The sequence below is a fragment of the Anser anser genome, assembly GCF_964211835.1.
Source record: "Anser anser genome assembly, chromosome: 3".
Taxonomy (NCBI): domain Eukaryota; kingdom Metazoa; phylum Chordata; class Aves; order Anseriformes; family Anatidae; genus Anser; species Anser anser.
The window spans coordinates 60,359,984-60,504,162 of NC_139722.1; the positions used below are offsets into that span (position 1 = coordinate 60,359,984).

At 40.7% G+C, this 144,179-nt stretch overlaps 2 protein-coding genes and 2 long non-coding RNA genes across 7 annotated transcripts; 3 read left to right on the forward strand and 1 right to left on the reverse strand.

The window, feature by feature from the left end:
* Nucleotides 1–1,042: 1,042 nt before the first annotated feature.
* Nucleotides 1,043–56,507, forward strand: ENPP1 (ectonucleotide pyrophosphatase/phosphodiesterase 1). Of its 2 annotated transcripts, XM_083830693.1 has the most exons (26): nt 1,058–1,075; nt 1,175–1,308; nt 15,705–15,777; nt 17,165–17,281; nt 19,498–19,623; nt 19,794–19,854; nt 25,060–25,157; nt 28,284–28,363; nt 29,696–29,815; nt 30,898–31,007; nt 32,216–32,281; nt 32,591–32,663; nt 34,216–34,324; nt 35,026–35,157; nt 36,667–36,698; nt 37,639–37,766; nt 38,841–38,910; nt 41,720–41,807; nt 44,852–45,027; nt 45,576–45,627; nt 48,434–48,588; nt 50,651–50,786; nt 51,783–51,863; nt 52,728–52,860; nt 53,586–53,742; nt 54,613–56,507. In XM_083830693.1, exons 1-26 carry the CDS (start codon nt 1,066–1,068, stop codon nt 54,778–54,780), a joined length of 2,685 nt encoding a protein of 894 aa, XP_083686819.1. In that variant the 5' UTR covers nt 1,058–1,065; the 3' UTR covers nt 54,781–56,507. The 2 variants fall into 2 exon arrangements, with proteins under 2 accessions (XP_083686818.1, XP_083686819.1); XM_083830692.1 differs by having other exon boundaries at nt 1,043–1,308.
* Nucleotides 3,015–12,174, forward strand: LOC310897266. The gene is made up of 2 exons (XR_014582169.1): nt 3,015–9,028; nt 10,485–12,174. It is a non-coding gene; the product is annotated as an uncharacterized lncRNA (long non-coding RNA).
* Nucleotides 56,508–71,454: 14,947 nt separating the features above from the next.
* Nucleotides 71,455–74,530, reverse strand: CCN2 (cellular communication network factor 2). The gene is made up of 5 exons (XM_083830702.1): nt 74,246–74,530; nt 73,917–74,142; nt 73,571–73,822; nt 73,126–73,337; nt 71,455–72,786 (listed from the first exon to the last, which is right to left on the reverse strand). Exons 1-5 carry the CDS (start codon nt 74,300–74,302, stop codon nt 72,490–72,492), a joined length of 1,044 nt encoding a protein of 347 aa, XP_083686828.1. The 5' UTR covers nt 74,303–74,530; the 3' UTR covers nt 71,455–72,489.
* Nucleotides 74,531–82,886: 8,356 nt separating this feature from the next.
* On the forward strand, nt 82,887–108,723 carry LOC310897264. Of its 3 annotated transcripts, XR_014582165.1 has the most exons (4): nt 82,887–90,081; nt 90,775–91,192; nt 91,456–91,619; nt 107,517–108,723. It is a non-coding gene; the product is annotated as an uncharacterized lncRNA (long non-coding RNA). The 3 variants fall into 3 exon arrangements; XR_014582166.1 differs by lacking the exon at nt 90,775–91,192 and having other exon boundaries at nt 87,303–90,081; XR_014582167.1 differs by lacking the exon at nt 90,775–91,192 and having other exon boundaries at nt 88,669–90,023.
* The last annotated feature ends 35,456 nt before the right edge of the window (nt 108,724–144,179 follow it).

Consider the following 144,179-nt stretch of genomic DNA (forward strand, 5'->3'; position numbering starts at 1 on the left):
TTCCTGAGCCTCCTCTTCTCTAGGCTGAAACATCCCAGCTCTCTCAGCCTTTCCTCATAGGAAAGGCACTCCGGTCCCTTCGTCATCTTCATTGGCCCTTTGCTGACTCTCTCCAGCATGCCCATGTCTCTCTTGCACGCAGGAGCCCAGCGCTGTGCCCACTGGTGTGTCCTCACCAGTGCTGGGTAGAGGGGAGGGCTCTCCTCCCTCCGCCTGCCGGCAATACTTTGCCCAATGCAGCCCAGGTCACCCTTGGCCTTCCTTGCAGCAAGGCCACACTGCAGGCTTATGTTCAACTTGTTGTCCACCTCGGTCCCCGGGTCCTCTTCTGCCAGGCTGCTAAGTTTTAGCGATTTCAACCATGAGCAGTCTTTGCAACTACTGAACTGAAACACTTCATCTTCACTTCAACAAGTGCAACAGGGCGCTTCTACATCTCTTGGAGAAACGAACGACGTATTCAGGGCAGCTTGCAGGTGTCTGGTCAGCTCATAGACCACATGTAACTGACAGTAACAGCTGTACCTATATACATGGAACAAACTGGCAAGTAGGGTCACTAAAAAAAGCTAACAGTGCCCGTCCCTTGTACCGAACGGTTGGTTGAATTTAGTGAGAATAGGAAGGGAGAAGCCGAACCATGGGTGAGGTTGGCGTGGCTAACTCCAAGACGTGGAAGGGTCTGTAGATGGGTACCTAGGTACGTGGATGGAGCTGCTCTGATGCTGCTGCCCCCGATCTCCCGTGGGACATCCAACCCCAGGCTGCCTCAAAACGGGCGAAGCGGGCACGGGGAGGGCGGGAGGCAGCTGCAGCCGCCTCCACGGCCAGGCAGGGCAGCCCCACGGCAACCTCCCCCTCGCCACCACCTCCCGGCGCCCTCCCGGGGCCTCTCTCCCTCCTCCACCAGCACACCGCCGCACCACACCGCCACCGCCGGGCAGCCCCGGGGCACGGCCCCGAGCCGGTGCCGCGGCGGGGGGCAGCGGGGGCTGGCGGGCGGGGCGGGGCCGGGCCGCGGCTCATAACGGCGGCGGGGCGGGCGGCGGGCAGAGCGGCGGCGGCATGCCGGGCGGCGGGGGGACGGCGGCGGCGGCGGGCTCCGGGCAGGGCAACGGGGAGACGGTGGCCATGGTGGTGGCGGCGGGCAGCGGGCGGAGGGGGGGCCCCGCAGGGCCGGGGGCGGCCGACGGCGAGCTGCGGGCCGCGGCGGTGCCCATGCTGCCCGCTATGGAGGTGGCCGAGGAGCCGGAGAAGGCAGCGGGAGGCAGGAGCAAGGACCCCAACACCTACAAAGTGCTGTCCCTGGTGAGTGGTGGCGGGAGGGCAGGGGGCCTGCGGGGCGCGGAGCGGTGGGGAAGTCTGCCTAGGGAGGCTTAAAAGCCTTGGGGAGCCGAAGGGACGGGGGAGGGAGCGGGAGCCGGCGGTGTGCTGCTCCGAGTGCTCCTGCGGCCGCTCGCAGCCCGGGTCCGGTGGACCTGCGTGCGAAGCCGCTGTTAGCAGGTAGGTCAGCTTCCAGTTTTAGCCGCGCTGCTATATTATAATTATCCTTCCTGTAGGGCTGTGGAAATAAGACTGTCCAGACTGCCTGGTGTGATCACTGCGAGGCTAAAGTCATTGTCAAGGTTAAACCGGGGCACTCGAGGAAGGAAGCTTCTCTGCAACCGCAGCAGCCTTTATTTCTTTATATATATATAACATACACCTGTAAGCAGCCCTCCTTCAGGGCGTTTACAGCATAAGGATTAAGGTGCCTTTCCAACCTTAGGGGTAGTGTTGTAAGCTGGTTACTGTGTCAAATGAACTGTAGCAACTATATACAGGTCACACTTCCTGACCTTTTAGTATTGTGGTTACTATTCCAAATGAGCTGGTCACCACACCATCGCGGCTACACTTATGTCATACTTTCTGACATAACAGGCTGTACCTTGCATTTGCAAGCTTGTCAGAACCTTATCATAAGAAAAATACCAAGTTTCACTGAAGGTCCTATCATAGTTTCCATGCGGAGGTCTTTTTGGCAACTATGCTGACGAAAAGTCTTTTTAAATGAAAGTTAAGGGCAGTAGTTTGTTTCATAACTTTGCTCTCTTCTGGGAGGGACAGGCTGTTCCAATAAATGCCATGATGATGAAAACAGCCTGTCATTTTCCAGTCCTCAAAACAGGTAGTGATAGTGAAAAATCGTATGTTATTCAAACCCAATGCAGTTGCTCTAGCCTTTTTAGACTCATACAACACAATAATTAGATACAGTCACTTCAAGACTGGACTTGAGCACAAATTTAAACTTTTGTGCATACTTAATGCACACTTCTGAGTCAAGTCCTTATTTTCCAGACCAGCTGGCAAAACATTCATCCTGTGCTGACTAAAGTTTTCAAGTGATGTATACGTCGTCTGTACAGAAGTAATTTGAAAGCTCTAAATATAAACCACCATGAACCACGTAGTATTGTTTTCAGCTCTGTTGCAGGCACTGACAAGTAAGAGTATTCAGAGAGAACTTGAAAAAACTTTCTAAGTATTGTAGGTGATATTGGCCTGAGTAAAACAAGAGTATATTTGGCTTAAACATCGTGTTAGGAAGTCAGTATGGTGGAAAACTGGAGTTCGAAATGCAGGTTCTTTCTGTTACCAGCCACTGCATTTGACAATGTATTAATAGTGTCATTCCAGTGTAGAGGTAAGAAGGGAGTTAGCTTACCTGCTTGGTGTCCTGAGTCATGCAGTGGAAAACCATAAAAGTGATGTTGTTCAAAGTAGGCATAGGTAGACTTCCTTTGCCTGCATTTACCTGAATTGCATGCACCACTGCTGCTACTGATATTTGGGTATAGATGGTTTCAGGTAAGTGTCTGGGTAATGCTTTTTTTTCTTTTTTTCTCTTGTTTTTGTTTGTTTTTATTTAAAAACAACAACAACAAATCTTTCTGGAAAGCAGAGACTTGCTCATATTCCCCTCTTCCTGTACGTGTGCCTGCCACCCACAGAGGGCGTCCCACAGCACGCCCTCTGTGTTACTGGCTTCTGCCTGTGGGGTAACCATTCCCTGCTACAGAGGATCTGCAGGGTTCCCTTGCAGAAATGGCTGTGCCACACAGAGCCAACCTGTGGGCTCTGGTTCTGGTTCCAGAAGCCTCTTGATGCTACATGGTGGTGCTCAGCTATTGTTACCAGAGCGTACGATGGTTGAGGGAGGATGTGGGTAGTTGAGGATGTGGTATAGAATCACCTCCACTTTTAGCAGTTAGTGCTGTGGCAGGTGTAATTTTAGCTCAGCTGTAGGTTTTCACACGGCGCTGGTCATTCTTCTGGCGCTGTGTGCAGAGAGGATCCCCTGGCTGGTGGGACATGCCTGCAGGATTTACTAACCCATCGTGCTTCCCTGAAGGCAACAGAGTGAAAATATCCAGCTTGAGCAGCCATGAGAGATGATGAGCCTTTTATCCAGTTCTGAAATCTCTAAGCACACCTTTGTCTTGCCCATTTTCTGAGCTCTTTCAACCCTCAAAGCCTGACATGCTGTTCATGGCCCCTCCAGGTATACCTGCTGCCTTTGTAGGACTGAGCAGCTTGCTGCCCACACGTGAGCAATGTAATTCTTCCTTAGGTTTAGTGTTTTCAATTCAAATTTGCCAGTGATTCTCAGGCATTGCATTTTGGTCTGGTTCACTCATTTCACTGAAATAATTTTTCCATTTGTTTAAAACAGCTGAAGTGTCATGGGGGGGTGGGAAATGTAACAAAATAGATGACTTTTCGTGTTGACAACCTTAGACTTTTCTTTGTCAGAGCTGGAAAACTCATTTTAATGACACTTTCATTAGAAAGTTTGTTTGGAGTTTTTTTGTTTGTTTTTTTTTACAGCTTGAGAATTCGTGTTTAGAAAAAATTATCAGAAAAATTCAGGTAAACTCTGGGCTGAGACCTTGAAAGTATGATTGTTTCTTTTAAAGATTTACTGAAGCATTTCAGGGAGCATAAAGAGTAAAATAATTTTGGAAGTCTGGGATCACTTTTTCCTTTTACTTTCTTTTCAAAAAGGTCAGCTCAGTTTTTAAAGATTAGTGTTTTAGGCATGTGCCAAACACAAAACAGAGTTCTGAAATTTTCTTCAGTTGCTTTCTGCAGTTCGCTGGGAGGGTGGATAGAGCTTGTGTAATACCCAGTGAATTTAAACAGCTTTAAGTGCCAAGTTAAGACAGCGTGACTCCCAGAAGGTATGTGCTCCCAGAAGCCACTCTGTTTTACAGCTGGGTACAGACCAATGCAGATGCCATGAGGACCAATACAGGATATGTGATTGCACACCTGTAGGCATGGTTGCTTTTTATTTTGGATAGTTAGTGAGCTCCTTATCAGCTTCAGGGTTAGGCAAAATTATTGGGTGGGATAAAACGTTGTAAACATCTGCAGATGAAAGCCCATGAGGGACACCATGCTAGAGATGGGTGGTGAGGCACTGGCACAGGTTGCCCAGAGAAGCTGTGGATGCCCCATCCCTGGAGGTGTTCAAGGCCAGGCTGGATGGGGCTTTGGGCAACCTGGTCTGGTGGGAGGTGTCCCTGCCCATGGCAGGGGGGGTTGGAACTGGGTGGTCTTTAAGGTTCTTTCCAACCCAAACCATTCTGTGATTCTATGACATCCCTGGAAGTCTCTGTGCCATTCTCAGATGGCTTTTTGTCAAGCAGTGAAAGTTAAGTGTGGTGGGCTATCTACAGACTGATAAATCAGGAGAAGTTTTTTCTTTCCCCGTACTCATCACCAGTTAGATCCCATCTGGAATACTGTGCCCAGGTTTGACCCCTCCAGTAGAGGAAAGATCAGTGAAATCGGAGTGAGTTCAGTAGAGGACCACATAGGTGGTCAGGGCTGGAGCTCTTCTCCTGTGATGAGAGGCCAAGGGAGCTAGATGGATTCAGCCTAAGGAGGAGATGTCTTGGATGGGGATTAGGTTACACCCATAACAGCAGCCATCCCACAGTTCCAGGGATGTCATCAAGAAGATGAACCTAGGCTACATGGTCATGAGACAATGGTCATAAATTGAGCAAAAGAGATTCTTACTGGGCGTAAGGGGGAACCATCCTAGTAAGGATAATTGTTTGAACAGGCTGCCCAGAGGTGCTGTGTAGGCTCTATCCTTGGAGGTTTTCAGGACTCAGCTGTGTGAAGCACTGACCCTTCAAAAGGGCATTCTGTGTGCAGACTTCCAGCTCCTGCCGTGGGTGTGGTGGCTGGATGAACTCTTCTTCTCTGCCTTCTGCAGTTGCTGCGATGGGGCCTTCGTTCCAGGGGGAGGGCTGCGCAGAAAGCTCTTCCACACCCACGGATTTTCCCTCTGTGTTTATTGTACAGGCTCAGGCATTAATGTAACTGATGAGAGGAAAGTCAGTGCCAGGAAAGTGCTTGAGCCCTAACTTTGTGATTATTGACTTAACAAACTTTAGTGCAGGTGTTTTGTGGGTTCCAGTTCTTTAGCAGTGGATCCAGCTGACTCGAGGGTACCGTACTTCGTGCCTGAGTTTAGGAGGCGCGGGTTCCACATGAAGTGTTTTCTCTAATCTTTTTTGGCACTCAGCAAACTATTGCATTTCAGCCTTTTTTGTACCGTCTTGCATTGGACTTTTCCTTACTCAAAAAGGAGAAAAAAAAGTGGCACTTACTGAAATTACTTGCTTCTGTGAGAGTGTTGGACTAGGCTCAAAATGGGCCCGAGAAACTCTCCGCAGCTTAACAGTAATATTAAAGTGATCGTTCGCTAAGCGATTATTATTATTATTTTTTTATGGTGCCAAATGTCCTTTGGTGATATAAAAAGTAAAAATGACAGTGACAGGGTGGCCACAGTATATGTAGCCTTTGAAGTGCTATTTGCTTAGAAAATATTAAGGTAGTTCTTGGCCAGTCTCCAATATGGTAATATTTAGTAGGATACTCCATTTCAGTGTTTGGAAACGGGCTCTTTTACAGTAAATGTCTTGCCTGTGTTCTGTCAGTAGAGCTACCATTAGAGCTGGAGAGTTGTATATGTTTTGAATTCTGAAGATGCAATAAAAAATGATGTTTGTCAGATGTTTTCTTATTGCATTTGCTGTGGATATTGTGTAAATGCATCTGATTACAAGTACATATTATACTTGTTAGCCATTAATATATAAACAATACATTAATTGTTGCCTGATATAATCCATTTAAACAAAATGTCAGATTTTGGCCAAACTTAAGATCATAATCTTTTTAGTGGCGTTCTGCAGTCATCTCGTTTTTCAAGGAAGGCTTTGCAAATAGTTCTCATTGTGCATGTGGAGTAGTAAACCCATAATTTCCTTACTTTTCTTCATGTGGCTACCTTTATGCTGGGTATTGAAGAGAGAAACCATCATCTCGCTCTCATCCTGTAAAAAGCTAAGAAATATTCAGCCATTCCAACTGTGAAGGCATTATTTCCAGGGTTAACTTGTATTCATGCTTAACTTGTGCTTTGCTTCACAGTGCTTGCCAGTGTATCCTATCCCAGATGACAGAAGCTGATACAAAATAAAAACACGATCCAAAGAAGCCCTTGCAGGAATTAAGGTTTAGTCTGTATTTAAACAACAAACAAAACCCTCCAAACCAAAAGTTTATATAAAAAATCTTCACCGGGGAGAACAGGGGCTGCCTGTGTAGTAATTGTACTCGGGATTCATTCGAACTTTACTGCAGGCTAGGCTGATCCTTGCAGTGTCTCAGAGTTGCTGTCTGACCTGAGAGAAGGTGACTTTGTGTCTGGCTAGGCCACAGCCAGGTGTGACTGCAGCTTTCATAGCATACTTGAGCTCATTTTGAGCTTGGCAGGTTACGCAGTGCTACCAGCATGGACAGAACAGGGTGGCGCTTAGGACAGGCCATGAGATACTCTTATGTATCTGAGCTGGAGGCTGAAAACCATCTTGCAGGCTTCAGTCGCACCTCTGAGTGCAGCATACGAGTGCTTCTGGTTTTGTTGGCTACAGCTGCAGCACGAAGCTGGGGATCGACCTAAGTACATCCAGCTGTAGGATGTGCGCGCTTCTGTCAACATCCCTGGCTGTTTGTGTGGCTGAAAACATCCACGTTGTGCCTGGGAATTTTAGTTTAGACTATCTGCTGATGGATTAGACTGTAGTGTGCTAGGATCAGCCATTTGGTCCGCTCAGACCACACAAATGAGCGACGGGGTCTGTGATTAGGGCCATGTGTGCTCAGAGGTCCTGCTTGAGCATTTCTTTAATTTTGCAGTAATCGCCTACCTGTCAGGGACCAGCCAAGCGCATGTTGTGCTGGAGGAGGAAGTAAACCTGTAGGTAGGACAACAAGGCCAACGCAGGCAGTGGCCTTGCTGGCGAGGGACATGGTGAGCAAAGCAGATTTGGAAACACAAACCATGTTTGGCCAGTAGTCTAGACTGCCAGATGAGTCTGTAGTGATGAAGCAGGTCCAAGGTCAGGGAATAAAGTCAAGTATGTGAGTTAGGGTCAGGGTCTGGATCAATAGGGTGCTTGGCCAAGATGGACAAGGCTGCAGGGTGGCCGTAACCCAGCTGAGGCAGGGGACAAAGGAAAAACTGCTTAAATGGAGCTCCCAAAAGGAGTTTGGGAGAGACCCTGCTGAGGCTTCTGCTGGCTTTTTGTCAAATAGCTGTCTTTAGGGCTGGTTGGGATTTCCCAAACAGTGCTCTCAGCTGCAGCACCAATATCAGAGAGCTGGACCCCAGCACAGGCAGCCAAACTCCTGGGAACAGGGAGAGGGCTCTTGGTCCTGGCACCACCTCCTCTCAGATGCTAGAGCAATAAGGGACCAATTAAGAGTTTAAAGTTTAACCTTCTGTAGCCGTGGCTATTAACTTGAAATCGGAACAACTGTCTGTGTTGCTGTGTTAAAGCTCTTAGATTTCAGGTGAGGTCAAAGATAGAAAGTTATGCAAGGCTTCCTTCCAGCTTCAACTCTTCAACATTTTCCCTTGGTGTTCTTTCAGTGATATCAGTAGAATTACACAATGGCTGAATTGTTCTGTTTCCACTTACCGTGGAAGGTACATTTTTATCGATTTCAGCTGAAAGGAGGAATGGAGCACATTAAAGGTTCTGAAAACGTGGAAGGCTTGCAGAGTTTCTCGCTGTGGAGCCATTATTATAGATATTAATATACCGGTAAACATCACTGTGACCATACTCAGTGGAAACTGGCTAAATACTTGTGTTAAAGAATGCTGTAACAGAATTTGTCATTGTGGTGCATCACGGTGGTGTCCCGTGATGAGTTCCCGTGAATGAAACGTTAGTGCATGCTATTTTCAGAGAAGCTATTTTATAATGATCATTATTGGAATTTTGAAAATAACACAGGAAATATATCAAAACAAAGTAAAAATATGCTTTCTGCACTGAAAAAATAAATAAATAAACTTTTGTTTCCTGCACAGATGTTGCACAGGTCAGTTACATAAGAAGTTTCCATAAGGGTTCTTATACGGTAGGAGTGGATCTTGTTGTAAATGCAGTGTGGTGGAGGGCACATTCCAACAAGTAGAGTAAGTAAGGGCTTTTGGCTATTGCTTAACTCTTCAACACGGAGTGAATAAGATAGCTAAGGAGAAAAGAGAATTAATGGGAAAAGACGTAATATTTCCAGAACTGGAAAAAACTCAGATGTACCTTTTTGCAGTTCTCCTGTGCAAAGGTTTATAGGCAAATTGATCTAAATAGATGCTTTTTAATATGCAGTAGTATTTGGGCACAAATTTGATTGAGATACACATTATTTTTGTATTATTCTTAGAATCATAAAATGTATAACTTTTGATTTTGTGTAAGCAGCTATAGCAATAATCAAAATCTGTTATCTTCCATGGTGCTCTTTCTGTTTGACAGGATACAATGGTCCAGTTCTCAAGTGCTCTTCTGGCCGAAATACAAAGTTTCCATGTTGTGAAGTAACAAACGTTTGATAGTTTGCCTTTTTTTTTTTTTTGGAAGGACTACATTCAAAGGATGCAGAGGTAAATAATGGCCTCTCTGTCAGCCTTTCACTTTGGAAAATGTCCAAAGGAGCCAGGGCTAAAGGTGTGCCTGTGACTGGGTAGCAGTGAGCTTAGTGAAGGGTCATAGTCAATCACTCTGATACCTTATTTGTCCTGTCTTCTTCCTGTACCCCTTTGTGAATCTGTAATTTTTTTCCACTCCCTATGGTTTTACAGCATCTTACAGGATTTCTTCACTTGTTCTGTAAGGTCATGTCTTCCTGTTCAGCCTAAAGTTGCTGCTATGGCAGTAGCTCCAACGTCTGCAGCAGAAAAAATGGAGGTGACTGTGGGCTTACTTGGTATGTTTGGTAGCATTATCAGTACTCAGTTGAAGCAGCACCCTCTGTACACTTTTCTTGTTACAAATCTTATGACAGTACTATATATAAAAGCAGCTTTAGATTTATTCTTGAAAATAGATTTTTCGGAAGAGGAGGAGCATGAAGATGGCTCAAGGCCCTATTTTCTTCTCCACTTTTGCTTTTATTCATAGGCCAAGTGCAGCTTGCTTGGACTATAATTTTGACGTGACACAGCGCTGACAATTTCTTCTTTTTCTATGTGACCATGTTCTCTTGTGTCACTATCCCTAAAGTAGATGGCGGTCTCTGTCTACTGTGCTAAGTAAAATAATTGTTTTTGAAAGTATTGTACTATTTTAAGTATCAAGATCACTTCTCAGTCCTGTTTATCCTTAAGTCTTTATAAAAGAAAAAAAAATCTACCTGCTGATTAAATAGCAAAGTCAGCTGCTTTCTGGTAATTTAATTTCTTTAAAGATAAGTTACATTTCCTGTTTCATTTTTTTTTTAAACTAGTGTGTGCTTGTAATTTTGTCTCCCTCTAAATTTTCACATGGCAAGTAAAATGCTTTAAAAACAAAAAAAAGGGGTAAAATGCATGTACTTTGATACGAGCTTGTGTATTAATACTTTCCCAGAGAACATACTGTACCTATACATTTGGATAAGCAACAAGAAAAATATTTTAGAACTGAGCTGAAAGCTGCTAACTGTTTTATTTTTATATTTTTCTTGTCAAAACTAGACACTTAAATAGTTTTGGAAGGTACTTAGAGAGCTGTAGTATGATAACGTTTTCTGCTGATATTTCCCCCACCAAGTCAAGTCACAGCTCTTTGGTAAGCTCCTTGAAGGCTTTTTACGATACCTTACAGTGGCGTGAGCTGCCTTTTAAAACTTTCCTGTCCGTTGAATGACCTTAGGCTGCAAAAGTATGTAATAACAGTCTGAGATCATTCCATAGAAACAGCATGGGTAGATCTTCTGCATGCCTGTTTGAGAAGAAAAATAATCTTTTTTTTTTTTTTTAAGAGTAAATCCTCTGTTTAGTTATGAGGAGGTTTTGGGTGCAAACCCTGATACCCTGATTTTTGCTTCCACTGACTTCAGGGTAATTCAGTCACTTTCAGTGTTTCAGGACAACCAGCATCTGTGAGTCTCTGCTGCTCCCACTCCCCTGTGGGCTCCAGGCATGGAATGTGGATCAACAGAAGAAAGTCTTTGGAGAACATAAAAATATTTACTAACGTGGAAAAATGGAGATGAAGGAAGGAAGAAGGATGTGTGTGATGCACTTGTTTCAGTGTTGATTACTTCATTTTGGCCACCTATTTAGCTACGTGGCTGTACTGGTGTGGATAAAATATCTGCTTCATTTCAGTTTAGTAGAAAGTCTTAAATATCCTCCTGATTGTGAATAAAGCTGAGTTGGTGAGGGCTATCCCTGTTTAAAAATAGCTTTTATAAGCATGAGCAAATGTTCTGCTGCCTCCAGCAAGTGTAGATAAGTATTTTTTTAATCTGTACAATATGTTTTCTGCACTTTTAACAATGCTCTTTATAAAGACAGAAGGTGCCTCTGTTCTTACTTGAAATTCATTATATATTACTATGTTCTTTACACTTTTGCAAATTTAAATTATTTCTCAAAGATCTTTCAGTGTTAAAGTCCAGGTCTTCAGTCATCTATTTTAGACACACAAAATGGTGAAAAAAAATAGTAAGCCCTTCACAGATCCCAGTGGTTTCGGAAAATTCCATGGGTTTTGTAATACTGGCATTACCAACCCAGTCTAGACGTGCTCACTTCATAGACAGACATGACACAACAACTGCTAGAGTCAGTCGTGGAGGTTAGAATGAAAATCCATTATTTGCACAGCTTCTTTATTAATTACATAGTGGTTAGTTAATGGATGTGTCTCCAACCTTGGAGTGACATGGAACGCCAGGGATTAAAAAAGGAAGATGGAAAGCAGCTGAGTACATGGTAGGCAAAGAGTAAGGAAGGTCAGTCAACACAGGAAGAAAGGTAATCCACAATGATTATTCCTTAAAAGAAATATCCATGTGTTCTTTGCCTTAGAAAATACAAAATAGAAGAGTGGAGGGAGTGTAGGAGTGATGGATGAGACTAGGGAAAAGTGAAGAGAAGTGGACCATAGCAGAAGAACTTTGTTCTTTTTACGAAGGACAGGTGACAGCAGCTAAGGCTGGTGAGAGGTTCCCCTGTGTATCACTAGGACCTGCTGTGCAGCTGATCAGCCTCTTTGGTATCTGTACCTGCAGCCTGCATGTGTGCTGGCTTTGTGGCCCTTCCACCAGCTCACTGATCCGCCTGGTGGAATTCCCTTTGACTTCAGTTCTACAGAGAAGAGTGTCGGAAACGATCTGCTCTCTAACCATGTTATCATATTGCCATTTGCTCAGCTCAAAATAAAAGGCTTCTGAAATGTTTTCGGGATTGCAGTCTTCCAGACACACAACCACCTATTCCCAACCACCATAATGTTTACAAGGCAAAGCTTTTATTGCGTCCTCCCACATAAAGGAAGCAGTGATGGGACAGAGATTCATCCCTAGATGACAATGTTTCTGATTCCAAAACAAACTTTCTCAGAAAATATTTTTAAAACAGGACATTTTCTTCTCTGCAGTTGTTAGTGTGTTGGTTTAGAAGCTTTTCTCAAATATTTGTATTAAAACCAAATCTGACATTTTGTCCTAACAATCTCTCAAGTTACAGAGCATAAAAAGTTCATGTGCTACTTTTGTCTGTAATGAGGTCTGGTTCTTTAATTTTATTTGCCTTCCTGTTATGTTTTGGATTCCTATGCTCTTTCTTTATTGCACGTTTTTCTTCTCAATTCTTGCTTTTTTTTTGCGGGGTGGAGGGGATGGCGGGGAATGAGGGAGAGAACAGGAGAGGTATGGTGGATGGCTGAGTCTGGTGCTTGCAGCATGATGCTCTGGGGTTCTAACAAGGTTCCTGATAGGAAACCTTAAGCAATATGTGCAGCTACTTGTCTCTATATAGCAACGATAATAAATAAATAAAATAATAATAATAAAAAAAACTTTACACAGCACATTGCAGCATCCCAAACTTGAACTAGTCATATGCAAAATAGTTCAGGTAATATTAGTAACCTGCTGCAGTGAGGTCCCGTATAGCAAAGTAAATTAGTGCACCTTTGGGCTATAGTAGTGCAATGACTCTCTGTACCTGGGCAATCTTCTTTAAGAGATGTCTTCTGTTGTCATCTACAGAGCTGATGGTCTTGGAGCGTTTTCACTGACAAGGTGTCAACTATTAGTGTAACAACTCCTGTAGGACCTTTTACTGCTGTTGGCTGGGTTTAGTTGTTCCAGCAGAACATTTTTGTCATGTGTGGGGAATATCCAGATGACTAAAATCATTTAGGTTCAAGGTAAAGCTTTAGTTCAAAGCAAGTACACAGTTTAGTGTATGAAGTTACAGTTGACTGTCCCAGAACATTGTCAAATGCTTTGGCTCTAAGCTACCATCCTTATGAAGCCTCTTTATTAAGCTCTGAAGAAAAAAGAGCTTTAGAATTCTACAGTAAAATATTTTTAAGATTAAAATTTAAAGTAGCAGGGCTAGTGTTAAGAAAGCAAAAGCCAGAATATCCAATGTAATGATTCAATACACTTTTTCAGCTCTTCTTTTATTATAGGTGGACACAGTATACCAGGTAAGGATGTGAACCATGTTTGTTTTTCTTGTTTATACAAAAAATTTGAGAACAGAACTGGTTTATAGTAGACATGCAGAGCACTGGCAATGTGCTGTGATTTATGATGCACCGTGGTTTCCAGAGTATTGCTTGCAGGAAACATGAGTTGAACTATTTCATCAAAAGCATTAGCGTTTTCAAACCCAAAAGAGATTCATATGCCACAGTAAGTGTAATCCTTTCATGCCTTTGCTAGTTGAAATTAAGCACGTTCAGGAAAGTGTAAAACTGAAAATCTGAAACAATACAAAAATAGGTCTTTGTAACACTTGGTCCCAAAATCTCAGGATTAGAGTTACGCTCAGGATAGAGTGTTTTTTGTTTAAGGCCTGTTTGTGGTTAGACATCAGAGGATATTCTACTCTTTGAGCTTGGTAGCACTGCATGTTAGGAGTAGAGAAATCAATACGTCATCAACCTGAAATAAAATATTTTCAAGATGTCTTTTTATAACCAAATGAAGGAGTTTCTACATTCTGAATAATAATATATAAATAAAAAGAACAGTAACAGGTTTCGCTCTTTACACTGATTTTTCTGGGCTTTGAAGTCTAGCATCCGATGTGCTACCTACCTCACTGTGCACATACTTATCTACGTGGTATTTCAGATGGAAGATTTCAAAGGTCCAGAACAATTTCCATGGAAGATAATACTTTTGATACTGACTTTAAAAAAATCTTCTTGTTACTGCACGTTATTTTGCTAGGGAAAAAAATGGAAGGGAAAAATAACAGTGTAAGGGGTTTTGCAGTTCTATCATTCTTGACAACTGGATTATTGGATACTTGTTACTTTTCATCAGTTGTAGTGTATCTGGCAGGTGTGTTGATAACGCGAATGTTCTTATCCTCTTATTATTTTCCTTCTGTCAATTCAAAGAGATTTGAACTGAAAAAGTAATTATTTTCTCCTCTGGACATTATATGAAATAATTTAAGAAGACAGACTTGCCTGGTGCAGAATTCTAGGAAAAAGTTTGATCAGATCCAGGCAATAATTCCTGTTTTTTTTTTTTTTTTTTTAATGCTATATTTGTAGTCTTTAGTGAATAAAACTGTGTTATGAACTGTGTATTTGTTTTAAAAAAACACCAAAGTCTTTAGTTACTCAAGTGCTCATAGTCTTAAAAGGTACATTTGAGAAACAGTTGGGTGCGTTTTAAAATGTGGTGAGTTAAAATGTGATGAGGCAGTGGGCACAAACTGGAACACAGGAGGTTCAGTCTGAGCACCAGGCAGCGCTTTTGTACCGTGTGGGTGACAGAGCACTGGCACAGGTTGCCCAGAGAGGTTATGGAGCCTCCCTCTTTGGAGATCTTCAAAAGCCACCTGGACGTGGTCCTGGTCAACAAGCTCTTTCTGGCCCTGCTTAAGCAGGGAGGCTTGGACCAGATGCCCTCCAGAGGTCCCTTCCAGCCCAACCATTGATTTTTGCGGCATCGCACTCAAAAGGCTGATTGGACGTGGCTTTTGCTGATGGAGGAGTAGAAAAAATATAAAGACTTTGTGTAGGCACGTACGTGAAGTTTATTAAAGTCTGTCTGAAAATACTGAACTGTTGTTTAAAAGTGATTTTTCTCAGAAGATCCTCTTCCTGACCAGAAAGGTGATGTACATCCTCTGCTGTCTTTACCTCACCAAATACTTCTGAATAAGAAAGTCTTGTGCATTATTTTTCTTAAGGTAGTTTGCAAAAAGTCCTGAAAGACAAAGCACTTTATTACATTTTACATTTGAACAGAATAGCAGTCTTGAGTGCATTGCTGGCTTTCCTAGATTCCCTTTAATTACTGTAGGTGTAGTGATAATATATACACTATTCCTAAAGTTTATGGACCAAAATCCAATGCTTAATGAGGTTAGAAGCAATCTTGCCCTATATTTGAGTAGGCATTAGATCTTGTGTTAAAATACTGGGCATGAACAATATGGTGCTTGTTTGATAACTTTAATATATTGAGAATCCAAAATAAGCATGGTGATAGTTTCTGGTCAGTGTAAGACACTGTGGTCGGTCTAATGTGACATCCCACAGTTGCTTACCATAGTATAGACCAACACTGAACTACATACTAGGAAGTGGGAAAAGGTTTTCCTGCCTAAGAAAATTATAGGTATCACTTAAGGGCCAAGGCTTTTGTTTGTAGTCTGTGGTCAATGGCATAACTCGCTTCACTTTCTTAGAACAGCCTGGGAGGAAGGAAGAAGTGGAAGAAATAAAGTTTTGTAGAAAATGTATATGTGTCTAAAGATATGTTTCCTTTCCCTTCACTTCCCTTCCCTTCCCTTCCCGTCCCGTCCCGTCCCTTCCCGTCCCTTCCCATCCCTTCCCGTCCCTTCCAATACTTACTTTAAGTTAAGAAATTAAATGCACAGGCCTAGTCTAGAGAACCTTCATGCATGGGTAATTGACTGCAAACAACATTACTGCTTCTGCAAGTGAAAACTGTGTGTGAGTGGTGAAATCAGCCTCCTAATCTGCATGTTTATCAATTTCAGTACAACTGTGTAGCATTATAGAGGAAATGAATGCTATCAGAACCATTCAGTGGTCACTTAAGATTGTTTTCTTTTCCTTTCTGTCCCACAGGTACTCTGTGTCTGCATGTTAACGACAATCCTAGGATGTATATTTGGCCTGAAGCCGAGCTGTTCAAAAGATGGTAATTGACATGCCTTTTACCAGTAATATTTCTAAGCAATTCCTTTTTTTTCTTCTTCTGTAAATTACTTTTAATATTATCAGAATGTCACCCTTTCTTGTTACATGAAGAGGATTGGATGCATTGGTTGAAATAGCTTCACTTAGAGTGGCATGAAAATACTGGGAAACAAACCTCAGGTGTACTCAGTACCTGTGTACTTAACTGAAAGGTAAACTGATCCTGGCAGTCAGTGACTGGTCTGGCAGCTTCCTTGTATCTCAGCTGTCACTGTGGTGATGTCACGTGGCTGACTTTTCTCAGTTCACTATTTAAAAAAAAAAAAAACAAAAAACCAACACACAACAATTTCTATTCCATGTTGTCCTGGAACATTTATTTTTTCATCTTTTCCAGTCAACTATGAAAAAAAAGTTGTTTTTTTACTGGTTAGAATTCTAGTCTGAAAATGTTCCTTGTGGAATTCGTTTGGCTGTTTTCTGTCCTGAAAAATACATGATTTTTTTTTGCGGTTGAAATTTCTTCAGGTAGAAGGTTAAGAAACATATTTTAAGAAATTAAGCTTCACTTTGGGAACAACTTTATTCATGATGCAGATCTAAAGTAATTTCAAAGTTAATCTGTTTAACACACAGTCCTGCAATAATTTTTAGTGGAAGAAGGCTATGCCTTTCTCACATTAAAACTGAACAAAAAATAAACCAGCGAGCAGTACTCTCAAGTTTGTATCTCTGCGTCTGATTTGGAACAACTCTTCCTGTGTCTCAGGGTAGTACCTCAAACATAATAAAGTGCCATGTGGAGCTGGGCTTCTCCAATTCCTTGTGCTGAAGTGGCAGTGTTTTACATGAAAACAGTAATGTCAAGAAGGCATGAGCATAGGAGAGGTGTAGGTGCAGTCTGGATTTCAATTAACGTTTAATTAGTTATAGAAAGTGGAACATTGTCAGCCTCCAAAATGGAGATCTTGGAGGCTTTTGCAAAAGCATTTCACTGTTTGGGCGCACTAACTAAAGACACGGGTCCAGATTTTCTCTGATGGAGATATTCCATATGCTGAATGACTGTACCAATATCTTCTGGTGATGCAGAAAGGCAATTTCACTCACAACTAGAATTGTAATCCTTTGTTCCACTGCCTTCTGCCACAAATGAGATGCCACATTCCTACTAAAACAGAACCTTTTGTTCAACGTGATGAAAAATACTTTCCACTCAATAAGAGAAAATAAATGTATTTAGTTGGATCAAGACTCTTGGTTGTCTTCAGCTGCTGCTATTTTTGCAGCCACCTTGTAAGTTGTGGAATGACCAGCTGTGTCACTCCATATGCTGATCATACTCCTTCCCTTTGCATATTAATTGATAACACTATCCAATATTACAGTGAAAACCTGCAAAGGCCGTTGCTTTGAAAGGTCTTTTGGAAGCTGCCGTTGTGACAGAGATTGCGTCAAGCATGGAAACTGCTGCTTAGATTACCAGGAAACGTGCATAGAACCAGGTAAGGATAGAAAAATGACGGAGGCAAACTCTCATACTGCGTGACATGGGAGGGCCTTGCACTGTGAGCTCTGCTGTGGTCAGATGGCTGTAATCCTGACTTTAAATGGGCCGCAAGGACAGGAGAGGGGAGGCTGAGCAGCACGGTGGCTGTGCTGCCGGTGGTCTCCCCCTCTTCCTGCCCGCTCTGTTGCAACTGCAGGCGGAGGTGCAGTGGTGAAAGCAGTCTTGGGGACTCCTGTGGAAACTTCAGGGCTGTGCGTAGCTGTTGTTACACACCAGCAAAGCTTGTAAAAGCCCTGTGGGGGGAGAGGCTGTGAAGGACCGTGTTGCTGCACTCCCCCTTAAAAAGTGCAGGAAGAACCGTGACTGGAGGTCTCAGCTAGCTTTTTGTTTTCTGTGCTTGGGAGTGAGAGAACAGTGACATCCATTGTATTGTCCCTTGCATCAAATACACAGCTAGCACGTTCTGGGGCAGGCTGGGAACAGGAGTGGATTCTGCGTGTTGTGTATTTCTGTCTGTCATCACCCACGTGAGAAAGGGGAAGGACAGAGCAGCTCTGTGAATGCACCCTCCCTACGCAGTACCGTGCTGCTCAAGCCCTCTGCCCAGCTTGGGCATGACACAAGGGCAGTGTGCCAGCCTCTGGGACATGGCATGACAACAAAACAGACTGCAGTGGTGGAGAACAGTTGCAAAGTAAGAAGTTGTCATGAGCTACCAGGAAGCTGGAAGGCAGATGGGCAAGGGTGTGACAAATACCGTGGAGAAATTTTATGGTGAAAGATGTAAAGTATGGGTAGTAACACTAAGGACAGAACTTGACTGTATTCTCTAATGTAGTTTTGTCTTAATGCTTGATGCATGGTGCTTTTATCAGTTAACTATTTTTCTTCTTACCCATCTTTATAAGTATTTGTAAAAATTATGAACGTAGTCTTAGAAATAAAAAAAATCAATGTTTACTTTGTAGAACCAAATGATTAAATTGAGCTCAGATGCCTTCTTCAGCTAACTATTTTTCAAAGGTCCTCAACATTGCATAAAGCTTTTTGCATATTACAATATTTACATGGGATTTACCCTCCACTTTGTTTCATTATAGCAGTTTAAAGAATTCTTCACAAACAGGAGTGTATGTCTTACTACTCACTTACTATCATGTGTTGAATGATGTTTTTTAATTCAGTAGTCTTAATGTCAGTGGAGAATGAACTTATGATTTACAAATAACACCACATAACCAGAACCATAACAGATTCTGCTCTCTCTCAAAACTGTTAAGATTACTGACATTGGTAGAGTTACTCAAGCTCGGTATTCCTGGAAGTGAGATTACGTACATATGTTTGTTAACCAGATGAAAATGCTTTTAGTTTTCTAATCGTTAGTCTTGTATGAAGATTGAATAATGATTGTCCTCTACTCAAGCTTCTGGATTTGGTTTCCACATCTCAATTAAAACCATCACTTAGGTATTCAGTTCGAAAATTCACTCAGTAAATCACTCAGGTTTATCCTCACTGACAGTGAAGGATCTGCTTGTGTTTACAACTGATAATAAAATTTGTATCTTGAAATGATAAGATGTATTGGGATATTCTGTTCAGAAAAATAAATATGATTCACTAAAAAAAAATTGCTACTGAAAACAGCAATGAAGTTGAAGTCAGCAGGTCTTTCTGTCAGTTTACACACAGTAGTCTTGTATGATAACACAGTTATATCTGTGCGTAAGAGATGCTGAAAAAAGCTGTAATGCATGATGGTGATTGGTAAAATTCATTGTGTCTTCAGTGCAAGTCAGAGTAAGTTACTGTTTTTCAGTGTGTTCCAGGTATTCCAAATTCAGAGTTAAATTGGGGGTTTTCTTGGTGCAGTTGTTGTGGAGCTTGTTTATAGTATGCCAGATTAAATCCACAAAAATTACCATATTTAAAGAGGTCTGTAAAAAGACTCTTCCTGTTGACCTTTTATATTCTGTGGTATTTATAAGCATATGCTGAGTAGTTGTCTTCAGTCGGCTGTGCACTTGAATTGTTTAGCCATGGCTGTTTCTGTCTTCCAAAGCTTGCACCATTATGCATGCATGAAATACCTCAGGACTGATTTTCTGTGAGTACGCATTTGAGACAAAGCTTACCATTCAGTTTGTTACTTCTGCACTTACACTGGTGTTAACCATTGTACTGTCCCCCTCTCTCATCTATTTGTAGCTCATATATGGACCTGTAATAAATTCAGGTGTGGAGAGAAGAGGCAACCAGAATATCATTGTTCCTGTGCAGATGATTGTGTGGAAAAAAACGATTGCTGTGTCAATTATAATGCTGTTTGTAAAGGTAAGTGCCCTCAACAAATTTCTTTAGTCTCTCTTGTGTGTACCTGTGTTTATTTGAAAGGAGCAAGGATGTGGTATAATTTTAAAAACACCTAATGAAGTGAAAAACTTGCATTGATCAACAAAGGAATTTACTGTCTTGAAAAATAAATTGCACTCATTTGTTTTAAGGAGAGGCAAGCTGGGTTGAAGAAGAGTGTGAGGACATTACTGAACCTCAGTGTCCAAAAGGGTGAGGATATTGTATATTTGCATAGCTCTGTTCTTTGCTTACGTTTCATTTTTGAGATTATTTTCCCTTGTGTGCCTTCATGGGAGCTGCTTGCCTTTCTTATCCACAGTAGGAGCGGCTGCCAGCCAGACGAGCACACCTGTTCGGCCAGTATTTGGTCGCGCGTACTAACAGATCAGATTGCTCTACCCCAGCAGCACTCACGTATTCCAGCACTTGCTTGACTTGCAAGACATGCCTGTTCCCTGCCATCTCTCACAGCTGTGTTTACAGTCGGGGGAGCTCTCCCTTGTGCCAGCCTCACTATTGTCCTACATATGCTCCAACACATGCTGTCTCAGATATTCTGGGACCCACCCAGCAATCTCAGACTCCTGACTGCTTGTCTTCATAGTCACTTCTAAAGACCTTTGCCCTTCTGTGCCTGTTCCAACACCAGAGCTGCAAAAAGTGGGCAGATCACTGTCCCAGTGTCATCGGGACTGGGACAGAATTGTTTGCAAAGTGAGCTACTTTCTTTAGAAGGTGTAAAACATTGCACATGGGATCCTTGTACTTCTGTGGGGGAGCTCCATGTCAGGCCTGCTCCTTCAAGCTGCATGTGCCCTGTCTGAGGAGTAGATCATCTAGTTTATGGCTGTAGCACTTGGACTCAAGTAGTTCCCAGCCGGAAAATCAGCCTGCACTTCATGTAATGTTATTGCTGTGGGATCTTCAAATTAACATTAAAGCTTAAGTTTACTGCATGCTGTAGTTGAATGAATCGGGCATTAATAGAAGTGACTTAACCATTCTTGACTGAAAAGTGTTCCACTGGAAAACAAGGTTTGAAAACATGCTGTGGGGTTGAGTTAAGTTACATTCTTGTCTGAAAAATGTCAAACATCCCCCCCCAAATTATTTTGATGATTTTGAAATGGAATATTTTTAGTAAAGTAAAAACACTTCATTTTTTTCTTACATCATTACTTTTTTTACTTATGCTAAGATATGTAAATCATACTATATTTATTCGAGTTACAATATTGTCAGACAAGGTGTATTTCCTTTTGGCATATTTTTATACCAAATGAGCACTTTTCATTCTGATTTGGAACAATAACAAACACTGACACTTCACAACCTGCTTCAAGACAGACATTGGAGCTTCTTTCTAGCATTGAGCCCACGTCCCTGAGAAACTTCCACATAGGAGGTTTGTAGCCAGCCAGTTCTTAAACCTTTTATTATTAATTCCTCTTCTGAGGAATTAATTCAGGGCTGTGTGCTAGGAACTGACTAGGATGCTGTTTTCCTGAATGCATGATTAGGGAGTGATACCCCAAAGAGCAGATAAACAAGAGTGTTGTCCAGAACCACTGTCAATAGTATAAATGTCAAATGGCAACTCCTGCTAGTTAACTTGGTTGTATTTTTTTTTTTTGTTCCTGTTCAGTGCATGAAAGGAATGCATAGTTACTTGACTAAAATTGTTTTAATCCTGGCAAAACCATAAATGTTGCAATAAAACCCAGCCCAGGAAAGGGTGATGTGTGGTCAAAGTTGAATTGAGTGGTGTTTACTGAAGGCTCATCTCAGACTGTTAGCACACAGACTTCTCCCAAAACTGACAAGTCTGTAAACAATTCACTTCTTCCTGTGGCGGAGTAGGTAGGAGTGCAGGTGACTTTAGCTCAGTGCTCATTTTGAGGCCTCAGGATATTGATTCTGATTCTGTGCATATTAATACAACGTGTTGTTAAAATTTTAGTTGGGACTGCTTATATGCGACAGAGGATACAAAAACTGCAGTGTTCGATGATGTACTTAATCTGAGAAATCCCACTGATTTCAGTAAGACGGCTCAAATGCTTAAAACGAAGTACACATTAAATCTTTCCAATACTGGATTCTATGTTATGTAATAGGATTATAAGGGGCTATAAGATTTCAAGAGTCATCTAGTCCTTCCCATTGTCTCAGGAGTGAAATACTACTTTGAGATTTCAAACCTTCTTAAGCACTTTATCCTACTGCTTAACTAGATGGTTTTCCTGGTGTTTAGTATCTTTTGCTGTAATTTAAGCCTATTAATACATGTGCTGTCTTCAGTGAGCTGGAAGAAATAGCTTTGCAGTTCTCTCCTATGTATTTGAAGGTTATTATTTACTTTCTCCTTAATAATTGTGTATTTGTGCTTCCTGTTGAGGCCTTACATACATTTAATGGAAAAGAACATTTTACTTCCTATGCTTTATGGCTGTGCGTAGGCAGCACTGTATGCCTGGGGGCAGTAGGCAGTAGGAAATTCTCTGTGTAGTATGTTTAGCTTTTTGAGGAGACTTTTTTCTTTTTCTTTTTCTTTTCCTTTTTTTTTTTTTTTTTTTTTTAAATTGTGGTCTAACCAGCCTTCTGGGAAGCAGGTCAGCTTGGCAGCATGGTCCACAGTTCTGGTCTGTCGATCATCCAGGCTGGTGAACCTGCTAGACCACAGCAAGCTTGTGTTGCCTGCGTTATGTTTCCATAGAAGCCAGTTTATAGGAGTGGATAATTACCACTGCATTTCCTTCAGTTTGGAGTCAGGATGTGACTGTGGCATACATATTTATCCAAGAGCTGTGAAACAGCCTTGTCATACGGCTTGGACACAGCCAGCATGAATCACTGGCAGAGCCAAAGCTTGGGCCTCTGTACTCTCATGTCTGCTTGCTCATGATAACACATTTTTGACGGAGCAAAAGCTAAGCTACAAACAGAAAAAGTCACAGAAATCACTGATTTGCCTCAGAACTGAGCTCAGATCTGTTTGTCTTGTGAAATAGAGCTTTATTCAAAGGGGATTGCACTGGAGTTCTTCCAAAGAATGCAGTTTAACATGGCCTCTCAAGGTTCATTTCCCTGACTATGGGACAGGTCATTGACTATTTGAGTTATGTATTTGGGAGTATACAAAGAGCAAAAGTGCCGATATCTCTAGCTGTGGCAATGGTCTGTCTTGCCAAATATAATTTATGTGCATGAGGTGATATTAGATGGATTTGCAGACAACTAAAACATGTATTCAGTAGTTGGTTTACTCATAAATGTTAAGCCAGGCACAACTGCATAAAGTCCCTGTCTAAGGAGTTATTTTAAATTTGTTTTTAAGTTAGACTTATAGGTAGGTAATATTGAACAGTCTTTGCCTCGAAGTTCATATTTTATTGCAAGAAACTTTGCAGTGAAATTTTTTAGACCTCTGCATTGGAGAGAATCAATTTGTTTGAAAAAAGTTAAGTATTTGTAGAAGTTGCAGAAATCAAAATCTGTGGTGCAAAAAAATATCTGTAATATGGGCAAAGGTAGTACATGAGGTTTCCCTGCTCTTTTCTGCTAAAGACTTCCATATTGGCCTGAAGGTCATTCATTTCTTGTTCCTCACTTACTGTCTCTACTAAGCTTTCCAAAAGACAGTATTAAATATACCATACAGATGAAAACCAGGCCACAAACATCTCTGCTTTTGTGAGATCCCACCTGGAGTAGAGTTCAGCTCTGGGACCCCAACATAAGAAAGATATGGACCTGTTAGAATGAGTCCACAGGAGAGCTACAAGGATGATCTGAGGGCTGGAGTATCTCTCCTACGAAGACAGGCTGAGGGAGTTGGGGTTGTTCAGCCTGGAGAAGAGAAGGTTCCAAAGAGACCTCATTGCAGCCTTCCAGTACCCCCTATAGGGGGCCTACAGGGAAACTGGTGAGGGACTCTTTGTTGGCGAGTACAGTGACAAGAGAAGGAGAAATGTCTTTAAACTAAAAGAGGGTAGGAACTGGATGGTCTTTAAGGCCCCTTCTAACCCAAATCATTCTGTGATTCTATGTTACAAATGCATCTTAATATTTTATTCTGTCTGGGGAAGGGTAGGCTATGTTCTGACTAATGAAGTCATTTTAGCTGAACTTCTTCCAAAAGCTTCCAACTGTTCATCCAAAAAAAAAGGAGAGACATGTTCTGGCTGCCTGACTAATCTTCAGTTTAATGTGGTCACGTTTGTTTTAGACTAAAATAAGGCTTATGAATGTTTTACTTGTCAGTGTAAATTGTTGTTTGGATTTTTTCATGCAGTACCTCAATAAAGAAATTGTCAACACTTTATAAATAATATTTGTCTTCTGTCATCACTGTTCTATTTTGGGAAACTAAAGTCCAATAAAAATTTTAAAAAACATTTTCATTTTACAATTTGTAAACAGAAAGGAAAAATGAGCTTCTAATTGGCATGTAAAATATATTAATTTCTTTTCGACAAACTTATGTTTTCAGTGGTTGTTGCTGCACTGCAGTGCTATTGCAGCCTCGCATGTCCTCATTTATATGTTCAACATAGGATATTTTTTCTTCAAGGAAGAAGTTACTGATGACTATTCCATCAGTGATGCAATGTTTTAAGAACTTACAGTTGGAGAGAAATTGTTTGAACAGGGCTGAAGTTGGGAAAACATAGGTCCTGTGGAGACTGGAAGAAGAGAATTTATTTTTGCTTGTTCCAGTGAAATCAGTTTCTGGATTTATCTGCCAAGTCCAGGCTGAAATATTATTATAGTGCTCCAGTTATAGGACCACATTTTTCAGTTAGGAGGTTGGTAGTACTTCTGGTACAGAAGGAGTGGAGATTCAGTTCTTATTTGGTTAAATAATCTTTATAAGATGAAAGGAAAAAATATGTATTATAGCTGCTGATTAAGGAAAATCTAGTGCACAAGTTATGTTCAGAGTTTTGTGCAGAAGATAAGTTCTTCTAAATAAAGGAAAGCCATGGGTTAGCATTGCCTTTTCTCTTTCCGTTTTCATACCTTGAGATGGAAAGGATTGGGTGAGGCTCCAGTGGAACTGATTTCAAGATAGAGTACCAAAAAACCCCAGGCAGATTATGTGAGCATCTTGGCTTATGTTTTATTGTGTGTGTTTGTGAAAATAGGCCTTGTCAGGGTGTGTGTGTGTGTGTATGCCTTACCTCTTCTAGCAGGATACTTATGCCAGCCTGCAAAGAAAGAGGACACAATGGCTGTCTTGCTTGCTGCTGTGCCAGCCTGCAAACCTTCCTGCTTCAGAGGACTAATTTCCTCAGCCTGGTTTACAGTCCCCTAAGGAACATCTCCAAGATTCTTGGGAAAGCTTTCTTGAAATAAGTGATAGGAATTTATTTCTCAGTCTCTCTTTTAATACTTGAATTTCTGTTTGTTCAGATTTACCAAATCTCCGGTGTTACTGTTTTCATTGGATGGCTTCAGAGCAGAATATTTGCAGACGTGGGGTAGACTCCTACCTGTTATTAGCAAATTACGTGAGTAGTTCCCTTGTCTAAGCAATATCATGCTGTTTTACCTCCAAAATCTGTGGGGTTTGTTTTTCTGTGTATGCTGCTATTACTACTCTTTTAAATCCTCACTGTTCTGTGGAAATTCATATTTTTGCACCGTAGAACAGCTGTGCAGACAGAACTGGAGGTGTGTGGGGGTGGAAGGGCAAGGAGAGGGAGGGTATGAGGGATGGGCTTGCTAGGCTTTGGATTTTCAGAAATACCTTAAAAAAACAGTTAAGCAACAATTGCTATATTTCAGAGATGGACACTTCCTGTTGTGTGCTTACTTTATTTATGTGGGGGGAATTAGAAGTAGGAATGCTTTTTGCTCTATATTGCATATTGTCTCATATTTAGATGGAATGGCTTTGGAGAAAACAGAAAGTGAGATAGAAAGCACTTCATTCTACTTGAAAAGGAAGGTAGAGAAGGAAGATGATATGGAAGGGCTGGTATGTAGCATAGAAATGTGATGAATCTGAGAAAACCGTATAACAAACATTTTCAGAAGAAATGAGAACTCCATTTCTCATATGTATGTTTTTTCTCTGGATTTGGTAGTGCCACTACTTTGTAGTGTCTAAGTAACTTTAGTTACTTTTCCTGTCTCCATTTTCCTGTGGTCTGTAAAGAACCGATGACATTTCGTGTCTGAAAAATATGCCAATCTTGCTGTCATTCATAAATTACTACCTGGTATGACTGGTTTCAGTTTGACTAAAAATAAATCAGTAAAAATACTTGTTTTTTGTACAGTGGTTGTTACAACTTGATCTGTTCCAGAGGATAACAATTCACAGATGTATTTGAGGTTTTAGCTTTTTTTTTTTTTTTTTTAATTGAGGCTTTGAAACAATTTCATAAGCTGCAGTTATTGAAATTTTCAACATCTTGAGCATTGAGAAGAGAGGTTGGCTATTACAAATGGTTATAGCTCTGGCTGAGATACAAGATAGTGGCATCACAAAGCATCTGTAGGACTTCCAGGCTGCGATGTCCACTGCCGCATACAAAGTTTCTGCATTCTTTAGTGTGGATAGGCTGCAGTGCAACTTTTTGTGGTGACTTCTATAATAAACTTGTATTTCTGTTTCCACTGAATCCATGGTAAATTTTGACCACTAAGCAATTGAGTTGCCTCAACCAAATCCTTCAGTACCTTTATCAAAGGCAATTCACCTCTTCAGAATCATTGAGGTTTTTTGTGGTCAAAACTTAAATTGTTGAAGATTTTAAAGCCAGAATGTCTAATAATGTTTTAGAATAAAATAAAGAACAATCTGGGGAAAAAATATTATTCTGTATCATCATTCTCCATTACTCTGGAGAGACTAAACTAGTAAGTGTCCAGAAAGACTTACAATTTATGAATGGCAGGACTTATAAAACCATGAACAGTTATTCACATTACCTAATGTGACTACTTACTGTTTCCTTAAATTAGGACATTGCTAAATCCCTGGATTTTATTCTTTAAAACACTTGATGGCAAGTGCAGCATTCTATTATATTCCTCATTTATTTCCTGATACTGACATATGAGAGAAAATAATGGTAATATTTTTAATTCTGTCACTAGGGTATAACTCTGATGTCTCCATGGAGATTTTTGTTAGAGTAAACACCTATGAGGCAATACCACAATTTCACTTTTAGCAACTTTTATTATACACACACACAGAGTTATGTGTTGAAGGTGGGGAATTCAGAATGGTGCTGAGGCTTCTAAGGGAACCTAGATAGAGCCATTATGTGTGTTATGGGGTTTGGAGAAAACATGTTCACATTCTTCTAGACTGTGATATAATAATTTTAAAATAAATCCTCCTTTTGTCTTCAGTTGTCTTTAACTAAGACAACAAACCAAAAATAGGAATGATACCCCCTACAATTCTGGACAAAATATGTTTTAAGTGTATTTTTCTCTAAAACAAAACAAAAACAACCAAACAAAACCCAACCCACACAACAGCAAAAAAAACCCTACTATTTAGGAAAATAGCCTCAACAACAGATTTGGAAGTGGTTGAAATGCATCAAGTGTGTTGCCATACCAAAAAGGGTGAAACTGATGATTTGTTACTTAAGAACATAAAGCTGGAGAGAATGCCCATGTAATTTGAGAGGGGTTTTTTGGCTGGCTTGGCTTCTTCTTAATTAGCTGAAATGGGTTATTTCAACTGAGACCTAACCCAAAGCCCTAGCCAATGAGTTCTAAGTGCCTTGGCATGACACTTCTTATGTTGTTAAACCTTTCATTCTATTTTATTTATATATGTATATAGGTAACCCAGAAGGCCAGTGAAGATTGGTCTTCTTTCTATAGGGATCTTTAGGATCTGTTGAAAAGTTTTTGATTATCACGTTGTATTTTTAATGTTGATAATGAAGGCTTTTTTTTTTCTTTTTTTTCTTTTTTTCTGAAAATCAGGTCCCACACATTTGCCTTAGGAAATCTAACTTGAGTAAACTTTGCTTAAGTGTTTTGGCCTGGCTAGTGACTTCATACTAACAAATACTACTATGCACAAATTTTCTCCTTAAGAACCTTTTTTTTTTTTTTCTGTCAAGATAAAGAAAACTTTGAGATTCATTCTATAATAACAGCTTATTTTTATTAATATACTTTATGTATATATGTGTGTATATATATAAAGAAGAGAGAGTGCCAAAAATAGTGATTTGACGGGTGATTGAGAAAGCCAGGGCACCACTGTGGTGGCAGCTGTGCTGTCTCACCTCTGAGAGCTCCCATGGTGAAGTAGCTAGTTGGTCTCAAGCTGCTCATTTTACATACCGCTCACCAGGGCAGCTTTGGAGGGTGTGATTTCTTTTATTACCCATTTTTACCTATGCATGTGCCTAGGGACTGTAGGTCTTGCTCGTATGACCATTGGAGTCAGTCATTATGAATATCAAAATTTTGTATTCCTAACATTCAGTCAGCTTGTAAATGAATGTGGGAAGAAAAATGAGGTATTAACACCAGAAGTCTGAAAAACGAAAACTTTTTAGAAGCATGATTTAGAAAAAAAATAATAAAACGTATGTCTGCATAATAGAAACTTGCAGAAATTTTGTCTGTAAATTTGCTGTTTTTCCTTCTAGAGAAATGTGGAACATACACTTCCAGTATGAGACCAGTGTATCCTTCAAAAACCTTTCCCAATCATTACTCCGTTGTTACAGTAAGAATTCATGTATATTATGTTTGCACTACCGAAGAGACTGTTCATTATCAAGTTGTCTCCAAGGCAACAGTGTTTTTTTCTTTTTTTTTCTTCCTTCCTGTGTGGATTACTAAAACTACAGGATTTTCCCTCCAGAATATGGAAATGTATTTATTATACTCGTTGCATAATTTAGATTGTCATTGTATAACACTATAGTTAACTGCTCAGATCTAATCTCTTTAACTAATCCAGTTCTTCTGAGACCAGTTGCAGGAATTCCCATATAAATGTAAATCATGCCACTTTACCAAACCTCATTTGTAAAACCTCATTCCAATAAATTGCAGAACTATCTGTTCTTAAAGTCAGGAGTGAGAGCAGCTCACAGTCTCTGCTGTGAGAGCAGCAGAGAATTTAAATTGTCAGCCTTGTTCCGCTTCTTCAAGTCATCTTGGCATAGCCCAAAGACATACATGAAATGAAAGGAAAGATCTGAGTATCATATTAGTGTTGGCTCCATGGTGGACTGTACCCAAACCTGGATAGAATTATCCCAAACTTGACCTTGTGAATATCTTCACCTCCTGTGTATAAAGGAAAAAGAAAAAAGGAGGTTGTCAGCACTGAATGCAGGGCTGGAATCCCGCAGAGCCTTCTTAATTTCATGATGTGAGAAGTAAAATTGAATTAAATACTTGACGATCTGCATCTTCTTTCTTATCTTCCCAGTTTTTCACGACTGGCTTTTGGTAAATCAGCAGGAGTGCAGGAATGAGATTTTTAATTGTGTAATCCTGCCAAGTATCCATGTTTCAATATGCAGCTAGAGGTGTTAACCATGCTCTATGGCCACTTTAGAGTATCCCTAAACACCATGTAGAGCTTTGTCTCAGCTCCCCATTCTTGTGAAAATTAGCAGGCAGTTGTGTTCATGAAAGCCCCAATGGTGTTATTATCCCCTTTAATCTAAAAAGAAGTCAGTCTGTGTGAAAGAAGAGCACTCAGTCTTTTAAAGCTATCTAGCAGCTGGTGACTCGGAACTTCTTTAACTGTTTATAGAATGGTTTTCCCCAGCTGGAGCTTTCATCCATTGATACACAATTCTCCTTTGAAATGCTTCTAATTATTATTTTTAATCTCACTGCAAAGCATTTAAAAATTGTAAGGTAGGTTTTGGTAGCAATAACAGGTGATGCTGTTAAATTTGCGATTTGAGGTACTGGTGTAGTCTTGAGCTTGGAGTAGGGTCACATACAGATTACTCATTGAACATGTTTGTCTAACAAACGTATGTTTGTGTAGCCAGAAGGGTCATAACATTGCAACAAGGTGTCCTCTCAATTACAGGGACTGTATCCTGAATCTCATGGTATAATCGATAACAAGATGTATGACCTCAAAAGAAATGCATCCTTCACCCTTAGAAGTGAAGAGAAGTTTAATCCACAGTGGTACCAAGGACAGCCTGTAAGTATTATTGCACAGCTGAGAGCATTACAGCAGTATTTTGTCATATTATTTAACACCACTTGACTGCATAGTGATGTTAAAAAAGTTACAGAGGGTACTTCTAAGTCAGCCAAGAAGCGTTACTTACTCATCGTGATTCAAAATTGCTATACTAGAGCTGCAGAATTAGGAACAAAGCAGTGTAATATATTTTGTTGAACTTAATGAAATTTTCCCTAAAGAGAAAACTAGCTCAAAATAACTAGTAAAGACAGCAGATTTTCTTCTGTTCTTAATATCACGTGAGCTTGCAGTTAAGTTCTCTAAGGAAATTTTCAGACCAATTACAGTAATAAGCAGTAGTAAAGGTTTGCATTCTGCCCAAATTACTACTGAGTCTAAAGATACAGTTTTAAAAGAAAAGCTCTTAGTTTAATCATACTGCTATGACAAATGTGCTGAGACTGCCATCAAAACGAACTGGCATGGGAAAGTTTGGGTGAGAGTGGACATGAAGAACAGTGAAGGAGCAGATGTGACCTTTTAGTAATGTGTGGAGGACTGATACTTGAGGAGGAAAGAACACAAATGTAGACTTTGCAGGCCACAGAGAAGAAAGTGGTGCAGGAGTCTGGCAGGAAACCACGCTGAAAACAGAAAAATCTGTATATCATGGGATCTGCCTTAAAATCAGAAACATTGACCTAACTGTTGCTCCTGTATTTCAGAGTATGCATTGCTCCTTGGAACATTCCTGCTCTTTCTAGCTTACTCCATTGTTCTTGAGAAATTTCTGCTTCGTAGTACTCAGCTGTGGTTCCGCTATTGCATTATTGCTCCTAGCTGCAGAAGCTGGTAGCTCCTGCTTCTGTCCTGGCTCCCTGCAGTGTAGCAGTGGAAGGGGTATGGGTGTTTGCAATAGGGAATCAGGCTGGATGGTATATCGGGACTGCAGATAGCAGAGAGATGCAAAATTGACTGTCCTGAGTGCTCTGCTTAATGTTTTTAGTTTTTGATCTTTCTGAAAGGTGCAGAGATGGTGGGAGTGGTTCACAACTGAGTGAACTCCACTAATGAGAATGATTATTCTTGTCCTGCAGATCTGGCTAACAGCTATGTACCAAGGTCTGAAAGCTGCTACGTTCTTCTGGCCTGGCTCAGATGTAGCAATTGATGGGACCTTTCCAAATCTGTATGAAAAATACAATAGGTATGTGAAATCTTGTGTCTTGGATGAATATTTTACATTAACTATACTGATGGGACAGATCCCAGAGAAAGTATAAAACCTGTTATGCGTTTCTAAATAGTTGTACACCATATGAAAGAAGAGTAGGATCAAATTAACTTCCTTTCACTGCAGTGTAGATTCTTTGTCTAATGGTTTTGCCATTCTTCAGTAAACGTTTTACAGGAAATATGTGGAAAAAACAGCTTTAAGAGCAGCCAGCTTTGATGCTTTAGTGCTTTTCCATTTATATTTATACAAGTCATCTATGGGTGTGTTTAGAGTCATTCAATCCAAATCTCTCATAAAGTGAATGTATCAGGTCTTGACATAGTATTATCCCTGAAAACTAACATCGTATTCTTAAATCATTACTCGTAAATTGTTCCAGTGTCAAATTATTTTCATTGCAAATTTTCAAAATATTTCATATTAAGGCAGTGATATTTTAGTCAGTGATTGGTCTTCATTGCAATTAAGCATTTTTTGTCTAATGAAAATGCCACATAAATGTATTTATCACTATTTATTTAATAATTTCAAATCTCTTACAAGAAACAAGGCTTTTTATTTCTGTCTTCCTTGAATCAGTCTGTCTCCCTACACCTTAATATAGCATGGAAATCCTGATTCTTGACTTACTATCTATGCTTTTCTTTAGGGATTCATACATGTTCAGTTAAACTTGTGATAGGTAGCTGAATTACTAACTTTGTGGATGCCTCATAATGTTACAGGTCAACATGCTTATTGTTGGTCTGCTTCAGGTTGATGAGGATCTCCTTTGTGACATAGTATGAGAACTTGTATTCAAATTGTATAAACATAAACCCCCAAACCAAGACGTTTTCAAAACTTAATACAGGAAAGAAAACCTACACATGCTTTTGTACCTTAATATCAATTATTCTGTTTGTAAAATAAACACAAGAAATACTGAGAACTATATTATAATTTCATTGCAGTCAATGGGGAGAATATTGATGTAAGTAAGCTTTAGAATAGGACATCAACTCCTCAAGAATCACAGAAAATTAGCACAGAGAAACTTGTATTCTGTTAAATATCCATTAATAGCATCGAGTTGAATTCAAACTTCTCTGCTAATAAACACTGATTTTGTAATATGTGTGACTAAAGTTTTGTAGCTTTTGGAAATATTTAGTTGATCTAGTATTGTTTTGATACAGCTCAATCCCTTTTGAAGAAAGGGTGGTAACTATTCTTCGCTGGCTGCAGTTACCTGAAGATGAAAGGTAGGTATACAATTGCAAGCATGAGTTCTTGTTCCAGTGGTATTGCAATGAAATGTTTTGCAAATATGATTTCTATTTTAAACTATATTATATATTACTCTAGAAATGTTAAAATACTATTTGATGCACGCTTGTTTTTATGACTGAAAACTATTTTTACTGTTATGTTTCTCTATTTCCCTCTAATGTGCCCTGCTTCTGAATGATAGAGTTGTTTCCAATATTCCGTATCCATTGTTGAAATATAATCTCTTCAAACTGTCTCAACGTATATGTAAAATATTACATTTTTGGTACCGTTTGATATAGACCACACTTTTACACTCTGTATTTAGAAGAACCAGATTCCTCAGGCCATAAGTTTGGACCAGTAAGCAGTGGAGTAAGTAATTTATTTTTTTTCTTCTTTTAATTTGAACTTTAGCTCTGATTCTATAATAAACCTTTTATAAATCACATTAGATGAACCAAGAGTCTGTTCAGTATACTTATTAGAAAAAGATTTTTTGAATAGACAGCCTGTCCATAATTAACATCAATACAAAGCGTGCAGTAAACAGCCTATTTAGTAACTCTAATTTTTATTTTGCTTCAGTAACTTTAAAATTGCCATCTCTTGTATGTTGTTTTATCTGACCCATACAAACCTTTTATGCTGATTTTAGAACAAAACAAAAAAAGCAAAAACACACCACCAAAAGTTTGTACAGTTTCATCTTGTCAAGAACAGAGATTTTACCCATGATAGTCCAAATTTTGGTGGATAAGCATTCATGTTATGATTTTCATTCATTTTCCCCAGTCCCTGTGCAAAGTTCAGATGAATATTGGTCTTATCTCCCTGCAGTTAGATTTTATGTCTTCTTGGAAAGAGAGCGATAAAAGGGAAGCTCACTCTATCACACAGTTGTATAAGCTATTGTATAAGTTTTAGGGACTGGTTAATGTTGTAGTTTACAAGAGCACTAAGTAGCTTTATATTTTTACAAACAGAAGTGAAACATGCAAAGGAAAAAGCTCTCAGGAACTTTAAAAAATCCTCCTGCCTTGACTGGTCAGAAAGTTTGAGCATCAGCTAGGTATCTAACTGCAGTGGTGACAACAAGAAAAAGCTCTTGCTTTTTCAAAGGTGCTTTCAAGGACAGTTTGCTCCAGGGCCACTCACAATGGTAATTTGGAGGAAGATTGCCGCAGGCTTGGCTTCCTTTGTTCTCTTGAGTCCTCTGGTGTTCTGCCACCAGCGCTCTTACCCTAAGGCATTCCATATTGTCCTCGGTTATGCTCCTGGTAAAGTGACAAACATCCTTAATATCATACTTTAAAACCAGTCTTACTGTCTGTAATCTGATTTGTTCAAATGTTTTAAACTGAGAAAACACATAAAAATGTGTAGTTGTGTCTTAGTAAAGGTTGTGGCACAGAAAAAAAGTAGGACCAAGAGCTGTATAGTGTAGATACATCCAGTCTTCTGTAGATGGAGGTAGCTCTGAGCTGTGCAGGTGCTAGCCAGTCTCCAGGCTCTCTTTTCATTTAGTGTTACAGATGCACCTCTTGAGTCTGTTCTCAGTAGATGCAAAAAATATGTATCTAAAGGGTGCAGAACTGAGAGAAGTGGGAATAAAGGAAAAGCAGGTTTAGTGTGGTATTGAGAATGTTGTATTCTCCTGTCCTCACAGTTCCTCCTCTCATGTGAACTCTGTGTGCTCTCTGTTGTGCATTTGGGGGTTGCTGCACTGTTGGCTAGTTCCCCTGTGTCCTTTACCTATGTCTGGACTGCATCTAACCTTGAATGGTCTATAAGAAGAAATCCTTATTTACTACTAGCACGTACTGTTGCAGTTTAAACTTATTCACTCTCTCTAGCAGTATTTTTTAATTTATTTTTAATTAAAGTGATCAGTAGGCACTTTACATGCCTGCTTTTGTCCTTGCAGGTCATTTTGGCACTACAGAGAGTGGACAACATAGTTGGGATGCTGATGGATGGTCTCAAACAGATGAACTTGCATAAGTGCCTGAACATTATTTTTATATCAGATCATGGTAAATTTGATTTTGTAAAATGTATCAAAATTTTGAAGGGCTGTTTTTATAAAGTAGTATTCTGAGTTTATACTTGCATGTTTGTGGCAATGTTAAGGAACCTGCTAATATATACATAAACTTCTGTATTATGGGCATGGCATGAGAGATAATCAGTGTGGGTGAGAATTATACTATGAGTGTGGGGAAAAGAAGTGGAGAACATTGAGACGGATTAAATCATTTTCATGTTTTATTCCAAATTTCTCCTGTAATCATTACCAACTGATAAAAGAAATCAAAAGGAGAATTGAAAAAAAATATTCATTTTATTCTTTTAACTACACTACACAACAAGTCTATGAATTGCTGAAGTGAAAATCAAAGCCACATCTTCCTTTCAGTTATTAATTCTCTTATCCATTACTAAAAGGCTGTGAATGTGAAACTTCGGTTTATTTCTCTAATAGCTTTTCTATATTTTTATAATTATTTCTGTAATAAGTGAAAAGTTGTATCTTTTACCAATCTTTTTTTTTTTTTCCTGCTTTTGGAAGGTATCGGGCTAAGTGAATCTTTGGTCTGACCATGTCTTGGTGTTGCTGATAAAAAGACCTGAGATATTATATTTCTGATTTTTACAATTAACTTATGTATCTCATCAGCAAGGATACTCCACACTGATACTCACATATTTAAATAAAACTTATTTTCTTGTGCAGGAATGGAAGCAGGGAGCTGCAGGAAAACAGCATATCTGAGCACCTACCTGGATAATGTTCAAGATTTCATATTAGTACCTGGTCCTGCAGCTCGCCTTCGACCTAATAATGTTCCAGATGAGTATTTCTCTTGTATGTAGTTGCTAAACTAATTTCTGTTACTTTGTTGTACTGTTCTGTGCTTTCTGAGTACAATCTTAGGATATACATATTCTGTGTCAGCTAGGGACAAGCTGGGTAATAATTAAGGGGAAATACTGAGTAGTACACCCGTGCTTTTAAAGACCATTCACCTTTGCAGGTCTGAAAGTGTACATAAATTCTACAAATTGCTTATGTGGGATGCCTCAGAGTGACAACACGCACATGCTTTGCTTTGTGAAGGTCATTCCTTTGAATGTATCTTCAGTACTCAAGATAGACCCCAAAATCTCCCCTCATGTCTCACATTATTTCCTGATTTACCAGTTTATATAGAGTTGCTGTATTTCAGACTTAAAGAAATGTAAAAAATTTACCATCTTTTACATATCATTTTGAGTATTATATTTCATTGTTATTTAAAATAAAAGTTTTTTCTCCTAATAGCCTGACAACAAACCAGTTGAGTAAACTGCAAATAATCATAAAAGAAGTTTATCAACCTGAGTAAAGATCAACGAATGCTTACAGATCTTAAATTTCAATTCATTAAGCAGTCTCATTGTAGCAGAACACTTAATGCTGGCAGTTTTTAATTCATTTTAATGTTGAATACAAGTGCTTCCTTCACGCTTCATTGCTTTTTCTGTCTAGATAATTGTTTTCCAAGCCCATTAAAACTTGTATGCCTCAACCCCAATGACTTTAAGTTCTGTTTACTTGGTGCTATTCTAAACAATTTTAATGTTTCCTTTGGAAAGTGTGGGTTGCAGGTTCTCTTTGGACAAACAAGTTCAGGGAGAAGAAAAGCAGAGTATCTCCTGTTTTTGACACATGCACTATTTTCATGAAATATTGTATCTGTCTTTGTAGCACTGAGTATATCTGTGCAGGAATTATTAATGGTTCCCTTGCAAGCGTAATCCTTTATGTACTTCAGTCAGGCGCTGAATATCAGACTCAGGGCAGAGTAACTGTGTGAAATGTAATGGGCCTGTGTTATACAAAACGTCAAGTTAAATGATGTGATGTCCCCTTTTGGCTTGAGTCTAAGAATCTGAACCTTGGCTCGCTTGTTCTTGGCTTTTCTTTCTAAGGACGCTTGCCAGATAAAGCTGCCGTCCTGATTGTTCTATTTGTTTCTTTTTTCCTTAGAGTTTTATTAGGAAGTAGGAAAAATCCAGCTTCATTAGCACAGCATTTAGCTGCCTCTTTTGTGAAAGTGTACGTCTCAGATTATTTTTCTAACTGTAGCTAAAGTACTTGAAAAATTTAAAGCTGTAATTAAGCAAGGAAGGAGTGTCTCTGAACTAAAAGTTCATAGAAACAGTAACTTGACAGCTTAGTGAATGTTTTGCTCCGCAGAGCTTTCATTCTGGAAAAATGATTTCTGTGTCAGAAATATTTTGAAGTTAAATATATTACATAATGGGAATGCTTTCATTTTATATCTGATCTTTTTTAACTTAGGTGACTAATTCTTACATATGATTCTTCCAGTTAACTATGAAGGCATTGTCAGAAACCTCACAGTAAGTGTCGTTTTACCTGTTCTAGCTTAACTTCTACTTGGTATTTTATAGCATCAGCTATTTTCCAAGCTACTGAAATAGCATCTAGACTTTGAATCAGTGACCTTCCATATGCTGTAAAGTTAACAACAAAAAAAAGTAGTTCCTTGTAGGGAAAGGGAAGGGAAGGTCAAAGTTCAGTAAGGTGTCATTTGACTGTCTCTGGTTGTGCATTAACTAAGGTTTTGTTTTCATTTCTTTTCACTACCTCTTACATGCTGTATCATGTTGCTCTTCAAACTGCAGAACTTGTGTATCTGGACCATGCTGACTGAGGGCCAAATCAATGTAAAGCTTAGCTCCATTTCCTGGACAAGCATAAGATTAGCTTGCTCACACCCTTTTGATAAACAGCTTTGAGCTGGGATAGTGATACGTTTTTGTCAATTCCAACTTAAGGAATTTGTTTTTCTGCTCTATACTTCTAGACTTCTGTTCACATCCCTGCACCACTGAAAAATCTGTTTGTCCCTGTGTAACCAATCTAAAAAACCCTAGAGTGTCTGTGACTTCCAGTATTACAGAAATGTACAATTATTGCGCTGGATAGTCTCCTACCACTTGAAAATATCATAATGTTCATGTCTCTGTAGTTTTTATGAATTATAGGCAATACAGTTTGGTTCTGTACATCTGTAGCCTGTAAGGAAAAAAATAAGAAGAGTAAATGGTTTCTATAATCTCATATAAATATTCTTTTAATAATTAAAAAAAACCAGTTATTTTTTGCTCTAAGTATTAATATTTATGTGCCAGACCATATGACTCCAAACTTAAAGGAGTCCCTTAATAGAAGCTGTTGCAGATGCTTTGTAAGTGAAGTGCTTTGTAAGAACTGTGCATGAAATAAAGAAAATTGTGATGAAATTTACAATTTATATTTTAATTTGAAATATTTCAGTGCAGAGAACCAAATCAACCTTTCAAAGCTTATATGAAACACCTTCTGCCCAAGCGTTTCCATTATGCCAACAATGACCGGATTGAACCATTGCACTTTTATTTAAACTCCCAGTGGCAACTTGCTAGGTAAGTTGCAGTTTTCAGTACTTGGTTATACAGCAAAGAATTCGTTGTTTTCTCATAGCCTTTGTCTTCCAGATGCTTAGAGTCCAGTGACAGCTATTGGAGCCTGGAATTTTTGTTCTTGTTCTTGAATTTCTTGTTGCAAGGGATGCAGAAACCATGCTCTTCTCTGCAGTTTGTGCAGACTTAAGAAGGCTCAATTCTAAACTCACAGCTATGGATACTCCCCTGTTGAATATGCACGTAGCGGCAGGCTTTGTGACACAAATGTTAGAAACTAAGATCTCCTTTTTCTCAAGCACATCGTGCCATACTTCAGGAATTTCTGAAGTGAGTCATGAATGTTAAGCATGTGTATAACTGTTGTTGAATCAGTCTTGTGAGTGATCTACATTGAATTTACAGAACATGCTGTTGTTAGTAATTAGCTTACATGTTGCGACCAATGAAATTACAACCCCCAGAATAAGGGCACCTGCTGTAATAATGTAATTTTGAACACCTCTGTGATACTCCAGGGCTTGCATCACCAAAGAGGTTTTCAGCTCATGTATTCAATAAGTCTTGTTCTGTAAAACTGAAAACGTGCAAGTTTTGTAAATCAGATTTAGGTTACTGAAAATGAATGGATTTAAGTGATGTATGTGGACCTGACATATGTTGGAGACTTGTTTTTACTAGACTGTAAGATGCCGAGCTGAATGCTCTGAATTACATTACAATGTTTATTAAAAAAATCTTAAGAAAATACTTATATAGTATACTGTAAAGTTCTGTTTCTTAAATGCCAGTGAAGTGATAATCTCTTACCCTGAGAACAAATATTTTGTTCATGTGTCTTCTGATACTTGACTTTAAATAGACACTTGAGAATTCCAGAGGAATAAGATTTATGGAGAAAACTATCATTCTAATTTTAAAGGCATTCTTCTCCAGAGCTTGAAGAATTTCTATTCCCTATGGATAAGCCTCTGAAATCTTTAAATAGACAAGTAAACAATGCACCATGGAATGTATTCTAAGCTGATATGGTTTGTAAAGTATGAGTTATATAAATTGTGAATTTTTTTTTAATAGGAAACCATTTGAGATTAAAAGTTGCACAGGTGGATTCCATGGCTCTGATAATCGCTTCCCCAGTATGCAGGTGAGACTTGAAAACTTATGTTAGCTCTTACTTTTAGCACCTTCAGTTTATGAATGTTGTGGCTGTTAGGTGTTGGGATTATTATTATTTTACGACCTATGGTCATCTGCAATTAAAGAAATCAAACATTTCTTTGATTACTATTATGATGTGCTGGGTAACCCACACAAGGTGGGATTCTGTTGTTGTAAGTGTCGGGCAAATATGCAACAGGACTCGCCCCAGAGATTTGACTGTGCTGGTGAGAATATAAAGATGTTCCAAGTTTTATTGTTTTAACATTAAATGCAGGAAAAGAGAAAACTTATCTTTCCAAATCCTCAAATATAGGAATCATAGAGCATGAGATTTCAGATTGGATGGGACCTCAGGAGGTCTCTAGTTCTATCTCCAACTCAAAGCAGAGTCAGCTGTGAGATCAGACCAGATTACTCAGGACTTTATGCAACTGCATTTTGAAAACTGCCAAAGACAGAGAATGCACAACCTCTCTGGGCAGCTCCTTGGCCTCATGGTTTAAAAAAATAAATAAAAGGAAGAGGGTGGGGAGTTACTGTTGTCTCCCTGCCTCCTACCACGTACCCCTGGAGAGCATGGTGCTGCCAGCATCCCTTAGCCAGTCAGTTCCTCTGGTCTCTAAGGCTGGTCCATTCTCCATTTTCCACAGTAACTACCACCAGAAGTAACAGTCTTGAACTACAGTAAAGAAGAATGGATTTGATTATTAGAAAACTCCTTTTAAATCATTATAGAGTAGAACAGTTTGACCTGGAAGTCTATGGAGGTCCCACCAGAGGAATACTCTAAGAACTGTTCAGACACACATCTTGCAGAAATAATTATATTATTTTTGATTCTGTTTATTGCGTAAGTTGACCAAGTGGTCTCCCAACTCTATAATTCTGTTGTTTCATGATAGCCTAGGTAACACTGTTCTGAGGTAGCCCTGCTGTTAAGCGTGTCAGTCATGTTTAAATTGAGGACAGAGTCCCTAACATCTTCTCTTTAATAAGGAATGGAAAGGAAATATAGGGTATTAAACTTGAGAAACATGAAATCATATTCTCAGTCAGCTCCCTCTGATTTGGGCAAGTCAATTAACCTATTCTCTGCTTTGGTCTCTATCAACAAAACGAAAGGTGATAGTCTTTATTTCAAAAAAGTTATTTTCAGGATAAAATCTACTAACAGTTGTGAGTTAAACAGTGTTGTAAAAAGACCTATGTAGTCCCTGTAAAACATAGATTTTACTCTTAGAAGACTTATTTTACATTATGATAAATAGAAATATTTAGTGTTGACATCAACTTATTTTGTTAACTGTTAATCAAACCTGTATTAATTGTGTATCAGTTTATCCTTCCAGGCTTATTCTTCTTCCCTGATCTGACAACAGAAAATCTGTTGATTTTTCTATACCTAACCATGGGTTAAACCAACAGGGCCATGTGATGCCAAATGACAGCGTACTGTAGTCTCTCTGCTACAGTGTGACTGCATAAATTTTCTTAAGCAGTTTTACAATAAAGTCAAACTTCTTGCCAGACTTGGGATTGTCAGTTTATAGCATCCCTAATTGGTCTTTCTCATCCTGTTGTAGCTTACATCATACCAGCATAGATTTCATACTGTGTAATTGCCCAGGTCAACAGAAAGGAGGTAGCGTATTCCTGCCTCATCTAGTTGCGATTAGGCCTCTTGAGAACATTGTTAGGCCACAGATTTTGGTAGCAACAATTGCAGAATAACAGCTTGCATTATGCTAACATCTTAAAAAAGAAGTTAGAAATTTTAGCCTCTATTTTTGCCACACAGCTATGAAATGAGACAATTGCATTGTTTGCAAAGAGCTTTGAGATCTGCAGAATGCAAAGCATCCATTGCTCATTCAGTATATTTATGTGGCAGATGTGCACAAGCTGCTTTACTTAAAAACAAACAAACAAACAACCCTACCTGAATATCTCAGGGTAAGTTTAAAAACAATTATCTTGACAACAGTTGAATTCAAGCATTTGCTGCCTATGCTACCTTGCTCTTAGTCCTGCAGTGAACCCTGCTCTATCCTAGCGTAAGCTTTACGTGGCTGCAGAGCTAAATAGGTCTGGGAACTGAATCAGATGAAAAAGAGCCAGCAGAAAAAAAAATGTTTTGAAGTGACCGAGTTTCTGGATCAGGTTTGCTGTATGGCTATACAATTGCTTGTGCCAGCACAGCTCAGGAAGTGGTGCAAGAAGAAGAATAAACAGCTGCAAATGTGAGATAGAAGTCTAGGATCTCACAATTCCTTCATCTGTTTAGAACATTGATTCTAACAGATGTTTTTACAGACTTAAATTAAAAGTTTCCAAATTGTCTACAGATGTCCTGGTTTCGGCTAGAGTAGAGTTAATGGTGTTTAGCTGCCTGCTGGCTTAAACCACAACAGGGCATGAACAGCAATGGTTATTTTGGCTCAACATTTTCATTAAATCACTTAAATCATTTAGGAGAATAAGCTTAAGTTCTTGGAAAGCAGAGGAGAGCAAAGAACTTCATAAATGGATGAAGGAATCTTTTTAAAGGCAACGAGACAGAATTGGTTTTCCTACAACTCCTTTACTATTTTTTAAAATCATTGCTATATCTTTTCAAATATCTGATTACATGTGTTTTACTGGAATTATTTTTAAAGAAAAGGATGTTTTAACTTGATCCATACTATGTTGCTAAAGTAAAGATAAGTTTTTGGAAGAAAATGCTGAGTGTGAAGATATTTTCAGTTTCAAACTGTCTGAAAGAGAATTTCACTTTTCTCTGTGAACCCTAGGCTATCTTCATTGGTTTTGGACCAGGATTCAAGTTTCAAACTCAGGTTGATCCATTTGAAAACATTGAAGTATATAATTTAATGTGTGGTAAGTACAATCAATGGGGGTCTCCTTTGTTCATTAAAAACATAACAGCTTTTGGGTGTCAGAAATCTTCTTTTAATAATGAACTTTTTAAAGTCCTTAGAAAACTGTCCTTAAGATTTCATGCTGATTTTCATTAATTAAAAGCTGTTTTTTCTGAGAAAGATTCAGCTTCTAAATGACTGAGAACTATTCAGGCTGTGCAAGTTAGGCTGCTTGTATCTGTATTTTCCACCAGTCCCTGTGCGTGCCACTGGCTCACCAGTACTAAAACTGCCTACTTTACAATCTCCCTCTTGTCAAGAAGGCACCCTCCCTTTCTCTCTCCTATTTAATTAGAAGTTTAATTCAATATTAATCCCTCAGGTGACCTTACTCAGGCAGTGTAGTAATAGCAATCACAGTAACGGTTATGAGGATATGGGTTCAGCTGCCACGCAGCTCATTTCCAGAAAGCCTGAGTCATGTCCCCCCTGCCCCATCCAATTTTTCATGCACTTGAGCAATTTCTTGTGAGGTCTGTCATGTGTGTTCTTACTTGTTGTTTTCCTTTTCTATGTTTTCAATTTTAATTATTTGATTTAGATGTTTTTAATTCAGTTAACTGAATTTGAGATTTTCTTTTTGAAATTGACATATCTTCCTGAGTCATGTAACAGACTTTCTCCCTGATTCACCCATGTCTGTGTCACGTGTTCAATGTATGTATTGTATCTTTTAATACATGAATTTGGATGTTTCCCTGTCCATTCTCAGTGTCTAATATCACAGCTGTTTCAAATGCACTTTTTTTTGTCTTTTAATGGTCTGCAACTATATTGTTAGCTTGCAGTTCCATGGCTTTAGAGTCTTGCTCTAAAGCTCAGTCTCTTCATTTGCATAGCTGCAGTACTCAGGTTCCCCATTTCTTACACCTCTATGGTCTTCAGTGCACTGGAGAAGTGGGTTTTATTTCAGAAAATCAGACCTGGCTGCCCTCCTGCTTTTCCCCTTTCACATACAATGTGACTGTTATTTCCTGCTCTTGTGCCCGTTCTCCTTCGTTCTGTATTTCATGGTTTCTCCCAAAGCCCATTGCTAGTTTTTCTGCTTTCAGAGTTAATTTATTCCCCTCGAGGTCTTCACCTGTTTGCCATTATCTCCTGCCTCCTTCTCTTTCTTGCCAGGATCCATGCTTGCTCTAACACATGCTTCTGTGAGAGACAATATGTTGCCAAAGGGTTTGATCCAGAAAGCACTTAACGGGAACACTGCACGTGCTTGAGATCAGTGGCAATATTCAGGTATACCATATTTAAACCACATGTTTAAATTCTTTGCTGGAATAGGAAACAGAGGCCATTAGGAAGTGTGTATTGCATACCCTTGTATGTTTTGATGTCTTGTCATGTAGTGGTTGATTTCCTTGAACCTTCTTATATTCCCCCATTCCTTTCTGTATATGCCTCAGGGGAGGGGTAGAGTCCTTACTGGCATCTCATGGAAGCAAGTTCAGTGACAGATGAGACATCTTGTGTGTATTCCCTGAGATACAGATTTCTTCTATCCTGTACAGAAAGAGTTAGAAGCCAGCAACTTAACTTTTAGGTAGAAAATGATGACACGAGACAACTTCCTAAACCTTTTCCTTGCTAAGGGCTTTAGGTGTGGTTCTGGATGGCAAAAAGGCATCTTCTTTCCCTTGTCATTTGGGTTCCTAGGGTGCACCTTCTTCAAAGGGCAGCTAGAGAAAGAACGGTTCCAATTTATGCAGCACATCAGAGCTCAAATCATGAACACCAGATATGCACAACTGATTGTCTTGTCTGAATGAGGGAATTTCATCTCATGTTTTCCAAAGCGTTCGAACTGCTAGACTTGGGGGTTTCTCAGATATTGTGAGTTCCTGGATGCTCCAATTAAAATGATATGAAGATAAGAGCGCAATTTAGCTGTTGAACTGGGGATGTGAGTTCCAGGATTGATTCTGTGGTGTGGGTTATTATTATTTTTTTGTTGTTTTATTATTATTATTTATATATTGTTTTGTTTGAGATGTTCATTGGAGCAGGGACTGCTTTAGAAACCTTGATTTATTCTTCCCAAAGCAAAGCAGCTTATTCTGGAGGGAATGAGGTCATAACATGAATGGCACAGTGCAGGGAGAAATGTATTCAATTCCCACATGTAGGAAGGAAAGGTGAGCTCTGAACTCCTGTGCTCTAGGTGAGTGATCTAACCACTGAGCTTTTGGATACAAGGCTGTCTCATCATGTGCTGTACTTTGAAAACATACTAAACCTATGAAATAATATGAAGTAGATGGAGGAACAAAAAATCTACAAATCCTAGTGAGGATTAAACATGAAATGGGACTTGGTCTTTTCAGCTTTGCAAAACTGCCTGATGCGTCTCTGAGCACTGGTGTTAGGCAGCTTTTAGTTGGTTGAGTTTCTTTAACTGCAGATGTGGTTTTGCAATACAGACATTTTTTATGGTTAGACTCTGCTTTGGTTGGAATTTTGAAGCTTAACATTTTAGAGTTCAGTGCTAAGCAGAACCCATGTTCTATGCTGGTTATTCTACAGTTTTACACGTTAGTGATGTTTAACTGAAGTGTATGTACTTAATTTCCAGATAATTAAAAAACAAAGAAAAAACCCACCACCACCAAAAACAAAACAAAACAACAACAACAACAAAAAAACAGACTTATGCCCCAAAACTTAAATGTGTAGCCACAGGCTTTATGTGTTTGAGATTTCCATTCTGTCTTCTATTGCATGTTTGGATGCTGCAAGTTCACTTCCCTTTAGAAGTAATCCTCTGTTATTTTTTGTGCTTGTTCTGTCCTTGCAAGCAGACTAATACTATCCTGAACCCTAGCTGAGAATATATGTGCTTCCTTTTAAAGGGGTCATTACTTTCCCTTTCAGTTGTTCTGAATAGCAAGCAGTGCAGGATTATTGACTCACCCATACTTTTAATCACCCATAACTGTAATCACAATACAAGCAGCAGTGTGTTACAGTCTTTTTTTACATCCTGTTATTTGAATTGTTTTGTAGACTTGCTTGATTTGAAACCAGCCCCAAACAATGGAACCCATGGACAGCTAAACCATCTTTTAAGGAATCCCGTTTACATCCCTCAGCATCCCAAGGAAACAATCCATCCTTCTGAATGCTCTGTTGTGGGACAAAGAACCTTTCCAGTGAGCCTTGGCTGTTCCTGCAAGACAGTGGTATGTGCTGAAATGGTTGAAGTTGTGGAGGCAGATGTCTGTGGTGTATTCAGAGGGAGACTCTGGATTATGTATTTACCCTGTAGTTTTTCAGCTTGGGTTTTTTATCTGTTTTTTGATCTAGTCTCAGATCAAAATGAAATCTTGCCTGGGGCTAGTGGGTACTAGCCTGTATTTGCACGTTCATTTTTGCAGTTTTCTTATGTAAAGACACATTCAGCTATGAAGAGCCTGGAAAACACTGCAGAAGCAAGTTTTGATGGGGAAAGCATTCAGTTCTTGCTTCACTAAATTGTGTTGAAACTTTCTTTCTGTGACTATGTTGTGTCCTTGGGCTGTGTATTTCAAGGCTGTTGATTTGCCTGTGGCAAAAGCATGTTTCTGAATATTCTCCATAGCTCCTTTCCCGTAGATGTCAGTGAGTTCTGTACAGGGATAACTTGCAAGACAGAAGTATTAACATTTGTTATTTTAAGTGTAGCAGTACCTCATAATTTGCTTTGTGGAACACATAGGAGAATCTCAGTGTTTTTGCTTTATACTTACAGGGTTTGCCAGTAAGGGATTTTCAACAGCGTTTAAATCTCACTGAAACAGAAGGTAAGCACTTTAGCTAGTAGAATAGAATGATAACAAAAATGTAAGAATGATTAAAAAACATGAAATGTTTGATGTCTAAAGCCCTGAGCAAATCTCAGACATGTGGGATAAAAATTCTTTGAACTACTCTGGGGCTATAGTGATGTGTATATATTTGGGATTCAGATGCAGTCCTGCTGAACCATTTGTTCTTAAATAAATGTTTATTCTTGTACGTGTGTTTCTATGGCACATGTATTATCTGAATTTTCCAGCACTGAAGTAATGATCACTCCAGAAGGTAAAGCAAAGGTGTTGTATAGGGAAGTATCTGACAAGAATGTGACGCCAGCACACTTATAATGAAGCATGGAGTATTCATGTGATCTGGTTGTTACATGGGGTTAAGTCATTGCTTGTTGTGATTCTGCTGTGTTTCAAAACTATGGGCATACACATGCCAAGTTTGAGCTGCAGTTTGCAAGGTGGTAAATGTGCTCATGACTCATAAAACAAAATAGACTAGTTTGGGCATGAAGCAAGTAAGACAATAAATAAATAATGAAAATCAAGTTGAAATGGAATATACTAATACCTTGATACTAATACTTTAAAAAGTGAAATCAAGATAATTAGGTTGTCAGAAGGAGAAATAAGCTGATAGAGACCTTTGCCATGTGTTTGCTCATTAAACCTTGTTTCTTAAGCAAATAAACTCTGTATTTGGTGGCACCACACTGTACCTCACTAATAACTACTGGATTTGTATGCCAGCTACAGGCAGGCATACAGCAATACTTGCTGCTTATTCAGGACTAATTTAAGCCTTCTGTTGACTTGTGTAGTTTGCCCTGGCACAAAAAGCGGGCAGAGTTTTCTTGAGTCTTTTCCACTAACAACAGGGCATCTTCTTAAAATGTGTCCCAGAGCCTTTTAAAAATCTTTCTGTATTGTAACACCCATGAGAGCACACAGTGACATCCAGTTAGTAAGATACAGAAGTATGTGCTTTTCCTGTAGCAGGTAAGCAGTTTCACTAAAACAAGCTGTTAATGTGTAGGTAGAAGCCTGAGTGCTCTGCTGAATCTGGCTTTGAAGAAATATGCCAGGCACATAATCCATTTTAGTCCCATTTTTTTAAAATATAAACCTAAGGTGCTCAATCTACATTTCTGAAACAGTGGGGTCTGGGCTTGGATTATGAGTGAGACCTATGTTAGCACTCATCTTAATAGCAGCAATTTGCTTTTAAGCTGTATGAATTGTGCACTTATTAGTTATAAAAGGCATTATCACAGATAATGAAAACTTAGTAGCCAGACTAGGTGCTCCTTAAGCTTATTTAGAGTTTATTAATTACCTTTGCGTATTCTGGCTTTGATCACTATAACTTGACAGCCTGTGAGAACAATGAGGTATTAACTGCATATTCAGTTTTATGAAAAAAAAAACAACCTAAAATGTTTGCCTTTTCCTTCATGGACAGAGAAGTAAATGTCATAATCTTGACGTTCTTTGTGATGTGGAATTACAGTGAGAAAGAAAACTGCAGCATTAATTGAACGTTTTTTTTCCTCATTTAAAACAATTGCCTTGAAGTTGTAGATTTGTGCATGGCAGTGAACTACTTAACAGAAAATATCCTTTGAACCTTGATACCCTTCCTTATAATTCCAGACCTGTAACAATTGAAAATACTTCAATTTTCAGGAGCAAAGTAATATTTTTATCATTTAAGATAATTTCATAATATTCTAGCTTTGCTTAGTTTTTTATTTTACGTCAGAGAACTAGAAACTTGAAGAACTTATTTTTTGTTTGTTTCCAGTCAGCAAAATAGTCTTCAATGTTTTGATGAAATTTAAATCTATCTTGGGGGGGTGGGTGGGGAGAAGGACCTGAAAGTTTTTGCTGATGTCTTTTGACAGCAGCAGATGATTACAAGAGCATGTGTTTCTTATGACTTTCTTTAGTTACCTTTTTTTCTTTTTAAGATAAATTATATTGACTCTAAATAATTCTGTTGCTAACTCTGCTTTACTCTTCAGCTTATGTTTAATAACTTCTCCTCTTCTTATCGCACATACTGTCTTTCTGATACGGTTGTAAAGGAAAGTCTTCACTCGTCTGTTGGATGAGGTGGTTGGCCAATCGATATAAACAGGCAGTGTCTTAGGCAAGGATTTGTGCAATATCTTGCATAAGGCACTTGGAGATACTTATTTCCATATACAAACTTTCTAAAGAGGTGTGGTCCATGAGAGAGAGAAGCAAGCTTTTGTGGCTATCGCCGTCATTATAAAGCAAGTCCACATGCATCTGAAGATCTAACCAGTATTTCATTTAGATCTCTATATTTCATAGCCCTTTAAGTGTCACTTTTAGTATGACTTTGTGGGTTATGCTAAAGTAGTCCCTTTAGCAGCTTAGAAATCATGACAGTTTGTTTGTGTCCCATCTAAATGTTAAGTAAAAGCAGATCCCACATTATATATTTATATCAAAACACAAAGTCAACTAAGACTTAAATTTGCATCAGATTCATCTATTATTTTAAATGGCAAAATGTTTTAACTATACTGTAAAAGTGAACTTGGTATGTTTGAATTATGGATATTGGTGTTTTACTTTATACTGGCATTGTCAGTTTACTTATTGCCTTGTCACAGAAACTATGCCTTTGATACAAGAATTAATTTCTTTTACTCCATTACTGTGACTTCTCTGTTTGGTAATTAGAAACTAGGGCAAGTGTAGGTGTATAAGAGAGGAGGGTTCTCAAAAATCAGTATTGACTGAAACGTAACAAGCACTATTTCTGTTCTAGTTAAGAAGACAGAGAAACTTACTTTGCCCTATGGACGACCCAGAGTTCTGCAGAAGAGACATAATTACTGCCTACTTTACCATTACCGCTATGTAAATGCGTACAGCAAGGACTACAGGATGTCTTTGTGGAATGCGTATACCATTAACAAAGATGTAAGTAACTGAATAAAGGTTAAAGCAAATTTGAAAAGTAAAAAGCTTGAACATAAGTTATTCCTGAACACCTCTCATTTAGGTTGGAAGAGACTCTAAGATCATCTTATCCAACAGTTAGCTTAGCACTGCCAAGTCTACCCTTAAACCATGTCATGAAGCATAACATCTACGCATTTTTTGAAGGCTTCTAGGGATGGTGACTCAACTACTTCCCTAGGCAGCCTGTTCCAACAATTCACAACCCTTTCAGTGAATAAATTTTTCCTAATATCCTACCTAAACCTGCTCTGGTGCAACTTAAGGCCATTTCCTCTTGTCTTATCACTTGGTGCTTGGAAGAAGAGACTGATTCCCCACTTTGCTATTGCCTCCTTTAATGTAATTGTAAAAAGTACAATACGGTCTCCCCTGAGCCTCCTTTTCTCTAGGCTAAACAAACCCAGCTCCCTCACCTGCTCCTCATAAGACTTGTTCTCCAGACCCTTCACTAGCTTTTCTTGCCCATTTTTAGACACACTCCAGCACCTCAATTGTCCTTCTTGTAGTGAGGGGCCCAAAACTGAACACAGTACTCGAGGTGTAGCCTCACCAGAGTCAAGTACAGAGGGACAATTGCTTCCCTAGTCCTGGCCACGCTATTTCTGATACAGGCCAGGATGCTGTTGGCCTTCTTGGCCACCTGGGCACACTGCTGGCTCATATTCAGCCGACTATCAACCAGTACTCCGAGGTCCTTCTCGGCCAGGCAGCTTTCCAACCACTCATCTCCCAGCCTGTAGCTCTGCTTGGGGTTGTTGTGCCCCAGGTGCAGGACCTGGCACTTGGCCTTGTTGAACTTCATACAGTTGGCCTCAGCCCATCGGTCCAGCCTATCCAGATCCTCCTGCAGAGCCTTCCTACCCTCAAGCAGATCAACACACACACACCTAACTTGGTGTCATCTGCAAACTTACTGAGGGTGCATTTGATCCCCTCATCCAGATCATTGATAAAGATACTGAAGAGAAGTGGCCTCAGTACTGAGTCCAAATATATGTGAGATATAAAAAGGCATTTTGTATGATCTTCTATTTACTTTCCTATATTAGTAAGGATTGGCTTTGATTCCTTCCTGTTCCTCAGCATGAGCTGCGGTTTTTGCCTTGTGGAGAGAGCAGATCCACCAGGAAGTGTGGAGACCGTTGCCAGTGGTACTGAGGCCCTATGAGTCTACGGCTTGGCAACACAGGTCCACTATAGCAGTTTGGCAGGGCTATCCTTTAAGTCTTTAAGCGGTGCTCATAGTGCTGTAGGAGCCTTTTGAAAAGATAATCTTTGTACTATCTACAACCATTCATGCCCTAATCCAATCTTTCCATCAGAAGATCATCCTGAGTCGGGGGGGGGGGGAAGTCGGTGGAGATAAATCTGGCCTTTGCTGTCCTCGGCCCTATGCTAAAATGTTCATATACATGCAGATCACTGATCTCAAGAACGAAAGTTTTTCAGGTTGTTTTTCCAAGTTGGAGAAGATGTAGAAGCCAAGTCATTCTTGAATTAGGACTGTAGAAGATGCTTTTTGGTTCAATTATCTGGGCCTCATAGATTTTAAATAATGACTACTACAAGTAAATCAAACTAATCTCTGTCAAGGTTGGCTTGATCTTCAATCTATCGAGAGTTTGGTGGCCTGAAGCAACCATTTACTGTAGCAAGTGGCCATGTGGGGAGAGATGACTAACAGCACATCTGGCTGCCTCTGATTCTTAGCCTGAATGGGCAAATACATTCACACCAGATCAAGTTATCTTTAATAGGGACCTCTGACTTTTCATTTGGAAAAAGTTACTGTCAACTAGAAATCTGCAGTTCTGTTCAATCTATTTACAAAATATATGTAGCAGATGGGAGGGCTTGTTTTTCACTGGTGAAACAGGGATACCAGTTGAATCTTAAGTCTCTTCACTACCACTGAAGGCAACTGTTGCTAAGTATTCAGAGTTCTTCAATCCCCCACCCTGTGACATTATTGTAAGTCAGCTGTCCATTTTACCAGTGATACTTTCTTCTTGTTCAACAGGACAAACGGCTTTCTGCTACAGAAGGTATCTCCAGCTGTTTACACAAGGATGTTCGTATTCCTTTTAATCATAACCAGACATGTTCGTTTTACAACCATCATCCTCAGCTATCTTATGGATTCCTTTCTCCTCCAAGTAAATACATTGCCTTCATTGTTTACAGTATATGAGATTTAAATAATTTGTAATGCAGTAGCTATATTCTTTTATAAATGTTACTGATTGATTAATCAGAGTTTGAAGCAGTAGTTGCTGAATTATTGCAATTCTTTTTAGCATATGAGAAAGAAAAACATTGCAGGTGCTTCAGCAGTTGGTGGGTTGTCCAAGGTCATTTACTACTTCCTGAAAGCTTCTGAGCTTGTCAAGTTTCTAACATGGCATCTCACGGAAGAAACTGGAAGGAATGTATAAAACATGAGTCAAGTCTGGCAAACTAAAAAACTGCAAATTCGCGTTGTGTGACAGGAATTAGTTGGAACTACCCAAAGTAAAATTGAGCCATTTGTCCTTAAGTGAAAAACTGCCATGCTAAGTTTATTTTATACTTGAAATATACTCTTACATGCCCTATGTGGTCTTTAGTAAAGGGATTTAGTATTTGGTCTGAAAAGTTATGCTCTTGCTCTCGATGCATATTACAAAAATATTCGTCTGTTTACAAATGGTTACGTTGTATGTGAACTGTTGTTGATGTGATCTGGAAGTATTCTACATCCATTTTACTGCATAAAGTATTGAGTAGTAGGTTATTTTAACATCCACATCAAGTGTAACTTCCAAAGTCAAACAGAGCTCCTATTTTTGTGCCGAAATTCTGTAGGCAGAACAAGTTGGTCTGACATTCATGGGGTGAATTTTATACCCTTCCCCTCAGTTCAAAAACCTGTTCTGATATTCTAAAATGTTAAAATATGTGTCCACTGTGACAAGTGCAATTAGTATTGCTGCTAAGATTATTTTATTTTTGGAACTGGAAACTTCAGCATGTACTGAAGTTACCACTGAGACCCACATCAACTTTGAGAAGTGAAGTTAGGTCAGCTCCACATTAACATCATTACATTAATCTTTAAAGTTGTGTGCTTTTAAAGTAACAAATCCAAGTAATTAATTCCTTTTTGATTTTAGATTTGATGACAGATGCAAGCAAACCTCACTATGATGCCTTGCTTACCAGCAACATTGTGCCAATGTATCCTGCATTTAAAGGTATATATTTGTGCATTTGAATGCAAGACTCCTGATATCTTGCTTGCTTCCAAACCATTCAAAAGATCCCTGATACAGCTGTCTCTGTGAAATAAGAGCTGCCCAGACTGTGGACTTCTTATATTGGTGAAAATTTCCTTGAAGTAGGCTTGTCACCTGTGGGACAAAGACCTACCATTGTGAGCTTAGGATTCCTAATCAACTGGCTAGTTGCACAGGATTGTAGTATAGATGTCTCCATTTAATGCCTGATATTTTTGCTTGCATTTCCCTACCAATCTAAACAAGGTTTTATACAGTGTCTTCTAGAGAACCTAGATGCCAGTTGTATAGTTATGTGAGTTAAATTCACTTCTATTTTAGGAACATCTCCTAATCTCAGATGACTTTCCTGGCAGAAATTTAGGGTCTCAATCACTAAGGAAACAGGAAAATAATCAAATCTCTAGCAGAAAAGATATGAAGACCTGGGTGTTCCTAGATGAGACTGGACACAAGGCAGTCAGCTAAGGGAGATTAAGCACATTCCTGGTGAAAAGAATAAGAAGTATGGCACTTCCTTTGGACAAAAGAGGTGTCCTTTTTTTGTAATGGAGCAGTAGTTCTCTCTTAAATTGAATTAAAAATATAGAAGTAAGGAGACGTTGCATGTACATCTAAACTGAAAACATGCACATGAAATAGAGATGTGGGTGTACATGCTAGCCATGATAGATGTAGCCTTTGTAAACTCTGAACACCTGTATAATTTGCTATTTTCCTAGCTTACCATGCCTGCCTGTACTCTACTGAAAACTCTGCACAGTTATATTAACATCTCCTACCTTGGAGATGATGCTTACCACTTCAACTGCTGTGTTTCAGTGTTATGGAACTACTTCCATCAATACCTGCTGCCTGAATATGCTGCAGCCAGAAATGGTGTCAATGTAGTCAGTGGTCCTGTGTTTGATTATGACTTTGATGGACTGTATGATACCCCAGAAAAGGTGAAAAGGTGAGAATCTTTTGCATTGTAATCCTTTGCTTCTCTACTCCATTAGAAGTCACAAAGTAATTATGATCCTTGTTAGCCAGGAAGGCATCTTGCTGAGATGGACCCTTGTCAGGTTATGACAGTTCAGAGAGAGGCAGTAAAATGGCTCTAAACAGACAGAGCTGTGTAAAGCTCAGAAGTAAACAACAAGCACATAGAAAATGCATGCTAGAAATGTGTCATCCTAAAACCTGACAGTGAAGCATAAGAGAAGCTGTTGCATGTGGAATAATGTCTGTTAGCCTGAAAACTTATGCCATTGCCTCTAGGAGCGGATGAGGCAGGGTCTTATCTCTAGTATTGTGGTTGATATTCCTGAGTCTATGTATCTGGCAGTATTCCACTACTAAGTTGTCAGCACAAATGTAGTAGTTGGTCCCAGCTAGCAAAATTGGTTTAAGATAGAGGACAGATGGTAAATTCCTGCACCTTTTTATGATAAATCAGTTCTTAGTTGTTACACCTCATCAAGCTCATTATTTGGATCAGCCTACAAGCCAAACTTGATATCTGGAATATACTGTCAACTTTGATTGCAGATGAATTTGCCTTCCAGGACTAGGCTTTCTTTCAATTAAACACATGGATTGGTAAAGTCATTATGCCAGAATATAGCTGATTATTGCCATTTGTTCTTTGCACAAGTGTGATTTGGTAGATTTACTGAAAGATCTTATGCATTTCAGACACCGTGGTAACTCAGAAGTTCCTGTTCCAAGTCATTTCTTCATTATGCTGACTAGTTGTAAAAATACTTCTGAAACTCCTCTGGAATGTGAAGGGTCTCTAGATGCCTTGTCTTTCATTTTGCCTCACAGAGAAGACAACAGTGAAAGCTGCACAGTAAGTAGGCTGTTTAGTCCCCATACACATCAGAAGCGAGGCTTGAACATGTTTTGCTTGAATATCAGTGATTAGCTAATTAAAGACTGTAAAAACCCTGAGGTCTATCATGATCATCCCAGGAGGGAAGACATTTTTGTAAACAGAATTATGTTAAAATGTGTATATATGCTTAAACGTGAAAATAGGCATTTTCTGTTCAAAGACCAAGACTTTTAGCTAGTGGAGTAGTGAGAATGTGTTGAGAGAATTGGTGTGATGAATACATAACTTTCTGTAGCAGTAGTATCTAGTCATAATATCTGAGAAGGCTGAAGAGCTTCTAGGAGAAGGTTTCATCCACAAAGAAGGTTCAGTTGTAGATCAAATGCATACCCAAAAGGAGAAGACATAGATAGTCTTGAACAGCATTGGCTGCTTCTAGTTCAGGTGCCTTGGCATTATGATGGGAATCCACATAGCTATTCTCCATATAAACCAGAACAAAGCATGTGAAGCGTGCTGACCTGTCCTACAGAGATTTACACAAGTCACTCCCCAAGTCAAATACAGTTCTCAGCAGCAGCTTTATGATAGAGATGGTGGATAGATGTTGGACTTCACCAGACACTCCTCACTATCACCAGCTTTCAGCTGGTGCAGATTCTCGTTCTGTGTACTTGAGGATGTTAACAGCAAGTACTAAATTCAGTCAAGCTTATTATAACTATTTGTAGAAGCCAGTGCTTTCTATTTGTTAAATGCTTGCCACCAGTGACTGCGTTTTGCCCTTATAAAACATTAAAATGTCTTTTTTATTCCCTGACATATGTTTAGTCAATTAGTAAATTACATTTTACAAACCCTGTTTTTCTTCCTCTTTCCCAATAGGATGGCAAGTCTGAGTCTTTGTGGGTTGAAGAGAGAATGAAGTTTCACACAGCTCGGGTCAGAGATATAGAATTACTTACAGGACTCAGCTTCTATCAAGACAGAAAACAGCCAGTATCTGAGATTTTACAGTTAAAAACATATTTACCAACTTTTGAAACAGTCTGATTTTTCCTATGGAATGTTGTTGTCCATTTCACAACTGATTTGTAAATAGACTGTTTTTAATTAATGATTTTTTTTTTTAAATAAGCTGGAACATTTATTGAGATCTCTTGACCAAAATGCCAGTAGGGAGGAGAGTGGGTGCCATATTTGTATCTCAGGGACTCCTGATGGACTATGTATATAACACAGGACGGCAGCTCCTGTCATTCCCACTTGAATGTGGTAAACCACGTCCATTATTAAATGTTATTGGCATTTGATCATCATAGTCTGAGAAACAAACAAAAAAAAATATCTTTTACATGCACTGGAGAAGAAGAAATTTATGAGGTATGGGTTATGATCAATATTCTACTCTAAAAATAGAGATAATTAGCAAATATCTTACAGTTTGGGGGAAATAACTGTGTTCTTGACCATTGAAATACAAACAGCAGCACCTTTCTACTCCAGTTTTCCTTGAAGCATGAATTGCATTCTGAGCGTTGGGTCTCATAAAATAATGCAGCATTATGGTGCAAGAACCTATATTGAGGTTAGCAGTAAGACTGACGCGTTAAACTTCCTCAGCAAGGAATAGGCTCCTAGGTAGTTTTGATAGCAGTGAAGTGTTGGTATGTTGCTGCCCTCTAGTGTCTCCAACACTGAGGGAGAGTTTGATGCATATTTTACATGTTGCATATGCGTCCTCAGAATTATTTTGAATATGATGTATCAAGTCACCTACAAATTAGGAAAAAAAAAATAATCAGAAAGATGCCTGACCTCTCAGAAATAATTTTTCACCAAATATAAGTTTAATTTGAAGTAAAATAGTTTTTTTCTTAAAGCAAAGATGCCTTTTTAGATTTGGTGCATGATTACGTCATTTGTGGTTTTGAAATTCTTTTTTTTTCCTCCAAGAAAAGGTAATTTTGCACTAAGATTGTTGCCTTAAAATGGTAATATGATCTTCTTTAATCGCACAGGTTTTACTTCTCATCACTACAGTAAATGCTCACAGGCAGTTCAGTTGTCCATTGGCAGCAAACAGTCAGATCTTAGCTACATTTTTAGCTGTCTCTTTAGTGCTACATCATCCAGCTCACATAAGTTACCTATCTTGAACGCAGACAGTGCTAGATGCAAATCCTGAAGAAGCATGTCATGAGCTTTCTTGGAAGCTCTCAGGTCACACGCACAGCTGCTACAGGCACTCAGGAGTGTAGAAACTCCCTCCTTTTCTAGACTCTCGCCTTTGTAATTCTCCCACTCTCTCTAAAACTGATGAGCCAAAATTGCCTCTGTTATGTATAAAGTTTGGCGTAGTCAATTACACATTTGTTCTTCTCATTTTAAAAGAAAGAAAATACATCACACACAAGTATTTTAGAAGACTGAAGAGTCTGTGACTGAGCAGAGAGAGGCATTTGACCTTACAGTTTGGTCAGGGCATGGTGGAGGCTGGATTCAAAGCCTGCTGAAGTCAATAGAAGCTTTCCCATTAACTTCAGTTTGAGTGGGCTGACGTCCTGGGACATTTTTTTCCTTTACCTAAGTGTATTTTCTTGACCTTCTGTTACAAGCATGTTTTTTTTTTTTTCCTAAAGTAGTTTCACTGTGTGAAATTTAAATGTGTTGTAGCAACCTCACATGACGACATGACTGTGACAGCATTATTCAGTGTAACTGCTTTGTAACGTTGCCTGTGACCAATAAAAACATCGGATGATGTATGCTGTTCTTGACCCTTTTTTGTACCAAATGCTACTGACTAGCTGAATACTAGTACACATACATAGCACTCTGTAACTCTTCTAAGCTGCAGTAGTTATTGACCGATGCCTGATTTCAGGCAAGAGGTGGTGAGAAGTTCCATATAAATCTCATTTATCAAGGTTGGTTTTGATTCAGATTGGCATGGAATAAAGCTCCAATATAAAATAATCTCAATGAAATACACCAATAAATCAGTAAATTTGGGAGATAAACCTATCTCCTCTTGGGACAAAATATTCTTACATCTGGTAGAACCGGTATCATCTCCTGAATGCAAATGACAGGGATGTTAACGCCTTCAGAAAGTGAAGCAATGCCAATTTCAATTGAGAGGCAGCACGGCCAGCCTAGCTCCTGGGTAAAGATGGAACAGGATGGACTTTAGGGAGCAGCTGACTTCTGGTTTGACCTAGGGAAGATTTTGGATGGGAGAGTGGCTGTGAAAGCTGATGTGGTCATCAAGACGGGGTGGTTGCTGAGAAGAGTGTGCGATGTGGCCTTGCCAGAAATTTTCAAGTTAACTTGACAGAGCAGAGAGCTATCTTGGTTTCATCCTAGTGTAAATAGTTTTGCTTCTTTTATTTCTTCATATTTGCTTTTTAAAAATGTGCAATTGTGTCATCTAAGTGTTGTGAATAAACACTTTTATTTTTTCCCATAACTTGACTTGTTTATTTACTTAATTTTATAGGATGGTGGGGCAGGAATGAGCGTTGGGGAGAGGACATCTCAGGATGGTTTTGCTGCTGACAAAATGCCCTTGGAGTTGTATTCGCTTGACTAACGTGATGGATTTCTTGCTCTCACTTATCCCTGGCTGTCCAAAGTGTTTTAAAAATAAAATGAGGCAAAATCTGTCTGCCTGTATTTGAGAGAGGCATGTTCTGGCATGTGTGCTCTCAACACACCCATCACACACTGGGACCACTGCATCCACCCAGCGCACAAGAGCCATTTGCCATCAGCACCTGCCAGGGTGCTTGGTCTCAGATGGAGAGTGGGTGGCCTGGGCATCTGTCTGTCCTTAGCCTGAGGAGGTTCGATGTACGTAATTATCCCTTTTAATACAAGGTTATAAACCAGGCCTGGCAGTCAGGGAGGACCTACTCCTCTGTTGCATGGGAGGGCACTTTCCCTTTTCCAGGAAAATGAGATTCACGGAGGCCAGAAGACAAAAAGGAATGGCAAAGAAAGCCTAAGTCTGTGGCTCTGTGGTTAGGGCACTCAGCTGGGAGGAAAGGCCTCATTTCTCGCCTCACTTCTTCCAAGATCTGCAGTGAAACTCAGTGCTCTTGCTGAGGAGGCCTCTGTGCCAGGATGAGCTGCCCATCCTACTGCCCCGGAGAGGATGTGAAGGGCAACGGCACCATGAGGGGCTTCTCCTACGGCAGAGTCACCCTGCAGCTGCTGTAACGCTATGCCCACGGCAGCACCACAACAGGGCTAGGAACCCATCCCAGGGTGCATGGTGAGGACTATATCCAGCTCTTTTATCACTGTGTTGTGGAAAGCCATTTTTACCCTTCTGAGGAGTTCAAGGACAGAGTGAATGTGAGCCCAGCAACTTACTAAAGCAGAAATTGCCAAATATTTTGTTTGGGTTCCGCCATCGCGAGTGGCAGCAGCAACAGCAACGTCTCCTGCCTACCCTCATACACCCTGCAGCAATGTCCAGCTGTCTGGGAGCACCACGCTGAGGTGGCTTGTGTATCATGAGTGGTACGTCTACCATAGTTTGGGAACCTCTGCATTACAGGAAACCAGCCCAGGTTCGGTATCCTGTGACTCAGACGCCCTTGGAAAAGAGTCCGAGTCCCTCACTGAACCACAATGAGTCACCATGCCGGCCTCCAGCCTCAGGAAAAGCTGCTATGGAGACCATGGACAAACTTGCAATAATTATGGAAGCCTGGCAACAGATTTTAAAGGATGCTGTCGCAAATTATCATATTCCTCCTTGGCCACAACATGTGTTAAATTTGCGTTGCCCTTTATTGCAGGTTTAGTCCTTTTTATTTTTAGTTTCTCCACTTGAATAAAATGCAGTGGGGTGGAAAACTGAGTCACCCCAAAACCCTGACCAATGTCCCCCAATCAAGAGGCAGCGGAAGTGCCCTTGGGTTGTGTCCATAACACACGTGAGGCTCTGTGTTCACAGCACCTGGGCAAAGCTATACTCCAACACCAGCCTCTGTCTGGCGTTTGAAAAAGAAATCATTTGTGTCTCTTCCTGTCTCCCTGTGCTGGAAGCTTTGCAATCCTCCATCTGTACCAAAGCTTTGAATTTCCAGGTGGTAGAAAGTGCACTGCTTGAGAATAACAAATTCACTTTCAAATCGTGTACCTGCTGGCTGCGTGAAATTGCACATTCCACCACAAAATTTTAATTAAACTGTTGTAATGCTGAAACTACATGAAAGCTGTAATTGGCTTTTTTACACTGCAGAAAGTAATTTGTAAGTACACTTGGTTCTGTTATTGAAAATAAAAAATGTTTAAGGGAGTGCAAAGTTTACTAATCACTTATGGATGCATTTGACTTTACACAACAGCAAACGTGTTTGCAGATAGCTGCCCCTCTTCTGGTCTGATCTGAGGTAACTGGGAAAAGATCTGTTTTTCTTGGCGTATATTTTTTAAAGAAATATGGCCCCAGGATAGTAGAAATCTAGACAAACCATTTGGAAAATGGGCTTTCCTAAGCTTTTTATGAAATACTTCACATTCTTGTAATGAGCTAACACTCCTACTACAATTTTTAGAGATGAGAGCACTGGGAAGACTGAATTACTGGAGTCCTAAGAATCCAAAACATTATTGGAAGGTTATGCTAGACAAACTGAGGAAGGGTGTTTTTCATATACATTATTGTATATCCTGTGTTCTAGTAAAACTAATTACACTGCAGATGTTAATAATTTACTTTTCTTGTGCAAATCATATAAGATGAGTGTTGCTAAATCCCACTGCTGGCTTCAGCAGGGCAGAAATGCACTATGACTCTGTATCGACTGCTTGATCACTGTGACCAATAGTTGTTCTTCAGGTACTTTACAGAAATGGATGCCATTTTGCAGTTCATGTAATATAAATCAGGTTGTCCGTAGCTTTCTTTCCCTTGCTCGTTTATATACAACAAGGTCAGAACACATCATAGCCAGAATAGTCTGGTTCAAACTGGAGAGGTGGGTGGTGGTATGACAATGGACACTCAAGACTTCAGTGGAAACTTAGCTAATGGATTGGGTGGCAAAATCTGTAGGTTAAGTCAACAAGTTTGGCTTCAGATCTCGGGTTCCAGAGGACAGGATTTGGCCTGATACGCTGTTCATATGGGGGAGCGAAGAGTTTTAGCAGGGCTGGGCCAGTACACAAGTTCTCAGTTTGTATAAAGGGCAAGGCAAACACACTTTGGAAGATCAAAAATCATCTTGAAGAAGAAGGCACCAATTGTTAGATATCTGCACCAGCTGGCTCTGAGGCAAGTGTCTGTTCCAATGACTTGCAGTCTCTACAGCCTTGTCATCTGAGGGATGAGGTAGCTATAACTCTGGAACAGTTGGTGACAGCCATACAGATTCAGCATCTGATGAAAGTTGCATTCAATGTTCATAGCTTACTAATGTGTAGCTCCTTGTACACTGAAAATGTGGAGATTCCTGCATTGACCAGAATAAACCCTTTGCAAAGCAATGATAATTTGCCAAAACAAGTCATCCATACCACAAGGAAACTTCTGAAAATTGGACATTTTTGGCATCAAGGACATGACGGTAAATCCAAAGGACTACCAGTGAAAAGACCTATATACAAGAAAAAGACACACGGAGTTTAATACCAGAGTCCACTAAAATCACAAAGCACTAGATATTTCAGCAAACTCCCCAGGTTTAGCCAAACAGGACAAGGTACTGCAGCACTAAGAAAGAGCTCGTGAAAACTACCGATTGTGTGCTAAGGGAGTACAATGTCTCCTGAGGGTAAAAGGGCTCATATCTGGAGGAAACAATTTGGCAAAGCCACCCCATCATGAAGGGCTTACATGTTGACATCCATTGCCCCACATCAACTATAGTTTTGACAAGGAGTGGCATCATTGGATACTGTTGGCTTTCCAGCTTACCATATCCTGGGCTGCGTCAAAAAAAATGTGGCCAGCAAGGCAAAGGAGGTGATTCTCCCCTTCTACTCTGCCCTTGTGAGACCCCACCTGGAGAACTGTGTTCAGCTCTGGGGCCCCCAGCACAAGAAGGACGTGGAAGCATTAAAACGAGTCCAGAGAAGGGCCACAAAGATGATCAAAGGCTTGGAGCACCTCTCCCTCACAGGCTGAGGGAGTTGAGGTTATTCAGTCTGGAGGAGAGAAGGCTCTTAAGTGAAGAGACCTCATGGTGGCCTTCCAGTACCTAAAGGGGGCCTACAGGAAAGCTGGGGAGGGACTTTTTGTCAGGGGGTGTGGTGACAGGACAAGGAGAATGGTTTTAATTTAAAGGAGGGTAGATTTAAATTAGATATAAGGAAGAAATTCTTTACTCAGAGGGTGGTTAGGTCCCAGCACAGGTTGCCCAGAGAAGCTGTGGATGTTCCATCCCTGGAGGTGTTCAAGGCCAGGCTGCATGGGACTTTGGGCAACCTGGTCTGTTGGGAGGTGTCCCTGCCCATGGCAGGGGGATGGGAACTAGGTGGTCTTTTAGGTCCCCTCCAACCCAAACCATTATGCGATTCTATGATCATACTACAACAGAAAGAAAGCTTGCTTTGGTCCCAAGGAAAAATCTCACCTGGAAGCTTGCATGGCCTACTTATGGGCTTTTGACTCCATGGGGAACTGGACAAGTTGTTTTCTGGACCAGGTGTTCCCTGACAGCATGCCTGGGCTTCCCCAAAATCAGGCTGTGGGGTTCACCCTTGCAGCTGATAGACTGGCCCTAGGAGCAGGTTGTGGGTATACCAGAGGCTCTTCCATCTCAGTGCTTGAGTTGACAGTGGCAATTGCATGCTCTGGGTGAGTCTCTGAAATGTAGTGGCAATGATACCCCTCAGAACAAGTCTAGTCAGCACCTCCCCAAAAAACAAACAAACAAACATATAAAATAAAACAAAACAAAACAACTTGAAACTCTGAGTTTTGTCATCTTTCAGCATCTTTCTGGGTGGCTGCCACAGCTCTTCCAAGCACCACCATGCAGCTGGGCAGTTACTTGCACTTTGAGACAGCTTCAGGTCTCCCACCACGTGGGTCCACCAAACCTGACCCCAGCTCTGACTCCCATGTCTGTTGATCTCTATCACCGTTTCACAGACCAGTCACACCTGTGGCATCCCAGTGCCTGAGATCCCTTAACTTAATGGCTGCCATAAAGAAGGCAATCTGTCTTCACACGCCCTGTAGCATGGGAAAGGTCAGGGATTTTATGCCGGGAATTCAGGAGCTGTTGCTGAGCTGTATGAGTAAATTTGTCACAGTTCAGTTTGGCTCAGACTAAGGTCTTTGCAGATGGTGTGAACAGGATGGAGATGGCTGGTAAGCAGGCACTGTGATGTCACAGGTCTTGAATGACTATTGGACTTCTAAGCGTTATGAAGTCAGTGTTCTGTGTATTTGGGTTAGACTACCTAGATGTCTAGAGCTTAAATCTGTGTCAGTCTTGGATTTGCACATTACATGTAGGCTAAGAAAATGGCCAGGCAGGTGAGTAAGGCTTGGCCAATTGAAGTATGCCTTTGTTTGGGGGTGTTTGAAAGACCAAAGCAATGATACTAGCATAAACAGACAAACCAGACAAGCAAGTAAAAGCAGAGGGGAAATTTGCCTTTAGAGCAAAACTCAAAATTTAAATCAAGGAACCTCCTCTTCCCAATGTGAACATAAGAATTTCAAAGCCAACCTGAAAACAGCTGGAGCTGCTGCGCTAAGGCAGAATCAGAACATGAAATATTTACTAGGGAGAGAATTTAACCTGAAAATGTCCTTAGACCTGCTTGGCTGAGCCACCACCTTTAATAGGAAAAAAGGGGGTACAGAGATTTCTGTGTAAACCAGTCTGTGTAAGGAAATGTTTGCCTCATCTAGGTTCTCAAACCAGCAACTTGGGAGCACTACTTGTGCTCAGGTAGTTTCCAGGTGTAACTCTTGGCAGAGACTTAGAAGCTGAAGAGTTTGGTCTGTTAGAACGGTGATGATGGTGAGCACAAAGCTGGGCTGTCCCCAGGTCTTCCCAAGAAAGAGACTGGCACCAGAAAAGTGAAGGATATTTTTCTGACCCATGCCTGACACAGTGGTCCTGATATCTCAAAGCCTCTTGGGTCCTGTGCCAGGTTGGAGGCTTACTAAGCATTTCCAGCTGGGTTGGTTAAGAGTTGGTGATAAAGGTCTGAAATTCTGTGAAGACCATTTGTTTGCCTGGAAAAGGTGATGTGAGGAAATATATCTCTAAAAAGCCTCCTTTCTCATGCCGATGAGGTGCACCAGTGGTGTTCAGGAACAGAGCAATGAAAGCAAATCTCAGGTGAGAATCTTCTCAGGTGAGATTTCAGATTCTCTGGTTCTGAACGACTACCAAAGAAAGGCTGCTGCTATTTAAAGGTGTTATTCAAACATTACTGAAAGGATCTTCATAAGTATTTTTAATGAAGGAATTGTATGAACCTAACATCCAGCATTTTCCACCACTGTTTTGGGTCTAAGTAATGTAGGTGTCCACAAACTGGACTCTGCTCCACGCTTTGGCCGAGGGGTCAGCTGTGGTAGAGATGATGGGGAGAACAACACCCAGAAGCCCTCTTGGCCACTTGCATGTCCAAATCCGTTTTGCAGAAAAGGGCCTCTACTAAGGAGCTGGATCAGAGGGTTTTTTTACACTCAGTTTGGGTTAGACCCAGAACATCAGACCCATAATCCCCTTCATCAGACCCAACCTACACAAAATGGATGCGACTCATTGTCTATGCACGTCGAAGAAGCCAGGAGGGACATGAGTTTCCCTTTCAACAATTTAACGCAAAAGCTTATTGTAACATAATTAGTCAAGTGGAAAAAGAGGTGTAATTACATAAGGTAATGCCATGGATGGCTGACAGATCCCCAACGCCTACGTGTGGAGCTCTGCCCGCCTAAGGAGGAAAAGCAAGCCCTGTTCATCCCAACACTCGGACCTCAGAGGGTTGATTAGTTTCTAAGAGACATGCAAGGTAAAAAGCAAGGCATTTAAAATATTTTTCTTTATTATTGCCTTCAATAAGTACACTTGTTTTCTCCTTCATATGATTTTCTGGACATTTTCTGGTGACGATAATTGTGATGTATTGAGGCACGTTATAGTGGTTCAGGCCGGGTGCCATTGGGATGCCCAGGGAGGGTCTGTGCGGGGCTCCTGTTACAGCCCAAAAGCAGTGGAGAGAGACAGGATCAGTGAGACCTCAACCTGTGTCTGGCAGCTGCTTCCAGACAATATTAGCCGAGCACTTGTTTATTGCTTTCTATTTCCTGCATCCTTGCAGGCATTGGTACGCAGAGTGCATGAACGTGCCTAAGCAATGCATGGCGCTCAGAGGTGTGTGCAGCTATTGCTCAAATACTTTACAGGGAAAATAGGAAAGATTTCCTACGTTCCCTATATTCCGTTCTTATCTCGCACCACCCTCAAAGAAATATCAGGATTTCAAAGGAGAAATGGAGAAATGAAACGCCTACCGCCGCCAAGAGCGCGAGGGCTGGTTTGTGTGCGGAGGCGAAGCTTGCAGGAGGGGAGCAGCACGCCCAGCAGCCACGCGGGGTCGGTGTGGGGCCGGCAACCGGCCCCGTCCCGCTGCCGGCACCTCGCTCACAGCCCCCGGGCGGGTCCGGGGAGCGCCCACAGGAGGGTCTACGTGCTGCTTGGGAGCCTTGGGCCGGTGCTGGGTCTGGTGGCCTGTCAGTGCCAGCTGGGCTAAGTATTAGACTGTATTGCCATGCCCCCTGCACCATCTATTAACAGCAGCCTATAATGAAAAGCCTATAATGATGCGCTCCAAATTTGCCTCATCAAAAAAAAAAAAAAAAAAAATCTAAACACACTCATTAAATTAAATGTCAGACTGACTTTTTCCTCTTTCCTGTTTTGTAGAAGCAGCCAGATAAAATGCAGTTGCCAGAGCACAAGTCTGTGTTTTCTGACCAAAGGACAGGTTGTTTCTGTGCAATCCTGGGAGCCCACAGGTCTTCCTGGTGTGGCTGCAGAGAGCACAAACACATCTGAAGGTTGTTTTAACAAATTTAATTATTTGGAGAGGTCTTTGACAGAACTGTTAACTGTTTGGAACAAATACCTGTTGCCTATCACAACCAGCCTTCACCTACAGCACAAGGAGATTTTATCTGCCAGCATTACAGGTGCATTTTTATTTATTTATTTTTTTTTGGTGTGTGTGTGTGTGGAATTATATATATCTATGCCCAATTGCTGGAAAATATTCATATAGTTTCTAAATTGCTTGTGATAAGGTCTGTGGAGAATGCCATGCAAAGACAGGAAAAATATTACATTAAAATTCTGCATATATTTTGTCTATTAATTCTTGATACAGAAAGCGTGTTTTTACCTGGAAAGTTATTGCTCGCTAAAGGCTGGCTGTACTTCAAAGCTTTGCCATGTTCATTATATACTTGCAGAAGTCAGAAAAGCCACAGTTAAGAATCTCAGTTGTAAGACAGTTTTCCAAAGTGGACTACACTCAGATTTGTGGAGTGGAATACTGGATGAGATGAAACATTTTTATGATAACGGCATCCTCGTGAGGATAAATGCATAATACAGAAAGCTACAATGTGCGTGTGTATATGGTGAGCCCTTACTGGAGATCCTTACACTAGATTTATCCTGTGTTTTCTGGCTTTAAGGGTCTGGTTCTCTGGATGGTAAGTCAAGGTGGGTAACGCTGCCAGTTCACCTCCAGCAGCATTTTGTTGGGTACCTAATATGATAACTGCAAAGTAAAAGGGCACTTCTCTGCTGCTGTTTGTTACAGCTGTGGATCATAAGCATGAGCAGCATTACTGAATGTATAACACAGCAAGCAAGGCTAAATGTTGCTTTCCCTTGCAACGCTGATGCCAGGTAGTTTCTGGTGGGTGTTAGCAATGCTGGAATCCCTTTGGGATCACTGACAGGGGCATGTGCTGATCTATGCAGAGCTTGTCCAGTGAGGCTCCTTGTCTGAGTCTATGGAGCTGTGGCTGGAATGAGCAATAGAGGGAAAGAAACATTTAATTTCTGTGCTATCTTACAAAAAGTTTTAGAGTCATGCATGGTGGAAAATCCTCAGCTGGACATGTCCTCCCAGAAGGGCAATTACAGCTACAGCACTGATGGGAATCCCATTGAGAGACACATGGCAGTTCCCAAGATAAGGCGACCTGGCCTATTAACTCCTATCATATAGGATTTTAAAAGCTTCATCAGCTTATTGACCTTGGCCTTTTTGACCTCAAAACAAGCCTAGAATTAGCACAATATTTCTAAATGGGAAAGGCCAAATGTGACTATCTACATATTTCCATTGTTCTGCATGTTTCCTCTGCTGCATAAACAGTGTGGAAAATTCATTCAAAACAAATAGGCTTTTCCACTGAGATCAATGAACTCTAACACTGACCTTACTTAGGGTAGCAGAACTTGGGAATTTGTGAAGATAACACATTTCTCAGCCAGACCATGTACTTTTATTCCCTGGCTTTACAGACTGTAGTCATACTCAACTGCTCTCATGTTTTTGGTTTTGTTTTTGTTTTTCCCTGCTGCTTTTCTTCAAAGATGCACTTCTCTTTTTGCTCTTGATTCACTGGTAAGAAGGTGCAAATTCCGCACAGTAATTTTCATCTTGCACTTGTTGGCCAAGAAGCTGAACCCCAGAGGGATGGTTGTCTGTTTAGCTGATCTGTCTTCTCTTGTTTTACCAGTCCTCTCTTCCTGCTGGGCTCTCCACCTGGGGCTTGAGCTGTGCAGCAGCGGAGAGTTGGCTGGGCCATACCTGTTCTTGGATCATGGAAACGCCATGCACCCATGGAGAGACCAAAGCCTGAGAGTTAGGGCAAAGCAAGTTCCTCCAGAGTATGGCATTGTACCAAATCACAAAGCCCGTGATGAGATGATCGCCCTTGGAAACTATCAAATATCTTCTTTGGTTAAGAATACAATTATTATTATTTTTTTAAATTGTGTGATTTAAGAAATACAGCATAATTAACTTCGTAGCACATCACAGTGCATTAAGATAGTATTTAGTACCTTCATAGATGTTTTGTTATCTAGAGGTTGAACAGTATTTCAGATGTATTTTGAAGACTAGTCCATCATGTTAGTTTACCAGATACTCTGGTTGCCTTTATCACTTGCCTAGCAGGTTGTACTTTTATCTGTTTACAGATTGCTTTATTGTGTAATTTGTGTTCCCCCAAGTGCTTGTTGCCCAGTAAATGCCCTAGGTGCCAGCCTGTGTCCTCCTGGGAGCCTGCTCAGGCACAGAGCCCTGTGAGATTCCCTTAAATTGTTTAGCCTTGGGATTTTGTGTCAGGGTTGGTGTAAACCACTGCAAATGCAGCTATGTCAGTTACCTGGGCTGAGATAAGTCCTGACACCAGCTGAAATGCTTGTTCTTAGCTTTTAGATTGGGAGTAGGGAAACATATTTTGTAGCTGCTGAAAGCTCTTAAATACCTGCTTATACTAAGACTAATTTACAACAACAAACATTTTAGATTGTGCATTTCTTTCAGGAGCCCAATTAGTGGGGCCGAGTAATGAACGGAGGCACCACTGGGCTGTGCTTACCCCGCGGTACTGCTAGCAACCTGCTGGTCCAGCACACGAGGCTGTTCCTCACAGCATAAACACTGCCACTGTTAGGCTTGGATTTACTGCCCATTAAGCAAATACATCTGGCACTGCCTCAGTAACGGGCAGGAGCTGAGGAATGCTGTCACAATACACTGGGCAAGGTTTCTGGGGGGTCTTTTCAGAATTGCTCCGGATTTGCTGCTCTGGGGGCATGGGCTCAGATGAGAACAGAGGAGAGCTGAAGCGGCCGGGGCTAGCAGTAGTGACTGCAAGCAGTCATCCCTCAGTGCAGGAGCAACGCTCGATCGTGCGGTGGAGATGGGGCCTTAGTCATGCTTCTAAACTGCGTTCAGGCTCTAAATGTGTTGAAGGCTTTAGTACAGTTTGGGAACAGGTTCTCTGAAGAAATTTCTGGTATTTCCTGGTTCCAGTCAGGCTGAAAAACACTGTGAGAATGTGGTGGTTTTTGGTATGTCCATTTAAGGGCATGAATCAAAGGAACTGCAGGGAGGAAAGAAGTGGAAAATGAGAGGAAAAATAAGTTAACTGAGCTACTTCCTCTCTCAGATTCTTCTTGGGTTTTGGGCAAAGCCTTACACTGGTATTTCATCCCAACTTCTCCTTGCTAACTACTTCCATATGCAGGCATAGTATAACATCAGTTAAAGCCACATTTAAGCAGTGTTTTTGGTGGTAGGATACAAAGTCAGAATGGTTGAATTATTATATGTTTAGGTAGAATATTACTGTGCCTTCTAACATTTAATGTCCTTTTCAGTGTAATGCTAAGAGTACTTTCTTCAAGTGCAATATCTGAAAAAGATGGGCTACATTATAAAAATACAAATGATCTAGTTAGAGTGTGCTATTTCTAGTGATGTCTCCAAAAGTCAGTTTTCTCAGCTGAGCCCCCATCTTTGTGAGACAAACAACTGGACACTGCTCAAAGACTTATTTGTTCCTGTGTGGTTATGGATCATTAAAAGTCGCTCATTCTTGAAGAGTTTCTTAACGAGTGTCTTTTGGATGTTTCTTAGCTCTAAGGAATCTGACAAATTTCCATCTGGATAGTAGAGCCTATTTCATATGAAAGGGCTATAATCAGTGTCTGTTGTTCACATCTGTCTTGTGTTAGAAAACTAAGCTGCAAATCCATGCAAATGTGTTATGGGACAAAATTCTGCAATACGATGGCTCAGTTATTTCACAAATTATTTGATACTTTGGTCTCCAACCACCTTCTGTTTAATGATTAATTGAGTATCATTTATTAAATGAGCATTGACTTCACAGTGGTGCTTTACCTACTGTATTATTAGTATTCTTGGAGATCCATTTTAAGGAGCTAGCTATTTGAATGTTTATACTTTCATATGTGAATAAGGTCTTTTAAAAGTGCAGTAGCAAACCCACATCATAGAATTTTCTGAGAATGCAAACTCAAACACCTAAAAGCAAACTCCCAAAACAAGGTATTTTGGAAGGAATGTGAATCAGCGTTCTCTCCCATGTAAGTGGCTTGGGATTTCTGAAGTCAAGTTTTTATTCTTGCATCCATATATCTTGGGCACGAAGAATGAAATGAGGAAACATCTTTATGGTTGAAAGGTCCACATTGTAACCATCATTTAAGATACCATAAATTCCACACAAGAGTTCCTTTTTCCCAGGAAACTTTTGAAAGAAAATCTCACAGTGTGATGCATACACCTCTAGGAGATCTTACAACAAACTATTTAAACTTCTTTACCTTCAGAGGTGGAAACCTTATGCCTGTGAAAAGGTGTAAAATGCATGCTTCTTCCAGAAGAGTACCTCTGTCCTTGGAAAAGAAGAGGACTGCAAATTAGTATGTTGCAGCGGTAGCTGAAATTTATGATCCTTGATAGGCTCAGGGGGGAGTAACAACTTGCAAACACATTTGCATATGCAACATACTTGCTTATTTTAATTCATGGCAGTAGGAGCAACCACCATTAAAATATTCTAATAGGAAGCCTCTTCCATACTCCTCCTCTGGCCTGTGAAATAGCATGGTAGTTTGTCAGATGGTGCTCAAAGCATCTGTATTGTTGTATTACCAACCAGAGGCCGTGGTCGTGGGCTGCTCTGGGGGAACCCCTGTGTGGGTGCCTTCAGTTACAGGCGGCGCTCCCTGAAGCAGGGCGCTGCTGCCTCTCTGCAGCCCTGCAGCCTCATAAGGCAGGCACAGCTGGTGGATGGTGCCACAGGAGGACACAGCGCTGTGCGGCTGTGGGATCTGAGATACAGCCCCCACCTTAGGGGACTGGGAGCAAAAACCAAGTGTATCTCATGAGCCGGTCAGGAGACCCACAAACTGATGTTATAAGGAATGGCTATTCATTATAATGCTCAATATCAATTTTGACCATTGTAAAAGAACAGAGTGTAGGGTTTTAATCAATAGGCTTGAGCAGCTCCATAAATACCTCATCTTTAAAGGTGTTACTCACAACCTGCCAGAAACATTGTGCTCCTTTTTGTTCTTCCGACCCTGAGAGGTTGTGTAGTGATGGCTATGAATGAAGCCCGTGTGTGTCCTGTCCTTGCTGGAACTAGAAATGACAGTTCTCTCATTACTCGGGGGTGGAGACACAGTAGCAGTTGGACAACCAGTCCTTGTGGTTGTATGAACCTTTGAAGTGTTTCCAGGCTGAACTGAACGGCTGCATCATATTCATAACCTGAAAAAAAAAAAAAAGAGAGAAAAAATGCTGGAGCGTCTCAGGGAGTGTAAGAGCCAGAGGCTACCCAAAAGTATTTCATATGGGACACAGAAAGCCACTTCCTCATGCCAAGAGAATTCCTTGTACTTTTAAGAGGAAGGGGAAATGCTTCTATGGCCTTATGCACAGTCGTGAGGCCACTGGAAAGACTCCCATCGACTTCCTATTAGTTTAGGGCCCTGCTGTCCATCATTAGTCAAAGCTGGTGTTATACTGATTTGCTGCTAATGCTAGCTGAAATCAATGGGCTTGGAAGTTTCTCAAGAAGGATGGACATTTTTGTAAGCTAACACTCTTTCACCACCAGGAAATTCCAGATTGAACTTGTTTGCCTGAAAAGGATTCTTGTTGGAGGGTACGTGTTTTTTCTGAAAACAAGAACTAATGCTTCTGGTGCAAAGGTTAATTTTAAATTCAAAGAATCCCCTAGTTTTAATAAAGGGGCAAACAAACTCTGTTATTAATGTAGGACCTAGTACAGGACTGAAGTTTCCCTTTTAACTTTAGGGGATGAGGAAAGTGAGTCTCACTGTCCTCACACTGTTCTCTCTTATCTGAGAAGAGGCTTGGACCATCACCAAATTGTGTAGCTCTTACATTTCTTACCTGTGGGCCTGCATGAGTTTGAATCAATGGATATTTTACAGGCAGAACTGTCAGGTAAACAGATTTGCTCCCCAGTCATCAGGTAGGAAGATAATACAGGTATTTGGCATCTGAGTTCTGTGCTCTGTCTACCATAACACACTAAGGTCTTAATTTAGGTAGGACCATGTGTAAGTTGGAATTACTCTGCATGGAGGTTAAATCAGGAGATCTTAAGAGGTCCCTTCCAACCTGCATTATTCTATGATTTTTATGGTACAGCTCATTAGCTCTTCACTGAGAATTTTACCAGATTTCAGACTTCTAGATTTGACTTGAGTCAGGAACCACTTCAATGCAGACACTTTTTTTTTTCCTTAGCTGAAAAAGAAATTTTAACCAGTGAAACACTTAAATGTAATTAAGCATGTTGCATGGATTATTATGACAGGGGTTGAACACTAAGGTGATCAGCTGGCCTGTTTTAAAGGCACCACGTGATGCCTGAGGAAGCCATTGCACTTTCTAATGCAATACTGGGCTTGGCAGAGCAAGCCTGGCCCTGCCCTCCATTCAAAATGTAGAAGAGTAATACGCTACATTTGATTCACTATTAATAGAACAAGTAACCACAAATCATTTAGCTTATTCCCCAGTGTATGTGTTTCTGGACAAATAAAACATACAGCACTTGAGTTTTACTTAGTGCAAAGCAAAGCCCCTTAGGAAATATATAAGGTCATAGTGAAGATTAAATGAAATGCCAAGCCATTTATATAAAAAATATAAATACTTTATTTTCAACTAAAAAGGTGCAAACATGTAACTTTTGGTCACACTTCTCAACAAATGAACTGTCCAAAAAGGGCCATAGTCAAAGACAGAAACAAATGCTCAAGTGGAAAGACTGATTAGCTACAGAAGAGTTCTTCTTTTTAAAGCCACTTGTTCAAATAAAATGGAGGCAACTGCATTTTGCCCAACAGATGAGTGCTTTTTAAGGATACAGACACCAAGTCTTACACTCTCCATCTTTATCACAATACACCATTTCGCCCCATCTGAATGATTTCCACTAGAGTATCTATTTCATGCTTTGAATGCATTGTCAGACAAGCTTTAGATCCTACCTATCTTGTTCCAAAAAAGAAGGCTATCACTGAAATTTCAAAGCATTAAACAAAGGCACAAAACTTTAAATTAATTTAGATAACTGTACAAATATATATACACAGTATTTACAATATTAATAAAAAGTAGCTTGTTACAGGTAAATTAACTGCCACAAGCTGTCCAGTCTAATAGACATGATTCTGATTCTTGTTGACCAAGCCATATGAATCAGAGTGTCAGAGCTGAAACATTATTGTCCTGACTAACAGAACACCTTCTGCTTAGCACTTTGCTGGGTGAGGGTTTGCATTCCAGCTGTTGCTGTCACTAAAACCAGTGTCAGCAAACATGCTAATGGTCTCCTTCTCAATTGCACTACCAGATGAAAAATACTGTACCACATTAAGGGAACATTTGCTTGAATCTGCTTTTCCTGCACATTTCCCTTAACCCCTTCACACCACCTCATGAACAGCATGTTCTGAAGCTGTGTCTTGCTGTGGTCCCACTGTCCATTTTACCTTCTTCTTCAAACCACCGTTTGGGGTCAGTAGACAAATTGTCTTAGGTCACATGGAGCAGTTTGTTGAAATTAAAAAACCGATTTAAATACCTTGTGCTATTGAATCATGTTTACAAAATGAGATGCAAATCAGTTCAAGTTGAGAATCTAGTTAGCGTCTCCTTCTGGCTTTATGCCATGTCTCCATACATCTTCCTGTAGTACAGAGACTCGAAGATGTCGTTGTCTCCAGGGCAGTTGTAGTGGCACGCGCAGGTCTTGATGAACATCATTTTCCTTTTCATGATCTCCCCATCAGGGCACTTGAACTCCACGGGGAGGGTGGCTGTTCTGTGGGGTGTGCAGCAGCGCCCGTCAGTGCAGACACCACAGAACTTAGCTCTGTAGGTCTTCACGCTGGTGCAGCCAGACAGCTCAAACTTGATGGGCTTGGAGATTTTGGGGGTGCGAATGCACTTTTTGCCTTTCTGTTGGGATATAAGTGAATACAACATGTTTAGAAGGTAGGCTTTGATGTAGCACTAAGCTTAAATGTTAAAAGCAGGCAGATGCACGAATCCTTACAATGCTTTCAACAGGAGAAAGTGTTTACATAGCATCATAATAACGTGTGAAAGAGAATTATAAGGACATTTAACTGCAAAATATTCACTACTGGGGCAAAACTCAAACTTCATGATGAGCCACTTGAAACTTACTACTGAAACTTACTACCTATCAGAATGCCATGTTCTTTGGTGAGATATTTTTTTGCCAGCTGATGAAAGCATCCTAATAGATCATACATTAAAGCTGAGACTCTTTACCTTGATATTTTCCTCCAGGTCCACTTCACAAGGTCTGACCATGCAGAGCCTGCTCTGTTTCTCCAGTCTGCAGAAGGCATTATCGTTGGTGACCCTGGTTGAGATGCCCATGCCGCAGGTCTTGGAGCAGGCACTCCATTCGGTGGTCTGCACCAGGCAGTTGGCACGCATCATGGTCGGGTCCGGACCATAAGTGTCTTCCAGTCTGTACGCTGCAGGGGACAGACAACCAGGATGAGGCTACCATCCGAGTTTGCGCCCTGCTAGATGCTCTGTCCCCTCCCCAGGGAAATTTCAGTAACCATGCTTATCTGCAGGGCAACCCCACTCACTGCTGCCCTCCGGCTGCTGGGGCAGCCCCACATCAACCCACCCTGCTACACCTGACCCCAAGCAGGCAGCCCTTTCCCCTCAGCCCACCACCCACGGAGGGACCCCCACTCACCAGCAAGAGCAGGTCCCACAGCAGTCTGCTCCTTGGGCTCGTCACAGACCCACTCCTCGCAGCACTTGCCGGGGAGCTTCACCCTCCGCGGGAAGGGGCAGTCGGGGCTGGGCAGGCGCACGTCCATGCTGCAGAGGGGCACGCAGCCCACCGCCCCGTCCAGGCAGGTGCACTGGTACTTGCAGCTGCTCTGGAAGGACTCCCCGCTCCGGTACACCATGCCGCCGAAGACACACGGGGCGCCGTCCCGAGCTGCGGGGGCAGGAGGCGGAGAAGGGTCAGGCTCAGCCCCGGCCGCCGGGACCCCGTCCCCCGTCCCCCGTCCCCGGTGCCGGTCCCCACTCACCGGTGCAGACGCCGATCCTGCGGTTGGCGGGGGAGCCGAAGTCGCAGAAGAGCCCCTTGTGGTGGTCGCAGGGGTCGCGCTCGGTGCACAGCTCGCCCAGCTGCTTGGCGCACACCCGGCAGCAGCCGCAGCCGTCGAGCACCAGGGAGACGCCGGCGGGGCAGCTGGGGCCGGGCCCGGCCCCGCACTGGCACTGCCCGCTGCACTCCTGCCCGCGGGCCTCGTCCTGCGCCGGCGGCGGGGGGAGAGAAGGAGACAGCGGCCGTCAGCGCCGCCACGCCGTGCCCGGGCCGGCCGGGGCAGCAGCGGCGGGCGGCGGCGGCACTTACCGGGCCGAGGAGGGCGACGAGGAGGAGGAGGGCGGCGGCGAGGCTGGACGGGGACATCCTGAGGCGGCTGCGAGGCGAGGTCCCGGGAGAGCGCTTCCCTTCAGCGGGGCCGGTGCGGGCGGCGTCTGAGCTGCGCGGCTCGGCTCGGCTCGACTGTGCTGTGCTGTGCTCGGTGCTCCGTTAGCCGCCGGGACAGTGGCTGCGTGACTGCGGAGCCCGGCGGCGGGCGCCCCTTTATAGGCGGCGGCGGCGCGGCCCCGCCAATGGGCTGAATGGGGCCGCGCACCAGCAGCCGCATTCCCCGCATTCCTGCGCGCCGCGCCGCCCGCCCCGCCCCGGAGCGGCCCTGACCCCTGGCTCCCGCATTCCTCCGCCTCCCCCCGTTCCGCCCCCCTTTTCCCTTTTTTTTTTTTTTTTTTTTTTTAGGAAAAAAAAAAATCGCCGTGTTTTCCTCACGCCGCGGCCCGCCCCGCGCCCGGCCGGTTGCTAGGGGCGGCCCGGGAATGCTTCGCCCCCCCCTCCCCAGGCCCTCGCCGGCCGGTGCCCGCCGCCCGTCCCGGCGTATTCCGAGCGTTTTGTTACGACCAAAAAAGGTATAATTACCCCGCGGGGTGTATAAATTGACTCTGTGTCCTCCTGAATCATACCGAATATTTGTAATGTGTTCCTTTCCTAATAGATGCTCTCTATGAATAGAGAGAGTGCCTATTTACTCTGAAATATTTGGCACAACGGAGCGAGTCTGGAGCATGGAAGAAGTGGCTATTATTTTCCCGCTGCCTGTGTGCAGCTGTCATCCCCGAGCAACACAGTCTTAGCACAGCCCCGCTTCCGAAGCTCCCTGTCAGACCGTCCCGGGAGGACAACCAGGCGTGCCACCGCGCTCAGCCGAAACCCCAGCACCGTGCCTTGGATCTGACCGAACCCTAAACCTACGTGTTGTGGTTTGGATTAAATCCTTGCAGATAACTCTTAGGCTTTACATTTTCTTTTATTTATTTATTTATTCATAGGCCAGAAGGATGGTTCTTCCCCCCGCTCCCCGTGTACCAGTTGAATATTCAGTGATGTCACGTTGTTTGACCTCCGCTTTGGCACGAGGAATGCCTGCGTTTTGACTCTTGACCCGCAGAAGTATGTTAGCATTTAACGAGAGAGATTGCCTTCGTGCATCTTGTTAGGCAAATTGGAATCTGGTGGGTGTCTTAAAAGCCAGCATCTTCTGCATGTAGTCATTCTCCCGCTGCCATATCCCTCCCTCTTTCCATTCCTCTGTACACATGCGTGCTCATATCCATGCTATGACACTGCAATATGTATTCACAGGATTCTTGAGGGAAAAAGATACATTTTCATGTAAAGCCCCAATAGGATATATTGTACTGTAAAACTGTCTTTATATTCTGCCAGCCCTGTACTTTGGCTGCTAAAGTCATTTGGATGTCATTCCGTCTACTTGAAGTTCTCCATTAAAAGAAATGAGATTGGCTCTGAAAGGGAAGAAGTCCCAGAGGAACGGTTATGGTAAATAATATATGTTCTCAAACATGAGGCCGCCCGAAATCTCTATTTACTTGAAGGACTCCAATGGCCTCAGTGCTGGGTAAATAATATGTGTACCAAACTATGTATGACATGCATACCAAAATGCAAATGTAACCAGGTAAACAGAATGCCTTTTTTAAATGCCTAAATATGGTAGGAGAACATCAGAGAGAGAGAGGCTCTAGACATGTTTTATAACTTTCCATGTAAGAGGTTTTTTAAGAGAATCAATTTTATTAAACAAAACCCGAGAATCTCACCGACAGAAAAAGTCTGTTTAAAAGTAACAAACCACCAGAAAGCCAGGAAATCCAAAATTAAAGGATAAATCTGTCCTAAGTCCTCACACTGCGGGCCAAGTACAGCAAGCCCCATCCACTTGCTGCCCTGAGAAAAAAGACTTACACAGGCATTTGGACCTCAGAACTAGTCCTTGCACAGACTTGAATCGGGAGTTAGCCCCCTGAGTTACAAGTTGTGCCAGCCAGTGAAGTGGGATAGGGATCAGTGCTCTTCAGGTTTGCCGTTTTGTCATTTTTGGTTTCTGCGCTGTTGAATGTGACTCACCATCTACCATGGGGCGAAGGGACCCTGGAGTTAAGGGTGGTTCTTTCAGAGGCTAAGCTGTCGTTAGCTTGTCCTCTCTGGTGACACTGTGCCACGAGCTGGAGAAGAACATCTTGGCATTGAGGCATAAAATGGTTGAAATGCACTCATTTTGACTTCCATGCAGGTGTTTATACAGGACATGCTTTTAAGATAGTATATTTTTTCTGCTGAAATTAGGAATTCACTACACTGGCCTTGCAGACTTGTTTACACAGCTATATACGGTATGCATGTGTCTACATCAGCTTCGGTTGGTGCAGTTCCTTTGGTGAAGTCTTGTAAAATGTACAGGTGTGGATATGCTAAATTCCTCTCTTGTGTTTTTCCTTCTTCTTTTTTTTTTTTTTTTCCTCCTTCCCCCCAAAAAGTCACTTGATCGGGTATCAGACATACTGAAAACCTGGCAAGACTACAGGAAAGTGGCTAGACTTGGAGTGTTTGTGTACTTAAAGAAAGAATCTTGCACATTTTCAACTTTCAGTCACAGATATTTTTTTATAAGAGCAATTGGAGGTCTGAGCCAGCCCTCAAAGCGGAAATCAAAAGCTCCAGAGAAACATACCCGAGGAATGTGAACGGGATCCAAGAACCATACGCAATGCACATACAGTACTGTCAGTCTTATAGGAAGTCTGGCCATATATGGACACCTGGACCCTGGGCTGTTTATCATCACCGCGGGCTTGTAGCTGGCTTCGGACCCTTCCTGGCTTGCCTCGGCTTTAGTGTGCCAATTAGTTCCTTTCCCAAAATGCTCACCAGGATATTTCTTAAGCATCGTAACAAATATATCTCAAAATCCAGAGAGGTCTCATTAAAGTTACGTTCACAGGCTTTCGCTTAAAATGCAGGTTCCGAGCAATGCTTGCTCTGCTAGCTCAGAAGTGGACACAAAATAAAAATAAAGAGATTTATTCTGTCGTGACTGTGGTTGCCTGGTATTTATCTTTCATAGAAGTCATCTGCTGACTTATTCTATGCATCTGTAGGCACAGAGAGTGCTTCTAAAGCAGACTGCTTGCTGCACTTTTACTCGTCCTTCTCTGGAGGCATGTGTGCACTCACGAATCAACAAAGGCAGAGGAAAACAGAAAACCTCATTTCCCAGGAGCTGTCAAGCCAGTTATCCACGTCGTGCTGTTGTTTTACTGTGTCAGTGAGTCACGTGGCTCAACTCTTCTGCGCTGGAGCAACAACGGTTCACTTCAGCTAACCTTGCCAGTGACATTTTATTTGCTAATAGTCATTAGCTCTTCTCCAGGGTGAAGCGGAAGGAGAAGGCTGGGCGGTGCGCTGGATAGAGGGCATAAGGCCTGTGGAAATGTTCGCTGCTGAACTTATGGACGTAGTCCAGGTTCCTCGAGATGCTAGGTCAGATTCTCTGCAAGTGTCAAGCGGGTCGTTTCATTGAGTGCACTGTTGGCCATCAAAATATCTGCACTTGAGAAGTCCAAGTCCACCGAGCTAAGCCTACTCAGCAGTATGAGTAAAGCAAATCCATCCAATGTAATTCCCGTTAGCAGATCCAAGTTCTCTTGCTTTCTGTAATCATTGTCCTTAAAACTTATGTTCTTTATGTTCGAACTTGTAATGCTTTATTGCTTCTAGAGTCACTGGGAACGTTGCTTTCAGCTCTTGGCTTCATTCTTAAAAAGTAACTGGAGTGTTTCACAAATGTGTGTGGTCTTAAAGCAGCAACGTGGTTACTGGAAGTAGAATAATCAAAATGAGTATTCAAAGCACACGTAAAACTATTTGTATGAAAGAGAGATTCTAAGGAGCATGAAGCCAAGGGTCTTTTACCTACCAAACCCTAGGTACAGTATATCTGAATGTATTCTGACAAATTTGCCCTGGATCTTTTCAGTGCTATAGGAGCAGCATTCACTACATTGTGCAGAGTTTGGCTGTGTCCTGCATTTCTGTGGGGAAGCTCAGAGCCCTTTCCACAGCTTGCAAGAGACAGTCAAGAGAGAAGAGGCTTTCAGCTGTCAGTTCCTCAGTTTTGACTGAGGTTCACAACCTCTTTCAGCAGTAAGTCAAACTGGGACTGAAGTGAGTCACCTGCCACTCCTTTGACAATTATCCTATAAATGGTTAACAGAGTTCGTAAAAAATGAGTGGTGCTGGATGGAGAGGAACGTGTTTGGGGACCTGATTCAGGACATTCACCAGAAGTCCTTTGAAGTCCCTCTCTTAGAGGAACCACATGGAAAAGAGTTGGAGGAAGACTTCCTTCAACTCCGTCATGGCTTACTTGAGAAGGAGTGAATCAGATCTCCTTATTTTAAAATGCATGTGATCTTATTTTCATTTTTTCCACCTTGCTGCTCTCAGGAACTGTCAGTGTAAATTTTGAGGTTTTGCCTTTTGTTTTCCCCAAGCTGGGAAACATCAATGTTTAGTTAAGGCTTGACCAGATTAAGGACTTTAATTGACAAATGCTGTTTACTCTGCAGTAGACTATGGGAGCTGTTAATTTATGTTGTAGCTGCTGTGGAAAATGAGAGTCCTGTGGAGAATCCTGTGGGATACATTTGTCCACATTGTGTGATGGGGTAGGGCCAATATTTATACATTCAGGGATGATGAATAGAATGGACCATTTTCCTTGGGGAGAAAGAGAGATATCACTGTCTGTGAAATTTGCCTCCTTTTTGCTGCAACCTGAGTTAACTGACCTTGGTATGGTGTAACATGGGCTTTTCTGTTTGCACAGGCCTTCCTGAGGTGGTAGACAGATTGGATTATTGCACAGGTCTGCAAAGCCCCTGGAGAACTTGATAAGCATGCTGCATCAGCTGACCTATGACTTCAACATACTAACATATTATTTTAGGGAGTGCTTGATTTTCAGGAAAATGGCTCCCCATGGTTCAGCTGCCAGCTTGGCTGGCTGTTTTTTCAGCAAGTGATCTGTGGTATGTGAACTGTGTAAATACATCTGTACACTGACGCAGACGGGGAAACTAGGATGTAACCTACAACGGCCAAGGTGGCTTCCTTATTGACCTGCGGATGTGTGTGAAATTTGGCAACCACCAGACCAGGTCTGAAAACCATCCTACAATGCTGATCTCTCTGGTGTCTGTGGGAAATTCTCTGTTAGACCATTTTTCACGCAGAGACGAGAAGAGCAGATACTCGAAGAAATGTGCGTTGTCAGGGAAGTGGGGACATTTCTAAGATATTTCAATTTCCTGCAGGAACTAGTCGAGGAAACTGAGTTGTGCAGTGGTCCCAGGTCTGAGGCTTACAGATGTGTTGCAGCAAACGTCTTGGTGATGAGTGGCTTTTAAGTAATAAGCATGAAGTTGTAAAAGTGGTGGGACTTACACCAATGGCAAGTGTTTCTGAGCATATTACTCTGTGTACAACATTTTTATTAAAGAGTTTTAAATAGAAATCAAGGTTAGGTTTTTACTGTACCTAGGTGTTTGTTTTGACCAGTTTGGACAGTGGGGTCTCTATGAAGTTTGAGTCTATGAAGTTATTTGTGGTGCATTTCTTGTGAGGAAGTTACCCTCGATGGATCTTGTGGAAAAGTCTGACCTTAATAGCATGGTAAATCTTTATGATTATTTAGCATTCAGTTATGACATAGGATGAAAAGACAGTTCATCAGTTGCCTTTTTTCATTACTTAAGATTTGCAAGGTATTTGGAAATCCTAAAACAGTCCTAACCAATGTTCATCTCTTGAGTTAGGAACTTTGTAATACAAAATTTTCAGGTGAGTTTTGAAAGCAGATAAGTACTAGTCACATCTTTTTCTTTCTCCTCATGTCATTCATAAGATACAGGGGGCTGAATTTCAAATTTCCTAGGAACAGCTTTCTTATTTTACAATCTTAATCTAGTGAGACTGTGCCTAGGCCTTCACATAACTTTTTTTCTTCATAAATGACTTACAAAGTGTGATGATACAGTACATGGCTTCGGAGGTGTGCTTTGTATTTCTTTTTTTTTTGCCATCAAGCTGCCACAGGGGGGAGTAGAAGGTTGGAAAGGACCATGCTGCCCAAGAAGTCACTGATACAGGGCAAGTGCTGTACTCCAAGTGAATACCCTAGACAGTCCGGTGCGTGGAGGAGAATTGGTGCAAAAGGAGAACGTACGTGCTGGGAATTAAAGGTTTTGTTGGAGGAAGGAGCTGGAAGGTTTGTGCAGCGGGGGCGAGCTGAATGGTTCACCACGTCGCAAAACCACGCTGTTTTTCTTATTCGCTGTGACCAGCTTTTCTATCCAGATGTGAGGGGAATGTGACTGAATTGCTTCTCTGGCTCAGAAGGGAAGATGACATGTGGGAGTTGTACAGGGCTTGCAAACTCCCTCAGTCTGACAAAAGGCTTTTCCCACGATAAGCTATTTGCTAATGAAGAAAAAATGCTCGGCAGAGGCAAAGCATCTCTGCAAGGCAGAGGAGAGAGCGAGGACTTTGCAACTTGATGGGAAAGGGTTGTTCTTGTGGGACCACTAGGGCCGGTGAAGTCCACTTGCCCTATGTAAAACAGGAGCAGCTGGAAGCTGGCCTCTGGGAGATATGTTCTTACACCTTGGGCCTGGTGCGGGGCCACCGTCTAGTGCTGTGTCCAGGACCCTCAGGCACACAGACACGGTCTGGAGTGGCAAAGGGTGAGCAGGGCTGAAGAGAAAGGTGCATGCATGTGTTTATGTGGGAAGGGTTGGGGGACGGAGAAGGAAGCGGAGAATGTGGTGTGTGAAGAGAGCAGCGAGAGTGAACTGGCCAAGGATGAAGTGGGCTTGGCAGCTTCCTTCCCACCACCACCACCACAGCATTTTACCACCATGAAACAGTGTTCGGGTCTGTTAACCCATGGGCGAACTCATTTGCCAGAAAGAGATGTGTCTGTGGTGAATTCTGTGTGCTTCTGTCCCAAGCCCCTTTGGATGCAAGTCTCCCTTTTAACTTGCCCCTCTGAACTCAGGAACAGGCTGATCTGTATTGGGGAGCTATGTCATTGAACAACTTAGTCAACATTTTTACTTTTTTTTTTTTTAATGGGGAAAGAATGAAGTAATTTTCAGGAACTACTTATGGATCAGGAAAGCAACTGAAAGGAATAGATCAGGCACATTTTCTTTTATGAAATCCTCCAGATCTGAGCGTACAGATCCACCATGAGATAGACTAAGTAAGGAAGAAGGAAGAATTAAAGGAAAAATGCAAAAAAGACATTTATGTTTTCCTAACCTATCATGAGAAATAACAAAAAATGGTATGTACTCCTTGCTAAATGTGTTATTTTAAAAATGCAGAGGAAAGATGGTGAGCAGGTCTTCCTTTTCATTTTAACAGCAAAGTAGATATGAAAGTACAAAATTCTTTGGGTGAAATTTTTCTGTGTTTTTTGTATGCCTGTGATTCTAGGACTGATGAACTATCATCAAAAAGAACCTGGGAGAAATCCACATTCTTTGTTTAAAATATATTGATAAATTCAGTGCCTGTTCCACAACCTTGTCCACAGACTAACATACACACACAAAAAAGAGAATTAATGGTTTGGTTTCCAAGTAAGACACAAGGAATTTGTTTATCCTGTTGGGAGGTAACGTATCAAGGTTTCAGTGGATCTATGTTAAGTATATTCAGAGTCTTACGGAATGCAAGGTCGGTTTTATTCAGCAATAAATATCTAAAGTAACAAGAACATTTATACACTTGGCAAACTTGTTCTTAAACCTCAGGTTCTGGACTATTCCTAGGGACAGTTATCGTAAGTTCAAGAGTTAACTGGAGACAAAGCTGCAAATGGAAAAAGCTGAAATCAAATAAATTCAGAGCAACTTTGAATTTGTCCCTTAGTTCCAGTGATGCATGAGTACTAGAAGGAGCTCAAGTCAGAAACATACTGAAAGTTGTGCCACCATTTATTGCACTCATTGGGACTCTTCAAATCATAAAAACCTGGAGAACACAGATCTGAGTTAGTGTCACAGTGTCACATGTAAATTTACTCGCACTACTGTCCTACTCTTCCGAAAGCACTTTCAGCTTATGTTGTCAAGTCTTTTCTTCTAGAACATTTGCTAGTCGGCCTTGATGTGCGAGCATATAAAAGAAGATAATAAAAAAGAAGGCATCTAACAATGTAAAAATCCTAGGCACAGGTGTCCTGGTTTCAGTTAGGACAGAGTTAATTTTCCTCCTAGTAGCTGGTAGGGTGCTGTGTTTTGGATTAGGATGAGAAGAGCGCTGATAACATGCTGATGTTTTAATTGTTGCAGAGCAGTGTTTACACCAGGCCAAGGACTTTTCGGCTTCTTGCTCTGTCCTGCCAGCGAGCAGGCTGGGGGTGCAGCAGGGGCTGGGAGGGGACAGACCCAGGACAGCTGACCCAAACTGGCCAAAGGGGTGTTCCATACCATATGGCGTCATGCTAAACAATATATAGGGGTGGCTGGCCGGGGTGGGGGGCCGGCTGCTCGGGGATAGGCTGGGCATCGGTCAGCGGGTGGTGAGCAATTGCATTGTGCATCACTTGTTTCGTACACATTATTATTATTATTATCATTATTAATAATTTTCCTGTCTTAATAAACTGTCTTTATCTCCACTCACAGGCTTCACTTTCCCGTTTCTCTCCCCCATCCCAGAGAGGGAGGGGGGAGGGTGAGCGAACGGCTGTGTGGTGTTTAGCTGCTGGCTGTGTTAAACCACAACAAGAAGTTAGAGCGTTTTTGCTATGTGCCGTGTCAAGATGCTCATTCTGGACATGGTGCATGTTCCTTAACATCTGAAAAATGAATACATGTACAAAGACAAAAACAACAGCAAAACCAGCGTTATGTGGTTAGTGATTACATAACCCTTTCTGTGGCTTTTCAGTTTTCATTGTTTTATTCTTTTCAGGAAAAAAAATAAAAATATTTTGGAGTTTGAGGGAAATTACAGCAATCCATTTTGACAGTTTAAGACATCCAACACTTTGGCTAGATGTGTTAGCTCTTCTATTTCTACTCTTCATTACAGTTTAACCCTTGGATAGGATGAATGGACAGCACAGTTACTGTAATTTGTATTGTTATTTGTAATGCAACCAAATCATTCTTTTAGTTGAAAAGGTGTAGATACATGTTTCTGGTGCTGTAGGTCACAGGTTTGTTCCTGCAGAGAATACACTGTACATTATGTTCAGAGCTGACACATAAAGGACTTCTGACATTTGAAAAAGGTTATTTTGCTATGATACAATTCCAGCAATAAAACCACACATGCTGTGTTTCAAGCCAAATTAGTTGATGAATGGATGTCTGATTTTTGTTTCTTGAAGGCCAGTCTGAACAAATCCTGCCAAAGTTATGTTATTACTCAGAAATTGTCATGCTTCTCCTGCAGACCAACACAAAGCAGTAAATTCTCATCACTTAATTATTAAAAAAATACGTAAATTAGAACAGAATGAATAAAAACCAAGGTAACAAAAAGTTCTGTCCACAGATATTTATCAAGAAAACCAATCTGGAACATAGCTGCGAGGCTTAGAGCATATTTGGTATTTCAAGACTAAATGAACCAATGTGCTAGAGTTTTGTGGAGAACTAAGATGAGAATAACAGGGAAGGTGGAGAGAAGAAAACTTCAAAAGGTTAAGGCAGTATAGCTCCCATAATTTATGTGATATGGGACCACAGCATCGATGATGGGAAACTTCTCACATGGACAAATGTGAATATAGACACAAGCTCTGCGATGCTCTTGACTAAAGACTGTTTTTCCTTGGAAGGAAGTTTTGAATCAGGAGTGCAGACAGTAGATACCAGCTTGTTGCTGTGATGACACAATCTTTTTATGCGGTTGTCTTTAAAAAGTTTCTGGTTTAGCTGTCAGCCATCATTTAAAAAAAAGTCTGAGTTCCCCAGCTTTGGACATATGAAGTACACAGTCATATAACATTGCTCCACAACTGGAATGACAGCTAAGTTTCTTTAAAGGCATAGATAATTTTAAGCTTTACATGTGAAAATTACAACTGTAAGCACTCCTGACTTTAAAAGTGCTGGACGAATATTCTTCAAACTTAACCTGAGTCCTGGCTTACTCTACTAAACAGCACAGAAAAAAAATTTGTAACATTTAGCTATTTTTGAGTTGTGAGCATGACCTTCGTGGTTATAGTATTTAGCAGAAAGTGCCTTGTCCCACCCCCACATAAGTAATTGTTTTCATCTTGCTCAGAGATTCAGTTTCAGGGGGTGACCAAATATGAACAAGCTTCAACCCAAAGGAATTACTATCAGGAAATGACAATCCATGAAGTGAGTAAGTGTGGGGCTGAGATAATCATTAAACATATACAACCAGTCCCAGCTATAAATAGCTTCAGCAGACTGGCCATAGGACAGCGGTCACATTCCTCCTGACCAACTGTAAAATGTCGTCACTGGCGCGTGAGCAGTAAAACTTTCTTCCCTACGTGTCTACGCTCTCCATCTTGCAAAGCATTCACTGACTTTCACATGATTTACATATCAAATCCCTGTTCATTTTAGCAACTTTCTCTTTTTCCTGGCCATCGTTTTCTCATTCCAAATGCATTTTGACTCTCAGTCCTTTTTACCGCCTTTCCCCATTTCACTTGGGTCATCAGTAAGTTGCCTTCTCTGAAACTCTTATTCCTCACAGCCTTCAGCTTGGGGTCCCATAAATCTCCTTTGCAGTCTTCAGAGTAACGCTCCAGTCTTTTGTAGGTGACTTCCTTGAGCTGTTTCTGAATATGGTTTGATATCCTTCTGCTAGCCAAAGGGCTAGCAGGGTTTTTATGGGAAATGTGGAAAGCTTTTCAATGGGCCATCAAGGGGTCTTACAGATTTGTTCAGCCTGTACAGTAGTATGGACAATTCTGTTAAGACCTCTGCTTTCCAAGCTGGAAAGGTCACTGTGTTTCTTCGGAATATTTTTGGAGATGTTTCTGTGGTTTGTCAGAGCTAAAAATAAGCTATGATCAACACACTTAAAAATTATGACAGGATTTTTTTTTAAGAGTATAAAAGGCAATCAGATGTTTTCCTCTTAGGGAACCAGTCAGAACTACAGTCAGGCCACGAAAATCCCTTTCAAATCTCTGTGTCAAACCTTTGGTGTTTTTTTTTTTTTAATACCTCTTCATCTGTCTTATGCAGGTCGTACAGCCTCGCATTTTCTCAACTGACAGGAAAAGTCACCAGAAACATCTGTAGTCTTTTCTCCTTAAATTTCTAGGGCAATTGGAAAGCTTTCATCAAAGTTTGTTTTCATTAGAAAGAGGCATTCTGATGAAATTGACCATGGGCATCACTTGTATTAATTTTGTTGTAAAATGAAGATTACAAAAAGTTCATAATTCTTTCTTTTAACATGTTAATGTTCCTTTCTGATTTTGGAAGGGAAAAACATTGGGGTAGTATATTTTGAAATTCAGTTTGTATCAATAACCCACTGGTTTGATTAGCATGAAAAAATACTTCCTTTTTTTTTTTTTTTTTCACTTTGTGGGACTTTTTTGATCTTTGTCATTTTAAGTGAAGCTGGAAGAGACGTTTGGAATACCAGTATTTTTCAAGAAGCAGAAAAACCATTTTGTGGCCCACATTAGAGAACACTTAAAAATATTTCATGTTTCATTTTAAGTCATTAAAGCCTATTGTGTAAAAGCAAATTTGGTAACAGTTTTACTGTTTTCTGTCACTGTAGTTATTTCTAAAACAAGTCCCAGTGTTGCGAATGATTGGACTACAAGGCCTCTTATTAAGTAGTTCAAAGGCTCAGTTTTGGATGACAGACCTGTAGGAGGAATCTATCGCTGATGACTTCTGTGGAGACTTTCAGCAATCAGTCCGTGTCTTCCGTGCCCTTCCTTGAGTCCTGCGCTTGAATATATACTGTATTTGGGAGTGCTGGCTCAAGCTTCATTGCTTTGAATGAAGTGGTCCTTGTATGTAGGACTTAATCATTGCTGGGGTTAGAGAGGGAGTTGCTGAGATACAGCACAAAAAGGCCTGAATTTGCTGAGAGACAACTGGGAGAACTGAAGATACCAAGCCATTCTCTGATAACACTCACATACTAGGGCCTTACCTCCCTTCACAGCTACTTGGATATTTCCTGTTTATAAAGTTTCATCTTAGTGGCCCTGCACAGAACAACTCTCCACAGTAGTTGTAGTTGGATTTCTGCCGTGACTCCTCAAGGATCTCAAGGAAGGGTGACAAGCTGGGGACATTTTGAGAGGGCTAAAGTGGGTGGTGTTGCAGGTGCCTGGAGTCTGAGAGCTGGTGCAGGTTATTCCTTCAGGGATTTTCCTGCCTTTCACAACAAAGGGCTGTAGCATTCAGTGCCTGTCGGTGTTAGCAGCAGTTCCTCTTTCAGAATCACAGCTTTGCAGATGGCCACAGGGAAGAACTGATGTAGGAGCCTTACCTGCTGTATCTACCACCTCCCAAGTGCATAGGTTAGAAAAGTCATCCTTGCATTTAAAAAAGCAAAGAGGTAACATGACCTCTCTTTCTGTGTATCAATTTGAACCCCATCCTATTTTAAACCCCATCTTCATCAGTGAGTCTTATCTAACACTGGCAGAAAACACAGGATGTTGCTTCTCGTCAGGACATAGCCTGCATTTAGTTTTCTTTCAAGTGGCGCAATAAAATATGAGAATAGGCTTTGGCTTCCCACGTTTTAATTCTTCTTTTTTAATCCCTGTTTTCATTTTCAAAACTATTTGGATCCGAGAGACATTTTTTTCTTTCCACTTCTGATTTGCTTGTTGGAGCACTGCCTTCTCACCCTATTTGGATGTTAAGAGGCTCTCTATTTTTCCATTTCTGGAATAGCCATTCACGACGCAGTGTTTCTTGTGCAAACCCTCAGAATTTACAGTGTGTTTATTGGTCTCTCACCAACTGCAATTTCTCTCTTGTAATATTTTGTTTCAAAGTTTCTTTCAGATACTGTCATAGAGATTTTGTTCACAAAGTAATTCTGCTCTAAGCTTAGGAGCTAAGTAACTGTTCCTACACGATCTAACTCATCAGAGAGTTAAACTATGAGGGATTTATGTAATTTGTTGAACTGGTAAAATTAAGACATAATTGAGAGGGTTGTACAATTTTAATAGTAAACTAGTGTGCAAAAGATACTGGTTGTGCAAAGTGTTGCAGGAATGAACAGTAAAACACAGCCCAAGCGTTGAAGAGACCACACTCAAGTCCTGATTTTGGCAGTCGTGCTGCACAGATTAAGGGAATGTTTGTGTAAAAGAGCTTGTAAACTCTGGGAAAGTAAGGGAGAACAAGCAACTCAGGGATGGATATTTCATCACAGTGCAGGTAAATTGGTTTGACTGTGGGGAGTTTCAGCTGAAAGGAGAATGGAGCTGAAGCATGAGGGCCCATTGCTGTTCTGCATGGTTCCAAAGCCTGTTGGTACAGGGAAATGCTAATGGACATCACAAAGCCTTTGGCTTTTTCCTGTTTTATAGCTGTGGGAGTTGAAGTGTGGAAGGAGACTGCAGAAGCCAATAGAAAGCTGGGATGGACTTCGTGTATGTGAAGGAGGTCCAAGCCATTGAAGAATGCAATGGTGCAGGACCAGTGGGTGGGAAACAGTATTTCCAGTCAATAAAATGAAAAATCTGCCAAATCTGACTTGCAGTGAAACTGCATTTCTCTGTCTTCCATTGGATTGGACAGCTTTGGGTTAGGTACTTTTTGGAGGCTGGCTCAGAAAGGAAAATGGCATCTATCCTTTGGTTTGAGTGCTACCCTTGAAGCCTAACGAACTGGCTCAATAAATGAGTATAATAATATTGGTTTAGACAACTTAGTTTTAAGCCTAGGCATGAAATGGTTTTTTGCTGAAAATCAGGAATGTCTGGGAATCTTTCTTTTCCTGCTGTGGTCCTTGATGAGTTTTGTCCAGGATGTCATAGGAAATGCGAGCTCCAGATATATCGTGAGACAGCCTGTTTTATGTGGCAGCTGCCTGTTTCAGAAGAAAACGTTGGAGATAGCTTAACGTGCATGCCGGCTTTGGGATGCTCATCAGCACTAATTCCAAACTTTCTTTTCAGTTGCTGATTGCTGATTAGCACTGTGAAGCAAAACAAACACGATAGCTTTAGCCACTAAAAATTATCCCTCTTCCGCTCTCACGGTCTCTCTCATTTTCTTCGGACTAGAATTTTGTAAACAGCCAGATGGAGTTTTGTTTCCAGAGATCTCACAAACCAGATTTTGGTCCCAACTAGCTATTTCAGGCCAACTTAGATTCTATTGAAGGATGGATTTATAAGGAAAATGTTGACAGATCCTGGCCTCTTGTATTGCTGGTGGGAGCCACGATAATAATAATGATTTCTTTTAATACTCTTCCATCAAATGTTCAAAGCAGGAGTTTTTTTCTTTTGGTGCAAACATCAAAAATGTGGATAGTGTTGTGTTTTTTTTTTTTCCCTTCTCTAAACTTGGACAACATCTGTGTTTCTACCATTTCTGTGGGAATGCAATACACCCTTTTCCAACTTTATTAAAAACCACTTTTTTGGCTAGAGTGTGTGCCATTGCAAGCACTTTCATGATGTCTCATATTTCTTGTTCTAGGAAGCTGGAGTCTGCCTCTTTCGTTTCTACAGGACTTCCTTGCTGTGCAAAGTGTACATCAGAACTGTGGTTTTCCTCTCAGGATGCCTTCAAGTTGTTTGCCTTCTTAACCCAGACATCTTAAGCATTTCCAAGGAATTAAATTACTGTCCCGTGACAGTAAGGTTTTACTGATGCTTATGTTGCGTGTTGTCCCAAAACAGAACTGATGTTAGAGATAGTTTGAGTGTGCTCTGACATCTGGAAAAAGTTATACTGAAGCCTGGCTGCAGTTCAGTTCTTTACCTTTTAGGACAAGCCTCTTGCATTTGATCTGGGCTGGAAATTCTCAAAAGCAGCTTTGGAGATGTTTTGATGTGCATGTGTAGAGAAGGATGTAAGAGAAAATGCAAGAGGATCTCATCTGAATTCTGCTGAGTGGCAAAGAAGGCATCTAATGTCGGTGGAGAGGTTAAGTAGGCTTGTCAGTGTGAGGTAGTAGTCACATCTTTGAATGTGTATCCATGTTCTGTAGGCAAACAATTTGTTGACTGCCTGAAGGGAAGACTGAGGGAAGGTTTGTACTGGCTCCTGATACCCCACACACAGCGTGAAAGCGCTTCCCAAGGAAGGAGCTAGCTTTTCTCTGAGCAGAAGTGGAAAAGCTGCTTACAGTCCTCTCAGCCTTGCTTCAGAGTTTATGGAAAGTGTTGGCCTTGCTTGCTTACCTCTCACCAGTGGAAACAGGCCGGCCATCTGCGGGAGCGGTCTTATTTAGTGGAAACTGCCTCACGTAAGAAGAGGGGGCTGGTCCCACAAAGGTGTGGGTTTGTTGACATCTGCTCTCTTTCTGTGTGATTGGAGGGTGCTTGGAAGGTGTGGTCTCATCTGCATCATGCCTCCACTGCCTTTGGCACAGCCAAATTCAGCCCTGCCTGAGGCTGTAAAAGGAGGGGACTGCTGCAAGCAGAGTGAAAGCGACCATGTGAAAAAAAAAATTACTCTTTTCCTCCTCTGTTTCTTCAGTGTATGCATTCCTGCTGGTATGTACCTGAAAAGAGATGGCCACATTCCTGGGAAGAGGGCTTTGGGTCTGTGTAGGTATGTGTATGTGTGTTCCTCTGGGCGTACGTGTTTGCAATGCCAATGCCAGCATAACAGTTTTTGTGCTGCTCTGGGGCTTGGAGGGTGCCAGAGCTGTTTTTGAAGCAAGGCAAGAAAAGGAAGTTCTTATTTATTGTAAATGGTTCCTTTTTAATTATTATTATTATTTTTAAAATTATTTTTTAAGATGCATATACAGCTTTTCAAAGGTGCTGCTGACAGCTGTGGAAGAAGGCCTGTCTTTATTCAGCATGTGCCACATTTCATGTAGCCCTTTGCGCCAGAGCAGCCCCAGCATAAACACGGTGGCAGCACTGTGCAGAGTCTCTGACCTGGGATGGAAGGCTGCAGTACAGGACATGCAGGGCAGTCATGCATTGGCTATGTGATATGCGTTGGCTGTGCAATGATCTGTCCCATCCTCGCCATGCAGATAAGGTATATTTAACTGTAGGGGTTACTGCATCTGATGGTCAGGAAGCAAATCAGTTGTTACTGGCCCCTTTCAGATGTTACTGGCCTCCACCTGCGCTAACTTTGGGGTGCAAATATCTTTTTGTTAGAAATTAGACTGTGGGAACTACTTGCGTGTGAATTGCAAGGCATCCAAAAGCTTTCAAGCCACTGCTGACTTGGTTAGATTGAATTTTCTGTGACCGTGCTAGTCTTTCCCCATTTTTCTTCTTCCAGACATGATTGATGAGGCACAATCTTGATGAATTCCAAGCCATAAGAAAGGCAGAAGGCAGAAGTGATACTGCATGCTGATGTTTGTTTGTTTGCTTCTTTGTTTTCACGAAAGGATATAAAGTGTCTTGAATCTACAATAGTTTGGCAATTGGTCCAGGTGCATGTACATGAGCACTAATGTTATTTTCAGAGAGAACAGAAGTACCATGTGATTTTGGCTCAGGGTGGAAGATGAAAGGAGAGCCCCTTTGGACATGAAACTCTGGCTGGCGGCTGCGTTTGGTTGCTGGAGGAGCTGCCACCAGCACGCCGGGCTGGCTGCCCCTGGCATGGCTGGGATTACTTTGCTGCTACATGCCGTTGCTCAGCGCAAGAACAAGGCGCTTACAAGAAGGTGGCTTTGTGTGGCGATGTGCAGGTCACAGTTCCCTTTCTCTAACGCTATTCACGGCTGCCTCTGTTTATACTCTTCTAGCTCATGATAAACATCGGGGCATGACAGCCTAAAGATAATAACATTTTAAAGTTCAGATACCTCTGAACGCCTCTGCAAACATCTGGCAGAAAGCCACTTCTCTTTTACCCACAAAAGCTTGGTGAAACTAGAAGTCTGGCTATCTAGCACACTCTGGTTTAGGAGATGGAAGTTAATAAAATATTTCCTCTCTTTTCTGTAACCAGGGCAAGCAGAAGTGCACAAAAATGGTTGCCTGCCAGTCCGCTGCAGGAGGAAAATAGCCTGGCATTGTGTCACTGGAGTGCAGACAGGCAGGAGAGCCAGAAGATTTGTCGTCAGGAACCCTCGCACGTACTCTGGGGCGGCAGCTCAAGTTTTTAAGTTACACGTACGTATTGCACAACTTCTGAAGACAAGAAGTCCTCCAGATGATGCAAGCTGAGTGAGTGATATGTTCTGAGGATGCCAGTGTAAATTTACCCTTTTACACCTGAGGAGCTGACTGGTTTAAGCTGCCATCTCAGAAGCTGTGTGAGTTAGCCCACACTGTGTGCTGTGCTGTTCTGTTTGCCCAGAGCCAGGCGAGGCTGTCTGAATAAGGCTTGTGAATCTCTACAGTGCCCTGCATTCACGGCTGAGACTGCAGCAAGAGCCATATGCCTCATTTTTAAAATTGGCCTAGGTTCCAAAACACAAGGGTGCTTTGTAAAATTTTTTGGCTTCCTGATCTTCTTGAACTTTCTTCCTCAGACCTAGCTTCCCTCCTTCATCCCCACCATTGCACCCAAACAAATACTCTGGTTAGACCTACGTGGGCAAGTGAGGGTGCCTGCCCCAATGGCAGCTCTCATGAGCAGAGCAGCCCTTCCACCTCCTCTGAATGGTATGACAGTCCCTGGCTAATGCACATGCACCAGAATTGTGTTTCTCCTGTCAGAGGAAAAGATGTCAAGCTTATAACTGAAGGAAAAAGCTATCTAAAGGAGATAAGAGTATAAGAGATGTTACTGCAGTTCTATATTTGAAATCAGTTACGTATGTGTGTGGTAACCCAAATGATGGGCGGACTGCACTTTCCCCTTACCATAATTACATTTCCTTTCATAGCTAGGGTTGGGGACACATCCAGACATTACAGAACACATCAGTAGATTTAGTGTGGCTTACTCAGTCTCCATTTATCAGACTATGTCCCAATTATGTCACATTTAGGAAACAGAATAATTTTCTGGTTATAGCACACAAAATTTGTGGCATACTAATCCTAGTCATCCTACTGTATGACCTTGGAGAAGTTGTTTTACTTCTCTTTGATGGTAAAAAAAATTAACTTGCCTCTTGGATGGATTTTAGTACCGTGCCAAGTTAAAAAAAAGTCTGAATCTAAAGTTAGCCTTCTAAATCCATATTTAGGGGCTAAATGGGGTGATTTGTTTTCCACAACCCTGAGCACCCAGCAACTGTCTCCCACTGAGGCCAGCTGGAGATTTTGGGTGTTCATCAGTCTGAAACGTGAAGCAAAAGAAGAGCAAAGGCAGCTGTTTGTGTGCACGTGAAGAGAAGCTCACTTACGTGGTGTGAGGCAGGAGCAGCAGTTTGTCTTTACTGGTTGGTTGTCACAGTGACGGTGGTGGGGAGATGCAGGTGGGATTAATCTCACTATTTTTGCAGTCTAGAAGTGGGATATCTGCCTTAGGCTGATTGTTCACAATCCCTTTAGAGGATCCCTTGGTTCAGTGGATGCAGAACAGCTCTCAGTGGAGGCAGATGAGAATTCCCCAATGTGTCATTCTGTCCACCTATCTGGTCACAGGATGAGTTGTCCTCCAGAGATGGTCAGCCCTGCCCACTGAGTGCAGAGTTTCATACATGCTTAGACTGCTTGCTCAGACTCTGCTGACTGTAAAGGCAGTGGGTGACTTACAGTGCACTAGGTAAGTCCATGTGTGTTGCAGAGCTCTTCGTAGCTGCAGAGAACGGTGAAACCCTACCACAAGCCTGAGAAGGTTGGTTGTGAAAGTTATGATCAAGTGAAAGCAGGGAGAAATACTTGAGACTTGCAAGGAAAAAGAAATACAAACCTGACTGTAATCAATGAAAACCTTTTCCGTATTGATGGGATGGTTTTTTTCCACTGGACAGCTTTGCTCTTCAGGGCAGTATTTGAGGAGGAAGATTAATTTTCCCACGGGAGAAATAAGCTTTGAATAAGTCAGCTAAAATGGATTGTTCTTATGTGCACTGCACATCTATAGGAGAAACAGAAGAAGTTTACATGCTCCCTGAGGAGGAACCATGACAAGCAGACAATTAACCAATTCCCCCAGATCCCTGATTTAAAGAACCACGTAATGGCTTAATTGAGTTGAGTTGCTGAGAGAGCAGCACTGCACTGAGATTCGTGCTGTGAAGTGCACGATTCCCAGAGGCATCCATCAGGTTTTAAAGAATTGACTTTCCATGCTAATTGACCCAGATGTGCTTGATTTTACTTCACAATCTCCACTTCATTCAATTACTGGTAAAGAGAAGGGAATGAGAAAAAAAGGCTCCATTTATCTCATGTACTATATTAAAAGGAAGCTTTCCTAAAGCAACATTTTGTAGTGCTGATCAAATTGTTCAGCCTGAACTGGAGCAGCATTTATGCCACTTTTTTTTTTTTTTTTATTATTATTTCCCAAATGACCGAGCATGTATTTTGTAAGGAGTAGAGAATATTCGTTAAGCCACTCTGCTTGGCAAGGGAAATGTAGGCATCGTCAGCAGAAGAATGAGCGCGGTACAGATGGATGGACGGTGTGTGACCTGCCTGGCCAGGCAGCGTTCAGAAGCACAGTGGGAAGTCCGAGCGTTCTCATGGCTGGAGGCAGAGCTGGCCCGCCTGATCCACCAGTGCACGAAGGAAATCACACAGTTTAGCTATTTTCAGCTTTAAGAAGGCAAGGAGCCAAGTTGAAGGAATAGGCTTTGCAATGTGAATGAGCAGCTGAACTCTTCCATGTCCCAGGACAGTAGGCACCCCGTTTTCACGTTTTCACAAGCTTTGTTCACCTTTTATGTATGTGTAAACATCCCTGGAGCACACGGAGTAATTAGCACAACACTGGGGTTTCCAGTGCATTCTGTGTGTGTGTGTGTGTGTGTGCAGGACCCCGTTTTTTGTTCCTTGTCAGTTCACAAGCTTTAATTCATTTATAAATCAAGCATCTTTGTGTGGTAGGGATTGAGTCCACCTCTCTCGCAGCATTCCTGGAATACCACTGGAGGCTTTCTTTCATAAAGAAGTTTGCTCTCTACCTGGTTAATGATTTCAGACTTACCTCAAACAGTGTCAGCAAGAGACGTGTTGAGGAGCTTCTGTGTATTCATATTTAAACAGGCTGGGTACCATTGAAATTAGCTTGCACCATTGTTAGGGGAGCAGAATTTAGCTCCCGGTGCTTGTGACTAGCCATATTTTGTACCAACCAGTCAAGTTATGGAGCTCTGCTCTGAAGCAAAGGTGTTTAAGACATTTACTTCTTTGTTAAAAGTTTTATGCCATATATGGTCAGCTGCGGTGGTTTTGTTTTGCTTTTTTTTGGTGTTGTTGCTGTTGTTTTTTTCTCTCCTCTTAAGAAGGCTCTCCTCCAAACTGCTGAATCATGCTGCAATCTTAGACATGATGATTTTTCAGAATTTGAATCATAGTTGAGCTCTCTGGATATCAAGCTGTGAAGCCACACATGGGCTCAGCCGTTTGGCAGCCACTGAGTACAGCTTTGGCAGTATCATATTCACAGTCCAGATGTTGGATGGTTCAGCCACCACATGCAGCATATTAGAGAACAGAGCAACAACATGACTGAAAATTGCAATTTACTCTTAATTTAAATACCATGGTTTGTACTGTTCTTCATGATTTAGTCCGGATATTAAGAACCAGACTGCTTTATGCATGGATCAGTATCCCACCCTACAAGAACTCCTCACCTAACAAGCCCACATGCAGTGAGAAACTTCATTTGGTGTACAAGCTGTTTTCGGTCTTGCATTGCAAGGTCCCCCATGAGAAGCTGTCCCAGTTGGGCCCACTTCTGAAGTCAGTTACAGGTTTTGACGTATTCAGGACTGACAAAAAGCATCACGACCCACTGGAACCAGAACTAAGAAAGTCAGGGTAGTACCTGGGATTTGTAAATGTGGTACGATCATGTTGTCTTCATGTTCTGCTGTGGCCTTGCAGGCTGCAGTGATGAATGCTTTAGAAATACCTGGGAAAGATAGAGAAAAATAGGATTCTTCTTCAAAGCTATGCTTCGGCACATTCAGTCAGTTGAGCTGCTTCCCGAAAGTGCTTCGCTTTAAATAATGTTCTGTACTCAAATGGTGTGTTTTGAACATGCTTAAGTTTTGTGCATGTGAAACAAGAAACTGAGTCTTGACAGTTCCATTCCTGTATCGACACTTCTTTATGACCACAAAACTCAGTCTGTGAAAACAGCTACTGTTGTTTTGCTGGGCATTTGAAAGAAAGATCTTTATTCTTTCATAGTGAGCACTAAATCTGGGCAGGAATAAACAATGAATCACCTAGGCCAAATTACTTTCTTATGACTGCAGAAAACACAGTGGCAAATTTTTTTATTTTTTTTTTTTTAGGGTGACTGAGACACATAGTAGAAAAGTGCTCATTAATTTGATCTAATGTATTTAAGCTAAATCTTAAACTTGAGACGTGGAGAAAAGAAATGAGGGAACACGTATAAAAACTGTTTACACAATGCAAGAATGTTCCTGTGAATATGTGAACACTGAAGGACTGATAATTTCACTGTGCCTGTTATGCTAAAACTGAGCCTTGAAATCTTTCTGAAGGAAGATATATCTGACAGTTTTCTTTGCATGCCAACCGGTTAAACTGAGCTGTTTTGTGTGAAGAAGTAGTGCTGGAGTGGAGGAGGACTGGTGCTGGAGTATGAGGTATGGCATAGATGAGCAGAAGGGAACTTGTCTGTGTCGATCTCAGTGGCAAGTGGATAGATAGGAGGCTCAAAGGGGAATATTGTCCCAAAAGGAAGAAGGGATTTAGAGACAGGGAGAAGCAGTGTTGGAAGCAAAAGGGCTTCTTGGGGTCCATGACATGGAAAAGAGAATAGCACTGCTGTCTTGGAATAGAGGATGAGACTTGAAGCGAAAACAAGAGCAGCAGAAAAATTTCTGCAGCTGGGTGAAGCTGAGTTCTTTGAAGGAGAACATCAAATGAACAAAGCAGCATGGGTCCTTGAAAAAGAATAAAATGGCTGGAAGAAGAAAAAGTCCCAGGCAATGAATATCATTAGGGAATTCAGTGGCAACAAATTCAACTGGCCAAAGAATCTAGACAATTTGGAATATATTTTTTTCCAAGGAACAGAAATGTATAGTCATTATCTAAGTAAAAGGTAGTACGTTTTGCACTGTTCTAGGCAATTCCCATTTTTTTCCAGTGCAATCAGCTACTTAAGTGCTGACATACTGAGAAGAGCAGAAAGGGTCTCACTTTCAATGAACACTTCAATACTAAAAGTGAGAACTAAAAGGAAGGAGGAACTATGAAGAATCATAACAGCAAAGGATCTGCCCCATAGGTTCTTGAAGGTTCTTCAGTCTTAAGATGGGAGAAGGCTAGCTTAGTCAGTCTAAGTTCAAGTCAGAAAACTCTGCTCTCTGTGGGTGTAACTGTAAAAAATGCTAAAGCAGCTGTTATGATGTACTATGGTGTATTATTTCTGTCTTATCTACAAGTCAGCAAAGAATGAAATTGCTGAAGATAGTCTCACTAGTTGAGTCACACAGTATTTTGGTCCTGGTTCTGACAGAAGAAAGTCAGGTCAGAGACCAACCGGTGTACTGACAGTTTACTGTGAGTTTAATAGTATAAAACAGAATTATTTTGCTTTTGCATACTGAAAGATGATGCTTCCAGGATGAAGTTAGAGTAAAATGGATGTGGTAATTCTATGCAAATTAAATATATTCCATAAGTTTTATTTAAAAAATTCAAAAGAAACTAGAGGAAGTTTTTAAAAGCAGAGGTTTTTGGTTCTTGGGAACTAAGCCAACTGTAATGGAAGCAGATGCTTACATGGAGTGCAGGACTTACCACTTAAAACATCCAAATGGCAATGCAGCAACATGCTTGCTGTGTTCCTGGAATTATGAGATACACATGAAATGCTTTTAAAATGTTTAAATTAGTCAAAGATTTAGTCATACTGAGTGCAAAGAAATCTGTATGGTAGATCATCTCTGCCTACATTTCTGAGCTATTAAGTAACTTAGATACTGTTAATCCTTTCCTGCATTTTATTTCTACAACATAAGAGTCTCATACTAGAGATACTGGATGTCTTGCCTCAAATGTTTCATAATATGTAATTCCAGCAGATTTATGTGCGTGCTTGCAGAGAGATGACATCACTTTTTATACTGTTGAAAGGGGAAAATGTCATTATGCAGACACCCTGTGTCATTTCAAAGCAGACAGGAAGACAATAGTATTGTTCAGATGTAGAGTTCAGAAACAATAGAACTGCTTACCTAATATGTGCTGAAGTTTTACGTCTACACACATCTTTAGTGGAAACCCTAGGAATAACCTCAATTTCCTTCAGCTCAGTGACTGATGGACACCTGGTGCACACAGGATTTAGCAAGAAAGTTTATTCAGTAAGTAGTAATTGCCGAGTACTAGCCAGGTACTTCAGCTTAAATACCTTTTGAAGGGAGAAACAAATCCTAGAATAATTTATCATCTCTACTACAAATTCCAAAACCTACAGTATGTTTGGAAGAAAATCAGACATAGTTAAGGGACAGAGAATTATACAGAAGCCTTAGAAAACCTTGAAACAACATTCCTCTCTTCCCGAATTAACAACCAAATTAGCAAATTGATTTTGTTACCCCAAGGCGAGCAACTATACTGAAAATGCTTAGCTGCACAATGGAGTTGAAATGCCACAGGTTTTTGTATCCTAGCAGGGAGGAGAGCACTGGGAGAAGATAATTAAAACTCTTCAGCCCATTGTGTTACATGTGAAGAAGAAAACATTTCATAGGGGATATATTATTTCAGTGGTAGCTGTATATACGTATATATATGTATTTCTTGAAATGAGGTAGTGGTTTTCTTCTTCTATAATTGCTTATCATTGCTGGATTAGATATGAGTCACCACCTAACGATCTCTCCCTTCCATTACCAGAACAATAAGAGGTATCTTTTTTAGCACTGGGACCTGAGAAAGCCTTAGTTGTCCCAAATCTCAGTCACCCAGTGAGATCTTGTCAAGCCTCTGGTTTTGTTTTCCTTGATACTTGGACTCACTGCACAAAGGTTTTGAATGACAACTCCATGCTTCGGGAACTAGATGTAGGTAAAGAAATCAAGGAACGGCAAGCTTACATTCTGTGAGATTAGAGTCACTGAGTGTAGAAATGATGGCTAGAAAAATGAGAGGAGCAAGGAAAGTTAAAAGAGTTGTGAGAGACAGGCATTAACTTTTCTAATCCACTGAAAATGATGAGAATATTTTCTGGATTGGTATTCCCTCATGAAGGTAACCAGAATACAAACTGCACAGATTCATTTCTAGAAACATGTAAAAAAAAATCCAAAAAACATTATCTGGGAAATAGATTGTCTTTTTCAAGATGCACATTCTTTCTGCATTAGACCAAAAGAGCTTGCCAGGCAAGCACATGATTTTCTTTTACACTGATGTCGCAAGAATTATTTCAAAGACTTTTCTTGTACTAAATCTTTTTCTGTAGGCCCTGCAGGAAGATAGTTATTGTTTGCTTTCCAATATATTGATAGCAAAACAGGCTCTTCAAGAAAATGAAATCAAGTGCTTTCTCCTCTCTCCCTGCTAAAATACTACTAAAGTTTATTAAGGACATCAGCAGCAAAAACTGTCTGAAAAGAAGAGGCTATTACTTCAAAGGAAAATGAAATGTAAGTAAATAACAAAAACACAGATATAACTGTAAATGTTACAGCTGTTTGCCTAGTCTCTTCATCTCCCCATGCAAGCTGTGGTTTTGTCTACATTGTTTGTGACTTTTCAGTGGAAAACTGTAGGAATTACATTCTTTATTCTTTTTAATGTCAGCTGGCAATCACCTTCAAGACAACGTTCATTAATTAGTCTATGTGAGTACTCTCTTGAGAGCAGCAAATCTTTTCTCCATACAGAGGACCTATACTGCATGTTGCACTGATGAACCTCCTAGATTTGTAGGGAAGTTGCTTTCCCTCATGGTATTTTAGAAAAGTTCTAAGCCATTAGTACAACTGAATCCAGCAGAAGGGAGATGGCATAAAATCTTTAATTTATACTCGGAGAGCCTGTTTATCTAATATGCATAGTATCATCAACATGCATGAGTAGTGCATGGGTGAGTATCCATCATGCATGGCTGAGTGTAACCATCATGCATTCTAGGCATGGGCTTACGTTGGGACCAAGAGTCTGTAGCCTATGTCCCTTTCTTTCTCGCTGTAGCACTTGCTGTTCAGCTCATGCGAGGCTTGCACTGTTCTCCTACCTCCTAATACCGCTTGCAGCTGCACACAGTCTTTCATGTCTCCTTCAGCTTGGAGTTGTAGGTCTGCTGGAAAATCCAGCCACGAGACACTTTAAGTAGCAGCTTGATCTTTGTCAGTGAGATCGACTCAATTTAGATGCATACCGTTGAGAGGTCAAATCTGGACTGGAATATGTTAAGGGCTGTCAGAACATTGTAAGCAGGAAAGACAGACATTGCAACCAGCAAGTGTTTGATTCCAGCAGAGAGTCTTGTAAATGGGGATGTTTAATAGACCGTGGAGAAGTTAAAAGGAAGGATTAGACAACTGGTGGGGTCAAGTGCACTTAAGTAATCATAAATGCATAGGGTAGTGCTGTAATTAAAAATGCTCCTTCGCTCTCTCGGTTGGCCTTGGCGTCGGAGCTGTGCCTAGTACAGACACAGTCTTAGTTCCAAGGGGTTTCTCTTATTGGTCCAAAACATACGAAAGCTTTAAAACTTATGTATGTGCTTAAACTTACAAAGAAGGGGGAGAAAATGCCTGAATCATTAAGACTCTTGAATAATCGAATTTTACCACATTCTACTCTGAAGTAAAGGTATTTGTGATAGCTGTCTGGAAAACAAAACTTTCCAAAGAAAGATTCAATTTTTATTTTGCCATGTTTAAAAGAGCCTATTTTTAATAACTAGTTTTATTAAATATGTAAGATGAAGAGCTTTGATAATATTTATCAGAAACATTCTGATATAATTGCCTGTGAAAACTATAAGCAACTTTTATTTTTAAAATAAAAGGGCATTTTTTACTGAAAAAAAAGTTTCTCAACTATTTTTACTATCTGTAGCAAACACACAAGACTTATGTAACTCCATTAAATGCTTAGAATAATATTTCCAATGCACACCTTGCTTGTTAAGTTAATGGAGTGTTTTCTTTACGCACCAGGATAGAATCACATGATGAAATTTGAACTGATGGGTTTAGGCTTTCATTCTATTTGATTACTTATTTGGGTCAGGCATTTAGAAAGAAGATAAATATAATACAAAAAAATATTGACCTTCTCTTTGAAAACATGTTTTTAAACAAGGATGCGAGTCGCTGCTTTGCGCTTTGTGATGTGCTTCTAGCTAAGTTCAAGTTCAGATTTACCTATAATTTTTAGTGGCAGGAAGTTTATAAATGTCCCGTTCACAGCAGTGGTGGAAATGTATGAGGCTGAAGTCTGAAAATACTAAAAGAAGAGGCAGGAAAGGGCTATCTGCCTGCTAATAAAAGGATTGTCCAGAATATGATACTCATGTGACCCAAAATAGCACTTCTGTTTCTCTCATATTATATTTCTTGTATTTGGCATACAAAAATTCCGCTGGGATCTGGCTTCTTAAAAACCCTTTTTAAAAAGAAAAAAGAAGTGGCCTTGCTTCCTTAAAAGTCCTGGCCCTTCATATTCCTTCTACAAGCTTCAGCTGTGTCGACAGTAAGAAGATAGCTTACCCTGCTATCCTAGCTAAGGTTTTCAGGAAACAGAAGTTAGAACTGGATATGGAGTTTATATGGAAACTGCTAGAGTTACAACGGAGCTTGTTTAGCATCAGTAAAGCTGTTAAAGTTTAAATAACATTGTATTACTAAGATTTTTAAACTTTTTTTTTTTTAAATCTTTGTAATAGAAAGGGCAAATGACCACTCAGAAACACTGAGACTGCATTGGATAACAAGTGAAATGCCTCACAAAAGTACCAGAGGCTGGTATGGATTACAGAAGGAGATGGCAGAATTGCCCTGCCAGGGTCTCTGCACGCCGCGTCTTCAAGTGTTTGGGACAAACGTCTGCTAGGCCGTAGGTCTAGGGAGAAACAGAAGGACAAGAAGGTTTGAAAACCCTCCAGAACTCATTTGCTGGAGGTCGTTAGTGACATTTCAGGTATTTTAGCACGAAGCTCTCCAGTGATTTGTGTAAATCCTGAGTGCTGTCTTCCTGCCTGGATATTAAAGGCCTGCATTTCTTGCCATTACAATGTGCAGAAAGCAGTTGTTCTGGTATTCTGTCCCTGAAATGGATATGTTCTTTTAGTACCATATATCCTGAGATTGGGCAAAACATGAAAGCAAAATCATAAGGAGCTGTGTTTCTGCCTGGTTCTTAGTAAGATAATAGTCTCAGAGGATAAACATAAGCTGCTTTGTTACTTACTTTCTTAACATTGTTTTCTGTGTTTTGTGCATTCTGAACAGTGCAGGCAGGAAAACAGAAATCGGCCTTTCCTCTTGAAATACTTAAAATTTCACTGAAAGCACATCTCTGTGCCTTTTCAGCCCTGCAGAAACATGTCTAGGGTGGTACAGCACCAAACAGAACAAGACCTCGGGCCCGTGACTGTTGATTTCAGGCCCTGCTGCAGTACAAATAACTGACAGGAGTTATTTGTTGTGAGAAAGCAGATCCATTCTCAATCAGTGATACCCTGAGAAATGCAGGCAAGGTTTCAAAACAGAAATTGGAGTCGGAGCCCGCCCAGGCTGTGTTGGAACTTTGCTCTGCTTCCTTTGAACCGCTCCCTTTCCATCGGAGAGGAAATGTGCGGCACGTACTGAGCATACGCTCATGGGGCTGCTTGACCTGCCACTTCTGCCGTGTTTGTGCAAGTGGAAAGAATACTTCACACTTTAAGGTATCCTTTGTTTGCCTGCTGCATTGTCACAAGAAGTTTCTTTTCAGCAGCAAAGAGTTGTGTTCAGGACTGTAAGTGCTGGAATCCATCCATAATAAACTGGGGTCTCTAGTAGAAATATATTTCAATGAAAAGCAATCCAAATTGTCTTCAGAGGTAGAAAGAAAACATGCTGTTACATTCAGGCAAAAGCGCTGTCACACACCCTGTGCGTGCTGTCCGTGTAGCTGCTGTTCCCTGCTCAGCACTGGGTGGAAGCCGTTGGGTTGCTGTGCACCCAGCGGGGCTCGGTACCACCCCGACGAGCTGCCCCCCTGCGTGTGGGCAGAGGCTGCCCAAGATGCCTGCCTCGCCAGCGGAGCTGAACTGCGTCCTCATGAGCAGAAAACCTGCTGCCTTCCTCTTCGTGTTGTGGGGAGGCGGCTGCTGGAGGCTGCGCCTGCAGCACCGTGCCAGGCTGCAAGTCTCAGCAGCTGGGCTGAGTCTCCAAGGGAAGATTTTACATCGTGTTGCCTGAAGACAAGCATTCAAGCAACAGTTAAAATGGTCGAACAGCTTGTCCATTAGAAAAGAGTTGTGTGTTGTTTTTTTTTCCACAGTCACTTCCCGGTCTTGGACATCCAGTCACTAGCTCCTGCAGAGATCCAGTGCTGGCATGAGAGACTTCTGAAGTATTAGGCTGCCCTGTGTGCTTGGCACCAAATTCAGACAATTTTGGGAACAGTTCAGATCTTCTGGAGGCTGGTTGTTGGTGTTGGTCTTTTTTTTTTTTTTTCTTTTCTTTTCTGTATTTCTTTCCATAAGAAAGTGTTTCTATTTTTAGAACTTGGCCCAATTTGTGGAACCCAGTGGTTTGAGTTTTACTGTTGTTGTTTTTCCTCTCTTCAATCAAAATGAAGTGGTTCTGGCCGATGAAGTGGTTCTGGCCGATGAGCCGAGCGATAGTGCTGGATCTCTTAAAGTTATACTCAAGGAGGTTTTGTGAGTGCACGAGCGTGTGTGTGTGCATGGAAAGTTTCTCTCAATTTCCTGGAATAAAAGGGGTCTTTGCTGCCTCTAAATGCTCAGTGCTTGTAAATGTCTCTGTTAAGGCTGATTTTATGGAACACTGTGAAGGGAGAAAGGCCCAAAATATGATATATCATCAAAGTGATTTTTGTATTTGAGGCTCATCTACCCACTCTCTAGTTTTCTTTCTTGCTGCAGGTATATACCACAGTGTTCAAATGGGTAATGAGTTTGTCTTCAGCCTGTATAGATACAAAACACCCCATTTTAACACCTGTGGAACATCTGACAGCATAGCAAACTGACAACCAGAACAATGATCAGAGCAGTGAGCAAATATCCCTGCTGTCCTATGTCTACAGTGTGTATGTGTGCCTTGCACACCCAAGTTAGCCTCTGGGTGGATGGAAGTGTTGCTGTCTCTGCATGGTGCTATGTTTAAGCCAGCTGGCTTTCTTAGCTGTGCTGCTTCCAGAGCTCAAGGGATTATGGTTGGCTTGGAGGGCTGCCCCTTTTCATACTCGACACCAAATTGTCACTTTGTCTTTGAGAGAATCTATCCTTCTGTTGCACGGGGTGTCTAAGTGGATGAGAAGACAAGTGCCTGTAACCTGCTGTTTGGGAATTTTCCAAAGAAACAGGGAAGGGCAGAGCCCAAGGACCAAGGTGAGTAGTAATCAGTCACTTCCAACCTAAGTGCAAATGTCCACCAGACCACTGGAGACTGTCCCGTGGTCAATTTTGCAAAGCATGGCCAGGAATCTGTGTTCTCTGTTGTAATTTAGGCTGTCTTCTTACGGATTAGGACTTTGGCTTGAGGAGAGGAAGGTACATTACAATAATTCTGAATGCAAAACCTGGGCCACCGTGGATAGAGTTAAAATTTATGCATGTCCTCAGGGTTTACTTGTTTGCAAGCTGGAGAGGCTTGCTGCTTGGTTTTGGTCTCTGCAGTGCAGAGAATGGATGTGGTTCCCTGTAGGCATCCCCTGCACAGTGCCTGGTACGTAGCAGCCCAGCATTGCAGGGCTGGGCGCTGGCTTCCTCAACACTGGGCATCCCTGCAGCGCTGCCTCTGAATCTCTTCTGGATGTAGACTTTGCTGTTTCTAATAAGTACAGACTCAAGGCTTTCCCCACAAGACTTAAGGGCATCAAAAAAATCCCAGGTTATTGTTCGAACACTTGAACGCTCTTACCACAATGCCAATGAATTGACAAACAGCTTCCAAGTGAAAGCCTAGCCACAGGTCTTAAATCTTACGGAGAAAAAGGCATTCACAGGGAGTCTACCTTTTCCTGGGTCAGAAGTATCTCAGGTTCTCTCTGCCTTCTGACTCTGGATTCTGGAAGTTCAGAAATGTGTAAATCTCAAAACAGACCTTATTTTCCCTTGATTTCCATTTTGCTTTTCTTAGACAGTCATGGCCTTTTTTTAATATCAGCTTGAATTTAATAGAAATTCAGGAAACATTCATTCTGTTGTTGCTTTTTTAATACCTTTTTTTTCACTCTAACTTGTCTGCCTACTCTCTAACAATGCAATGTGCACCTAGAAAAGAAATTTGGACTAATTATTATAGTCTAAAGATATATTTTTTAAAGGACTGGAGGTGGTAGCTTCAGTTTCCTAGGCAAATTTTCATACAAGTAATTACATTCTGTCTACTGCATTCCTCTGCCACTTCAATTGGATATGGTATTCTTCCTCAATTTGTGCCCTACACCTTCGCACGATAGAATGCTGTTAAATATTTGCTGTCCAACATCCCAGCAGCGACTTCACTATAGTGGCAGTGATTAAAGTAAGCCACCGGATGAGCTAAAATTAGTAGCATATTCTTGTGGTACTTAGCATCAAGAATTTGTGTTAGTCCAAAACTCTCAGAGTAAGATGTGTTTTTAAACATGACTAGGTAACACAATAACTTCTGACATAAATCAGCAGCACAATTAGCTACGGTTACTTTCAGATGAGGAATGTTTGATGGTGACTTTGGAACAGCAGTATAAGAGGATCACTGTGGGCCATCTGCACTGATACCTTCAACTGTGACCACTGGTTTACAATGGAAGCTGACATGTTATGTTGGTGAATGAATTAGAGGAGGTTTACTCTGAGCAGAGGAAGAAAATAATCAGGAACATCCAGCCGGCCAAAAATCTGGGCAGGGGGAGATGAGGGCTGCTCCCCCGGTGTATTCACAGTGGGTACGAGCTCTTCACAGCGGCTGAAACATGATTAGCTAGAGGTGTATGACTGCTAGCTAATTCCAGGGAACTTTGCTGCTGCTCCCTGATAATCACAGCGTTTCACAACTCTCTGCCAGAAATAAGAGGTCCCCCCCTCTCCCCTCCTCCATTTCAGCACATTCATTCTGTAATGGCAGAACTGGGACCTGTGAAGCTAGTGTTAGAATGCTAATTTTAGGTTTTCTTTAATTTCACCATGCTAGAGGAAAAAAATATCCCTTAATTTGCATAGTCCTTTTAATGGCAACACTTGGCCTTTAACATGAATGTGTTCAGCTTAAAGAAACAAAACCACCAGTACTTGCTGCTCCCGAAATTATACCTATTTATTTGATTTCACCCACCCAGACTATTATACCCTGTATGCTAACACTGTATGTCACAGCCAGGGACACCAGACCTGGTGATCCTGTGGATGCTCTTGGGTCAAGGCTGGGGCTGAGCTGCCTTTAGGACCACCTGCCGACAGGCTGCAGAGCTGGGGAAAGCCATCCACTGAAATCCAAAGTGCCATAGCTGGTACCAAACCACACCAAATTCCTCTCTTGGGGAAGGAGGAGAATTTTATGGGGAGGGAAGGCAGACATGGCAAGGTGAGGAAAGGCAAGGCAGGGCAAGGCAAGTCATGACTGTCTTGTTCTGGGAGTTGTAGATTAAGTCAAGAATTTACAGCCCAGATGCAGAAAACTCAGCTAAACAAATCTAAATATAACCTGACATGGATGCTGGAAAACTAGAATAATGAAGTATCTGACCTTATTCTCTGTGTTTCCTGTAATGGAAATTTCTCGCTGTCGTCACTTGGTAGAGCTGCAATGGCACGACTGGGAAGCAGTTGAAAAGCTTGTGTTAGGATAACTGCAGCCTTTGATCTTATCCTTATTCCACTACCAGTCCCCAGGTTTGTTTAGTATCTGGCTCATTTCATTTGATACCTGATGGTATTATGTGCCCAGATTTGTGTTTCATTGATGTAAACAGTTGCTGCTGCTCCATGCCAGGAAAGAAAGAGCAGCAGCCATTGTCTTGTGCTTTCAAAAAGGAATCAGACAAGGGAGGAAGGTGAGGGTGCCATGGGGAAGAGGAAGGAAGGGACCCCAAGTCTGAGCCCTCCAAACTTTTCAAAGGGAACAGAATTGTGATGGTTTTGACTAAAAAATTGAACAGACTGTAAATATTAAAGTCTGCTTGCTACCAGCTCAGCTGCCAGATGGTGGATGCTTACAGATACTCCTGATTGTTTTCATTTCTTTCTCTTCTTTTTCTTTTTCCTGAAGGAGATGCCAGGGCTCACATTGGCCTTCTCAGTGCGTACACTAAGGGCTTCGGTAAACAACCCAAAGAACGGTTTTTGGACACAACTATGAAACAGAAGATTTTTCTTAAGTGTATATTTAATTCAGAAATGCTTATGACTTTTTTGTTTAATCTATTCAATTTGCACATTTTCTTTTCTGCTACTTTGAACTGAAATCCAGGTGCTTGAAACAATGTCATGTAGTTAGTACAGGAAAAACAAGGAAAAATATCATACATTTTGGAGGGATTGTTTTCTTGAAATATACCACAACTTTTACACAGCAAATATTCTGAGTTTGTAAAGTTGCTAAGCTTGCATCACCAATTTTTTAGCATTCCTTGAAAGCTGTATGCACTAATGGATTTCACAACTACATTGCTTCACAGTTTCTTCATGTCTCATAAATTAAATGTCTTTTCAAGTTTCCTCAGTTGGGAATTGTGGATTGTAGCAATGTCCTTTAACTAGCATTGTCTCTCACTTGACAGGCACCTGGAAAGCAACACAATTTGTTTTGTGAAGAAAGGTAATTTCAGTCTGGAAGTCCATGAACCAGCTTTCTGTTTTTTGAATTTACTGCTGCTTAGGACATTCACAGTGCTGGGGACCAAAAGGTAGGTACTTGTTGGTGCCTATTTCTTCCTGTCTGGCATGGCCTGTGTTGGTTAGATTTATGTGCATACAGATGGATACAAGTAATCTCTTGGATGACTTGAATTCAAGCAGGAGTAAGTCCTGTGCTCTTCAAGTTTTCCAGGTTTCATTTTCGTAAGAAGCCTCTTTAGGATGAGGTTTTTGGACCCTGACAACACCCCTGAACGTCCCTGAGACCCAACAGCGGGTCCAACCCACAGGCACGCCTGCCCGGTGCGGCAGACCTGGGGGCAGCAGCCGGACGAGAGCTCTGCCCCCGCTGCGATGCTCATGTGGGACATTGCAGCGGCCGAGGCTCAGCCAGGTCCTGAGAGCACTGCTGTCTGCTGTGACACCCAGCAGCTTCGGGGCCAGCAGGGTGGCACCACACCTGTTTCCTCTTACAAGGCATCATGGCCCTGGCTTTGGGCATTTCTGTTCCACGTATTTCCACGTCAGCATTTCTGAAAAATGGACTCTTCTTCTAAAAGATGAAGCAAGTGGTTCCTCATTCTCTTACTGATGCACCAGGAATGTTCGTTCTGCTGATTTGACTGAAGATTCAACCTTTTCTGGCCCTAACGAAATTGTAATAAAAGCCTGTGTAATAAAGTAGCAGAATAAATGGTGGGATAACAGAAGCATGTGAAGTACATTTGTAAAGATCCCATTCTTAAAAGGGTACAACGGCATCCCAACCACCAGTGCTACTAGCATGCAGAGGAGAGCTGTTCCCCAGTGAAACCAGCAAAAGCCCAAAGCTCCAGCACTAACTGTTTAGCAGCATTGAGCTTGTGCCCCTGCAGTGGGAGAGGAGGCTGGGTCATTGGCTGGTGCTCACAGGCTGCTGTGTGCTGGTTGAAAGTACTTGATGCCAGGTGTGTGGGGGCTACATCAGGAGGTGGGAGCGTGAAGGGAGATGCTGGGGCAGAAGCTCTGCGGGTAGCTGGCCAGCCCTTCCAAAGCCTTCCTTTGAAATCTGGCTTTAAAACCTGCATGCTGGAGTTGGATTGGTGAATGGTTTTGTTTGGTTGTTTTGTATTTTCTTTTTGTTTGTTTTGTTTTCAGGAAAGCCTCACATTATTTTCCAATAAATTTGACCACTGCATTGATCACTGTTGGTTTAGCAGTGATGATGAAGCTCTTCAAGTCTGCACTGCTCTGGAGCAGTCATCCAGAGCCTGCTCCTTCTGCCTTTGTATCAGGGTCAGCTTTCAAGAGCCCATTTGACTGCTGGCTGTCATGGCACATGTGTGATGCAAGGCAGGGAGACTTCTCTGTGCGGTGCTAAGCACTGCGTCTACATGGATTTTCCCAAGGTGGGATGAACCTTCTCCAGGCTGGATGAGCCTGCCTGACAATACCACAATATCATTGCACAAAGGTGCTGTTGTATAGGCATATCAAGACCATAGTGTCCTAGTGCTTTGCTGAGCTCTGGGCTTTTCAGCCCATGGGAACCATTAGTTGGTTTCTGGCTCCCTGTTGACCGGCATTTAGAGAAAAGTCTCATAGTGGTGTCGTTTTCCCAAGAGATTTCTCCTTCTAAAATATGCTTCACTACAATCTAACAAAACCAGATGAGTCATTTTTTTTTATTGGAAGTCCTATCAGATGAGACCTGAGAAAGTGAATTGATTTGATAATGGCATGGAAATGCTGTTCTTTAAAAATCATCAGTTTACAAAATGGAGACTGGGGGGAGGAGGAGGGGGAGAATTAAGTTTAGAACTTAATTCCTCCACACTCAACAGCTTCATTTACAGGAAGAATACAACAAATTTCTTGTTTTTGCAGCACAAGGGCTTTATACAGGTAAACACGTCGAGAATTTTGCCTGTAGTGTTTGCCCAGCTAGACCATAAAGAATCCCTGTGAGCAGGGGGAGCTGGTGACACTGCACGGCCCCGAGGAGCTCTGCTTTCCTCCCGTGTCCATCTGCCCGAGTGCCAGGCAGGGAGACCGCTGGAGTCGTGCTATTCCTGTGAGGCCGTCCAGCACGTTTATTCTGAGTACAGACGCAGTGGTCTTCCATTTTGCAATTACAGAAACAAGAATATCCTGTCGAGCTTTCTCGCTTTCCTCCCTTCCCTGCTGCCACCGCTTGGTATGGCTGTAGGGAATATAAATGGAACAGGAAATTTGACCGCGTCCAGGATCAATGTCATTAAAGACACGTCTTGTTTTAAAATCTAATTTTATATAACTGCTCCGTTATATAATATGCTTTTGTTTGTCGTCTTGATTTTTATCGACGTAGTGTACATTCCCCTGGACCTTTTCATGAAGGAATGTTTATACCTGTGGGCAAGCGCTAATGGCAGTGAAAGGCTTGCATTCATGGGAATAGCATTTAGCAATTCATGGTTGCCAAGGTAAGCAGCAAAGGCATGCCCTCTGCCACTCCACTGCCTCTAAAAGAAACAGTCTCTAAGGTAACAGGCTAGCACCCCTTGAGGCCAAAAATCTTTAGCTTTTTAGACAGAAAAACACATTAAATAATACCAAGAAAAGCATTTTTTTTTGTCCAGGCATTTTCCTTCACAACAGAGAAGGGGCTCAAAGTGTTCTATTTTTGGTTCCGCACAGGAATTTAATTCAGATGCTGCCCAGTGCTTTGTGCGCTCAACACCCCTTTGACAGTTGAGTTTCAGGGGCACATAGGACTAATGAGCCAAGGCATGACTGCAGTTGGAGGCTGGCGTCTCCCAGGCCTGTGGCTGTTGTTCAAGTGAATAGGCAATTTCCCTGATTAGCCTGGAATTTGCAGCATTATCTGGACGGTTAGTTGGCGTGAGCCCTTTTTCCAGGATCACAGGCAATGTGGGAGACTGAGTCACCTGAAGAAAAGATCTGCAGAGGCAGTGCTGGCTAGATGCTGCTTGTTATGGGACAGGAGAATGGGCTTCTCTTCTCCAATACATCTTGCTCTGAAACCTATTGCCATCTTCCTTTATCTTAGTGCAGCAAGAAGGGGAGAAGTAGGTGGGTCATCACGTTTTCCCAGTGTAAGAGTTTAATTGGAAGAAGAAACAAACACCAGAGGTCTGCTTTAAAAATTGAGTGCAAAAGCTGGATCACCTTGCTGATAATCTTGGTGTATCAGAGCAGAGACCCATTCCATATAGAGGAAGACTTGCCTTTATCATCTGCAGGACTTTTGTATGACTCTAACACTGGACAGTTAGCTGGATGGGGGGGAAAGCAAAAGAAACATTTTCTGACACAATTTTTTTCTAAGCAACTCGGGTTATTGCAATTGCTTTACAATTATAAAAGTGACAGTTCATGGACTGTGACTGAGTAATACAGGGCATGCTTGTTGTCGTATGCATTTTTGTGTCTGGTAGAGTTCCTGGAGTTGTAACAAAAGCCTTAAGGCTCTTCATGAGAAGAAAGATGCTTCCTGGAAACCTTTTGCAAGTTGTTCAACTGACTTGATGCTGACATTAATATGTTTTTACTCAGAGTAAAGGCAGACTGATAATCAGGCCTTACCGTACCTTCAAGCGTGCAACACATGCCTCACATTTCTGTGGGTGTTTGGGAATAATAAATCATATGCTACTGAGTTGAGTCCTAACAGTGCAGGGGGGATAACGAGTCACCTACTTTCAATCTGAGTGAAAGAAAACTGCCTTGATTGCGTTCAAAGAAAAGCCATGCATCAGAATTCACTTCTCCATTTACTTTCACTTCATGTTCTACAGACTAAAGAAATGTGGAATAACTACAGACTTTCTAATGTTTCAAAATGTAGTAACACAGAGAACATTAAAGGGGGAAATGAATTTGTTATGCCGTCCACTTCAGAAACAACCACAATGTGATAATTTGTTGTTATGCAAAAGATGCAAAATCAAGGGCAAGCTAGGAAGTACCTAGACATCATGCATGTCTCACTCCTTATTCAAGTCTGAGATGTATAAATGGACTAAAGTTTCACTTCAGGTAGGAGATATGTAGCAAGTTGTGAGAAATGGCATGTTTTCTGAGGCAGCGTGCTCAGTCACCTAAGCAGCCATTGTGAAATGTACCCCTCTAAGAAACGTTATACTGTTCCTGTGGAAAGATAGAACCCTGGGAAAATTAAAGTAAAAACTGATTGCTCATACTTGACAGTGTGGTTTATAAGGCCTGTCTTTTAACAGCCATAAAACATCTGCATTCCCATGTTAGAAAGATGAAAATTTGCAATTGCCATTTGCTTAACTCTTAACTGCAACTATAAAAGAGTACTAGTTTCATCTAACTAACTTGCTACCACATTTGTCCTTCTATCTATTACTCTGTATTTTTGCAGAGCCTAAGGCATAGTGTTGTGGTGGTTTTACCCTGCTGGGCAGCTGAACTCCACCAAAACTGCTCTCTCACTCTCCCTTCTCAAAGGAAAAGGGGGAGAAAATAATATAGAATTGATCTTCAAATATACACATAAACTGACTTCTCTGGCTGATCCAAAATTCAACAAGGTCACTAGAAAGACTCCTAGCTAAGCATCAGTCTAACCCCTTGGAGCCTCAAGCACAAGCAGGACTTCTCCTTATAATGTGTTACCTAGATTTCAGTAGTTCATCAATAGATGAGGGACAGAGACTGCCTTAATGAGATTTTTTTCACATTCGGAATTTATTCATCCATTTAGCAAAAAGTTGACTGATGACAGAATTTCAAACAACCACAGTTTTATACAACAGCTGGATACTGGAGTTTTTAGAATATTCTTCCTATAACATTTTAACTTACCCAGCGTCCAAATAGTTTTGTCCCAAAACATTGGCAACTTCACTTTAATTTGTGTTTTCAGTTCAGACACACATCAGAGAGCCCAGACTTCTATCCAGACCTTATCTAAACGAGTCAAACATCTTGATACTGCAAAATTGAACTGGAAATGATATAAGACTTTCTTGTCATATATCCAGTTGGTGGTTCCAGTTGGCACTACTAAAGTTTCAGCTTTTCTTTTGTACTGTTAACATTTATTTCCATGTCTATCCCAGATCTAGAAGCACCAAAGCATAGAAAAACATTTGTAAAAAAGACCAACCTAATATTTCAGAAAGCAAGGCAAGCTGTGGATAGTACTGATTCTAAGAAAAGGCAAAGGTCTTTTATTTTGTTGAAACTACTTTGTCCATCCTCACCTCAGTGTTTTCCAGGAAACCTCAAGACATTAAAACCTGGACCTATTACACGAATACAGACAAATGTAGTGATATTTAAAGATATATGTATTCACAAAAGAAAAACAACTGTGAAATGCATTACCAGGGACAGATTTATTGTATTTGGTAGATAATAGCAGGTACTCATGAAGTGTTTCTCTCAACCAGTGTATTTATTGCTAGACCAAAATTTAACTTCCTTCTGCAGTGTTTCTCTAAAAATGCTGGTATACACCATGGTTTTTGTCTTCTGAAACCAGGACATGGCTTAAAAAAGCTTTAATCCGTTTACAGCTAAAATACTGTTTATCTTTCAATCCCAGGGACTGTGTGTGTGGTTGATAAGGAAACACTAGTCATTTTATCCTTGTGCACTGCCACTTACCCCATCACAAATAATATGTCTGGTTATTATAAATGATTTGCACCTTGTGGTGCTTTCCTGGCATTTGTGCTTCTCAAGATGTCCCTAATTTTCTACAGTAATATCATAGTGAAACTGGGACTGGTTTAAAGGTGATGATACATGAACCAGGAAGAATCCTGCCTTACTTTCTGCTAAAACCACCAACATCCTTTTACTTCTAAACTAAGCACAAGTGATGGGAAGTCACTGAAAGACAGTAAACGTGAACCACACTTAAATGCTAAACTGGTTTTAAATAGAGTTTTGACAACACACAGAAAACTATTTATTTTGAGACTTACAGGACTTCTGCAGGACGAGTTGATGCAAATACAATGAAAATTGTAATGTTTGCATAAACTATAAATAAAACATTAAAGAAACCCAATTCCCACCAGGATCACAAGTCAAAAAGGAGTAAGAATAAACAAGATCATTAATATACAAATTCATTTTTTTTTTCACCTTAATAAACAATGGACTCATTGATATACCCATATCTGCATATATATATATACACACAGAACTCAGAGAAAACTAAAATGTTTATCAAGGCCTGTTTCCCAAAATATTACTTATGGGAAACAGTCAAGGGTTTAACAGAAAGGCATTAGTTTCTTGGATTTGTGCCTAGTGCTTCTTGAAAGAGTGAGTTAGATTCTAGAAAGAAACTGAGGATACTCAGAGAAATCTCTAAAGGTAAAATTCATCATAAAGCACAGATTGATACAGACAGAAACCCAGTCTCACACTATGCGCATGAAATTGTCCATATCTGCATGTGCATACTCACTCACGCAAAACATAAAATCTTGAAAAAAGGAGTGTCATCATTATTACATATAGTAGAAAAATAACTCTTGATAAATTGGGATGGAATAATATCAACATCCAGTGTTCGAGGGAGCAGAGGAAATTATATAGTATGGGTTTTAATCTTGCTTTTTTGACAGTTGATCCAAAATTAAAGGAAATGCCTTTTAGCCGTTTGGGTTCAAATCAAAAGCCACTTTCTCTTGCTCAGAATCTAGTCACAACTTCAATTTCTAATTATTAATGTAAATTACTACTGATGTAGAGGTAATGCAGTAAGCTACATTAACATAATTTCCATAGATACATTATTAACTAAAGTCTATTTTTCTTGCAGACATACTAATGTCTTTATACTAACTGTATAAAAGTAATCTTATTTTTGGTGAAATACAGAGCTGAGGGAATCGCCAGCCATACAGATAAAGCAAGGTTTGAAAAATGAAGATAATTTTACTAGAATTGAAAAAGTCTGCTTTGGGATTTGAGGAAGCTGAAGTCAATGACCAGAATCTTTGAAAGCTACTTACTCTTCCCACAACATTGGCAGAAAAGAAGAAAAATACATTTAAAAGTTACACACCCAATAATACTTCGTTGGTTTTCCACCACAGGGATATAAGCTAACAATAAAGTATATTAAATATTTTTCCCATGTTTTACACAGAATGAACAATCACTGGTACTGGCTCAACTACACCTTTGTTCACCAAGACTTTGGTTAGTGATTGTGGCCACTAAAGTTCTGTCACTGTCTTCATGTAACCAGTTACAATAATTTGCTACATGGATGAGTTAGAAATAATTAAGCTACTTAAAAAAACAATTTAACCATTTATCCCAGGTTATCCTCTTACCTCACCGTACTGCAGTGTCCTTAAGTGCTTTGTGCCATCTGAGCTCCTGGCACACATCTGTCTCCTCTCCACGTGAGCACATCCACCCCAGGATGGCTGAGTGCAGCATTTTCTGGATGCAGGGAGGCAAATGTGGTTTTGGCAGCATACTAAGTGTGAGGGTAGAAATATGCCTAAGGGCATATTTTCCTGTTGTGGAAAAAGGTGGGGGGCATCCTTCAGTTTGGGGTCAGATGAGCATAGCAACTTGTTTGTGAAGACTTGGCTGTGCTGACATGCAACTTATGTTGAACTTCAAGGTCATAGGGAAGGAGTCAGAGGACCACAGCTACATGAAAATTACCCACAGATTCAGCACTTTCCAAAAGGTTAAAAGGATCTGGCGGGATGTTTAGCTGGTACAATGCAAAGCAAGTATGGATGAGAATAGGGTGCATTTACAATGTCAATGAAAAAAAAAAAAAAGAAAGAAAGAAAAGGTCAACCAAACAACAACAAAACAACAAACATTTAAGCTGTGATTTACATTAAGAGGAATGTGATTTTTAAGGTGGCAAGATTAGAGAGGCAAATATGTTACTCTACTTGGCTCCTAGTTACAATAATGAAACAATTTTTTTGGCTTGAGAGTTCGTAAGAGAGTAAAAATTGTAAGTTTAGAAAATATGACCTAGAGGAGAAGGTAAAGGAACTGGGTTTGTTTTGTCTAGAAAACAGAAGACTAAGACATGACATATTAACATAATCCTTCAATATAAAAAATGTTGTTATGAAAAGGACAGTGAGCATTTTCCCTTCTTTTCTCTTTGGGAACAGGACAAGAGATCCACTTAATTCTCAGCAAAGAAAGAAATTAGATTTCATGCGAAAATTTTTAATTGGGGTATTGACTTCTGGAACAGATGCTAAGAGCTTTTGTAGACAAATATCTGTACATGACAGCTTGTGTGTGCTTTACCATGCCTTGCTGTTGGAAGACAGGTTGGAGGCTCCTTTCTAGGTATTTTGGAAGACCTACTTCTTCTACAGTTTAGGAGGACATTGACACAACATTTACTAACAGCTTAAGCACAGAGTAAGTTATAGACTGGATTTTTTCGATACCTTGGGTTGCTTTTTTTGTAATTTCACAGATCTTTTCCTTTCAGCTTCATCTTTATTAATGTTTGAGTATTTACATAATTCAGTTTGTTGAGTTAAGTAATCAGACAGTGCAGCTATTACACAGAAGAGTTTATAATTTAATCTCTGTTTACCTGGAAGTTCAAGAGCCAGAAAGAGACAGAATATATGTTAGTTACTGCGATTTAAAGTCTTAAATCTACAGCAATAAAAGTTTTCTGTTATATTCCTTCATAGAATCAGAGAACAGCTTGTGTTGGAAGGAACCTTGTAGATCACCCAGTTCCAGCCCCTCTGCCATGGACAGGGATGCCACAAATCCCTGAAGATCAAACAAAGATCATCTTTGTCAGTCTATTGGAATTTGTCAGGGAACAGAAAATAGCTGAAAATCTTCTCGTTAAAACCATTATAATAATTCCAGCATCCCAGTGTGTATGGGAGGTCTCATTAAATGCCTGCAGTAATTTAACTCAGAAACAGAAAAATAAACCTTCTATTTTTCAATTAAGGTATCTGTAAGACTGAAGATGACTTACAGTCATAGAGAGTTATACAGAATGAGAAAATTCTTCTGTGGTTCACACTGCGTTATAAGGTCAACTCTAAGGAAGGTACGCTGGGAAAAAATAACATTAGGATTTGGGAAGGTATATTTTTTTTTTTCAGTGGACAGCTGGTCTCTGGATTAGTTCGATAAGAAGCATAGCTCCTGGAGGTGGCAGGCTGTATGCCAGGATTCACAGATCAGGCAGGAGTTAAGTTGGTGCATACAAGAGAGTTACTACTTTTTCAGACTTTCATAACAATCAATATAAAAGCAGCTTTTCCTAGGCTCATTCCAGCAGAAATACAGATGATGATGATGCTCTCTAATTAGCCTGAACCATTTGGCTGAGGAAGCTTACAAAGAGCTTGACAGGATTTTTAAACCCTTATCAGAAAATTTTCTATTATCAGCTATGCAAAACCATTAACCATTAAATGTGGATTATAGTTTGCTCAGTTTTATCAGCAAACACCTACTCCTGGATAAGTGTATGGGCTTTACACCTCAGTTGGTGTTAAGTGACTCCCAAAAGTCCTGTGTGACTGCCTACTTCCACTTGCATCACAGCCTGGGGAGACTTACCTTCTGTTTCATTAGGCTGCTTTATGGAGCCTCCAAAAACTTTCTGGGCACTCTTTCTCCAGATAGTGTTTTGCACAAACTCCAAAGACTTTCATAGGAATTGTGCATTTTGACCCAGATCTAGCAAATGTGGAAATCAACAGGATGGTTACCAGCAACTTTGCTGAGCATAGAGTCATGCCCCTGAAGTTTTTGAAAGTGTTGGGCCAAAACTAATCCAACTGAGACAGCAGGAGGCCTGTCAGAGCATTGCTCCTGGGCTCTCATTCCCCACTGATGAGAGGGGGCACTGGAGGATGCCAGCTCTTCATCCTGCTTGCACAGTAGTTACAAAGGTTGGAATAACTCTGTTGGGATAAAATAAAAACTATTGGGAGGAAGTCTTTTCCATCAAAAATTCTAATCAACTGTGGTGTTTGTTGTTGTTGTTTGATTTTTATTTTTATTTTTTTAAAGGTTTGGAAAGAAGTTAATTTTTAAAAGAATTACTTTTCATTTTCATACAGGTCAGAAGTTGAAGAAATGTAGGTGGAGGCACAAGCAGACATTCTCTTTCCTGAATAATCTAACCTTTTGGAAACTTTCAAGAATCATGCAAAGCCTCTCAGCAGGTAGGGATGTGCTCAGCTGTCACTTGCAGGATCACTTGTGGCTAATTAAGAAAAAAGAGCTGAGGAAGCTACAGGTTAGGTAGAAATGCCAGAGCTGCAGATATGTCCTCACTCTTGCTTAGGTGCCCAGTTTATTCTCAGGCTCTGGACCTTTGCTCATTTTTTTTTCTTTCTGTTGATAACAGGGTTCCAGGCACCCCTTTGGAATAAATCTAGTCTTCCTGAGATTAAACCCACAAGTTATTCTGGAGAGAATTTTCTTCCAGGAACCACCAGTTCGGCTTGCTCAGCTCTATGCAGTTTTCCTGTTATTCTAGAAAACTCATGCCCTTGGGTATCCTCACACAGACTTATACCACGTCCATGGTGTGCATTAATTTGATATCATGCTATGGTGACACCAAAGAAGCAGGCTGAAATGTTCTGAAAGGCCATGACATACAATAAGTGTGTCTTAGGGCCATGGAGTTTTTCTATGGACTCCAGAGAAGACAGCAGGAGAGTTGCTGCACAGTGCAGCCCTGAAGAGTATGTATGCAAGTCACTCCATGCTGCCTGTTGTAGGACTACTCCCTCAGGGAAGGCCTGTAGCCATATGGTTGCAGCTGGTGCTGCAGAAACGAAATGAAGAGTTCACAAAACAGAGAAGAAATAGAGCTGTACTTAAGGATTCCCAGAAGACTGAGGAACACCTAAGCAGAAAAAATATTTATAATTATTCAGACAACAAAAGGGATGATGGATGGAAAGCACAGCAGTTGGATAAGAAGTTCATTCTACTTCTGCCAATTCCTCATTGTAATAATATGTCACAGCCAGTCTCCAAATAGTGATTTGCTCTACCATAATTCTTGAATTCAATTACCATTGAAATACATTTACTGCTGGTTGTTAGCATCCAGCCCTCAAAATAGTGCACAATGTCCTTTCTTATTATTTATTTATTTATCATTTAGTCAGAAAAGGTCTAATTAAACTTGGTTTTGCAAGTGTTCTGACAGACCATGGAAGACCCTTTTATTCTGCTGTCCAGAGGATGGGTGAGAATTTTCAACATCCAAAAGTCAAGAACTGAACTCAGCATCTTACCTTCTTGAGCAAGGTGATATGAAGAGAAGTATCAGACCTCCTTTCTTCCTTGAGTCCAAAATCCCTAGAGAGAGAAAAAGTAGAATGGTTCTTCAAACCAGCGTGAACTTTGTTCCAGGGACTCTCTAGCAATGGTTGTGCGGTTCTGACAGGAGAGGAGGTACAATTTTACTTTCTGTTCTTGTTCTTCAGAAAAATAAAAAATAAATAAAGATAAATAAAGATAAATTAAAATAAATTAAAATAAATCAAAGATGTGGGGGATGGAAGACCTCAAGCTCTCGACTTGCTGTGGCCAGCACATAGCAGAGCCTCCTCAGCACACCGCTTCCTAGAGTATGCCAGCTTATAGGAAGCAACCGCTCACAGGCCTAAGGAAAAATGGAAAAAATGCTACAAATGCCACAGCTTTTTTCAAGAATTTCTGCTCTCCTGACAGCCCTGAGGATTCCGTCCCAACTCCAGCTGGTGTGTGCCAGTCAGTATGTCTGGGAATATTGGTAGAAATGTGGGCAAATCTCTTCATTCACATACTTGACACTATAGCAGTCCATGGGGAAGCAATGTCACGTGTAAGGTCAGGGGTTCTCCTGCAGGTATAGGTGCTCTGCAGTCTGGGTGTCCCAACCACATCTTGAAGAAATGGGGATTTCTTTGAAGAGATTTTGTAGGTACACCAGCTACTTTATTGAAATCTCAGATTTTCTTAGTAATAGAGGTATAGAGAAGCAAAAGATCTGCTGTAGACGTGGACGAAATCATTTGTGTTTATACCAAACTCTAAATTGGAGGTTATTCATGAAAATACTTTGACCTCTTGAGGAAGAGTAATGCAAAACAGAGGAGTAGCATTTTTGCATCATTTCACCCACAGAGCAGCACATGGGAAAGGCCACAGTCTCAGGATTCTTTTTGGTGCATTCTCTCTCTCTCTCTCTCTCTCTCTCTCTCTCTCTCTCTCTCTCTTTTTTTTTTTAATTGGGTAATATCAAGGTGTTGGGACAGCAAGAAGAGAAAAGCCTTAAACCATTTCAAAGGCTGTTGTCTTAAAAATTTCAGAAATGAACTACAAAAATGTAGTGGACCTGGTAGTCCCTTTTAGCTGTGATAAACACGCACAATTAGGTGTATAATGGTTGGGTTTTAATTGTAGAAAACTTAATAGCTGTGCACAATTTCATTTTTGAATGCCTGTTCCTTTTGAATGACGGTTTCTGAACAGTCCTCGTTCAGGAAGGCTTTTCTTCCTCTTCGGGGAGCTAATTCTCTTGCAGAGTGGATGCATATGGACATATCTATACTAGGCACACCAAAGATCTGTAAACTATTTTTTATTTTATTTTATTTTATTTTATTTTATTTTATTTTATTTTATTTTATTTTATTTTATTTTATTTTATTTTATTTTATTTTAATTTAATTTAATTTTATTTTATTTATTTTATTTTATTTATTTTATTTTATTTTATTTTATATTATTTTATTTTATTTTAATTTTAACTTTAGTTTTAGTTTCTCATGCTTCTATGTGCAAGTAGTTCCAAACTGAGCAAAATATGAGATGCCTATCTCATTTGTAGACGGTAAATAGAGTGCAGACTTGCACAAGTTCATTCAGTGATGGGGGGAAAACTGCTCTGCATTGCCACTTCTTTCCTTGTGTTCTCTTCCTCACCTTTCTTGAACATACACTGTAGACCATCCTGAAAGAAAAGTCTCCATCCACCACTCCCTTGATATTGATGTAAAGGCAGCTTTATCTCCACCCAGATTCTTCCCTTGCCTCAGTAACCAAGAAAACACAACATCCATCTTTCCCTCTTTCTCATTCTGTCTTTGGACTTCAAGCCAGGTAAGAGTATAAGCTATAAATTGAAGCAAAATATACAGCTGGGTAAATAAAGTGAGACGAAAGGGAGAAAAGGGAAATGTGTTTCCTATCACAGAGTTTAAAAAACAGACTTGGCACACAAGGGAAAAAAAAAAAAAAAAAAAACAGGAAACAAGGTTCTACATATAAATTAAACTTTTTCACCCTGAACCTTTTTAGATAGCCCAGGAGTAATAAGAATGTGTGTTTCTTGGACTGGCAAAGCAAGCATTCCAACACTAAATGGCTTCCTGTTCAACATGTTCAAAGCCAGGGACTGTTTTGGGGGGTTGGTTAGAAATATGTGTGAAGTATGCACTTTTACTTCAAGCCAAATCAAATGTTTTTAGTCTCCCCTCATCCCCTCCCCCACTGAAAAAAAAAAAAAAAAAAAGGTAAGTGTGACCAACATTTTTTCCATCACTGAGGAAGTTCAGTGATTAGCCTTGAGTTAATCTGCAAACATACAGGCTTTCCGGTAAAGTTACTTAAAAAGGAACTGGTCAATGTCATTCTGCACTGGCATTTGAGGCTGTTGAGCTGTAGAGTAGACGGACGCATATAGAGCTCAAGAACTTGGCCCCATGCAAAGACAGGGAAATAGTGAATATTTGAGGGTGCGAAGTGTTTTACAGCATTTTCCCCCATTGGTGTCAAACCTATAATTCACAAATTGTTGATTCATTTTCTTCTTCTACCACATCAGCCTCAAATGTTATTTGGTACTGCATGTTCTTTGCATCTTTAGGACTTTTTTTTTTTTTTTTTTTTTTGAGTTTTGAGCTTTGAGTTTTACAAGGTTTGATTACATGGCCAAAAGTGAAAATAACACAAAATAACAGATGTGGGAAAAAAGCATGGAGCACCATATGTCATGGATGCGCCAAGGCAAGGAGGTTTTCCAGTTCCTCACTGAAGCCACAAGGTACTTTTTGCAAAAATAAGCCACAAAAGTACACCTTTTTTATAGTTAGTGGGCAATAGTTACATCTACCTAACCTGGGCTTCAATCTATCCCTTTCAGTATAATTAGGGAAGTCTCACTACAGCTTCTAGTAACATTTTTTCTCCCAGCTCCAAACAAACAGAAGACATGTAAGTGGTAGCCAACTATTTTCTTCTAATTTTTTTTTTCATTCCAGTGTTTTTGAGCAAACCTGGGATCTAAACACTGCCCTGTTTCAATATTTGAAGAATGCTATGTACTGATTACAGTCCAAGGTGGTATGTTGTTGATGAGACATTGGTCTTGTCTGTTGCTGTTAAGCCACCTTGAATGAACCAAGCTCCATAATTTGTTTTGGTCCTTTCTGCCTAATTTTTTGTAAAAAATGTTAGGAGGCTCTTATAAACATATATTTTGGGGTTTTCACTTGGAAGAAATGCATCTTAGGAAGAGGTCTGGATCTCCAGCCTCATGCAAGTCAAGAAAATTCAGCCTGTGCAGATTTAAACCAGGCTAAGCAATGATTTTATAGCCAACTGTAGCACTCATATTCAGAAGTACTGCTGAGGGCAGAACTATGGATAACAGTAGTTGGGAATTAGTGAACACTAGATAGACACCACTGATGACTCATTCATGGAGCTCCACATATTTCAAGATCACTGTTGCAAAGTATCACGAAAGTAAAGTATCTATATCCTCAAGGCAAGACCTTTATCTGTAGACAGGCAATAACAGCTCTTGTTCCATCTACAGCTTTTTGTTTCCAATTCTGGCAAGTACACAGTCACTATTCCTCCTGGTGGGGATGATGGCAGCAACATGAACCACCACATGAAGATTTGAGGAAGACTTGAAAACAGGGGTAGATGAGAACACAAAGGAGAACTGCACATAACCCTAGTTAAGCAGAAAAATTAGAAGAGTAGACACTATGGGAACAACAGACAACTTGGTGAAAAAAATAGAATACTAGAAAAAAGTAGGAGAAAAAGTTCAACTTTGTACAGAGGTGTTTTATTATGTTGTTTCTACAGATGGAAAATGTGTGGTGGCTAGAAAATAAGATTAAAACTTCTGAGAACAAGTGACAGGGGGAAGAAAAGATGCAATGTGATTATTATCTCATAGCTGGAAGGGCAAAAGCAAGCAAGTGGGATAGAGATTCCTTCTGCTCGTCCAGTAAGATTTCCGGTAAAAAAAAATTATAAAACTGGAAAACGGATCAGATGTAAACAGTGTTCCTACATATGCAATTAGAATTAGTTATGTTCTTCCTGTTGTGACTCATTTTGTTTTATGTTCCTGACACATCCAGGCTCTTGGCATCAACAAGTTTTGCTGTGGTGTCTGCTTGATACTCAGAGCTATTGCTGGGAGAAAGGTAGGGGAACAAGTGATGAAGGACAGATTTCCTGGACCCATCCCTCTTAAAAAGTTCTGCTTTCCCAGGGAGGGCCATAGGAGTTCAGTTTCTAGTGGTCCTGTGACAGGTGCTCAGTGAAGACTCTTCTGCTACCTCCCTGGTACACTTACATTTCATTTCAGTTCACCTCCATGCCTACATTGTCTTCTGCCCTTCAGACTCCTTCCTTCCCTCAGGCCCATCCAAAATAGATGCATCGTATATGTTTGCTGTGTCCGAATCCTGCAACTTTAATTCTTCTGTGTTTCTGTTCTATCTTGTAGCCTCACATCCCTTACAAGATTTCTAGACACCAGTTACTTCTGTGGGGTCAGTCATTAGCAAAGTAATATGAATTCTCACGAAGGGGGATAGGTATAGGCATGTCCCATGAAAATTTCAGGGTCCAAACTTTTGCAGAGTTGCATTGACAGAAGTGGAACTACAGGCTCCCAGAAGTACAGTATCAACAGGTTAAAAACCAAAGGCACATAGTGTAATCAATGTATTTCTTGTACCTCAGTTTGTGCTGAAAGAAAGAAAGAAAGTGTCCTGGTTTCAGTTAGAAAGAAAGAAAGAAAGAAAGAAAGAAAGAAAGAAAGAAAGAAAAAGAAAGAAAGAAAGAAAGAAAGAAAGAAAGAAAGAAAGAAAGAAAGAAAGAAAGAAAGAAAGAAAGAAAAAGAAAGGAAGAAAGAAGGAAAGAAAGAATTAAAAAAGAAGGAAAATTAAAGAAAAAAAGAAGGAAATTAAAAGAAGGGAAACAACAAAAGAACATTGGGAACAGAAATCCAAGTATGGAAAAGAAAGCCAAGGCAAAAGAAAGATTTCAGGGATAATTTATAGTAGTTTAAATCCCTATTTCTTTTGCCAGTTAGAGAAATCCTAATCCTGTTACATGATCCTAACATCTTTAAAACTGCTTCAGTGAATCATTGCCATTACCAATATGGGCAGAAATTTACTATATCAGCTTCCCAGACACTGAACACAGTGTTGGCAGAGCTAATAGATATTAACTCAGTGAGTCAGATAGGGTGTTCTTTTTTTATCTCCAAGGCACACAGCAGCAGTTCCAGCCATGTCACCACTGGAGCCGCTGCTGAAAGCTGGGCAGCCGATGAGATAAGAATGGGATTGCTGATCAGTGGTACTGCAGGAGTTGCATGGTATATGCAAGCAGTCCCAGCAGGTAATGAGACTATTATTGACATCCTGGAATACTTCCTTGAGGTCATGTAGGTCATACTCAGGAATATAAACCAACCAACCAAACAAACAAAAACAAACACCACTAATAAAGCTATCGCTGTCATTATAATGCTATCATAATGTCATTATGATGCCTAGTTTCAGGCATCATCAGCTCAGTTGCTACACTTCGTCTTTTTCATTCTCATAATGATTCCCAAAGCCTCCCTCAGTGGATCTTTGCACCCGTGAGATCTTTTTCCAGGGTGAATTTCAGATTTTACTCTCTTTGCTTGCTTGTTTCTAGCATTCACTACTTTCAGAGATGGGTTTTAAGAATTGTTTGCTTTCTGGAAGCAAAGTTCCTACATCTACTCTTAACATAATGGGAATAGATTTTGTTCCTTTAGGAAAGACTTTGTTTTTTTCCTATTGAAATAGCTAGATCCGAAGATGACCATAGCAGAACTAAACAAGGAATACACTCTGCAATCTGTTGAAACACAGCGCTATGGAAGCAACGTGAAGGTGCTCTGAAGCAGTCATGTGTGTTGTTGAGTCATTATGTGGCTGCCCTCTGCCAAATGGCATCTGTGGATGAAGTAACAGCCAGAGGCTCATGTTGCTCTTCAGGAGACATCAGACAGTTTTCTCTTATTTTTCTGTTCTTCTCTGCTTTCACTGTTCTACCCTTTGAACCATTTGAGAAGTCCAAATTTCAAAAACACAGAGAAAGGCAGGCTTTAGACAGTGTGACACATACCTACACAGTAATTGCCTTTTCAACACAGTCACAACCATAATGGCCCCTCTCATATCTGCTGAACAACCAGATGGGTATCAATACACTGCAGAGAGAATATGGGCTCCTGTCCCAGACTGTCTAAATATAAATTTCTGTGAAAAGTAAAAGAGATTGGTTTTTGGTTGTACAGTGCAACTCTGAGCATTCCTTTTCACAGAAAGGTGGGTAAAAAGAAGATTAGCCAATCAGATAACACAGTTTGGCAGTGCTTCTGTTCCCTGCCAGAACTGTTATTTCCACAAGGCTGCAGGAGCATAACCTCTTGCATTTTTGCTTCTCAAAGTGAGATTTTGAAGAGTGTTAACAAACTATGAACACACATTAAACTATGAACACCTAATCATGTGTCATGTACATAATATACAGGTAGGATCTGCTATGACACAAAGAATAAAAATATGGCTAAATACTGTACATAGCTTTTCACTTAACTTGTAAAGGAGTTTGTGCTGTATTTTCTTTTGTTGCAATGAGTTGAAGTTTTTTCTTCTGGAAAAATTTTATTATTTGGCAGAGAGCTATATAAAGGAGCCCAAGTGTTTTTCTTTGGTCATTTTCTTTTCATTTAAATATCTTTTTTTCTATAGATTTATAATTAAAGAAAATTATTGGAGACCAGATATGATAGGTTTTCTTACTGGTGAAAATAACCTTCTCAGATGCAACACAAGATAAGACGAACTCTCAATTGCTCTTAGAAGAAGGCTTACAGCATGCTATTTCCAGCTATTTCTAGCTTCCAGAAAATTCCAGGGTCTTCTGCAGTTCACCAGATTAAATGGATTTGAGTCAGGAAAGTGTAACTTCAGATTTCCTTGAGAGTGCTATACTGCAAGAATAACCAAAAGGTAGACCAAATTGGTAGACCAAGAGACAGGAAGCAAATTGCAAGCTACTAGAGGAATTTCTTCCTTAGTCTGCATAGCTTATGGATGGGGTGGCTTAATGTGTAAGAGAGGTTGCCTGACTCTTATCCAGTAGTAGATGTTAGGGCTCCGGGTGCAGTGACTGCCTTACTCAGGGCAGTGATTCTCTGCAGTCTTTGTCTTCCCCCTACAGTATCCTTCAGGTGCACTCAGGTCCCTGACAGAAGATTGAACCAAACTTGAGGGACAAGGCCAATCTAAACAATCATTCATGAGTGATGCACATGTGTACATGCTGCTCTCCCCCCATGAAAGAATCCGAATTAATTTCAGGAGTGCCCACATATCACTGAGTGTTTTGGAAGGCAGCATCAATGCAAGGCCGATGCCATGAATGATGTTATATTTGAACACTGCTATCACTAGAGAAATGCTCTAACCTGATAATTGAGGAATGGGAACTGAGCCGTTTTAGCCAGCTTGTTATCAAGACACTATGTAGTCATAGTAGACTACAACATATCCAAACCAAGGATTGGAGATTTGCCACTTGATTTAGTTGTACCTGGGAGTCCAGGGCAATGCTTCTGAGCCACAGTAATCAATTGTCACCAGTCACCAGTCAAGGGGAATGGAGAGATAAGCATAGAGCAATTAGGAGGCAGGGAAAGAAACCATAGGTCCTGTCCTTGTGGTTATGCTGGGGGCTCTTTCTTCTTTATTTCTGTGCATGCAAAAAGCAGCTGATCCGATATGTTCTGCAAATAGATACAGATGCATGCAGAAGAGCTGGGAACATCTTGTACACAGATGTGAGTCAGTACTTGGCAGGTGGCTAGCTGGAGTCAGATTTCCCAGACAATAACTACATTTTCAAAAAAAAAAAAAAAAAAGGAAAAAGAAAAAGAATTAAAGAGACATGAGAAGAAGGACTAATTTATACTGGTCTAGAGAATGAGCTTTTATTTTAAGGGAATGAGCCCTTCTTCTTTCCACATAGTTGATTATATATCACTTCAGGTGTTGTCTGCATAAAATATCCAGGAACGTGATGATGAATCTTAAAAGGGCATCTTTTTCTAAATGGGTACAGACTAGACTTCAATATAATGTTTTCTGTCCTCTAGGCTGGCCTGCCAGTTCTGATCTGAAAGTTGTACAGACCTAATAACAGGGTATGGTGTTCAAACATGTCTTGTGGAAAGGTCACAAGAAGACCCCATTATTAATACAGTTGTCCAAGGAGAAGGGCATGTGTTTCACCATTCATTCTGTTGTTGGCTGTAGGCCAGAGAAATATTTCCACAGCAAGACTTCAAATGCACCTTGAGAGCTATGAACTCAGGCACGTTTGCTACCCTATGGCAAACAGCATTAAGCTTCCTCTTACCGTGTCTCAGGCTTAGAGCACGTTTTCTAATTTGAGCATGAACAGCCAGATGTGGCCAGAACCACAGAGCTGTAGGTGGGTTATGAATCTGTGCATTGTAATTTGGCTTTTAATTGCCGCTGAATTAAAATTTTGCTTATTCTATGATAATCAGTCTTTATAGGGGTGTTTGAAAACTGTCTTTTCAAAAACAGCAATACATGAGAAATATATTTGTCTTTGGTATATATTCTATCTGTCTGTCTCTGTCTGTCAATATATCTACTGTTAGCAATGGAAAAGCAGAATGCCAAGAATCAGATTTGTTTTGGGCCGAGCAATACAGCTGAATCTTTGCATTCAAATTTTCTGATAGAAGGGCACACTCCTTTGTTGCCCTCCAGCTCCAATAGTGAACCAGACCTCTTCTCCAAGTGAGGAGGCTGCGGTATGTCCTGAAACTGTGGTATAACTGGAGACCTATGTCTAAAGAGGGAAATAAGAGCATAAAACCAATTATAATGTGCTTAAGGCATTGTGATACCATTTCACTTTCCATTGAGGCCTAGCTAAAATTTTAATTTTTGCTAATATTTTAATATTTGCTGTTAATTTGTTACAAAATTTTCTGTGGATAGCCTTTGCTAACTTTACTTCTCTTCAGCCCCAGTTCTAAAGGCAGGTCTAGATGTTTTTTTCTGTTTGTTTAGTGCAGGATAGGGGTAACAATAGAATTGGATCTCAGAAACCTTGATATGCATCTGGGACAGTGTGAGCTATGGGAACAGTGTTAGGCTGTGACTCTCCTCATGATTTTTTAAGCTCCAAGCTGCAGTTTGACCAGGATGTCTCATTTTTCCAGTAATAACAAGATTTAGCTGCATTCAGTAATCCAAAGAAAGCTGGATGAGTAGGAACCACATCTCCATGAGAGCCAGATACTGCCATAAAACAAGTGGGATGTAATACTTTCCAAGTCACTGAAGTGCCTTACCTTGAGATGAAACAACAGCTCAGAACAGGATATATTTTTAATGCATTTTAATAGGAAGGAGAATGGTTAAGTGGGGGACAAAGGGCAGAATCTAACTGATTATATACAAAAAAGCCTCACAAAAGAACTTTGCTGGAAAAAAAAAAAAGCGAAAGTAAATATTGCAAGTCATAATTAATCTGTTATGATACTTGAAGACTAAAACAAAGGATTTTTTATTATTTTTTTTAATATATATCCTCAGCTTTCTTTTCCTAAGCAAATTCCTCAGGCTCCTTACGGCACGTAACGTTACAGCTTCCCATTATTTCCCATGATTGAAAGCTTCCAGGCTACCCAGCAGCTGTTGAAGTAAATGCTGCTCTTGGCAGCAAGCACCACTGTCAGTTCAGTCCTTACTATGGCCAACGGGAGTCTTCTGGTTGACCGAAAGGCATCTGGATTGAGCCCTAAGGGATTTGACTTTCTAAGGCTTGTGGGGACGCAGAAGTTTCCAGACATAAATTTTTCTTTGAAGCTGTTATGTGCATGACAGATAATATAAGAAACAGGTTTGGGCTGATAATACTGATCCTGTTGAGGCCCTGCCAGCCAGGCTGCAGCCGGGTTGCACCCAAGCACATGGTGGCTGGGGAAGGCTGAGCCTCACGCCACTGCTGACAGCCAGGGCTGCCAAGTGCAAGGGGGCAGCACATGGATCTGACCCCCCCACCCCCCCACCCCCCGGTGCATTTAGCAGAAAGCTCTTGTATTTTGTCAATACCAGTCCTCATTGCCAGAAGAAGTCAGGTGTGGTGGGCAGGCAGTGAAGTTATGACCCCTCTCGTTGCTGCCTGCTTGCTTTTGGCCTTTCTAAGGACATGCAAGCTACTCAAAGGGAATACATACTCTGCAGCCTGAAATAGTTTCCCTGTTACTGGGCTCCAGATGCAAAAATACATGATATAAAAAGTGCGTTATAAAAAGAAATAAATATTGATCTGTTCCTGTGGTGAATGGGTGTGAATGGGCTTAACATGCTGTGCTGTTACTTTGTGGACCTCTGAGTAGAGATCACTGTTTATACAAACAAGTGAATAACCAAAGAACTAATTAAAAACCTTTTAAGTCTAGGCATCGCTGAGCTTTAGGGGTTCTGGATGCCAGCTAGTTCTGAATCAGGGGTGCAGGGTCCAGTTCTGATTTTAAGCAATGTCTGATACTTTGGTGGGCACGTGGGGTGGGATTTATCCTGCCTTAGTCCTCAAGAAGTTAGTTAATCTAAGTATAGTTGCCCAAGCTGTGGCATATCTGGATTCTGATGTCCTTGAAGAATTTCTTAATCATCTGGCTTTTGGAAAACTTGTTTTCCACAGCTTCTGTTAAAGAGAAAACCTTGTGCAATGAGGAATCCAACACTCACTGGGCCAGGAAGACAGGGAGAGGGAGTATGAGACTTAAGGGATAGCAGGTTGCAAGGCTGTTTCCATGTCTGCATCCAATGTTTGCATGAACCATACTCACCCTGCTTTGGGCATTGACTGAAAACCTAGGCTTAGTCTGTCCCACCTGGCTGGCTGTAGGCAGCTGCATGTGTCGTAGTGCAGGTGGTTTAATATTCAAGCCTCAGCTCTACTCTGGTGTGGTACAAAGGAAAGTGGAGATCTAACGTTTTGGACAGAACCCTAAAAATTAAATGTTGCAATACCTGTCCTTTGGGAATTCAGTTCTACTTTTGGATTTAATAACCAGTATGAACCATACACGTTGCAAGTGTCCTGTGTGTCAGTCTGCACCTGCATCTATTCCTCTTACACCCAGCCCTGCCATGCCAGCTCCCCAAATGGATTATTTTCATTTTGACCTATGACCGTTAGCACACAATTATTTCTGGCTGGGTTGAGGTCTGTATCAAAACACATTTTCCTTTTGGAGCAAAAATAAGAGAAGATAATCTGTAGTCCTCTCTAATGTCTCTTCCCCTCATGTGGCCACTTGCAGGCTAAAATGTCTAAGAGGACCAAATGGAAAGAGTTTTGTTAACAGGGCGTTGGCCCAGAATAAACACTTCTGCACGGCATCCTCTACTTCAAACCATTCTTCATTAGTACTGTTTATTCTAAATTGAGCATAAAGTTATAAACGGAGAGCATACCACAGAGTGCCTATTAATACAGGGTCAGATTCTACAAGACATGACATACAAAAAGTGTTTACTTGCAACAGCAACTTCTATTTAAAGTGATGGCTCTTTAATCCTTTTTTTTTTTTTTTTTTTGATTGCATAACCTGGCACACATTTAGAGAGCCAACAAGACTTTTTTTACAGAGTTGGTAAAATGATAAAAGCATTCTATGGAAAAATTAAGCTCTTCAAGAAATTGATAGCTGAATTCTTAAATTTCATTCTTTCCATTTCCTTCCTATAGCAGTAGTTGGTCTCTTCTAGTGAAATGCTTATCAGTATTTCCAGTTTAATACTTTTTTTTCAAGGGATTATGATGTCCCTACCAGTACTTGGAGAAGAAGATTATCACGGAAGTTGTTTGTTGTTGTTGTTGTTGTTTTTCTGTCTTGGAAGGGTGACATGGGATCTAAATCACAAACTAAAGTATCGGTTGATGTTTGTTATATATTTTTCTGAGACGCTTGTTCATGCATTAAAACTGCATGTGGCAGCAATTAGCAAAAGCCTCACTTATTCTGAAAAGAAGAAAGAGCAGACTGGATGGATAAGGGATGTGTTGGATTTTTTTACCTGTTTAACCATTGTAGGAAAACTGGTTTTAGCAGCTATATGTGTTGTGTCAGTATCAAACAGGGGCTTGAGTATCATGTAAATAGATGTGTCCTTGACACCTCTTTCAAAAGACCTAACACTCTCTGTTTCAACTCACTCTCTGTTGTATTGAGGACTCTGAGCCTCTGTCCTGTGTTCACACATGAAACCAAAAGTTAATGACATGCCTACAAAGCCATACTGCTGCCTGGTTCCTACAGGCAGGAACAGTTCTGAAAACTGACCTAAGTGTGGTTTTGGTCCCTTTGTTTCCACATAGTCTTCTGCCAGTGCTGTTTTTTTCATTGTTGTTGTGTTTTCTCTTTCCTGCATTGTATCTGTTAAAGAAAGCAACTGAAAAATACTTTCCATGCATTGTCTTGCCAAACCAAACAGACCACACTAACTTACTGTCTAGGTATTATTTTCTTCGCTCCTGATTTTCTAAGAGGTTTTCTTTTACTTCATCACATTTGAATATAGGAGACTACCTACAATTAAGTGGCTGTACTTGTGCAAAATAAACCAGATATACTCCTACCTGTGCACATTGCAAGAATAGGCTTTATTTATTTATTTACTTATTTATTTATTTACTTTTCGTAGCCTTATCACATTAGCCATGGAGATATTTTCAAATGGTAAAATAAGATTTTTTGATGAAGTTTCTTGTCTACCTGCTTGAAACCGCCATTTCTAGTGTTACTTTTTTCCCATTCACTGTGTGCCTGGGGTTCCCAACTCCTGCCACCAGAATTTAGATTCATCTCATTTAACCTTTGCCATAGGAAAGCCGAAACCTAGTCCGTGCTAGTTGTCTAGGGTAAAGCTCTAATTGATGTAAAGCAATTCAGTTCACTGATCTTATGAAGAAAATATTTGTATCTTGATAAAATGGTTTCTCTCTTTTAACTACAGAAGAAACCAGGGTAATGGACTTGACCAGGTAGCATGACTTTGGGATAGTTATGTGAGATGAGTCCTGCTCCGGATCTGAACAGTACTTGAGCATTAGAGATGAGATGGTGCAAAAAAAGTTTGAAGGAAGATGCAGTACTGAACATCATCTATAAGATGACTACAGCAAGCATACCTGAAGCTATCGGTGGTGCACAATATATTAGTAATAAAGTTCTCTTCAGGCTAAAGAAAGTGTGAAGAGACTCATAAAAATTTAAGTGGAAAAGTAAACAGAAAAAGATAAGCATTATTAACAGTGGTTCAAATTTGTTTATGAAGACTTTTAAAATAAAATCATCCAGAGAATTACAGCAAAGTCTGCAATTCTGGCCTAAAGAAGGAGAAAATGTTAATCTTCATTCAGTGTTATGACATTGTTCAAATTTCATGATCTACTAAGATTTCCTAACCTTATCAGGAGAACCTGAAAAAGAAATGTCTGAGAATGGGTGTCACCAGACAAAAAGAAATAAACAGGGGCTAACATAATTATGAAATTCAGCATGTAAAAAGACACTAGGCAGACAGTCATAATTACAAGAACAAATACACAAGAGGGCAGAACTCTTACTGCCAACAATTACAATGGTATTACATATTGCTTGTGTTCTCACTTATGCTGAGATTATGCTAGTATAGTTCAGTTGATCTTTCTGGAATTAGTCCTGACTTTCAGTGATGTGAAAGCAGAATCATTCAGCATGTGTCTCTTGCTTTTACTTCTCTTCAGAACTAACAGCTGAGGAGAGTGGAAACTTCTTGTGACTGGTGACATTATATGCTATGAAAGGTTAGTCTTGGAGTCAGGAGTTGGATGCCTGTGTATATATTCTGCTGTTACACAAGAAATTATTTTTGAATGCAATCAAAACATTGTCCCTGGATCCTATTGCATTTGACAGTGGTGTTAAGAGTTCTTTGCAAGCCAGCTGAGCAAAAATAATGACACACTAATGAAAATTCAAAAACAGGCCTTGCTTTTGACAGGAAAATCCAGCAAACAGATTCTTCAAATCTTGGCTTTCTCTGGTTTTGATTTTAATGAGTTAACATGTTATTCAAGATATTGTAAAATACTTTATTTGAATGAATACTGCATTTTCAAATACCAAATAGTTTCCTATGTAAAATACTTAAGAAGTATTAGAAAAAAAGTTTCTGAGTTTCTGAGTGTAGGGCCTATTTTGACTTTTTCAGTGCTGGTGAAGAGGTCATCTCTGTGCCTGACTACTAGTCATTGCAATTGCTACTAAACCACAGCTATGCCACGGAGAAACATCTTGAGAAAAGGCAACCGCATCACCCAACATAAAGAAGAAATCTTAAGACTTGAAGGCCTTTTGATACCAATTTCTAGCATGAGCAATACCACTCTCCAAGTACTAGCAGGCCGTCCTGGATAAGATGTAAGACAGGTATAGGGAAAAATATCAGGAGTCTGGGAAGGCTGTTTTTCTTCCTTCTGAGATTGAGGGCAAAAGCCCAACTGGGCTATTTGCTGGTATCCTGAACCATTATTTTTCTCTGAGTCTCATTAAAACAAAAGAAAACAAAACAAAACCCTGCCTTTGTCTCAGGTCATTCCAGAACATTTGCCCTCCTCTGTTATGTATCCAGGCAGGAAATGTTTTTCTTCTTTTAAAATGAGCAATGCAAGGATATTGTGGAGAATGCATGTAGTGCAATATGCTATCAGCACCCTCCAGTTGTTTATCATGGCCATTTTCAGCCCAAACGGGGACACTAAGTTCTCTTGGATTCTCACTGTGCTGGCAAGGTTTCTGTGTGTGACAAAACAAAAAAACAAAAAAAACCCACACACTTCCTGATAAATTTTAGAGGACAACTTTTCTAAGCCTTATCTCTCAGTTTCATTCCACTACTGAAAAGATCGGTTTTACAGCAGACTTGCTTCTCCACTGTATACTTGTCAGTGATAATTGTATGGTTTTGCCTTCCCTCATCCATTGCTTCTGTATGGAGTAGATAAAAAGGAGTATTTTCTTTCCTTGCCCTGTGAATGGATGTGGCCTATGTCTAAGGTCACTTCAAAACAACAGACCCTCAACAGTCATGGCTAGGGGCCTTTTCTATAAAAATGCATTGTTTTGCTGGAGGCAGCAGGCTGGGTAGGGTTATGGCATGCCAGAGATGCACAGGAATTCAAGGCTACTTCATAAGCAGAATTTCCAATCTCAGCATGTCTCCAAAACAATGTTGTGTTATGAAATTAACATGGATTTTTTTTAATGCAGAAAATGCTATCTCTGAAGGCCAACCACAGTGCTACTTATGTGAGGAGGGTTTCTGTCTCAGGTCATGAGATGGAGACAAAGGCAAGGGGAAGCCTCCTTTTTATGCCCAGAAAGAGGAGAGAATTGGCAGCAGTGGAAAAGTCCTCACACTTCCTCAGTCTTTTTTCTAGAGAAAGCAATCTTCAGGGTATTCAAGACTCAATGGTGCTAGCTAGTCAATTATTTTATTCCCCAGCTTGTGCCTATTCTCCTCCATGCATATTTTGCATATGACCACAACAAGTAGTATTTTTAATTGCACCCTGAAAGAAAGAAAACCTCATTTTCCAACTGTAGATGCCAGCTGGAGTTTATGGAGCTTGCTTTCTTTCTAAAACATAGACTTTCTTTTTAACCTTAGTAGCTACCTCCCACTTCCTTTCCAAATACATGCTTGATGTTTGGAAAGGATCACTCTGGTAATATTACTGATGAGAGAGAAAAGGCAGGACGATGGTCAGGATGACAGATGAAAATTCAGGAAATCTGAATTAAAATCTCTGTCACAGACCTGCTGCATTATCTTGCACAAACTACTCAGCCACATAATCATGATAGGCTGCACTCACCTTGATTTCTGCGCTTCAATTTTACATCTGCCAAATGTGAATAGTATGATTTCACATGAGTTTATGTACATTCCCACTGCAAAGTTGCTATATATTTGCTGTTAATGGGGGGAAAATTGCTATTTAAATTAAGACTTCTGAAAGGGATTGTTAAGATGCACAAATGACTTGTTTTTCCTTATTTGTCTTTTCTCATCATGAGGAAGTGCTGTCTCGGTACAAGGACAAGTCCAGTTGAACTGCAGAAAAAGAATCTTTTGTAAGGAACAGATCCTTGCAACTTTATTTGGAGAAACTCCTCCTCCCTTTTTAGGGTTTCCAGAAGAATGTGCGTAATAGAACAGTTGAAATAATAATTCTTCTAAAAAATAAGAGTTTCCTGTTGAGAAGTCCAAGGCCTTATCATTTCTCAGGAAGCAGAAGGCTGCAGCCTCTTAAAGAAAAAAAAAAAAGCCACTAGCTAGAACAGGCTAACACAGTAACAATTAACTATTAGTATTTGCTCCTTGACATGCCTCTGGAAGTGTATTTCTTGCCCCAAAGAATTTCCCAGTTATACTTTTCTGACTCATTTAGTGGCTGTTGTTGTGTGAGATTTAGAGTCTGTTGGCATGAGGTATAATTTTAAAATACAGAAAGATTTAAAAAAACAGTTAATTTCACTCAAATAATTCTTTTACTTTCTTCTTGTCAAGTATCTATCCAAACACAGCAGAAAATTGATAAACATAAATCCTAATCTCAGATCAACACTGGTAGAAATGGAAATGATGACTTCTAGGCACAGTTATGACAGTGGACATTTGTAAACAGTCAAACATCCCCAAGCACTGTAATCACAGGACTTTTTTGAGTGAACCAACATACGGATCAGTTTGCAACATTATAATGTAAGTGCACTGCAACCACGGGAAAATAATCCCTGAGATCCAGGAACTGAAGGTCAGTGCTAGAGTGACCATCACGGATGAAGTGTGAGCAGCAGAATAGAACGGACTGAAGCCCTTGCCAGCTTACCTGAATGAGGCAACACCTACTGGTAGAAGAGTTCATATTTCAAATGGACAAGTCATTCTTCAGTTGCTTGTCTTAAAAAAAAAATATATATATATATATATACACACACATATATAGATAAATGCTCAGTTTTGCTAGTGCAAAGCTACAATAACTTCTTCTGCAGTGGTGACAGCTTCAGAGTCACAAATGTTTCCTATCCACCAATGTCAGCTGTGAAGTTTTCAGTGAGCTGCTGTGGTAAGAAAACTTATGAGAACAGAGTTATTTTAACTAATGCTTTTCTTCTCAAACCTTAAAGCTGTTAACTTTAAGAAGTCGTTAGAATACTGGCATTAACCGGAGACAATTCTTATGAGTTTTAATGAATGCAAATGTGGAGAGGAACCCATTTTCAGCTTCTAAGAAACAGAGGGCATTAATCTAGATGACATACTTAATTACTCCAATCAGACTTTCCACAGTGAGAGGCAATAAAAATAAGAGTCTGTGATTATTTCTATATTTCTGAATAAAAATGTTGATGCTATTAGCTAAGAAAGACTTCAGTGACAGTTTGAAACATGTCTCCAATACACATTTAATGTAGATCATAAAGGTTCATTATTCTTGGCTAATTGCATGCCAGTTGATCATTAAAAACAGATATGCCAAGGCTTAGGAAGCACTCATTCTTTACATGAATGTTAATCCCCAATAAACACGCTTTTAACAATCAGTTGGCTCACTTTAAATGTAAAGTAGGGAATTCAAGTCACAGGATGTTAGTAAAATGCTACTTTAAAGTACTAGTATCATTTCCCTATTTATCCTATGTTGTCTTCTCTAATTACACAGAAAAATGATTATTACATAGATACATGACACTTTTCTAATTTGGCTTTTGTCAGACATCTTTTCTGCAGAAGCTTGTTTCTGGTAGATTGCCCCAGTTTAATATGAATGTGCATAAATAATCTGTCAGAAATAAAAATATGTTAGAAAGAAAAAGTGCACTTCTTTAATTCATACAAAGAATCATTGCGTATGAATAGATCTATATTTTCTGAAAGAAATAGTTCTGCCCTGAGCCTGATGGCAATTGGCACAGGACCAGAGGGTTCAGAATGATTTCTCCAAAAACTGGAGGCAGATTAAAAGTTGTCTAGATTCCTGTTACAGAGAAAAATTCACAGCGCAGACTTATTAGAAAATTCATGAGATCTGCAGCCATTTAAATTGGCTGTGTACAAAAAAAAAAAAAAAAAAAAAAAAAGACTTACTACAAATTCTCTTAAACCTTGAGTACAAATGGAGGTTAAATATCCAGGTCTCAATTTTGTAGCTCAGGTAACATCGTCCACTATCTAAGTCATGGATGAAAAGTGTTTTCAATTAGGAACCCTGTAAAAACAAGCAATGTCATTTTAAGATTGAATGAAAGTTGCTATTCTTGCTTTATTTAATTCAGCATAGAACTCAAATCAAATTAAGATTTGATAACATAAAGAACCAAGCAGACACAGACACCAAGCAGAACAGCAAATCTCACTTAATTCTAATTCCAGTCATTTTATGAGATGGAGAATATCAAGTTTTTCCTCTTACATATACAGTACTGGTCATTTTTGTCTCAATTCTTTATACTTTTTTTTTTTTTAATTGTGAAATATTAAGTTTAAGCTATATCTTCATATATTTATTATTTTAAATATACTTTTATGTTGGCACCTTTCAGCACAACTTGAAAAATAAAACGTGGTTATTCTTTTGAGCAAGTTCAAGGCTTTAAATCTATTCTCTACTCAGAAATATCTCTAATAAGAGAGGAGATTGTTACTATATAGTACAGAAGAAACCATTGCTTGTCTTCTCTCATCTCTTCTGTGGCATCTATAAAGTTATTCATTAAGGAAGTAGTTATTTTTATTTTCATATCTTTTGATAATGTTAGCCACACACCCATCTGTGTATGCATGTCCCATTAAACCTGCAGGAGGAGAATGCTGCATTACTTCTGCATACCATTGATTCTGTTAAAGATCTGTATGGAGGGAGAAAGGGGTCTGCTCGCAGAAAGGAGCCTGGGCCGAGTAAGTTGACCCAGAAACATTTGGTATAATCTAGCTGACTATACTGCCTTTAAAGCCTGCTAGCATATGGTAGAAAAATGCCTGAAGGGTAACTACACAGCGCAGCTTTGAGATCCACAGATCCTACTGTAGAGGAACTGCAGAACCTAAAGCTTTTACAGTCACAGGGAATGAAACCCATGTTTCATTTAGAATGGCAGGAATTTTGTCAGTGATGTTACCTGGTCAGATCTGGTCATGGCATACCCAGGGACTCCAGATAAGTGGCGTTACTTCCAGCAAATCTCTGGGTATCAATGATGAAAGAGGAGCATCTTGTCTCTTCTGGGGAAAGTTAAGAACCCTTCACAGCTGAATGATCTGCAGTGGATGGGGTTAGAGAAAAATTTACCTTTTCCTAGACCACTTGGAATGATCTATGCTTATGGTGCAGATCAAATGACTTTACAGTGTCTGCCTGTAGGAACAGTTTGCCTGTCAGCTTTACGACAAGGGATCACAGGCTCAGCCAACAGTGAAATAACTCACTTTGCCTTTCTTTTTCTTTCTTTTCTCCCCAGAATATCTCAGACTCAAGATTCTCCAAATCACTGTTAGTTCATAGGGCTTTTTTTCTATTTAAGCCCTGGAGCAAAAGAGCAGGTGCACCACAAGACTGAGAATAAGCCCCTGGGTGAAATGCTAATGGTCAGGCTGCTGACCCACTTCGCTCAGCTGGCAGGTGCACTTTTCCTCTTAGGATGTCCCTGCCACAGGGAAGGTTTGGGTTCCCTGAGTGTTGTATGTGCAGCTGCTTGCAGGAAATGGTAAAATAGATCCTTCTTATCACTAAGCAAGTTGTCTCATTGGCCCCAAATCCAAGACTGACCTTTTCTTTTGTGGTGGAATCTACGACTGGGTGGCACTTGGCCTTTGGCAAATGGATGTTTGGCTATGAGCAGGGATCATGTGATGATATTAATGATTGGTGATTAGTACAAGGAAATACCAGGCACATGGCCTGTTCTATAGGGGGCCATCAAGCTAGACATGGTAGTTGTATTTCAAGAAAATGCCTAATAGCTTGTAGGCTTTCTAAGAGCATTAGAAGTTTAATGTTCTGGAGTAAGGTAATCAAATCTCATGCTTCAGGGCACATGCTGTTCTCTGCAGGAACCAGGAAGGCATTTCCCCTCATGAGAGCTTTATGCAGTTGTCTGAGTGGTTTCCATCTTTTCCCAGAGCAGTGGTAAATGGAGGCTGTTGGGGGCAGGATGCTGAGCTGCATGGGCCGGTGGAGTGACCCCACATATCTGTGTCCCCATGTAGCTGTTTAAGGAGATAAAGATTTTGAATCTTATAGAAATGAATGCAGTATGACAGGAAAGCTCCAGCAAAATGGCTTCAAAGTGAAACTTTGGGCCAGCTTTCACTCTATATTAGGTAGGTGCAACACTTATTCAATTCTCCCCCAGAATAGAGAACAATACTTGGCAAGCTGCCTCTACTGAAGAAAAATGATTAATGCCTTGTGTCAAGTGCTCATAAAATGGCGTGGCACTTGCACACAGTGTCTTTTCTTAGGTAGAATGCAGCAAAGCAAAGCAAAGCAAAGCAAAGAACTGCAGCAAAGCAAAGCAAAGTGTTCACATCACTGAGGTTTTGTTCTCTGGCTCCTAACTCACTGTCATGCCAGCCCACTTCTCTGTATGCCCATCTGGTAAAATATGTGCCCCATTTTTGCTGTCTTCTGCTTCTCTTCTACTTTTTATCATTTCTGTGGCTTTTTCTCCTCTTTTGTTTTCCTTTTCCTTCTCTTATGCCCAGCTGAGGGAAATAAATTAACAGTTGTTATTGAATTCTTTTCTTTGATCTGGCTGCTACAAGCTATTTTAATCCTTCTCATAATATGATGCTTCCACTTTGTCACTATCAAATAAAGTGTTTTGTTTTTTTTTTTTTTTCTCCTAGTGACATTTTTATGTGCTTATATATGTACTTAACAGTAGTGTGGATAAAGGCCAGTTGCTCCAGCAAAGCAATATAGACCACCATTTCAAGCCAAGCCATCTTTCTTTTTCCTGTCTAAAAAAAAGTTTATTTTTTCTCATGACATCACAGTATGTTTTTCACCTCACAGTATTGCTTCATCCTTTTTGAGTTCACCATCAGTATTTTTCCCCAGATATATGCCATATTTGTTGCCATTTGTTTTCACAGCCTTGAAAAGCTGTAATGGTGCCACAGAGGAGGAATTTTGAAATGTTACACCTTGAACACTGGGATCTAGAGAAGTAATTGACTCTTCAGTCATTTTGTAAGTTTAAACACCAAAAGTAATTGAGTTTGTATAAAATGAAAACTAGTCCTCCGGGAGAAAGTTGAAAAAATTTTTAAAGGAAAAAATCTATGTTCTGTCTAGTGGGAAAATATGGAAGACATTAATAATGAGTAGGTCCAAATATAATGTAGGCCATAACAGTGTTACCTTTGTCATTCTACGTGGAAATAGCAGAACAAAACAAAATAATTAACAGAAAGTACCACTGCTGGAGAAAAGCCTCCAGCTTTCATTCTTCTTGGGATTATCCTTTCTCCTTGACCATAGAGTATAGCTGCGTGTTAAGATCTACACAGACTTGTTGGAGCACATAAACTCTTAAAACTGCAGCTTTGAGAAGAAGCAGCAAACAAGGGATGAGTCAGGGGAGCCACAGAGTGACTGCCTGTTTTGCATGATGGATTCTTGTCCCTCTTTCTCCACAGGGAGCTAAGGATTATTTGATTCTACTTTGCACGTTTAAGAAGTTGTTTTACTTTTAAAATATTATGATCTCCTCACTCTTCCCTAGGGTTTGATGTAAATGGAAAACTTGAAAAGTCTGAGTGAGCTGAGGACTATGGAATAACAGATGTGGTTTGGAGAATGGAGAGTAATTGACTTGAAGGGTGAAAAGACTGAAGCTGTAATTTGTGATGCATAGAATCATAGAATGGCTTGGGTTGGAAGGGACCTTAAAGATCACCTTGTTCCATCCCCCCTGCCATGGGCAAGGACACCACTCACTAGATCAGGGCCTCATCTAACCTGGTCATGAACACCTCCAGGGATGGGGCAAAACAAATTAGGAGGGACAGAGTTTTAAATGGTCTTGAAGAAAAGGACAAGGACTCTTATTCTGCTTCAGGGAAAGAAGGAAATCCAGTAGAAAGAAAACCAATATGATCAGAACTTTTTGTCAGTCGTTTTGCTTTCTGTGAACCAGAATTCTCTAATACTGGAAAGTGGTAGGCAGAGATTATTATGGGCACAGCCATAGATGATATACAGGGCACAGCTGCAAACAGCTCTATAGGCACTTTTTTTCTGCTCCACTATTCCAGCAGATGACTACTGTACTTTCAGAGAGGGAGAGTAAAAGCAATCTGTTTTCAAAAGCCAGACAGTCAGACACTGCTTGCCTGGGCCGAGTGAGAGGGGATGCACAACCCACAGATTTCTCTGTGGGCTTGAATGTAAGAGGAACAAAATATCTGGGCTGGGAGAGGCATATGCAGATATGAAGAGGTGAGTCTGTTCCACCTAGAGTGATTAAGGATCCAGCTTTGTTGCCATTGCAACATCATTTACAAAGCATGAGCCCAATCCCTAATGAGCTTAACTTTAAAAATAAGAGAAAGCCTTTCTTGCCTCAGAGTACTTGTTATGTGCTCAGAATGTGCTGTTCTCCTTCCAAAAGCTTTTCATCTTAAAGCATGTTTTCACTAACCATTCTGAGACAGCTCTGTGAAACAGAATGGCAAAAAAAAAAAACAAGCCTGTGTGCCATTCAACTTTAATAAGTTATGGGAGAAGATATTGTTTAGCCTTCCAGAGTTTATACTCTCAAATTTTTAACTGTAAGCAATTAAAAGGAAGCAATCCATTTTGTGTCTCCCTATGCTCCAGCACCTATGGGGTCTAATTTCTTGCATCTGGCATAGATCAAAGGTGTGTGCCCTGACATGATTTTTCATTTTAATGCAGTTGAGATTGGGTGATGTGTAGTTGCAGTGCCCCAGGAAACGAAGGTTTCTTTACTTCAGGCTCAGAGCCGTTCTTGAAACAGAAGGGACTCATTTGGCTATCTGTTCCTTGCTAGCGATGCAGAGGGCTCTGTGGGCAGTGGGGAGACTTCTTGGGGTCTCCAGGCTGCATAGGGGAGAAGGAGAGCATTGCTAAACTTCTCCCCTCGGACAGAGCAGATTTTTTTGGGGGCGGAGCGGGGCAGGGGGGGAATGTCTATTGCCTCACATTGACTCCAGCATTTTGGACGCTTGTGTAAAGCTTTGGATCCCAAAGATCTGGGCTGGGGAGCAGACACTGAAGGATGGACAGAGCTGAGGCCCCACTCTGCCTGAGGGACACAGGTGTCTTCTGCTGGGAACAGGCTGGAGAGGGCTGCAAAGGTGAAAAGTCTCCTAAGAGATCTGAGTTGTCTCATGCAACTTATGAAGTAGCATCCTGGAGCCCTAGTCAATGTATGTACTTTAAAGCATAAGAAGGCCAGGACAAAAATTTGGGAGGCTAAGCGTAGGCAGAAGCTTAAAAACAGAATAAGACTTCTTTCTATGGCTGTATCCTCTGCAAGGTTTACAGTGGTCTGAGCAGGGCTGGAGGGAGAAGCCAAAAGGCAGAGTTCCAGTGTCCAGCAGAAAAGATGGTAAATGAGCAGGGTTTCAGGACCACAGAAAGAGGGGATCCTTCTCTTATATGGGAGACATATAAAGATATACAGGCTTTGTATAGACATTAAAGAAACCAAAGTTTTCTAGCACTTAAGAAGACTGTTAATGAGTTTTTAAACTGAAGAGCATGAAAGGAGGCTGATGGGTATGGAAGAGCTCAAGGTTTTAATCAGTTCTTCTGTTGTGGATATGACATGTGGATTCTCTATCCAAATAGGAGATCAGAGGAGATGATATCATGGAAATGGAAAACTGTCATTTAGACTGCTAAGAACTGAAAAAGTGATATGCATGCTCCCAGAGAATTGCAAGGAGTCAAATAAAGAAAATGAGAAAACTGGAGTACACAGTCTTTCATGAAAATATCAGCACTGGGTATGCCGGGACCTTGGTGGAAGAATCACCATGATACATGGTGATAGAATATACATGAACACGTAGTAAACTGTTCTGGCACTCAAGATGTGTTTTCTATTAATTAAAACTTAACATAAAGGCAAATTAGCAAATTAATTACCTCAATGAGCAACAACAAGTTTGTACAGATGAAATCCCAGGCCTAAACAGGAAGAAAAATATATCATCAGGTCACTGTCTTCAGCTGTCTGATGAAGTGAACAACACGGTGTCATCCTAGGGGGATGGAAATGCAATGCAGGCAAGAAGGTAAGAAGGTTCAAATAAAACAGGGAATGGCATTGCCCACACCTTGAGTGATGCATGGTATTCCCATCTTGTCATCTAAAAAAGAGTGTAACAAAACTAGAAAGAGTTCAGGGAAGAGCAACAAGGATGGCTGGAGATACAGAATGAAAAAGGCAAACTGATCAGCAAACAGAACAGCTGGACTTGATGGTGAGAGGAATTGTCATGTATGACTCAATCATCATATCTACTGCATAGCAATTTAGGCCTTCATGAAGGTTTGTGCTGCCTTTGTGGCTCACTGTTTGAGCTCTCCATAAGGCTACAGACGTAGCTGTGGGCACAAGACCTATGTACTCAAGTGGGTATGAATATTCATTGCCAGATTTTTTGTTTTATCTCAGGGAAAAAAAAAGGTTAAAGTGAAAATATTTCATCTGAGAAGGGAGTTTTTGGCTCATCTGTAAAAAGCTAGAAGCCTGTAGGCTTTTCTTCTCATAATAAGCATTTATAGTAAGTAGACAGATACTGAGGTGACTTCTCTTCCCTAGCATGTTAAATAGTAGTGTGGTAAGCATGCTACACACATTTATCCAGGTTTTAGTAGCATTCTGATACAAATGAAATTGGATCCAAGGAAGACTCTCCGAATGTTCAGGAGCTACCCTACAGCTGAACATACATGTCAGAGCACCTTGGGAAATATGCTGACAAATGTGCCAGGTGTCTAGAGCTGTCTAAATAGAGCAGACCAAGACTGCCTGGCTGCTGATGCACAGTCCTGCCAGCCAGCTTGTGGTTCAGGTACCAAAATAAAGCACTTGGGCTCAGAGCCATAGATCTTGAACTGATGGT

Coding starts and splice junctions, on each gene's coding strand:
- ENPP1 (XM_083830692.1), top strand. CDS start 1,066: ATGCCGGGCGGCGGGGGGACGGCGGCGGCGGCGGGCTCCGGGCAGGGC. Junction 50,787..51,782: donor TGGATTCCTTTCTCCTCCAA/GTAAATACATTG, acceptor TTTTGATTTTAG/ATTTGATGACAGATGCAAGC. Junction 53,743..54,612: donor ACAACAGTGAAAGCTGCACA/GTAAGTAGGCTG, acceptor CTTTCCCAATAG/GATGGCAAGTCTGAGTCTTT.
- CCN2 (XM_083830702.1), bottom strand. CDS start 74,302: ATGTCCCCGTCCAGCCTCGCCGCCGCCCTCCTCCTCCTCGTCGCCCTC. Junction 73,823..73,916: donor CAGGATCGGCGTCTGCACCG/GTGAGTGGGGAC, acceptor CTGCCCCCGCAG/CTCGGGACGGCGCCCCGTGT. Junction 72,787..73,125: donor ACCTGGAGGAAAATATCAAG/GTAAAGAGTCTC, acceptor ATATCCCAACAG/AAAGGCAAAAAGTGCATTCG.